The 121,896-nt window shown below is 38.9% G+C and overlaps 2 protein-coding genes across 4 annotated transcripts; one reads left to right on the top strand and one right to left on the bottom strand.

The window, feature by feature from the left end:
• Nucleotides 1-1,376: 1,376 nt before the first annotated feature.
• Nucleotides 1,377-72,991, top strand: spns2 (SPNS lysolipid transporter 2, sphingosine-1-phosphate). 2 transcript variants are annotated; one of them, XM_079605784.1, is made up of 13 exons: nt 1,377-1,829; nt 20,561-20,626; nt 42,167-42,303; nt 48,427-48,578; nt 51,811-51,877; nt 57,678-57,820; nt 58,380-58,532; nt 58,622-58,811; nt 61,818-61,883; nt 62,371-62,469; nt 65,316-65,479; nt 68,111-68,147; nt 70,139-72,991. In XM_079605784.1, exons 1-13 carry the CDS (start codon nt 1,598-1,600, stop codon nt 70,148-70,150), a joined length of 1,518 nt encoding a protein of 505 aa, XP_079461910.1. In that variant the 5' UTR covers nt 1,377-1,597; the 3' UTR covers nt 70,151-72,991. The 2 variants fall into 2 exon arrangements, with proteins under 2 accessions (XP_079461910.1, XP_079461909.1); XM_079605783.1 differs by having other exon boundaries at nt 68,108-68,147.
• A 1,306-nt stretch (nt 72,992-74,297) lies between these two features.
• LOC306995903 (sterile alpha motif domain-containing protein 3-like) lies at nt 74,298-83,859 on the bottom strand. 2 transcript variants are annotated; one of them, XM_079607874.1, is made up of 9 exons: nt 83,682-83,859; nt 81,618-81,828; nt 80,938-81,099; nt 80,576-80,663; nt 80,298-80,462; nt 79,416-79,619; nt 79,031-79,202; nt 78,841-78,920; nt 74,298-77,816 (listed from the first exon to the last, which is right to left on the bottom strand). In XM_079607874.1, exons 1-9 carry the CDS (start codon nt 83,788-83,790, stop codon nt 77,520-77,522), a joined length of 1,488 nt encoding a protein of 495 aa, XP_079464000.1. In that variant the 5' UTR covers nt 83,791-83,859; the 3' UTR covers nt 74,298-77,519. The 2 variants fall into 2 exon arrangements, with proteins under 2 accessions (XP_079464000.1, XP_079464001.1); XM_079607875.1 differs by lacking the exon at nt 83,682-83,859 and adding an exon at nt 82,809-83,347.
• Between the last annotated feature and the right edge of the window lie 38,037 nt (nt 83,860-121,896).

The following is a 121,896-nucleotide window of genomic DNA, read 5'->3' as shown; positions in this document are numbered from 1 at the left end:
AAGAAAAAGAAAGCAAATACAAAAATTTAAATATAGCCTACAGACAATTCAGCCAATGCACTCTCAGTCTGGATGTGTACCTGGAGCAGTTCACAAAGGGATTTGAGAGTGCCACCATGATACTGTTGGTAGACTCATCCAGACGTTGCATAAACCTAAACATAAAATTTCTTAAAAGTGCTTTCAGTGTGGTTACTCCTTCAGATACAAACATCTGACTAGCACTCCCTCCTCTGGGAACCTTGAGTAAAATTCTCATTGCATCATTGTAGGCAACTTGTAACTTCTGCATGGTGGATTTTTTGTAAGAAGACCACAGATGGGCAGTATGGTGTACAGAAAGCTTTGAACAGAGCCACTTTAACTTGAGTAGAAAGTAACTAAACTTACGTGCTATGGTGTTTGCCTGTGCATAACACTGTCTGTAGGCTATATGTCATCATCATCATTCATATCATCTGCAATACAATGACCAAGGTAGGCTATTTGATCTTTTTACAGACCTCAAGACAATAATTGAAAAGCAACACAGGAAAATTAATCCATTTATCCTGTTTCGTTCTGCATATTAGAACAGCACTTTTGCTGTAATTGTATTTCCATAGGCTAGACTACATTCTAAATCAGAAGAAAATCATAATCTTAAAGACGTTTTCTAAATGTCCATTTATCATCTGACAGGAAGTGTCGTATTGCAGATAAGCAAAAAAATAAATAAAAAATCTCCCAGATGAAAACACGCACATCAAATAGACGTCTCCGAGATGTAGCCTGCGTGCTTGATGTGTCCGTTAGATTGGATACGTAAGTCCTCCCAACGCATTTTAACGATCCAAAGTCCTCGAGCGTCGTGTTGCCATGGTTACCTTCCTCAGTCGAACTACATTTCTTTGTCAAGTGAGAATGTGCTTAAAATGTTGTTTAAAATGACCCTTGTGAACAATTATGGAATTAATCCTGTTTAATGTAGGCTATTTTCTGCAAGATGCCTAACAATTTGTTTTGACATCGTTTGGAGGGCTTAAAGATTAGTAGGGTAGGGAGGGTCAGACTTCCCAAAGCCCCCCATAATTCGCACTCTGTCATGAGTCAACCTGATACCATTACCAGCTTAGGTGTATTTTTTCCTCATGGCTCCGTCACCGTGCTTTCTTTTCATTTAGCTACACCTTTAGGACGTTTCACGTCAGTTCAGTTTATTCGATGAATAGGCTACTTTAGAGACAAAGCAACTTTCCACGAGCGCCCTGGGTGCGCTGTTCTGTCACTGCTAAAGTCTCCTCTCACATGAGCATTCCGCGCACACTACTGCTCCTTCATTCGCTTGTGGGAGGGGCTTAATGAGCAACCACGCCTCCCGCACACACACACACTACAGAGTGAGAGAGAAAAGCGCTTCCCGAGCGGCGAGCGCCCAATCCTGTCAATGTACAGACATGAACCGAGCTCAGCGAGCAATAATCAAATCAATGATTTTTATTCTTAGCGATTAAGACAGTTTTTCCCCCCGCTAAAAGGTGCAACTATTCCGTCATAACCATCCTGTCTCTGTTCAGAAATCGTTCAATCGTTTGCGCTGGATCTGTCGTGCCAGAAGATGTGTGTGGAGAGCGATGGATGTGAAATCGAGGGGTGCAGCAGTTCGGATGTGGTGCACACGCTGTCTGGAAGCATGAGTCCCACTCTTAAATCCAGCACAGACCTGCATCCGTGCAAACCTGGGCACAAATTCCGTGCCGCATTACTCCGATGCCGGACTCCGCTCGTTGCCGCCGGGATTCTGAGTTTTGGAAATGTGCTCAATTACATGGACAGATACACCGTAGCAGGTAAGACCAGCATTTTCTTGGTATAGATGTTCGTTTTATTAACTAGCCCAGGAGAGCAACAGCGATAGTCACCATTTGTAGCTGTTTAATGTTTCACTTACAATGTTTCAGTTCAACACACTGGCCAGGAAAATCACATAGTAAACATTAACATAAGTCAAGTGATCATTTAGGCTCTATCTCGCTGCACACGTGCTGAGTTTTATTGAACGGGTTCCAGCTCTTTACTGTGTGATTTAATCAAACCAACCGGATTGTAAAAGGTAACCCCGTTGTTCTAACATGATATTGATTGTGAATTATATTAGATCAATCTAATCTGACTTTATGTCTCGCAAAAGAGACATAATCCAAAGTCTCATGACAATGTCAATTTTTTTTGTCATTATGAGCTTTTTTTCAAATCAGTATTAGGCTCCCTATACGGTAGCCTATAGTAGGCTACTAATAATGTGCATAGGATATAAGCTATACAATAATTAGCCTGTGTATGACTATGAGGTTCATTGATTTAGCATTGTCTGTAAATTTAAAATGTGATTCAAATCACGTAACGTAGGCTATTTACCAATTGATGAATGTATAGCCTACATCTCATGGACACTGCGTCCAATAGCCTACGCTACAAACATTCACAGACCTCATTTAAAGCAGTAGCGCTATACTCGAGGATATTACACTCCAAAGTAATTTAGAGCAAACTTCTCGAGGGACACATCTTATATCCATGGTTTTATAAATAGTAACCTCAGTAGCGCCACACACAAGATGCCCTTGAATCAAGTTATTCAGGAATAAAGGCAGAGCGCAGCCGTGGTCTGACACGTTTCCATAGAAACTAGAACAGATTTAATCTACTAGTTTTTCTGTTGTCAAATTTAACATCCCTCAAAAAGTGCGGATTAATTCGTTTTTTGTTGTATGGGTAGCCTACTTGGTGATCTGAGGCGACATGTCAGCTGACAACATTTGCTCCAGCGCACTCTGAGAGGGGTAATTTTCATGAATAACTAATGATAAGCGATTAGAGATTTGGAACAAGGCAAGAGTGCGCTATTAGATATAGGGGATTTCTGAAATGCGGGATTTAGTATAGCCGTCAATAGTGGATACGACTCTTTTAATCCATTTCCCCTCATTGCTTTACTATGAATGCTATGGCATTTTTTCCTTCTGTTTCTTGATTGGTCGCATTGTGATTTTGATTGATATGATGTAGGTTGCCTAAGAAATGTTCATGCACTTCCTTCATTATCAGGTGAAGTTTGTGAAATACATATATTTAATTTTAAACTCCTATGTAACATGGATATTGTAGCCCTACTTGGAAATAGCCTACTCATTACAAATAATCAGTAATTGTAAGAAGAAGAAGAAAAAGAAAAATGGTATTTTTACATTATGACGATTCCATGTTGCAGTGTCTGTTCTTTCTGCGCTGAACATCACGTTCCCTCAGCGCGCGCTTCACAGATACTTTTGACAGCGCGAGATGCTTGAATGGCGCGCCTCTGCAGCATGTACTTTATTGTAATGGGGGGCTGTAGTTATTTAGCAAATCCCGGGATGCCTACAGTTGCAGGATCTGCTTTGGCAAAGTATTCTCTCATCCTTGTAGCGCTCGATTATACTACAACATTCAGTATTAGCCTACATAAGACAGTCGAGCTGTGATAACATTATGAAAAATAGGGGTTTACGTGGGTAGGCTATAGGCTATATCATCTAATCTCGCCATCTCAAATCATTGTCGTTTCACTCAAAGGTTATCCTGAATAGACAAATTTATCATTCTCTTTCATAGATCAATGTAAGCTAAATCCCATCTCAAGTGAGTTATTTCTCAAACACACTTTTGTCTATGAAATAGATTCTTTATCATGTTATAGGCTACAACTGCTCATGTGAAACATACACAGTTGATCAACCTCTGAACCTATGAACAGTATAGATGAATGAATAGAATGAAATTGAGAATATATTTAGAGAAATGTGTGAGATAAAGATCGCAGTGAGATTGCAGCAAAAATGGTCAATTCTCATGAGAAGAGTTTTATAAATGTGTTTGGTTTGTGAGTGTTGCAGCAGCAGACACGGATCTCTTCTACACCTTGGCATTATGGGAAGCGTATGTGAGGGTGAAGCCCCCTTCATGGGTGCTGAGGAGAGGCTATCTGACGCAGCCATCCTGCAGTGGCGACAGTCACTCTTTAGTATGTGTGTCTGAGATAGAGAGAGAGAAAGAGAGAGAGAGAGAGAGAGAGAGAGAGAGAGAGGTTCAATCATTTGTACTGCAGTCAGAATGATGTTCAGCAGTGTGTGAGTGCTTGTTTGTGTGTCTGAGGATAAATTAGAGATAGTACACCCAAAACAAAATTCTGTCATCATTTACTCACCCTCATGTCGTTCCAAAATCGTATGACTTACTTTTAATGTAGAACACACAAGAATATATATTAGAAAAAAAGTCTGTTTTTTGTTCATACAATGAAACACAGTAGGGTCCAATGTTGGTTTGACTTTCAAAATAAAATAAATTCATGCAGCTTTGGATTGACTTGAGAGTGATTAAATGATAACAGTTTTGTTTAGGGTAAACTATCCCTGTAAAAAACAAAGTGGTGTAGTAAAAAATGGAAAACTGAACTGTGCCCACTTAAGGTTTAGTGCAGCAGTTTACTCTCACACAAACAAAATGAAATCAAATGTGCATGCAGAAATTGCTTGAAAACCTTAACTTTACATTTTAACTTAACATTACATTCTCAGTCAGTGTCTTACATACAAATGAAATGAATGCAGTCCGAATGACTTTATTTCGGGTCTAATAAATACAGTCACTGTGAAAACACTTAATTTGAGTTTTTTGCTATTTAAGTCATATCCAATGACTGCCAGTTTCGCTTTTTACAAGCCATTCTTCCAAGCTGTGGTTGTCTTGGAATCTTTTATCATCAACCAAAGTCTCTCCTCACTGTTAGCCAGAACCAAATGTTAATTCTCTAAAAAAGCAGCTGTGTCATTTTGGCCTTGTCGGTCTTATGTTTAACTGGTTGATGATATTCTTGTGTGTGAAAGAGAACAGCAAAGCTCTAATTTAGCTGTTTTCTCCACCTAAACAAAACTAGTGGGTGTGCAGTTTTTACAGCAGAGGAGAGACAACCAATCCCTCATGAGGAACCACAGAGCACGATACGAAGAAAACCATGCATGTGTCCTGAATCTTTGGGAAAAACTTGCTTACACCTGTGTCGAGTTTGGATTGTGGTTAGGTGTGAGTGTAAAATGAGCCTCATGTTGTATATTTTTGGTAGGAGGAGACTTTATCCTTCTTTATGTGTAGCCCGAGGTGCATTTCTGCAACGTTGGGGATGATTTGCCCTCTTCTTTCCCTCCCTATTGGCCCATTATAGTTGTCCACTATATATATCCGTCTCTTTCTGTCTCCAACACAGCCTCCAGTGGGACCGAGAGATCAGATTGATGGGACTGAGGTTGTGAACCATTTAGTTTGATTAAATTTGTGGTTTGGCTGTGATGGCTCAGACCCAGGGAGGCTGGCTGGCAAGAGTCCCTCCAGCAGACAGGCTGAGCTCAACAACAGATTACGGTTAAGACAGGGATTAGGAGGCGCGGGGAATACCACAGGGACGTACAGACGGAGGCCACTTAACATTATTTGATCTAAGATCCTCTGTTGAGCCACCGGCCTGACGCCTGCTCTAATGAAGGCAGTTTGACTGGTAATCTGGATTATGAGGTGCAGAGGATACTGAAACGTGCACTTTTTTTCTAAAGGCATCTGAGGTATGAGAACGTTTAATCTCACGACAAATGCTTAATTAAGTGTGACGGGTAATCCAGCAGCCCGAGGAGCTCCTTGAGGGAAAATGGGTATGTCTGAACATTCAGATACACAGGCTCACAGTTTATGAGGGGAAGTGGAGACTACAGTACTGTATGTTTTGCTGCATTGCTCTTCTGCACTAGATGGTCCAGTCTAGCTGGCTCAGCGCTAGTTCTGCCTGGACACACTCCTTGGCAGTGCCTTTTGTGAGACATACATATACACACACACACACACCCGCACACTGTCATTTCCACTTGTGCCCCTTATGGTGTGAGTGGAAGGTGTGATAAGGCCTATCAGCGACAGAACAGTGTGCTGTACTGAAGAAGGTCAGCAGAAGTAGCACGTAGCACATGCACTACACATACAGTAATGACACTTTGTGTGCAGTGCATGTGCTAATAAATGTTTATCTTTATTTGATAGAATTACATATGTTTTTTAAATTGACTAGTCAGTAGTTGGCCTGACTAATTGCTCATAAGGAAGCCGTTTATCATGGACGTGTTTAGGGGCGTTTGCACAAAGGTGCAGTCACATTTACCGTTGTTCAGCAAATTTTTGCTGGTGAAATCCAATTTAATAGGAATTGACGTGATTCGGAATTTCGTGTGAGGGCGAAAGATTTCCCCATACAGATTTTGCAAGGGGTTCACAATTCCTCTCCATGGGCTTTTTTAGCTGAAAACTTTTGATAAGGTTTACCTTTAGCTTAGCCAAAGTTAATTACTAAAAACATTTTTTACTTAAAACCTTTTATATATATCACAGCAGTGTATTTTAAATATACTTGCAGCAAATTGGATGTCTGTGTTGAAATGAAACTTTGAGGTTGGCTCACTTTAGGCTTGGCTGTCGTCTCTCTCCCCTCCTCTCACTTGTTTTACTGTGTTCGCATTAAAGGACTCTCAACAACAAAAACATGAAAGTAATGAAAAACTCTCAGTAATTGAGTTTATAAGCTTGTCTCGCTCTTCTGAAACCCTCATGAAGAACAAATGGCTTCCATTTCTCCCAAAGTTGATTTCCATGTGCACTGTAATTGTTCAGTTATAGAGCTGTTGTGTTTACTTTTGATGTCTTTCTCAAATCTGAAATATAAATCCATTAAAGTAAACTCGTTAAAAGACGATTGCAAGTTTAGCTCTTAATGCTGAAGTGTAATTGATGAAGGCACAGAGTATTTAATATGCTCCATAACCGTGCAGTACAATATACATTAGTGTTTGAGATATGATTGGCATACTTTAATGTACTCAGGGTGTTTGCTTTTAATTGAAATTTTTTTTGACCTCATATCAAAGTTCTCTCACATTCAGATCCCTTCTTGGCATGTGTGTGTGTATTTGTGGGGTTGTATTTTGCTGATGTACAGTGTGTGCTGCCTGTGATAGCAGTGGCTGGAATTAGACAGCAGCCTTTCTTCCTTCCTATTTTGACAGTGCTTTTCGTGTGTTCACGGCATTTATTACACAAGCACTAAAAGCCATTTCTGTGTCAGCCGCTACTTCCCTAAAGACAGCTTGGCTCCTTAAGCCTGATCTAGCCCTAAAAGTCAGGCAAGAAAGTGAGTGAAAAGAACTTCCAGCGTTCATGTGTCGTTTATTTTCATTCATCTGCCTCAGCTGTTTCCTTATAAAGAACACACAACCATGACCGCCTATCTGACCCCAACAATAAGGTCAGTGTATAATATATATAGACAGGAGTGGTGTTCAGAGGGACAAATTCTCATCTTGCTGTATTGGGGCGAAGCAGCCTGGTGACTCTCAAAATAAACACTGACACAATCATGTCCGCTAACAGCCTCTGAGAATTGGGATGCGATTTGTTCGGTTTATTTTTTAACGGGCTTGTCTTTCATTTGGCCCATGTGATGTTCATTTAATGTAGCGTGGACGATCCAAACAAGGCACAGCGTTTGTTATGTTTTTCCACCAGAGAGACGGCTGACGTGCTTGTTTAAATGGCATTGACCCTGTTAATATAATTGGTGGCCCATATTTAGCTCATTGCGTATCCAAACAGATGCGCACTATGTGTGGGTGTTTGTCTGTTTAAAAAAAGGGATTCGCTGTGATTCTCAGCCTCAACATGTGTCTTTTTGATCGAGTGTGTCTAAGGGATTAAGGGCGGAGAGTTTGACAGACAGCTGTAGAGGAGGGTGGAGGGGTGCCTGAGGGGGGAGCGCACCTGTGAGATTTGAAGTCTCAGGTATGTCACTGTGTATTAGACCAAGATCATTCAGAATGTATTAATATGAGTGTGGGAGATATCCTTTGGCTGGACCTCTGACCCATAATGACTACAAATGGCCAAATTGGGACAGAAAGTAAACAACGTGAACATTTAGCAGAAGCTTTTATATAACGATAACATTATTTACCATTATTTTACAGTAAAAGTGCATGTAAGTATGAAATATAGGACATAAATACAGGACATTTTTGTACAGTATTTTTTACAGTAAAATTGTAAACAGCTGTTCAAAAGTTTGGGGTCTATATAATTTTGTAATGTCTTTGATGATTTTATTCAGAGAAGATGCATTCAGTTGTTTAAAAGTAACTAAAGTGTTGTTTTTCTGAACTTTCTATTCCGCAAAGAATTATAAAAAAATGTATCATGGTTGCCACAAAAATATTAAGGAGCGCAACTGTTTTCACCAATGATAATAAGAAATGCTTTTTGAGCACCAAATCAGCATATTACAATGATTTCTAAAGGATCATGTGACACTGAAGACTAATGCTGAAAATTCTGATTGCATTGATGAGCAGTTTTTTTTCCTTATATTTTGAACAGTAGTAAACTGTACCACCAAATCTAATATAAATATAAATTGATTTAAAAAAAAAAATGTTTTTACATACTGTAGCAATTTTCATTAATTTTCCATTTAGTGATACGTTTTTTTTTATAGCGAACACAAAACCCTTTCCTCCATATATCTGCACACAGAGAGGGGCAAACCCAGTGACCCTGACATTAATGTTTCTGGATGCAACATAACAGTGACTAAATCACTCTGAAAGCATCGCAAATCCCCATAGGTGCTACAGCATAACTGAGATACCAGAATCTCAGATGATGAATGACTTTTCCTAAAGCCATGTGTGATTTAAGTAGTTGTTCTAGTTATATGAGGGTCGATGATATTAATGGATTAGGCTGATAATCTTTTCTGTTTTTATATAAGACTTCTGAGTAAATATTGACCAAATAAAATGAAAAAGAAGGGTCAGTAGGGTAAACTACTCCACTGAAGCTGAACTTTGTCCGTAAAGTAAACCTTCGGAAGCACTTTATATTGCCAGGACAAATATTTAAACTGGCCTTTACTGCAAGTATTTGCTTATTACTTATTAAGGAGGAAAATATGTAATCTTTCCATCTATTCAATAGTGATAAGAGTAAATAGTCAGCCACGGGTGTTATGTAACATATTTCCCAGATTACAGCTTAAGCCTGTATGTGTGTGACTACATAGTGTGCCACAGTGTCAGTGTCTGTAGGTAAATTGGGGTTTAGACCTCTGTCTGTCTGTGTTGTGATATCTCTATTAATGCAGCGATGAAAGCACAGGCCTGCTGAAATATCATCTCATCAAGCCAGTATTTGCAGTATTTTTCCAAAGCACATCTATCTTATGTTGCCTGTGTATACCTGTGTAATTGTATGCCATCTATTTATACTTGAGAACATATGGCTTTGATTGTCACCCGGACACATTACATGGCAGAAACACTTTCACCTCAGCGTGAAAATCTTGCCGTGGTGTTTCAGTGTGTGTGATGTGTAGATTCCCAGAGTATAGGCTCAGTGTTTTCTCAAATCATTAGGGTGACTGTCACATGTCAGCGTCCTACCCTGTACCTGTTTAAATTCCAGTGATTCTTTAAATAGACTCATTCATTTCTCAGAGCCATTCACCAGTCCTAAAACGAACCCCTTGTATAGAGACAAGAATGCCTTTATGTATGCTGTACAGTATGCAGGGATAGACTGGCGATAGGAAACCCCGGGGCTTGCTGCCACTTGCTGTATGATACATACTTGAAGACATTAGTTTCCTTTAAGAATTAATTTGGCATTCTTACCAGGTTAGCACAATAGTTTGAGTTATTTAGCCGCACCAGAACATAATAATTACCTACAACTAACGCCTAAAATACCTGTGTATGTGTGTGTGTGTGTGAGAGGTGTGTGTCTCCACCTCACTGCTGTGGAATGTGGAGGTAGAGCTGGAATTCCAGGGATGCAGTTGCTTTGTTTTCCCACAGTTACCTCCGATCTATAGTTACCAGTCACCAGCCCACTACACAGAAAGGTACTTGTCAAAACAAAATCAATACAAAGCATCTAGATTTAAACTGCTTAAAACACTTCTTTATGGCTCTCATACCCTTTTACTTTCTTTAACGTTTCTCTTGGGTTTCTGTGGTGGAACATTTTGGTGGTCCGTTTTTTATTTGCCTGCAGGAAAAAAAATACAAATCTAAGACATACTGTCTCTTGAAAGTGTCCTGCACTGCTCTGCATTAAACCATACCAGGAAGAAATGAGATTTATCTCTAATTCATGAAGGAGAAAGTGAGATGGATTACTGTGCTGGAGACTCAGCTGTTCTCAATGAGAGTGGATGAAAATAGTGCTTTGCATAGCAAGAAAATGGATGTAATAAAAGACACCGGGACAGATAAAAATGACCAGGAGGTCTGTGTGTGATTGCATGGGTGTGTGTCTGTGTATTGATTGCATAGAATAGAGGTTTCTGGGGCTACAGTCAATTACAGACTATAGTAGCTTTTGAATATGCCACATGTGGATCTCTTGTAGGTATTGATTTCAAGAAACCCAGTTCTGATGCTTTCTATGTGTTCATCACAGGGTTATGCGATTTTCAGAATTGAATTGAGAATGCCTTTAATATTTTAGTTCATAGATAGATGGTCTGTATAGCATAAATCAAAAGAGAAAACCGTGAAACATTTATGTGTGTAGTTTTCACTCAATTGGTCATTATAACTGGCTGAAAATGTATTCACATACACACACGCACACACACACACACACACACACACACACACACACACACACACACACACACACACACACACACACACACACACACACACACACACACACACACACACACACACACACACACACACACACACACACACACACACACACACACACACACACACACACACACACACACACACACACACACACACACACACACACACACACACACACACACACACACACACTTCTCCTACTCATCACCCTCAGCTGTCAGTTGTCTGAAGCCCATGGCCACTCACAAAGAGGAGTATGGCTATAGCCTAATGCTAAATTGAGCTTGAAAGACCAGCTCTCAACATAGGCTTTTTTCAGAGCGTGCTGAAATGCCCCATCCAATTTAGCTCTCTCTTTTTCTCCCTCGTCCTCTTTTCTCTCCAGTTTTCATTTACTCAGTCTCATGACACCTCTTGACTCTCTTCTCTCTGGTAGCTTTCACTCTAGGTTGCTCAACACTGTCTATTAGTACATTGAGAATAGCTTGGCTCGCTGTGCCGTTTGAAGCTTTATTGATTGAGCTCTTCTCCTTAGACGTTTTCTGAATCAAAGAGCTTCAAAGATGTTTTGCTCAAAGACGGTGCATTTTTTTGTGACTATATACAATTAACACAAACTTAAAAAATCAATAAGAACTATGTTTTGGATTAGCATGCTGCTTTAAATATAATTTTTTTTTATTGGTTAATAGATTCAATTTACCATCTCAACATGTTTGTCAGAGGGATATGGGCTAATTAATGATGTTTCACTATAGGTTTACACTTTGAATGAGATCAGCAGTAATTAAGAAAGATAATCAAGCACTTCAGCACTTTTATTCAGGACTAATTATTATTCACAGAATCGGGCACTGTTGACACCCCCCTGGGTGAGACCCACCCCACTCCTACACAGCTCTTAGAGAACAAAGAGAAGAAAAGGAGAATAAGCAAAGAGGCATAGCGAGTGAGAAAAGCCAAATTAAATCTCGTTACAGGCAAAAAACAAAAAGCCCTCATAATTACAGTAATCCCTTTCTGTGTTATGTAAAAATAAAAAATAAAAACAAAGCATCAGGATTAGGCTACAAATGAAGCTTGTCTAACGTCAGTCAGCAAAACATTAAGTCAGTTAATGGCTTTACGTCATCAGATGATGTTGGTCTTGGGGAATGTACTGTTCAAACGTTTGGGCTCAGTACGATTTTTTTAATGTTTTTGAAAGAAGTCTCTTGGTCACTAAGGCTTCATTTATTTATTAAAAATACAGTAAAACTGTAATATTGTAAAATATTATTAGAATTTAAAATAGCTGTTTTCTGTTTTTATAAGTTTAAAATGTAATTTATTTCTGCGATGGTTAAGCTTAATTTTCAGTAGCCATTACTCCAGTCTTCATTCACGTGATCCCTCAAAAAACATTTCTTATTTTTATCAATGTTGAAAACGGTTGAGTGCTTCTCAATATTTTTGTGGAAACCATGAAAGCATTGGATGAATAAAACATTTTTTGTAGCATTATACATTTCTTTACTGTCACTCACTTTTGAACAATTTTATGCATTCTTGCTGAATAAGTATTAATAATAATAAAAAAGATAAGAAAATCTTACTGACCCCAAACTGTTAATTAGTAGTGTATATGCTGGTGTACTGCTAAAACATTTAAAGAGTACAGTATATTCACTTACAGTAATACCACTTGCAAATTACTAGCAAATAGCAATGGCTGTTAACAAAAATCCCCATACCAGATCTAAATTCACTTGGAAATTCGTCAACACAGGAAAAAAAACTGCTCGTAAAGTGTTTTTTTATTACAATCTGAGAGAAGGGAAGGTAATTGAAGCTTCTGGTTGGCAGTAAACACTAGCATCCAACAGGATGGTATCGGATCAGGCTGTTAAGGATGGCCGTAATTGCACTCAAGCGTCCGCCAACAGCGTTCTGTCCTGCTAAATGTGATCCACAAATTTGCTCATTTAATGAAACAAGCAGCTCATTTAAAGCCTCTGTGTGAAATATCCTCTATAAAAATCTATAGTGAACATTACTGCCAATGTGTACTGTTGCTAAACATCTTTACTCATGTGTCTCAGTGTCTGTCTTTGATGTTTAAACCGTAAAACCACTCTAGTTCTGTACCAGTGCGTAAGGAGTAAGTGTACTGATATTTATCCTCTACCATACATTCACTGACCATACGCACTCCGACAGTGATGTTGAGTATCTAAGGGGGAATCGTGCAGCCTGGGGATTTTTCTGCGCTCCATTGCATTCTGACCACTGCACAGCTATACATCTGACACATGGGCTCGCACTCCAGAGGATAATTCTCTTATGAATTATTAAAGCCCAACTACTAGGCTGTTTGTGCATAGCATCTCCGGACGAGCAATATTTTTATGCAATATTTAGAATATCTGTGTTTTGGTGAAGAAGCCTTGCAGTGCACAGTTTATTTACACTCTCCAGGCAAGTATTTGGGTACACAGGGAATGTGTATGGGGTTATTAGATACATTTTCTGTGGATTTGCGATTGCATATTCATACATCATTCCATTTTTTATGCACACACACCTTAAAACCAGTCTCAGATCAGCAGTGCAGTGCACACCATGATACTCTGACTAGCAGCGCTGGCAGGCCGCCTGAGGGTGAGGCAGAAATGAGGAACTACTGGTATAAAATGGTGAGGGAATTCCAAAACACCCACACCCGCAAACGCCCGCTAAACCCCCCCCCCCCCCACCCCCCCCTCCCCGCTCCTCTGACATCTGCAGTGTGTTTATACGGACTGTGTGGTGGTTAAAAGGCTGAGTGGAAAAAGCATCCGTTGCTTTGCGGGATATCGATGGACCCGGGCGGTCAGGAGCTCTCCAAGAAAAGACGAGCATATTTGTGGTCAGCTCTTACCCTGCCTCTGCACTCTCAAAGGTTTGGCTCGGTGCAAGCGGGCAGACATTTTGCAGAGAAGCTGGGAAGGGTTAACATGGGAACAGTCTTTTTCTCACTTTCGCACATGTGTAACTTCTGCGAGCTGAGGTGTTGTTACATCGATTCCTGTGACACTTTAAGAAGGATCACCCCTAGCTGATGAGAGACGCAGAGAAGGGGATGGGAAAGGAGGAAAAGAAAATAGGAGGAAGAGAGCTTCAGGATGTGTCAGCAGCCGAACAGTGTACCAGTGGTTTGGTAGAATGAAAAGAATGAGGGAGAGAACAGAGCAGAGGAAACATTCTCTTACCGCAAAGAGTAGCATTACACAGGATATGGAAATGTACATTTGTACAGCAGTTTCACCTACCACACACACACACACACACACACACACACACACACACACACACACACACACACACACACACACACACACACACACACACACACACACACACACACACACACACACACACACACACACACACACACACACACACACACACACACACACACACACAAATTCGAAACAGTTGTGCCATTTGTATATGCATTACTACAACACAAAAACCTGCACATAATTATAACATTTAAAGTACATTTTCTTGCATTGTATTAAACTGCATTTCATTTAAAGGAGATGTCTTGTGTATCTATTGTATCTATTGAGCATGGGAGCAGTAAATCATCAAATAGTGATCCAATGATGGAGGATAAAATGCATTGTCCTTTGGATTTGATCATTTGCATAATTTCTATAGTTAATCGGGTGATAAAACAACACGCACATGCATACGGTGCCATCAGACAGTCAATTAATTCAATATGATTGCCACTTTTCAATGCAGTACTGCAGTGCAAAACCCTGTGACTTATTTACTAACCATCTGCAATCTTTTTTTATGTAAATTTACATGCATTATGCATTTGGCAGATGCTTTTAACCCAAATGACTTGCATTGCATTCAAGTAATTTTTATCAGTTCATGCATTCCCTCAAACCCATGACCTTTTTTGTTTGAGCAACAGGAATGCATATTTATGTCTTATTATAGATTGACCATTACTTACTAAAACTCAATGTGTCTGGTGTAATTAGCTTTTTGCTAAACTACATTTAATTTAAAAGATTGTGTACATTTATGTTGATCAAGGCACCAGTTGTTTAAAATGATGATCAAATAATGAAAAAAGAACATTACAACTTGGCATAATACAAATGTGTTGTGAATCTCAAGTAAAGAACGCTACAGCAGTACTTGGTTCATTCTCAGTAAAATCTCCCCACTGAGTTCTGAATATACCAAGCTTTGCTTTCCTTCCAGTTGCCTTTCTTCTCACCTATCGTCATCTTCTCAGTTACAGTATATAGGACGGCCAGCCTCTGTTGCTATGCCTTTATCCTAACCTACTTCCCCTAGCCCTGAAATAGCACCGGGGGTTGCTCAGGTCTATCGTCTCTCTTTTGGGGATTGTAAAATGAGGTCTGTCCTACCACTCAATGCTCCTCGTTTTCGTTCTCTCTCCCCAGACGGCCAGACAGTCCTCTGGGTCTATATGTGGTGACGCGTCTGTGTGCAAAAATAAGAACAGGCTGTTGTGTGCATTAAGCCAGTATCCCCACCTTAATGAGTTTTAGTTTCTGGATTCTAAGAAAAATGTTTGCCATTGTCAAAGCCTGACAGATGAATAGGTGATATTTGAGTTTCAGGATTTGACCGCATTGGAATTTCAGCCGGTGAACCACTTCCTGTTCAAATGAATGGATGGTTTATACATGTAGACTGTGTCTCACACACTCAAAAACGTGTTGACATATCGCCAGTTAATCTCAGAGAAGGTTATAGGCTATATCAAAACTCAGACCTCTTGGTCTTTCTTGGCTTGGATGAGCTCATACTCTTTAAGAACACACTCTACCCAAACAAGCACTTAAACTCACAGGCTTGCTTCCTCTTATCAGATCAGATAAAAGTGGGTCCAAACAATGTATGTCAAAGATAGCATCACACGGTTTGTGTAAATCAAATGCAGGAGCTTCAGCTTCCAGGATCCATTAAACAGCTTCACTTTAATGAACTCCCCTGAGATTTGAAATAGCACTAGACACATTAACAGAACTGATTTGCTCATCCTCATCCACAGAGCTTTGTTCAAACATGCTATTGGTCAGTCCACCGGCCAATGTCCAATGAGTCTCCTGGGAACATCACTATGAAAGCATTATAGCAAAAAGGAGCATTCATATGCACTGCATCTTACGCAATAGCATCAACATTAGCATATCGCCATTTCACTGCACCAATCAGCTGATAAGATGGAGACCTACATGAATGGGTCAATGTTTAATTAGCATTTAGGATAATGAAACTAGTGTGCTAGAAAACAAAAGACGCTCTTTCTCACACCACAATCTGTTTGCATTGCAGTTTTACTGTGTGATTTGTGAGCAGATGTTTATTTGAATTTGAATTAGTGTGTTTCATTAATTTAATTTCTAATCTATGAGTCCATGACTTTATTGATATGAAATGGAATTTGCAAAATGAGCATTTGGGGCTTTTGCATTAATATTTTTTTTAACTAGTGTTAAATAACAAATAACAAAAAACTTACATCATAGAGAGTTTAAACCCTGCAGTATCATTCTATTTATCATCAACACATTATATTTAAAAATTATTACTGTAATGTAGAATATAATTATTAATTTCACATGCACGCACGCACGCACGCACGCAAGCACGCACGCACACACACACACACACACACACACACACACACACACACACACACACGGAACTTGTCTAATATGTAATGCTTTGTGCATTTGAATAGGTGGAGTGTAAAACATACTTTGAATGGGGGCATACCTTATAGAAATTCAAAATGTTTCCTTTTTCCACTCAGATGTCCCCACACAAATGAAGGTAGGGTCAGGACAAATTTGTCCCCAAACAAAAAACTGCCTCCATAAGTACATGTATCTGTTATCAGGTAAAACAAGTTTATTTATTTTGGATGATCAGATTTATTTAGAAAACTGATTATATCTCAGGCAATCTTATGTGGTGTTATGCTGTAGCAGAATTTTAAACTGTTCAATGGCTTTTGCTCTTCGGAGATGTGTTTTGCATGCAATAGATCAGTCACAACAGGCAGGACAACATTCTTTTGCCTCTTAGTATCTGTTGCGGTTTCTACAGTTTAGTAAATCAAAGTGCATTGCAAGTGACCGTATCGCCAAACCTGACAGATATTTTCCATGTAAGAAAATTCTGATAAAGTTTTGCTAAGCAAGATTACCGTAAGATTACTGTGTGTTCCTTTTTCCATCTTAGTCAGTCTGATCTGACCAATTGCTAGCCGACCTTTCCCTCCTCAGTGTATGCGCCCGTGCCGTGTTACTATGGCAACACCTCAGGGCTGGCGGCATCAAGGCGGACACTAGAAGGTCGATGATTTTACTGGTGCCATTTGGGGCATTTGCATCACCTTGTGTGGCATTGCCTACCGTTTTACAGTATGATGCAAGATGAAGTCAGAGCTGCTACACCTCAGATGCTTAAATACAGCTCTCTCTGAAAAGTTTCAAGGTGTTGCCATGTTTTCCCTGAGCAGTGTATCTTTATCTGAGAGCCAGAAGAGAAGATAGAGAGAGAGAAGAATTTAGGGCAAATCTCACATGGACGGTATCGCCTGCCAAACACAGAACATAATTCACAATATGACTCTTGCTGTAATAGTTAAGTGTTACGTTGTGCACACACTGACCTACTAGTACCAGTCTCTTCCAGTTACAATTATTTCCTTTATAATGTTAAATACGGGCAATCTTCACAAATTGAATCAATCATATTTCCAAACAAATCATCAGTTTGCATCAGTTGTGCCTGTGGGAGTTTTGGTGGGAAGAGCGTGGTGGTTGAGGTCGTGTCTTTGGCAGGCGTGAGGGTGGGCAGGTGCAGTCTCGGTTGAAAGAGGAGAAACGCAGCACCATCTGGCACAGGGATCCCCCTCCCAGTGGGAGGAGAGGGAGAGACGGAGGGATTGAGGGATGGGGGGCGGAGGAGGAGTGTGACCAAGGTAATTACTACACCGCCTTAGATTAGACTAATGGAAAGAAGGCGGGACCACCCGCTCTGAGCATGGAGAAGGACAGTGGAAGCCAACGCCTCCGTATCCAACTTAGGCTCACTGGAAAAGCGTGCCTCTATCTATATTTTTGCGAAACACCAAAAACGTGCCTACAATTCCCGCTAGAAATGAACACTAGAACACCAATATCTTTTATTACTCTTCACACAAATTATGATTAATATTTTAACTATATTAAATATTTTCACAGTTCCTTGCACAATATGTTATGGACTCAAACCACTTTTACCATAGTGCATGATTTGTAGACTAATACATTTAAATCACATAACCTGAAAAAGATGGACGACGCACCTTCACTCTCTTTCATTGTAGAAAAGTGAAGCCGCCAATGTCCCAATATGGCGCTGACATATTGTGCCGATTCGGGACCCAAACTGCACAGTAGTGAGCGTGAATTGGAGCCGCGGTATCAAGGCCCCGCCCACAGTCCCGCAGAATCGGTTAGTACATGTCGATGTGAAATAAACAGCTATGGAAATGTAGAAATTAAAGTTAAAAATCCAATTTCCTCCCGAAAATTCAGAAACAAGTCAGTTGGTAATTCAGTGACTACTTTGCTCAGAGAAGGTGTCAATCTCAGCTGTCAATGATGACGACAAACCCCTGTTTCTGCAGCATAAAATGACCTAATATGACAAAAAAAAAAAACTAACACCCTTTTAGTGCCAGTCACTGGACATTTTCGCAAAATATGCAAGAAGCAACGCAATATACTTTTGCAGAAATGTTGCCAAAGGGGAAATTATTAATTATTTATATGGGAGGCTCCCCATATCGGCTAAATCAAGAAGTTTTGCTAGGAACCGAAGAGAAAAATCCATCATGTTTCAAAGTGTGCCAAGTTCATTAGCAGCTTTTTAAATAAGACAGAAATGTATTGTTTATAATGGATATTAAAAAAAAGAAATTCTGCAAGTCAATGTATTCATGATCATTTAACAACACATTTGCATGTTTGTGGTTATCTCAATTAATTTAATTCCGAGTTTTTTATTTTTTATTTTTATTTTAATATGATATTTTTTTTATGATTTAATTAATAATTAGCTTTTCATAAACCAACTAACCCCTGTTATTAAATTATTCATTTTTTTTTAAAGATGAACTTTGAGTGAGCGTTACATGATGACAAAGGTCATCGAAATCTCAACAACTACTGATTTCAATCAAGTCAATAGTAAAATGTTTTAGAAGATGCCTTGTCTTTTGTTTAATCTGACCATATCATGTTGCTCTTTGGTTTGTTGCTGTAGTTATGTGTGTTGGCCAGGAATCTAAAGGGCTCTTGATCAGGGCATAACTCCCGTTTTAGTGTAATTGCAGCTTTCGTGTTGCTGCCTTCAAATCATCATGTCTCTCATCTCCACATTCCTTCTTTCCGATCGCTTTAAAGTAAAAAAGAGCTCTTTAAGTGTCTAACTCAGACATATGCTTTGATCTTCCATTTGTGAAAAGCTCACAGCATTCAGACACTTTTAAATGCAGGGTAGGCTGTAAACAGGGTCTGTGACTGACAGCCAGTGAAATTAGACAAGAGCGATAGAGATCCAACATCCTTGACGTTATCTCTGAAGTTACATCTTTCCAAGTCACTGAACAGTCTTGTGCGAACAGAGGCAAAGAGAAAGACATCCGCTTCACAGGCTTCCCGCAATTCACACGCGGCCAGATCAAACACCTAATGCTGTAGAAACGTCTCTTAATTAACTTCTCAGTGCTGCCTGGCTAATTACGTCATGCTTTCTACGGTCTTACAAACACAGACACATAACATAGGAGTGGCTGTGAGAAATAAAAATAGCTATTTGTTTCTGTTGCTGTGGTGGCTTTAGTCATCCTCGAGTTTCGTCTCGATCACTTCGCAGTTTCCCGTCGCCACCCGTTTGGACTTGTCACTGGCACATTGTAGCAAAGATGTAGTGAGAAGGAGCACTTTGGCAGGTGCAGGCTTGTCCACACATAGTGACATATGTAACATTCCTGTCACACGAGTCACGGCACCTGCTCGCATTCCAGTGCAGCCGGTGTCTCTTTCCTTACTGTCTGCAACTCAAGGGACATTCACACTCTTTCGTGAGGACATGCCCTTGTTACACTTCAACAGGACATTTCATTTTTATTTTATATTAGAGCATAATATTTTATTTATCTTTTATTCGATATATGTTCATTTTTATTTTTATATATTTCTATTTTATAATATTTTATTAGATTTATTAAATTAGATTCAATTATGTATTCAATTTATTTTTAATATAATCTTTATCAAATGTCAAAATGAATATCCATTTTTGCATACTGTACATTAATGTTTAGATGCACCTCAGCCTGGTTCCTTCAGTGGTTTATTTTTCATTGATTTCAAATAGCATAGAAGTTTAATTTTGGCTATGTATTCCCACTATTAACTTGAAAAGAACTATCAGCGTATCGCTATGGCCTGTAATAGCAGAGCATCCCTAATTTTGATGAAATATTACACCTCAAACTGCCCAGAGTAGAAGTGCGTGTGTTCATAAGCCTATGATTGTTCTGTTTTGGAGGATCACAAGGAAATGTATTGAGAAACACCTGTCAATATTTTTCATTCTTTAAATTGCTTAGCACAAAAGATGCCTGGAAGTTCATTCAGTAATTATTTCTCAGAAAAGAGACTCAACTCAAATTCACATCAGAGCGCAAATTCTAATCTCTCTCTGTCTCTGTTTTTTAGGTGTCCTTCTTGACATACAGAAACACTTCGATGTTGGTGACAGCGGAGCAGGCTTGTTGCAAACAGGTAAATCTCTCATAATCCCATAATTACGCGGTTTTGCAATCATGCAGCGTGAACATGCAGACTCACTGACTTATGTCACTGACACGAGGTGGAAGAGAAGACTAAAATCCATTAAGCTCCTTGCAGCCGGAGTGACAGGGATAACAAAGGAGTGGGGAAAAAAACTATGGATGCGGTGGTCCAGCTACACCTCCTTCCTCACCAAAGCCAGTGTAATTGACTGAGCTTGAAGCAGTTATTTGGGTTTAACAAAGCAGAGGAGTGCCACAGTTGTTTGGATTAGATGGAGACCCACCCGTTATTCAACAGTGCAAAGACATTACATAGATTTTCCAATATCTCTATTAAGGAAAAAGGTCACAGTATATGGTTCAGTAAAACTGTTAAGGGGAAGCTGTAAATGTGTATTTTTTTTTAGCCTGGTTGTTACAGGAAACTGTAATAGTGCTGCAGTGGATACCCAACAGTGCAAGTCCACTCTATGGTTCCTTTTAATGGGAGGAAAATACTAGTTTGTTCTGGAAAACACACAGAGCTGTTGTTAGCTCAGCGATGCATGCGGTTTTTGCTAACGTTTATAACAGCTAAAGTTAAAAAATGACTAATAATCGTCCACTCATTATATGCAGAAGACAGTGATGTGTAGCAAATTATGACATCATTAAAGGTTATTTGTGGTTGGTGAGGAATCAGTGGATGTATACGGAGGGAGATGAATGAGGGGTTTCAGTGTTCAAACGGCAGGCTTGCGCTTGGTCAGGTGTTTTTTTTTATTTAAGGCTGTTAGGTTGGGCTTCCTGAACTGGGCTGGGTCCACGTCAAATGGCTTTTGTGAAGGAGAGTCAGTGTGTGGAGGTCCTATTGGAGTGCTTAGCGGCTGTCTAGAACACACAGGCTGTACTCGTGTGCATATTCACACACACATACCAGAGTGTGCACACAGAGACACTGTCAGACACGTCATATGCAGTGGCAAGAATATACAACAAACGCATATGGTCACACACGGTGCACGCGCACGCGCACACGCACACGCACACACACACACACACACACACGCGCGCACACACACACACACACACACACACACACACACACAGAGGCTCATTGAGCAGTAGCATAGTCGGGGATGTCTGGGATTCAGATCCAGCTCAATGTTTATCTATTGCCTCCATTCATTTGGTTTAAAAATATTAGAATAACTGGGGCATAGAGACCTCAGCACATAAATCTTTCCGTATTTAAGAGTGGGATGTTTTGATTCTGGGTAAAATCTTTTAAAAACTCTACACCTTCTTACGTAAACAAGATTAATTTACTTGCACAGAACAATTACTTTTTTTGTTTTAACAGAACAAATGAATAATTATTATAATTATTAATTCATTATTATTATTATTATTATTATTATTATTATAAATATTATATATTTTTATTTATATTATTATGTATATACACTACCTTTCAAAAGTTTGGAGCTGTTAAGATTGATCATGTTTTTGAAATAATGCTCACTAGGCTGCTTTTTTAATAAAAAATTCAGTAAAAACTTATTTAATTCAACTTTTTCTTTTAAGCATGTTTTGATAAATTTAATTGTAACTTTTTGTGTTTTAGCTTAAATTAGTCAAAATAGTATAGAAAATGGCAATAAAAGGTGCAATAAAACTTTGTTGGTACTTTGAGACTTTCTAAATGAGACATGCAACTCTATTCAGCTCTAATATATTATATAACTGACTGCAGAGATGAGTGAGATGTACAACGGAAAACTTTCATTTAAAAGGCAGTAAGAAAGAATTCCTTTTTTGCTTAGCTGACCAATTTAGACTGTACTGTCACTCACTGAAGAAAATGTGTTTTTGATTAGTCTGTAATTGGTTGCAAATAAACATTACAATTCTGCTTGGCTCAGGCTAACCATGAAGTAAACGACTGGTTGGAAACTTTCTATAGGTTGATTCTCAACAGGGAATTGGTGCTTCTTTTCATGCTTTGACAGCATGGCAGCCAATTATTGTTCTATATGCTGCTAGAGGGATGGCACCTCTCATGCTGTGACACTGTCTCAAGATGCTCTCTAACTAGGGGTTAAATTTGTACATTTAAGGGTGGGGAGCCCAAAAATCTGGCAAGATACAGCCCCTCAAAAACAAACAAATAAATGTACAATATATATTTATATATAGTATATATTTCTGCAAATGTGTTATTATTTCACTGGTCGAGTTTTCTTATACTGTTTTAGCAGGTTTTTTTGTTAAGCACATCAAAATATATGATTGCCTTCGTATGATATAACAAAATATCAAAGCAAACCACATCCTGAACCATATCCTATGCCACCCAGAAAAATATGAGCAGGGAAAAGTCCCTTTGTTAAGCAGTGCATGTGGTCAGAAAGTGTCTGTGGTAGGTTTAGTTTGGCCTCTGATCCCAGTCTGACCTCATTCTTCACACAACGCAACGAAATTTCAGATGCTCTGGTCACTGGCTGAGAACCTCAGTGTGAAAAGTTGGTTGAAGGGATGGCGTGAGATCAACTGGAGTGCGACCTATTGTGATACTGTAGGTGTGACCAGTGTGTGTTTAACTCACCTTGAAGAAAAAGTGAAAGCTTTTATTTGATTTTTTATATGATTTTTAGATATATTTACTGTGAAACAAGATAATAAGCCTGTTTTTTCTCTCTTAGAGGCATACACACATCTGTTAGTTTGACAGAGTAGCTAGCCTTCCCAAAATCTACAGACTATGGCAGTATGTCTTAAAGTGCACAGCATGAAGAGATGTAGAGATTAATGTCTTAAGGAATGTCTTGAGAATAGCTGACTAAGGCAGTTTAACATAAAACAGGAGGTGAAATACAGTGACAGTTTGGGAGGAGGAAGCTTTTCATAATATATTTAAACTCAAAGGCCAATGCCACGAGAGCCGATCTTTCATGACGTTGTGCCATTGTCATAACAAAAGGAAGTAAATATACAGTAAATCAGTGAATGATGGCTTGTGGGAAGACTGGAGTATCCAGTACTACATGAGCTCATATACCGCAAGCCTTAGCTCAACACAGGGTTATTCAGGCCTCATGTATCAATTGATCTATTGTGGTGAGTACCAAATCACTTATATTAACAAATCGAGTAGATGAAAGATTCAGTTCCTGAAAACTCCCTGCAAAAATATTTCGCAGATGTAAAATATTGGTCATATGATACATGTCTGGTTTGTGTCCTTCAAGTGATGCCCAGTGTCATATTTCCAGACAAATGTGTGTCTATACTTGATATTGACACATAGGCCCCTTACATGTAACCTTATCAGGGCAATATTGACTTTACCGGGCTTTACGCGTTGTGCTCTTGCCTATGGCTCTCATACCTGTCAATCACCTCCATATCAACAAAGGCAAACCTTCTAGATCTGATCCCACTCACAATGCTCTCTCATGCTTCATTTCTTTTGCCCTGGCTGGGTTTGAACCAAAACCTTTATCAGACTAAGAGATATTAATTTCAGATTAGTGGGAAAGAGCAATTATTGTTGACACAAAAAAAGAATGGACTGTTTGCTAGCCACAATACCTGCAGGCGGTCCTGGGTGTCTGCAAGATAGAAGAAATAATGAAGATGGAATGAGGAAAGAAGAGAGGGTTAACTTGGATGTTATTACTGTCCCGAGGGCCTCCTCCTGCTCTTTTGTTTGGTAGGTGACATTGGCATTTTAAGGGTGGGTGTGGGGAATCTGGATGGCCTCTCTGCATCCAAAAGAGAAATATTTGCTGAAGATGGATGAATGGAGATGAGTTTTAGGCAGGTGAATGTTAAAATGTCCTGTGGGTTAGTGACGTAGCAGTGGGTGGTCTTCAGTCTTACACTATCTAAAACCAGCACTGATTTTTAATGCTTAAAAGGTTTACACTTGTTTTGAGGACAATAAGAAGAAACTTAATAATAATAAAACATATGTTTTGACTCTTACTTGACAGTGGAAAACGTGCCACCACATTAATCACTTGATTAGGGGTGCATTTCCCAAAAGCATCTTTATCCAACTATGGTCGCAAGTTCCCTCGTTATCAACATAGTTGAATGAATTTCCCGAAACCATAGTTCCTACGAACATTCGCAAACAACCTCGCAAACTTACATAGTTGGAACTGACTGACTGAATTAACCGTATGTTTACGGAAGTAAAAGCATACGCCAAATGCTGACATGATTTATGTTGTTTATTTAAATTAACTATAATAATTATATTAAATACATTAATTGCAATATCAAAGAGATTATTTAACTGTAATTCTTACTTCACCTGCACATGACATCATTACCAACATATATTGTTGAACTATTGTGGTTCAGACGACTGAGGTGTGACCTAAACAGTCTTGACTTGCTAGTTAGTTTCTAGAGCGATGATTTGTACTATGGTGGTTAGGCAGTGAGTTACGTCATTATGTACAGGAATTACATCCCTGGCTGGTTGCTATGCAGTTACTAAAGGGGTTTAGAGTATGATTGCACAATTTTGGGAAAAATTCAATTGTGAATTGTCTGTTTGTAAAGATTGCGATTTAAAATGCGATAACAAAAGTTTCAAGTTTGCTTTGCTTGTTTGTTGGTTTAATTGCATGCTTTGGCCAAATATTCCGTGATTATATATCAATATGACTATAAAATAATAATAATAATTATTATTATTAGTAGTAGTAATAGCAGTAGTAAATCAAAAAACATACTAAAAACAGCTAAAAATTATAATACTCTTTTTTTCAGTACAAGTGTAAAACTACACTAGCTGTCATGATTACTTAATTACCATCAAGTTTTAATGTTGGTGAAAAAACCGAAGGGAGCCATTAAAGCTTCTCTTTTGTTGACAGTAGCAGGTTTATGAGCGCTTCTCATAACAAGTTTGGAAAGATGGACGCATGCTGTGCACAAGTCATATTTTGGTTTCTGCTTTATTTTAATTAATCTTGCAGCCCTAGTTTAGAGTGGTTGTTAGTGTTTGGCTTCAGGCCCAGGTCAAAAGAGCCCAACCCAAGTATCATCAGTGATATGTATCCATATATAAGAAGGCCTTTTTCCATAAATTATTATTTTTTCATTCTGTTCCCCCCCCCAAAATATTCTAAGTCCAGTCTCTTAGAAAAGTAATAGCAAACATCTTAATCCGATGCATGAATTGAGGTATCTTGTCCAAACGTTATTACCCAAGGTTATGGGTTTTGAGTATGAGTATGAGCAATAGTAACTAATAATCATTCTCATGAGAATGATATGATATGATATGATATATTTCATATGTCCGACTATACCGTAGAGACTCTAATTAGACTGTATTGCTCCAAAGGTCAAGAGGTCAGTGCCCTCTGGTCAAAGATGGCAGCTCTTGTCTGCATGCTAGGTGTACGTCTGCCGTTGTCTCCTATCCCATCTGTCACTGCAGGAGCGAACACTGCTTTTGAATCCTGACATGACTCCACTGCGCCCATGTCTCCGTCTAGCCGCTCCGTCTGGGGCATGTGTCGCATATATAGCTGCAGTCTTTGGCCAGTCAGTCTGTAAGTGAGTGACTGGGGCCCAGGTGCACAACTACATTCACCCAGACAAAGAATGCGCTATATCGAGAAGAAATTTCTGTGTGGACTGCCTGGATTGTGACTGTCAGGATATTGGCTTACATAGCCATGATGAGCCATTAAAAGACAGTATTTAAGAAGTGAGATGTTACTACAGGCCTACTGTAGTACAGCACTTCCACTGTATGTTTGCACAGCCACAATTGTCCCCTTCTCAGCTTTCATTTTAATGGTGGATCTTACAGTTTCTGATTTCTTTGGCCTAGACAGCGAGGAGCTACTGTATCTGTGTATCATCAGCTGTTCACACTCAGACCACAGCTGTACTATGATATCCCTCCTTTCTCCGTCTCTCTGTATCATTAGGTTTCTCACAAAACACATTGCTCTGGAGCTGTTTTTGCTGCACTGTCAATTTGACAGGCGTCTAATATTTAAAAAAAATGAATAAATGGATTCCACAGCAGGAAAGAGACAGTGGGAGATGTGCTTGAAGGAGAGGGTTGGAGACTAAGTGAGAGGAATGGAAATGAAAGAGGAAAGATCCCAGCACCTGCTCATCACTCCCACTGTCAATGGCACAGAGATGTAATGGATTACAGACGTGTCAATGTGAAAACGGAGGGAAAAAATAAAAACCAATTTCTCTCTCCATCAGTTTGGCTCTGACACTGGGTAATGAGCAATCAATACATCAAATCCACATCTCTGCACATGCTATGAATAGATATGTAGGTCTTACAGCTTCAATCTGCTTTAGATCAGCCGGATGGGTGAATCTCACAAATGTCAGGGTTATATTTCTGCCCAAATTAAAAAAATAAATGATATACTCATTTGTATATATGAGATTAATCCTGAAATTATTTATGTCCTTATTTATTCTGTGTACTGTTTGTAATGAAATGTGTGTGTGAATAAGATAAAAGCTGGGAATTTTTAGGCCATGTCTCAAAGGGGACGAGGCTTCATTGATCCCCCTTAAACCCCACCCTGATCCGCAGCTCACTCTCGCAGAGCTTCATGCCAATCAAAAACCTGCAGCCAATCACAGTAAGCATTAACCACAAAGCCAGTGAGTGGCCCACCTCGTTCATATTACATTCACAAAGGCATCCTCTCTTACATTTAAAGAGTCTGCATGGACAGTTTCCCTCTAAAAATGGAGGACAGGAATGGAGAGAGCGGACAAAGGCTCTTCTGAAGCTCTCTCAGTGTTCAACACAACAAAGCATTTTTTACAATGACCCAAAATCCCTCAGACATTAAAATTAGATTAGGCATTGCACAAACTTTGTGTATTTTCTTGTACGAGAAAGACATGGAGAAATCAATACAAGGCGAGGGTCTATTCTCTGTCCCCTGTGGACAGAACCACCCATCCACACACAATACCGCTTTATCACTCAAGGTCAAATCATTTATTACAGTACATTCAGTGAGGGATAACATGGGTGTGATCCTTTAGATTATATGTGTGTACGTGAGGGTTTGTGTGGATTTGGATTTACCAATTGTGAGTAAATTTGTCACATTGGTTAAAACAGCTTTGGCAAGGACCTCAGCATAGACACACTTACACTTACACACACACACACATTTACACACTCTGTCATTTGAATGCTGGCCTATCATTAGATGTACAGCTCTGGGCTGGAGAGGAAAACTCCACACCCACTGAAAAAGCCCATATCCCACGCTCCTCATACACCAGCTCCCAGCTATAACACGGAGTCTAACCAGCCGTAAGCAAGGAAATTACAGGATATTATCTTTTCTTGTCTTAATTCTGCTTTCTAACCAAGGCCATTATAAAATACAGCTAAAGCTCCATTTCCCATTGTGGTTTACTTTTTTATCATTAATGTCCATATTGAAGGAATTTCAATGTCAGGGAAAATGTCCTCTGGTCTATTGGGAGGTAATTGACTAATTAAGAGTAGTGATGCAACCAATTAAACTACAGTACATTTTCCAAAAGGGTGACAATGGCTCAGCTCTTTTCACAATAATGTAGCTTTTCCAGTAACAAGCTATTTTTCCAAAGAGTAACAGTGTAGTGTGACAAATGTTCTATAATATTTTTTTTGTCACATTATGTTTTGTATGAAGCTTTAGAGCTGAGTGAAGTCAGGCAGGAATCCAACAATCTCCTGAACTGTCCTGTCTTTCGAATAGTTTTAAGAATTTAGATAAAAAAAATTCCCGACAGTTTATACCAAATGGCTTGTGCAAATAAGTGTTTCGCTGCTTCACGATTCATTTTAGTAGAACAGTTTGTTCAGAGAGTTCATAAAAAACCTGTCAGAAGAAACGATTCATTGCTTCACACGATTCCATTCGGACTGCTTCATTAGCAAATTAAATACCGAAATTAAATACTTAAATGTTGCTGTGTGCCACTATGTTTAAATTAGAGTGTTTAGTTGTATTTGTTGCATTTAATAACAATTACTGAACATGTTTAATGAGTTGTTTTAATATAAGGAATCAAAAGATGGTTGAACAGAAATAGAAAATAAATCTGTTCAAAATGAACTACAGTACCTCAAATTATGATGATCTGGTAGCTTGGGAAGCTATAGCTTCAAAATAGTTTCTCCAGATCAGTTCCTGTGCACTAAACCGATGCGAATTTTGAATATAAATCTTCATCTGGATTCAATTTAAAACCTCCAGTGAACATTTTAAACTAGGCTGTGGTGTTGTTATTCTATGTGTAGAAGGTTGTAAAAAGTGAACCTGTGTTTCTTCAAAGAAAAGTGTGTTTCTGTGCATAATGTGTGCCTACACATCATGTAAATGTCCTACACACTCTCTCTGCTAACACTATTCATCTGTAAAGTGTTGAGTTGATCTTCCTTTTATCAGTGGCGCTCCTCTTCTGCCTCTCAGATCTGTTGAAAGGCACAAGTGCAGCTGCGATCTAATAGTGAGTGGTGAAAAGCGTAACAACCTAACACCATTTACCACCACTTCCACATGCGGGCCATACAATCGTAAGGGTTCACCCCAAAACCTTGGCAGAGCTAATAGTGGTGTTTAAAAAAAAAAAAAAATGTCATTGCTCCATTCTGGTAGGCTACAAACAGTGTGGTCTATTTCAGGGAAGCTTCACCCAACAACTCGCATATAATATGCCAAGAAACATATGTGCGCTCACACACATAAATCAAACACACCCACACCGGTAAGCCAAGACTACTGAAGCCTGAAATGGTCTGCAATGAAGTAAAAGAGAGGAATGCTGGTGATGTTCTGCGGGTAGGCAGGACTGTGTTTTTGTGTTGTGGTGAAAGCGTCAGCTAAGGGGGAATTCTGACAGAGGTATGCATGAGCGTGAAGGTCAGGTGAGAAAAAGCCAAAGGTAGAGTCTCTGGGTAGATGCGCAGATACATCCTTCATAGCGATTACAGCGGCCAAACGCCACTGCAAAAATCGGACAGAAGCACTACAGAAATGGCCTGTAAAAATGTTAAGCCGTTCACAATAAGTGTTTCCAAGGACTAGTTGTCAATATATTTGAAGTATCAACATATAATTTCATAGAACGTAAATTGAAAATTGTGAAAATCAATAAGCATTTCCATCACATATATCTGTAAACATTTTCGCAAAAACATCCTTAGATGGAAACTTCACTTAGTTCGGGACATTTCCTTGAAATCCTCTACAGAGATTTAAAGAGGAAGCATCAGGTTTTACTTTAAAATGTTACATCATTTTAAGGGGATTTGCACCGAGAACAGAGCGTTATAAACCTCCTTGACAGATTTACAGTAAAGAGGAGAATCCGGGCAGAAAACGGGAATATTTTTCATACTTTTGACTGTTCTCTTCAGCAGTGGTATGCAGCAGGTGTATGTGTTTATGGGGTGTCTTTAAGCTTAGTCATTGTGTTATTTAAAATGTCAGTTGTCAGTTGCAGTAACACTTTTCACAATAGAAATTGTTCCGAAGCATATTTAGAAAGATTAGTGCCTTACATAGTTTTATGATGCATCATTCATTAAGCCTTTGGCCTCTGAGATTGTTTGAGTAGTTCGGTTTTGCTTTACAAATACATTTTGTCTGCATTCTCTGTGTTATTATGGAGAACGGAAACCCTTTACCTTAAGCACTCTGCTGCATTAACATCATCTTTGTCATTTGTGTCCTACTGTCTATAGGACCTATACAAAGCATGAGCACAGTCAATCATATCTCTAATGGGTGTAGTGTATCCATTTTTAGATCCCAGAGGGCTTTTTTTTCACTTTGTAGCGTTTGTGCTAATTACTAATTTTCCATTTTTGTGTCTAAAAATGACTGGGACAGCCTCATTAACCAGCACTAATCCACAAACTGTTCCCACTCTTCCTCCCACAAACCAACAAACGCACACATTTTTGTTTCTAACCACTTTCAAAAAAAGAAAAGAAAGAAGGGCAGTTGCATACAGAAAAACAACAGTATACTCCAATTCAAACTGATACGCTGTAAACCACATGAAAGTGCTTTTTGTTCTTTTTCATTCAGTACTCAATGCATTATTCCTATTTTTTCTTTCTACAAACCTCTGTCTTATAAAAAACAGTGTATGTTTATGTTTAAAAAGTGTAGTTTTGCGAATGTCATAAAAGGAAAAAATCTGAACGCTGTGGCCTTGTGACATTTAACTGAAATCAAAAATTGTCACAACTTTGGTCTTATCGTGATATAATTGCCTCAGCTGTTTGACATAAGTACATTTAGCCATGTTTTAAGGATATCTCTTAAACGCACTTGTGTGCTCAAGCACATTTCTAATGAAGGGCGAAAAAAATCTTTATGGAAGCTTTTTTCTCTGTGTATGAGGAAGAGGAGGGATTATGGGTGGATAATTCATGGACTCAAGCCCCATTTTTTTTTATCAGCTTTTTGAACAGTTTTGAACAGTCACTTAAAAGCTTTCCATCATCGCAGATGTGACACATCCATTTTCCTTGCTGCTAGCACAAAACACTGACAGAAGTGATAGTGGATGGTGTATTTTTGCGTGCGGCTATACAGTTATGTAAGTTAGTGTCCATTCCATTTTATGATTAGGAGTATTATCTGCTAGTAATGACAGCGTCTGATAGGTCACAGTTCAGTTTCCTTTTTAAAGATTGATTGTAAATTGGAATTACTTAGTTTTGTCAGATATTAGTTAGTTACAGACTGTTTGTTCAGTACTGGTAGAACAGCACCTAATATAAACTACCCATCCTTTTCTCCCTGAATTGATGTATTGCATTTCAGTGTTTTAATAATACAGTAAGTTTTAGGACCATTAATCTCACTGTATTAACACACAGTGTACATGAGGTGACCTCTGTTTACTGTGTTTAACAATATATCGATCAAGAAAAGCTGAGCTTTGAGTCTCTTGGTTCCCATCTTCTACTATACTTTCATCTGTTTGTTTTGGCTCGATTCATTGCTCATGTCTTTTTACTCTCAAACAACTCAACATCCTCTCTTATTCTGTTGAGGCCTCTATATATTGTAAACACACAATAAGAACAGACACAGGCAGGTATTCAGCTGTCCACATTCACAAATGTACACAGGCGTCAGAGAGCTTCCTGTTTAATGTCACTTCCTCAACATCTGTCGCTCTGCACCTGCAAAGTCCATAGACTGTCATTTGTCTCAGCACGCTGAGAAATGAATGGATCTGACATTCATAATTCACTGTATCCGTTTATTCTGTGGTTTCAGACGTGTTAGTACAGCAAATAGTTTACAGCACAGGTTTTCAAACTGAAAAAATGAGTCGCCAGAATGATTTAAGGAAAATTTATAAATGTTCAAAAAGTTCAAGACTCAAGCGATAACCGGCAAACCTATCTTTAATAACAAAATAAACGTAAACATCAAAACTAATTGCCAATTGCCGCATAAACGTAAACAAAACCACAATGTACAGTTTCAGGCCTGGTCCTCTCTTGCCTTTCACGCCGCTTGACTTGATTGCATGTAAATGGTTGTATACTGTATATGGGTCACGTCAATTTAAAAAGAAAAAAAAAGGTTGCATCTAAAATTGTTTGGAAACCACTGCTTTACAGTAAATAGTACAGCACTAATATTTTCTATGAAACTTGTTGTAAAATTACAACCAGAATGCTTCATACAATATTTATCAAAAGACTGGTATCAGGTATGTTTTTTTTTTATTAATAATAATTTCAAATAATTAATAATACTTTTTTAAATTAACAATAATTACATTTATAAAGTTACAAATATGTTCTGTTTCAAATAAATGCTATTCTTTTGAATTCTCTATTCATCAAAGGAACCTGGAAAAAAAAAAAAGTATAACGGTTATAACGGTTCCCAAAACAATCTTTGCCATCACAGGAATAAATTACTTTTTTAGAATATATTAAAAGTAGTTATTTTAAATTGTAATAATATTCCACAATACTACAGTCTTACTGTATTTTTTATCAAAGAAATGCAGTCTTGGTGACCAAAAGAGACTTCTATCAGATACATAAAAAAAATCGTACTGACTTATGCATGGTATTTTATCTCCAGGTATTAACATGTATTTAGCATGACAGGCTTAATAAACTTCCATAGTCATTCAAAGGTGAGAAACAATAAATATACCAGACTGCAACTTCCTGAATAAGTGTGACGTAGCTTATATAGGCCGCAGGTCTTGATGCCCCTTTCCGACAGGGGAATATCCGATCTATCCGTTTACGTGGTAGACGCAAATGCTCTTATCCAAATCATATCACATTTATTTCTATATGAATGAGGCCAGAAACAGATCTGAGAATATCGGAATCCATGTGCTTTTTTTCCTGCTTACACGTTCTTGGGTCATATCCGATCTTTGCCACATGGGAGGAAAAGATTGGAATTGGGTCACTCAAACTAATTTAAATGCTACCATAATGCAGGCTCCTTTTCTTTAGAAAGGCAGTATCTGCATATCTTCATGCACCTGACTCAGGCGTTGTCCAGTGGTTTCTGCTGAAACAAAAACAAAACTCTAGTTCAATGACATAGAGAGCACTCACTCCTTGTCTACACTTTCTTGGGCAATTGTTGAGTGCTTCTTTACCAGCATACAGCTTCTTAACCATCTAAGGACTTGTTTTTCTGCTCAAATATTTTACATGGATATTCCCACGAACATTACCTGGCATCAGTTAATACATCAGCATTTCAGTCGAATCAAGAAAGAGAAAGAGAAAGCATTCCACTAATGTTTTTTTAGCAGGTATATCCTCTTCACACATCAAAGCACAACATAATGCATTTGTCATCATGGCAGAAATATGCCATTAATTTATTAAACGGACACATTTAAACATCACAAGACGAGGACAAGGTCTGTCTATTAGATTACCCTAAACGCTTGGCTATAAAATGATAAGATCAAGAAGTTATGAAAACATTTGCAAGGCTGGAGCGAGCCGATAAGAGAAGCATGATGATTTAGTATGATGAATACACTCCACTGGCTCAGATGAGAGATTCCTATAGCAGAAGAACAGGTGTCCTCCATCAGGGTCAGATCATGGACTTGACTGGCACGCACAACTATGCGCATTTTACTGACACTGACGGATGCATCTAAAACCTTCCAAGTATGAGATAGTGGATTCATAAACGTAACTACACTGCAAAAAACAATAAAAAACACTAAACATCTAAACATACTGTCTTAAAACAATATACATGTACTACTTTATTTCTTTTTTAGCACAAACCATTAAAAGTGTATGTTTTAAAAAGAAAAATATAAGAAAAATTATCTTTAATATACCCACTGAAAATGTATCTTGTTTTAAGGAGCAGTGTTGGGGGTAACGCATTACAAGTATAACGTGAGTTACGGAATCAGATTACTTTTTTCAAGTAACTAGTAAAGTAACGCTTTACTTTTAAATATACATCAAAATATCTGAGTTACTCTTTCAAATAAGTAATGAAAGTTGCTTTGTTTCCCCATTTATTGACTGACAGCCCTCCTGTCCCTGAGAGAAATCTTGAGTATAAGTGCAGAGGCGTTGTGTGCGCTGTGTGAACATGATGGTTATTGTAGTTTTAGAATAAATGTGAACACGTATTTACTCATCTCACTTGCAAAAAAACAGATTCAGTATTCCTCAATATAAATAAAACAGTGAAATGCAATCTCAGAATATTTCGCCAACCCACAATAATTAAATATGTTAAATAACACAATGTATTTAATCTTACTTTTTTAACCAATGTCTTTGCTGCCGACCATTGATGATCCAATTCAACCATACTAATAATCAAAAATGACTTGATAAACTTCACAGTTGTGTTACATTTTTTTGTTTTTATTGCTGACATAAGAGTGTTGTACTTTCTTCTTCTGCGATCCAGAATGGCAGCACAGCTGAAAGGTTTGTTTGAGCGGCGCCCTCTACTGTACAGGCGTGATTTTGCATTTCATTCAGTCTGAGGCTTATTCATTTCACTTTTGGTGTGAAAGGGCCTTTAAATTTCCCAAATATATATATTTTTGTTATTAATAAGCAAACAAGCAAGCCCAGCGCAGATAAGAAAAAGTAACGCAAAAGTACCGTAACACATTTTTTCTATAAAAAGTAAGTTACGCAACACTGCATGTTAAAGAGTTTTTTTTCTTTCTTTTTTTTACAGGGAAACAAAAATCTATAGATTGAAATAATGTGTTTTATTATATTATATATATATATATATATATATATATATATATATATATATATATATATATATATATATATATATATATATATATATGTTTTAATCCAGCAAAAAAGAGAAAAACTTTTATCTTTATTATTTTACAGAGATAGATAACACAAAGATAAAAGAGCTCAGAGTATAAGATGTTTCTATCTTGTCCATGTCACAATCTGTTAAGCTCTCCTACAAACTAGCATTTACAAGTTATCAGCAAATTATCAAGATCCATAGCTTTGTCTCTACAGATACAGTTTGACATTATTCACTCTTCAAGTGATGTTGCATTCATGATGCAAAGACAACATTTTTTTGTCACTGAACAGAGCTAGCTTTTTAAATCAGGGTTGTACCTGACACTTTCCGGCTAATTACGATGCTCACTGAGCTTATCTTTCCCCTTATTAACTTGTTGTATAATGCTTTCCATCTCAATGCCAGCAATTTGTATGCGAAAGGTTTCATAACCCATTCTAAATGAACTTGGAGCCCTGACGGTTTTGCCTTCAGAAAGTACAAACTTTTTCTGCGCATTCAGCCGTGGAGTGGAAGTTGACTTCCACCCTGAGGTAGTGCGTTTCTATGCGTGTCCTCTTGACCGCTTCAGCTTAGACTTGCTAGTCACGATTTGTCTGTGCCCAAACACCCAGTCACACACTGCCCGACTGCCATCCAAAAGAAATGATTAGAGGAGAACAAAGTCATTATTGTCATTTGTCACACAGGTGAAGGCTTCATGGCCGAGCGTGTTTCTCCTTGACAGCGAAACAATGCTGGTTAAAGGGATGGTGATTCCTGTAGACTGAGTCACAAACTGCATAGTGCAGTACAGGTATAGTCCTGTTGTCATAGTAACATGTCTCAAGTTAAGCTTGGGTCTTTGATCAAAGGAAGCATTAGACGTATTCTTAGATTCAGCCTGCACAGCCACTCAAACACAATTAATTGAATGAGATTTAATCTGATCGGTTTGAAATTGGCCATTGATTGATATTGATTTCAGAGGTGCATATCATGATTCTAAGTGTCTTATTTTCTGAGGCGACTCCTACGCTTATTGCATCACTCACTCCTACTTCAACTGTGATTGAAGACTGAGTCACGAAGTTGAGGCGTTATTTGAACACTGCAAATAAAAGATATCCAAGCAATTAAATGCGGCGTGATGTCATTAGTTTAGTCATCCACAGCTAGCCCACCACACATGACCCACTTCTGCCTGTTAAATCACATTCACCCACACTGGCTCAAATCGCCATTGGCTGTATGGGGAAGGCCGTGTAGGAGCTTTGGATGCTTCATTTATTTTGACACAGCCCAAATATGTGTTGTCTAGAAGTGCAAAAAAGCCAAACGAGCCTGTTAAGTGGCCTGACACAAACCTTTTGAAGAGCTTGACATCAGAGCACGTCACCAGCATAATGTTTCAAACGCAACAGCGACTCTCGGGCCATTTTTTTTTCGAAACCATATTTGCCGTATAAATGGTACGAGAAATAACATTCGTTGTATATAGATATGCACTTTCATGAGATCGTGTTGGACTCTCGGGCCCTCTGCCTCACCTAATGTTTTTACGCGATGTGATTTAAAGCGGATTATTACAGTATGTCATTTGCATCAACAGAAACAGGTTGGGTTTCCTCTGTTCAGGTAGCAGAATGTGAGCTGGCATCTCTGCTATTTCATTAAGGAGTTCTATTGTCAAGCATCAGCCCCAAATACAAAACTGAGATGCTTCAGGCATGTGACAGATCAGATACTGTGTTAAAAATCTGGTTGTTCCTTGGCTGTAAACTTTTAAAGAGAATTTGCATTTGGGTCAGAGCTTTGGTATGTTACAGACGGTTAAACTTGAGGTATGTACATAGAATGCAGTGTCATACAGATACAGGAAGGAAGTACTGACAGTTTCTTCAAATATGCAACCTTGAAGTTAGTGTTTCACATAAAGAACTTTTATTTCAAATTGTACAGCAGTGTTTACTAAAAAGAAAGAAAGAATATACACATATTGGGGTCAGTAAGATTGTTCAATGCTTTAGAAAGAAGCCTCTTACGCTCAACAAAACGGCAAGACTATTTAAATTATTGTTAAACATAGAATAATTTAGAGAAATGTTATTACAATTTAAAATAGCTGTTTTTATTATTATTATTTCAATGTATTTTAAAATGTAATTCATTCCTGTGATGACAAAGCTATATTTTCAGCAGCTATTACTCCAGTTTCTCCAAAGTTGTCCTTCATTTTTTTCTTTTACAAAAAACAATTATAACGTACAGTGCATTTGCAACATTAACACTCTTGTAATTTCATTTAAATTAAACATTTGTCTGACTGATTCAACCCAGTAACCCAGTAATTTATTTGTGAATCGGACTGCACTTTTCATGCCTTATGTTTTTCATTTAATAAAAGGAACCGGCTCATTAATTCATGTATTGGAAAGCAATTCACTGGTGAACAATAGATCATCCATGGATGGTTTGATCTCATCATATAGGGTAGCCTACCAGTAAGATTTGTTTCAAATAATAAAATAACTATCCAAATGACTTTTTAGTCGATCCTTAAAAAATCTCTAATTTATGAAGCATTTGTTCACCATTTGCATGCAACATTCAGCTATATCCTCCATGTGTCTATTATTAGTATAGTGGAGTCTCATTGTATAAGTCTGTTTGCCATAGACAAATAGCTACTGTACATTGACTCTCTTCAATGAATCATTGCACCACTGTCAATGAAACCATTTCTTCCACTGCAAACAGAATGCAACGTTTGTGTAAAACCCAAAGAAATATTCCAGGAAAGGACTTTTCCATGGTCTCCAAGATGGTTTTCAATATTTGTGGGTAGGATATACAAAAAATAAAACATTTTATTCTTTGGTTCCTGTTGCTAAAGCACAGCATGGCAAACAGCAATACGTTGTGAGGCTAACTATAGTTATGGAATATAAAATTGAAGAGCTAGTGGGGTCCTGCGTGACAAAGACCGAATATGGAGGGTCACCACGCTCTGACAGACGGGTTAAAGAAAGCAAGTGAGGAAGAGGTGAAGGTGCAGTGTTTGTCATTCTCCGTCAGAATGGTGACGGGATGTATTCCTTCTTTATATCATCTTTCATCCCTTAAGGGAAAAAGAGGAGGATGACAGAGGAGTGTGAGTGTGTACACTCAGCTATCTGAGAGCTTTTCTGACAGTTTCAAGGCGGCATGAATTTTAAATAGAAGGCAAGAAGCGATGAGTGACGGAGGAACATTGCGCTCTAAAAGAGAGGGAATCCAGAATGACATTTACAGGCAATGAATCAGCCACTTGAAACACATTACACGTGTTTTCCTAATAAATCCCCTCCGAAAAACACCATTGGAGGTCACATAAAGCAGAAAATTCCCACAGTAGTCATCTGGAAGGACAGGTGAGGTATGTGAAATGCCTTAAGCCATGTCAGAAATACCTTTATGAGGAAGTATGTTTCGGCTGAAGAGCTTCAGGGGAATAACTTGCAGAGGATAAACACAGCAAACCTCTTCAGCGCACCGTGTTTTTTTTTTACTTGTTTAACACACAATAGTAGTTAAATTAGCAAAGTAATAAAAATGTATAATAAAAATTATTTTATAGGAAAGCTGGGTAAACACGTTAGTTGATGGTCCAATTCTCACTATTAACTAGTAGCTTAATAGGATGTTACATTGGCTGTTTATTAGTCCTTATAAAGCACATATTAATGCCTTGTTCTGCATGATACATTCCTAATCCTATCCAATACATAAATGTAACAACTACCTTACTAACTATCAATAAGCAGTAATTATGAGTTTATTGAGGCAAAAGTCATAGTAGTTAGTTAGTTAGTTTAGTTAGTTAGTTTAGTTAGTTAGTTAGTTAGTTAGTTAGTTAGTTAGTTAGTTAGTTAGTTAGTTAGTTAGTTAGTTAGTTAGTTAGTAATGTTTGCTTTATTTGTGTATGGAATTATAGTGCAGACTTTGTCACCAGGATGTTGCCCTTTTTCTAAGCTAAAGCGTGTATAGGAAAAAAGCATGTACTTGCTCTGTTAGCTTGGCTACTTTGATTCTCATTTGTAAATCGCTTTGAATTGTCATCTGCTATGACTAAATGTAAATGTCTTTGTCCCTCTGTCAAGAATCTGTCCTCTCTGTCAAGCCCACCCTAGTGAGAGTGAACATCTTGATCTGTTTAACATGCTAATTCCGAGTGAACCGTTCATCAGGGAAAGATGAGGCATGAATATTTCAGGAGCCGTTCACTGCACACATGTTGTGTGTATGGTGTTGGTCCATATGTTCTGTCTCTCTCTGGATACTGTCTCTATCTGTCTCACAGTCAGACACACACACACGCACACACACACACACAGGTGTAATTGATGTGCAAAGTTATATGATGTGATGAACACGGACAAGGAGTGAGGTCATTAACTGAGGAATTAGCAGAGGACATGGCTTAGATGGCTCAGGGTAAAGGGAGGAGATCAACATCTCAGAAAGAGAGAGGGGTGTTAATTGCTTTAGTTCAGCTGTGCTCACATAGCCTGTGGGATTTCTATTCATATATATCATCTCTGCCATATTCTGCTTAGGAGGTCCACTAAATATTTGACACTAAATATTTGAATACAACACTCTAAAAAATGCTGGGTTGTTTCAACCCAATTTTGGGTCAAATATGGACAAACTCAAACGTTGGGTTAAAAATGTAATTTAAACATTTAACCCAACAGCTGGGTTTGTGCATATTTGACCCAAAATTGGGTTGAAACAACCCAGCATTTTTTAGAGTGAATAAAAAAGATTTCACAATATGTCATTATGATACGTCATATTAATACGGTAATTTATGAAATAAAGTTATAATGTAATGTATTGTTAACATTTATATTATGTAATGTTAATATTAATATTATGTAATGTAATAGTTTTATTTAGCAAGGACATTACATTTATCAAAAGTGACTGTTAAGATATTTATAGTGTTATAAAAGATTTCTGTCAAATAAAATGCTGTTATTTTGAACTTTTCCTCAAAAATATTAAGCAGCATAACTGTTTTCACACATTGATAATAACAATAATAATAAATGTTTAAATGTTTTTTGAGCAGCAAATCAGCATATTAGAATGATTTCTGAAGGATCATGTGATATTGAAGACTGGTGTAATGATGCTGAAAATTCAGCTTTGATCACAGGAATAAATTACATTTTTACAATATATTCAAATAGAAAGCTTTTGTACAAAAAAAAATGCAGCCTTGATGAATGTAAGGGAATTCTTTCAAAAACATTGAAAAAATCTTACTGACCCTGACCCCAAACTTAACTACCGGTATGTAGGGGAAAAAGTTGGAAAACCCCTGCTCTTATACACAGTGTGCGGTAACAGCAAAATAGTTGATAGGAAAGGACTGTGACGATGTGTGGAACTTACTGACAGAGCAACGACGTGCAAATAGTTTCATTATGAGACGTTTTGCTTGTCGTGAAACAAAAAAGTGATGTTTGAATCCTGTCTTCAGTTTTGCAAGTTGCACAACAGAGCGCCAGTTTCACTCTCATCTCCTCCCTGTCATGTTTACAGCATCTTTATCAAATCACACCTAGCCTACTGTATGCCTTTGTAAACACATCCAGCTCTGACTCATTTAAACCTCACAAACATAGTTTACTAATGGTTGTTTTGTATTTATTTATTTAAGTCTTTTTCAGTTTTGGGACGGATTTCAAAGGCAGCCCAATTACGATCACTAAGCGAGTGAAGTCGGGGATGAAATAGCAGATCATTTAGCATATAGTGCTGCTGTAATTTGTACAGGTTTGAGTGTGTGGAGAGAGCGCTGATTTCCCAGCAGGCTCGGCGTAGGCTCCGTGCCCGTTTCTAGAGTGGATGTACTCAAGTCGGGTCGAGTTTGGCTTGAACAAGCAGCCAAGGATAACACAGGGCAATGTTTCCGGTGGCTTCAGCAAATTCAGCCTTCCTCAAAAATGGGGAGTTATTAAATATCCAAACATGGCTATTGATCAAGGGCGGGAGACGCCTAGAAATTCAGCCCAGACTTTATAGCCTCAGACTTGGTGTTACCAAGGTCTCTCAACCTCAGCACAGCAGAAAAGAGAATGTAGATTTATTATTAAATATCATGGCACTTTACTAGTATATATGTGCGGGTTTTAGACTGCACTTTATTTCTCTTTCTCTGTAAGCTTGCATAACACACACACAACCACTGCAGATGGCAAAAATCCTCAAAATCTACAGCTATGAAGTTCCTAGATGAGCATTATTACCTCATGCCATCTATGCAGACTCATTGCGAAAGCATTTTGGATGCGTTTTTCAGCGCACCCAACTGGGGTTGTCATGTCAGCAAGTGCAGGATTAAGAAATCTTACACAATGATTATGGTTATCTTGGACTTTTACAGGAATTATTAAGTGTACTTTATTTACTGCAGTTGAAGACTGTTAATAAAGTACGTTCTAGAAGTATGCAGGTGTGTAGTATATATACTAAAGAGTACAATCTGCATGGCATGAGAAAGTCTATCAGGTGCACATATCTGAGATGTAAACTGTAACTACAGAAATTATGGAGAGAAAAAAACATAGAAACAGTGAAAAAATGGAACAACTGAAATTAAACTGTAGAAAATATAGAAACTAAGAAAAAGAAGAAATTAAATAGAAAAATATTGAATGATCAAAATATGAAACATTATAAATCATTCAAAAATGGAATAAGTGAAATTAAAATATGAAACAAATGAAATGGAAAATATAAAACATAAATGTTCAAAAAATATCTAAATTAAAATGTGGAATTTTTTTTTAGAAACTGTCGAAAAAAATGCATGATAATCCAGCATTAAGCAAATCTACAGTCATGTTAAACTGATTGGTTAAAGCAATCTTGAGTTAGGAATACTATTGTGAGTAGGCTTTAGTCTAGCCATTGATTTAATGGGCAGTAGCACACAGGGGATTGTGGGTAGGAAGTGAATTAGGGAAATAGAAAGGGAATCTTAAAGCTTCCTCGTCATTTTAAAAGAATAAGGATGTGGATTTTTAGTATTTTTAGTATTTTTCAGAACTGACAGCGTTATTGCCGTCATGGCGGCACAGAAATGCTCCAAAGTATGAGATAAATGGGACTATGAATGTTAAAAATGACTGCTCTGCTTCTGTTTTTCTTTCCAGTCTTCATCTGCAGTTTCATGGTGGCCGCACCCATTTTCGGTTACCTGGGGGACCGTTTCAACAGAAAGATCATTCTGAGCAGTGGAATTTTCTTCTGGTCCTTTGTGACACTGCTAAGCTCCTTTATTACCAAAGAGGTAAGTGCCGTACTCTCTTCCTCTACAAACAGCAGCCTAAACCTTCAAACCCATGTCTGCCCAGAACCTTTTAAAAGGAATCTTATTGTCATGATTATCATTCTAGCAGAATCTTACAAATATATATCTTGTTTTTGTTTAACTTTTGGTTCTTGCAGCGCTGTTGGGTATTTTTAGCAACCCAGCAGTAGCATCTCTAAAGCTCATTCAGTTTCTGGCTCATTTGAGAGCGCTTTGAAATGACACTCATTCAACATAGCAGGACTCATTTAACATAGAAAAAAAAAAACATCTCGGTGTACTTTATTATTTAGATGTCTCTCGCTTTTGCTTGCGCTCCCTCTCTCTCTCTCTCTCTCTCTCTCTCTCTCTCTCTCTCTCTCTCTATTTTGCTAAGATGAAATGATTAGATGACATGATCACTTTGCATAACACTAAGCCGGTCTCAGAAGACCTCTTGTTATAACTCTACTACTGTTTGTCATCCTCTTTGTCTTCTTTATCTTACTCGCTGTTTCATCCAGCCCTCACTCACTCATGTCATTAAGTGATCACTGCCGTTAGCCAATCATGTTAGAGAGTCACAAAAAGCACTAAACTCATTGTCCAACACAAAAGCCCAACAACAACAAAAAAATATACGTATATATATATATATATATATAATTTTAACTATATACATGTACATATATATTTATCCCTTAAAACATATTTTCCGTTGTCATATTTGTTACAATTTCTTTTAGCCATTTGGTGAACAAATACTTTTAAAATTTTAGAAAAATAAGCTGTTTTGCTTGAATTATACATATATTTATAAATATACTCTTTCTTTTTTAACTTGATCTCCTTAGGATATAAATTAAATTAAAAAGTTAAAATAAAAAAATGTTAACATCAATGTTCTCTGTCATGTCTTTCACACCTTTCCTAAAAAAATGATTGACTTCTTCACACTCCCATATGCAATGAATATGCAAACTCACTGCATCTTTAAGCAAGTGTCAGGGACATTTTCATTATACTCATGCAATATAATTGGAGTCATATAAATCCGCATCAACCACTTATATTGTAGCAGTTCCAGACGTGTGCTCATTGTTTGTGATTGAGCTTCTTTACATGTTTCATCAGTCCTCCATCTGAATAACCTCATTAAGATCCAATCGTGATGACAATTCTTACTGGATAAGAATTAAGGATAAGGATTTTAAAATATATACAATTTATATTCAGAAACATATTTAGAGCTTGGCATAGACAAAAGGTATAAAAAAGACTCTAATTTTATGGAAGTCTTCATCTTTGTCTTCATTTATTTTTTACTTTAGCCACCGTCACTTATTACAAGACCAGGAAAGGGGTTTGACTTTGGTCATTCATTTATACAGACAATATTTGAGCTGCTTCTTTAAGCTTTGCATGAACAGTATAATTCGAGAGTGACACCTAGTAAGTACAGTCGTCAAACCCTGACTCTATGACAACCTAATTCTCACAGTAAATATAGTCATGTATTGGTGCTTGTGTTAAACATAAAAGTCTGCGTACACAATATGTTGTGTTGAGAGGAATTGAGACAACAGTAAAGCAAAACTGAGAACAGCAGTCAAAAAAATGTGCCAATTTAATTGATGCTTGTTGTCTATAATCTCTCATAGACCATCTCAATCAAATTATGTGTGTGTGTGTGTGTGTGTGTGTGTGTGTGTGTGTGTGTGTGTGTGTGTGTGTGTGGCCAGTCTCCAGGGAGGTTATTGCAACAGAGACAGATAGTGGCAGCTAATTAAAAGGCCTTGTTAATAAGAGGAAGACTGTGAAATGACAACGGAGGAATGTTCCCTGTGGCTACAATAACTGATTTTAGTGATAGGATCTAGTGACTTAGTGATGATTCGTGTGCGGTTTGGTTCTCTCCAGCCAGTCAGACAGCATGAGGACTGCATGTACATAGAAGATGTGTGTGTGTGTGTGTGTGTGTGTGTGTGTGTGTGTGTGTGTGTGTGTGTGTGTGCCACGGGGGGTAATGCGCTAACCCCCTCGATCTGCTATGCTGAGTTGATACTGACAGGACGAGCCAGTCTGCATCAATGTCACATGATCCTCCAAGACCGCTACACACATGCACATATGCATACATGAGCGTGAGGACTGCAGATATCCCTTTATCAGTCAATCATCCAACGCACAGCAGTGGGCTGTTATATAACGCTCTCCACCAAGAGAAGTAAGCAGATCATCTCGTATTTACACACAGGCTCATCATCACCATCACGTTAATGTTACCGCCGCAACATTGCCGCAAGGTCTGCATTATATTATTCATAACGAGCTGAGTGGTGTGTTTTATAAGAATAGACTGAAATTAGCAAAAATACTATTACGCAAAGAAATCATCTTATCAGAATGTGAATGTTAATGTGTATTAGTTTGGCTTAAAGACGCCCAGCACTGATACTGGGAAGAAACTATCTACTAAATCTGTCTATGGCTTAAACTGACCTCAAGACCTCTTGCTGATCGGTTCCACATCCAAAATCCCTCGTAACTCGATGTTCAGCATCATTTAAAGAGATTTATAAGGGCTTTGGGAAGAGACAGTCAATTCACTGCACTGTGTTGCTGCAACAAGACTAAAAATCATGATGTAAAAAACACTGAATTAGGGAATTTAAGTCGCAATTAAAAGAGAGACTTTAAGATATATGATTCCCATGAACATATTTAACATTTGTGTCGCTTTTGTCTGATGACAAGAAAACAAAACATCAGGGGGTGTCAGCGGTGGTGGTTTTTAGTTAGATATGCACATATTCATGTATTTGAATGTTCATGTTTATGCATATGGTTTTGAGGGATGAGGGTTTGTACAGTCAGTCCTACATTACAGCAAACTCATGAATTGGTTGTGGACTGGAACAAAAATAACAAGGCAGATGCGTCAACTTTGCTTTTCAACCTTGGGGTTTTAACCACTCAACCACAAGCTCAAATAAAAACGGAAGTATGAGTGTGAAAAAAAATCAAATCCTTACAAAGAAAGCAATACCTAAACATGTACAATTACATTTGCATGCAGTCTGTCAACACAAAAAGCAAAAACGTCAAGATTCAAAAAGGTCTCAGGATCAAATTCACTAAACTTTGGCAAGCAATCAAGTTGAACCAGACTGTGAAAATGTAAATTAAGTCATTAAAGGAGACAGACACAAATTATGCTCATTATTATAGATTTACTCATTTTATATTTTAATTTGAAGTATTTATAATTATTCATAATATTTTTCAGAAATATAGAAATATGAAGAATCTGTTTTTGCTTCTGTACTTTGACAACAGTTATTTGTTTTAACAACATTTGTAATACTTATAATACTTTAGTTTAGAATATCACATTATAGGTATAAATGTATCTCAATGTAGACACACACACACACACACACACACACACACACACATACACACACACACACACACACACACACACACACACACACACACACACACACACACACACACACACACACACACACACACACACACACACACACAGCTCTGACACTGTAGGCGTGTGTGATTGACAGGGAAATGGGGGATTCAGAGACCACCAGCTTTAAGTCCACCTTACTATAAATCTTCTCACACTGGATGACATAAGTGTGTGTGTCACCTCAAATAACCACTCTCCAGACGTATGTATGTTCAGCAAATGACAGCACAAGCATTAATTTTTCAAGTGTGTATCTATGTGTGTGAGAGTGTGTTGGGGGGAAAGGAGGAAAGGTTGTGTAACAAACAAACAACCAGTCGTCCACTCTCCCTCTCCACCATCCCTCTATTCTCTTTTCCCCTCACAGCACTTCTGTCAATAAACAACTAGCACACAGCTTTTGTCATTTTAGAGCAGAGTCATGAAAAGCAGGAAAGGAGCTGAGGGAGAAAGGGGGAGGGAGGGATAGAGAAATCCTCTCAGTGCCAGAGGATAACCCAGCTTGCTGCAGTCTCTTATTGCTGATTCCTGTCACGTACACTAAAGAAATTCCCCCGCTGAGAATTATGTAACGTTCAACAACAAGTAAAGTTGTTTTTCTTTTGGCTATATGTCGTGGGGCTGCTGTCACACCAAAGAATGTCAGGTGGAAAAGAATAAAGGAAGAAAAGCAGTGAGGGATTCCCAGTAATGAAAAGTGACCATCGGATGACCGAAGGACATGAGGTTCTCTGCCTCTGTTTTGAGAGCAAGGGATGAGTTATACTATATAACTCATGATGAGTTATACTTTACGTCTAGATTTATCAGACATGTTTATCCAAAGTGAATTACCAATGAGAATAAAAACAAGCTAAAGATAAATTGCTAATGGAGAGCAATGAATTTTTATTAAACTCATGTATTAAAATATATAAAATACACATTCCAATTTATATATTCATACTAACATTCAATAATATATTAAACACAACTGTTTACAATGTTGATAATTAGAAATTTTTATTGGGCACCAAATCAATATATTAGAATGATTTCTGAAGGATCATGTGACACTGAAGACTGGAGTTACAAATGTTTTATTATATAAAAAATATTATTGAACGTTAGTATAAATATATCAATTTGAATGTGTATTTTATATTTTTTTTAATGTGTAAAGACTACAGATACATATATAACTAGCAATATGTGCTCAAGCACACACACACAACCAACACACACACACACACACACACACACACACACACACACACACACACACACACACACACACACACACACACACACACACACACACACACACACACACACACACACACACACACACACACACACACACACACACACACACACACACACACATACACACACACACACACACAAATTAACATTTACAGGAAGCTTGTTAGTGCACAAAAGTCTGCCACAACAGCATCTGGCTGGTCAGGTGGCTTTGTGAGCCCCCTCAGGAGATGAAGTCTGCGATGACAGATCTTTATATGTGTGTGTGTGTGTGTGTGTGTGTGTGCTGTATATGCACATCATATCATAATGGGATGACCAGCTGTCTCTAGAGAGTGTCCATGTTTGCATCTTTCATTTTCTTTCACTCCATCAGTGTTGGGTGTGGCTAGACTCCCCACTGCTGCCAGACTGAGACCACCGGTGACATTATAGAAATGAAATATTATTAAGGAGAGTGAGACTCACACAGAAAAAGAGGTCAACCCATAAAGAGGAATTGACTGTGAGCACAAGCAACAGAGAAATCTATAACTAGCTTCCTCAGTTGGTCGACTGCCAGGGTGACCCAAATTCTCCACAGCAGTATAGCTGTCCATTACACACCCACAGTCAATGTCTTCACATAAACGACTATATATATACAATGAGCTTAGGCCATTTCAGGGAAGGGTGGTTTCTTAGTCTGGCTTCCTTCCTAGCCGATAGAGGTCAGAGGACAACGGCCACATGTTCCCACTGTTTCAGAAATGTAGGACACTTGCTCATTTTTGATAATGAATGTTGAACGTCTAAAGAGCCACACTAACCTGAACACAGTCTCAACAGATTTATCTGTAAACGTTTTTTTGTCAATCTTAGATGCAGGATATACCATTCATTTCTTCCCGATAGTTAACATCTGTAAGGTGACTTAGCTAAAAGAAAAAAAGAGCTTCACAATGACCCTGATCTTTAGGGCCCTATCTTGCACCCAGCATAAATTACTTTGTACGCCGACGCATGTATCATTCCTATTTTTCACCTGACGCACAGCGGACGGTTCAGCGAAAAGAGGAGGCGTGTTCCGGCGCAAACGTTCCCTCGTGCTATTTTGTAGTTTTAGAAAACAATTCCAACACAGACCAGGAAAAACCTAGTCTCAAGTCAGTGGCGCGTTATTCAGATGCTATTTTAAGGGCGCATGCTTGGCCATAATGTAGCGTGATAACGCGCATAAACTTTGCTTCTCTCATCTACACAGATGCAGCAGTTCCCATTTTTGCAAACCATACATAATTACAAGGAAAAATATTATCACATGAGTGAAATCATTGTGGTGTCCATGAAGATAGTATATGTAAGAAATTCCTTCAACTTTTCTAATCATATGACCTTTTCTTTTGCAGTATTATTGGTTGTTAGTGCTGTCCAGATGTTTGGTGGGAATTGGTGAATCAAGCTACTCATCCATCTCTCCAACCATCATTGGAGACCTGTTCACAAACAACAAAAGGACCATGATGCTCTCTGTCTTCTACCTGGCCATCCCACTTGGAAGGTGAGTCTCAAATTTGAGCAATACCCCTCTATTTTCTTGTCAATCCATTATCAGGTACAATTACATCTATAGAATGGGTAAAGTCCTAGAAACATAATTTCATTTTGTTTAAAATATTTGCAGATGTTCATTAGAGATTGTTTTACAATAGCACTGTAGCACGAAGATAATACTGTACAACCAGATAATATTATTGCCATAATAAGAATTGTAATGTATTTAGAAATTTGAAGTCAGGTTAGGTGAACTGTGGCTGAAGGGAACAGCTTCTGACAGCCAGATAATCTCAGATACCATCTCAGCTCAGTAAAGGTCAGTTGTGGAGAATTGAGCTCAGCGTTTTGTGTGGTCACCGCCTCAGATGGGCCAAATAGGCAATGATATTCTAAATGTGTTTGCTGCTGTGAAAGACTTTAAGCTCATCTATTTCGGTCACTTAACCCAGGCTGTGGTATTTTCTTTTGTTCACTGGGGTGAAAAAAGACTGGAGAGAAAAGGGGGAAAACAACAGAGGAAAGATGATAAATGCATGCATGTACGTGCACAGCATTTTTATCTGCATTGTGTTCACATATAGCATCTTGGAATTCAATTGTTAATCTGATGGGAAGAAAAACAGCAACATAAAATGTTAGTGGCCAAACTAATCTGAGTTTTGACCATGCAGTTGTATAAAAAACTGAGTGTTATACCCCCCCATTGAACTGAGGAAAATAAATATCTGAACACAGCAGCTGTCGCCATCAGACCTGTTCTGAGGGCTAGTAATAGTATCGATGAGAGATTGAGTGCAGTTAGAGGAAAGGACGGGATGGAAAAATAGCAGACCCAGGAGAGTTTTGGTATTTGCGGGCTAACTGGGTTCGGCCCTAACAAAGCGATCGACGGTACGAACAATAAGAGGTGAAAGACTGGAGCGCTGCAGTGTGCCGCCTCACTTCCTGTCTAGCGCCCTGTTTATCTACAGTCAGGTTGTTACTGTTTCCAGGAAGTGACTTCAGCCATGAGAGAAAGGATTGGCAGGAAATTTTAGTCCTCTTATGGGCATGGAAAAATATTTTAGTTGCTAATAAACATAGAGAAACAGAGTAACAACGACAACTTGTGTTACAAATACGTACAGACATATAAAAATGGTAGCACCACATCACAAATGCATGAAATTAATAACCAAAAAACTCTCATCCAATCAAGAACATCAATAAGGTACCAAGTGTCCATGTTCCATGAATACACAGGTATGCGTAGGCTTAATTAAGGGGTTCTTGACATTGAATGAGGTCCAGAGGTCACTGTGGGCTCAAGTTGAGAGCCATATGTTCTCGATGATAAGGTCCTATTGTTTGATGGGTCAGGTCAGGTTGGTACATCAGTCGGATATGCCAGGGGCAGTTAAAGGTAAACAATGTAGTTTACCTGCTGTGCGACAGCTTGGCGCTAGTGTCTGGGAACACAGGAAGTGTGCATGAGGTTTTAGATTGTGGGAGGGACGCTCCAAATTTAAACCGGATTAAAATGGTGCAGTTATGCCAGGGCCTGATGTAAAAAGAAAAAAAAAACAATCCCCAAATACAGGAGACTATACACAAACCACTATATAGGTATATAGTATTGCTTAAGTAAATGTACTTTCAAAAGTTTGGGGTCGGCAAGATCTATTTTAATAATGTTTTTTGTTTTAAGAAGTCGCTGATGGTCACCAATGCTGCATTTATTTGATCAAAATATAGTAATATTATGAAAATAATTTGTATTGAATTAGAAAAAAAAGGAAATTTTTAAAAAAAGTGAATGTCCTGATATCAAAGATTGTTGTGAAATCAATTAAAATATGTATTGTTCATGCTATACTTAGACAAACTATAAATTCAGTTTACTTCTTGTTTCTGTGGCTTCCTCATGTATTTACTATTGCACTACTGTCAACATTGTAATTATACCATAAATACTGTACCTTAAAAATTGGTGTTTAAATAGGTGTAATAGTACCTTAAAATAGCAAAAACTGCAAGACACCCAATCAACTTAAAAAAAAAAAAAAAAAAACTATGACCAAGAGAAGACCAAGAGAAGAAAATTCATACAACGGCCGATGACAGGCAGCATAGTCTCAAACCAGATAATTTGCATACAGATATAGTATACAGAGAGAATAGTTCACATGTGCTTCAGCCACACCGAGATCATAACACGGCAATTATGAACTTTATCAGACTGTAAACAGGATGTAGAGCTAAGAGAGTTTGGTCTGCGTCTGAAGAGATATGACTCACAGATTCCTCAGATACCGACAGGGTTGAAATGATCCCACCTTGAGTGCTCGTCTTCCTCCTTTCCTTATATCACTCATGTCAGGCAGTCTTGCCTTAGAAGAACTTAAAGGAAAGTTCACGAGACACATGCCATATCCTACAGCATCAGACAGGGATTCTCAGAATTAGGTCATCTGAACCTTTGATGTTAGTATTTCACCACAGTCCCCAAATCCATCCAAAACCCAAAGCGACACAGTGCGGGAAGCTGGTGTCTCTCCGAAGTCATCTCTCTTTCTCTTTCCCTCGGAGCTGATCTGTCATCATAAGCCCCTGAGTAATGCTAAGTGGTTGACTCTCTTACATAGCCAGAGGTGATGTTCAGTGTAAAGCCATTATCAGCGGCATTAGTATGCATGCTGAGTTCAGGCAGCCTACCCAGCGCATGAAAGTTTTAGGGTGCATGACACAGCTTTGGGTGGGAAAAACAGCCGGGGAGAGAGGAGAAAGACTGCGAGGAAAGAGAGAGGGACCAAGTGAATAAAACAGCTTCTAAAAAAACTTAAACCACCCTAAGCTGGTCAGGCTGGTCTGGTTTGCTGGTTTTTGGACATTGACCATCTACACTAATTGAAAACCAGTTTGGGCTTGCTGCTACATCAGCTAGTCCAGTTTAAGACAAGCTTGGGCAGGATGGAAGACCAGCTAGAGTAGCTTAGACCAGTGTTATTAAACTGGGGAAAAGATTAGGCTGAGAAATATACATTTTTACATAAACATTTTAATTTCACCAGTTAGCACATTCATTTTGGATGCCCTAATATACTAAAACTTAAAAACTAAAACTCAAATTGAAACCCTGGCTCAGTCCAGCTTAAATCAGCTTAGACCAGCAAACCAGCTGGAGAGCGGAAGTTTATGCCTAGAATATGATACGTTTGCTTGTGTATAATGACATGTTTTGCTCTCTCTCTCCGCAGCGGTCTTGGATACATCCTGGGATCCATTGCTAAAGACGCTGGAGGGGATTGGTACTGGGCACTGAGGGTAAGAGCTGTTGAAATGTCTCCTTGTGTTGTATCAATATTTTAGAGGAAGCACGCCCAACCTCCACAAATATACACCATTTCCTCTCGGCCTGGTCAAAAATATCCCTAAAACCCATGGCAGACAGGTGAATCCCGAAATACCTTCAGCCCGTCTCTTGAAAAAGCAACATAACATTCTTGCCCCCTTGAAGCCAGTGCAATGGGCAATGACAACCCAGCTAGCTCAAGTGCATTAATATAGCATTACCTCCAGCTCTCTCGGGTCCGCTCATACACGCTATCCGTGAGTAATGCAGTCTTCACAGTTCTCGCTGCGGTCTTTGTACTGCATAGGCCCAGGAGGAGAGGGGGCTCACTTACACAGACCCTTTTGTTGTAGGATATTCCGCAGTAGCCTTGATGTATTGCAGTGCTAACCAAAATCCCAAAATCGAGCACCTTTTAATGCAGCTCAAATGACTAATTTATGAAATGATTGAGTGAGAGGAAGGGTAGTGGTCTGCAACTTTTGGGCAGCGAACGAGAGGGAGAGCAAAAACAACTTTTCTGAGAAAGTGAGAGGCCTCTGAAGTGCTTTAGATTCCGGTCTTTCTTCGTTCATTAGCTCAGCGCAGTTTTATAACCAACTGCTTCTCTCATTCAGTTCAAACTTTAACAGGTGGATGCTCAAGTTAGCAGGTGGGCTTCATTACTTGTTCCTTTCTCGGGGTCATAAAGAATCGACCGAGGGTTTTAACGTGAACTTGAATTAAGCTTGTTGTATGGCTGCCTCTTAAAACTCCAGCGAGGTTCTGTTGTCGAGCTCTTAGGCCTGAAAGGAGACTTTAAGAGGAGCATTAAACCCTCTCATTCTTACAAAAACACCTCTGAACATGACAGTTATATGACCCTCAGGAACATAAATGGCTTTATTTGGTAGCTGGTTTATCGGAACGCTTTTGCAAACAGTAGCGGAGCTCCATTGTTTGAGCTCTTGGATGCAGTAAAACATTCCTTGAGGAGACAAAGCTCATGGTTTGGGGGACTATTAATCATCACTAGCACTTTAAATGAGTATTAAAAACAACACAGATGAAAAGGGACTCCGTATCGGCCATATCCTGCTCTGAGAGGGGAAAAAACACTCCGTGCCACTTTCCGCTTGTTTTGCAGGCCGCTAAGGAACTCAATCGCCTTCCGTTCTCGAAGAGGGAGTGTGTTTTTTTGGAGTGGAGGATTATATCATAATTATTGAGAGCCATATCAATCTTCTGCAGGTCGAAGAGGGGAAATGCCAGGAGAAATAGCACCTTGATCTTTCTTTCTTTGATTATACTCCGAAAAAATAACCGTAACAAGCACGAAAGAAGCTACAGCACTAGCTTGAGATTAGCAGGAAAGGGCAGCATCTGACAAAGTGCGAGACTGAGTCAGAGTTCAAGATGACTGATCAACGCAGGCTTTGATATGAAACTAAACCAGAGAGCCAGGGAGGGATCTCCACAATGTGACTGTTAGAAAATAGGTCCACTGCAAAGACCTTTTTTTACGGCTGCTGGGTTTTCTAGTTACAGAGGGATAACAAGACCAAATCCAGGCTTTAGCGAGACACTGCAGCTCTGTATCAAAAGCACCGCAGTGCACACAGACACACATTCAGTCCACAGAATCACAGTATAGTGCAGGAAACAGCAGCATGCCATTGGGGTGCAGTGATCTGTTTCACTCTCATGCTATTTATAATGCTGAACAAAAATAAAACATTCACAAATTTGTATAAATGTTAGATAATAATAATACATAATTATTCTCCAATATCTTCTCAAACTTGTATTTGTAGAGTGTCTCTTGACTTATATTGCATACAATTTTGAAAGCAGCTGTGCTGCTTAAAATATTTGTGAAAACCATGATGAGTTTTTTCTGGATTCTTTAATGAACAGAAAGTTGAAAAGTACAGCATTTATTTTAAGCTCTGAAAAAATCTTATAGACTACAAACTTTTGAACAGCAGTATATAATTCTTAAGATAGATTCAAGATTATATTATCTGAATTTTGCTTATACAAATAAATCTTGTTTTAGTTTAATTTCTCCCCCTTTTTTTTAAACCTGAAAATAAGACAAAAATACAGATCAGGAAAGTTTTTGCAGTGCAGATGACTACATCTTTACAAAAACTCATATACATACCCATAAGACACAATTATGAGCAGAGCTTTGCTTTAATGTGCTATAAATTATCTCCAGTAGGATTGCGTCTGACAGACAGAATTGCTTTGGCTTTCACAAGCGACGGAGGCGCTTACACTGCTTCCATGTGGGCGAGCGAACCAACAAACACACACACACACACACACACACACACACACACACACACACACACTGCTGTGCTGTAGCCATCAGGAAGGATGATAAAAGAGATAATAGCTCATGGCCTGGTGGACCACAGCTGCTCCCACACAAGGGAGAAAACTGAGAAAGAAAACGAGAGGACGGAGTAAAGAAACATCACCTAATAGAGTCCACTTCACACTGCAGTCTAGTACCCTGCCGGCACTACACACCCTTATGTGAATATAAATAAAACGAATCACAAAATACATAACACCGCCATTATCGACTCAACGAATAACTTGCTAGACCAAACAGGATGTGAGACCATTTTTTATTGTTCAGCCCTCAAGATTTTGTTTAACAGACAGCACAGACTCACAGTAATACAAGCAAAAAATGTTTAGTCTAGTTAAGAGCACTGCACTGAAAAAAAGATTAAGCAGCATTTTTGCTTTTTCCAAGAAAAACATATACAATTTGCATAAGAAAACTTATATAAGATAATAAGACTTGATTTTGTTAGATTTATTCTTTAAAAAATTACAAATGGAGTAGAAAAAAAACAAACATAATTTGAGGTATGTTATTAACTGAAAATGTCATAAAATCTCAAGTAATTTGCTTCTCAATTACATATATTGTCACGGGTATGGTGCGGATGAAGACAGGCAGAGGCCCAAAGTTCCAATTCAAACTTTTACTATAATAAAACTTAAACAAAACTGGTACAGGCAAGGGTAACACTCTCCATACAACGTAACATAAACAAACAAGCATTAGCATAAGCATTAGCAAACATTGACCGACAACTGAAGGGTGAGAGACAGGAACTTAAATACACAGATGACAACGAGTGACGACAGGTGATGAAGATGATGATTAACAATGACTAATTAACTAAACAGGTGACGAAAATGAACTAATGAAAATGACGACAGAGATGATGAAAACACTGAAGATGGAAAACAAACTAAAAGTCCATGATAACAACAGAAAACACATTAACAATGTGACAGAACCCCCCCCCCTCCCCCCAGGCGCGTCCTCGCGCCGTAAAACATCCAAAGGGGTGGGAGGGTGGGCGCCCTGGAGGCTGATGAACAGGTGGCCGATCTGGAGCAGGAAGCCTCCAGGGCGGAGCAGGACGTGCAGGTGGGCAGGGCGGAGCAGGATGAGGGCGTGGCCATGGCGGAGCAGACGGACCCTCAGGCGTCCAAGGTGGTGAGGACCCTTCGGGCGGCCACGGCGGAGACGACCCTTCGGGCGGCCACGGTGGTGAGGACCCTTCGGGCGGCCACGGCGGTGAGGACCCTTCGAGTGGCCACGGCGGAGACGACCCTTCGGGCGGCCATGGCGGTGAGGACCCTTCGGGCGGCCATGGCGGTGAGGACCCTTCGGGCGGCCATGGCGGTGAGGACCCTTCGGGTGGCCATGGCGGTGAGGACCCTTCGGGCGGCCATGGCGGTGAGGACCCTTCGGGCGGCCATGGCGGTGAGGACCCTTCGGGCGGCCATGGCGGTGAGGACCCTTCGGGCGGCCATGGCGGTGAGGACCCTTCGGGCGGCCATGGCGGTGAGGACCCTTCGGGCGGCCATGGCGACCGTGTCGGAAGGGCCTCCACGATCCCCTCAGAGGACTTATTGCCCCCCCCCAAAATTTTCTTGGGGAGGTCAGCACTGGACTGGACCAGCGGCGAAGAGGGCTCTGAGCTGACCGGGACCAGCGGCGAAGGCTCTGGGCTGGACGGGACCAGCGGCGAAGGCTCTGGGCTGGACGGGACCAGCGGCGAAGGCTCTGGGCTGTACGGGACCAGCGGCGAAGGCTCTGGGCTGGACGGGACCAGCGGTGCAGGAAGCTCTGGGCTGGACGGGACCAGCGGTGCAGGAAGCTCTGGGCTGGACGGGACCAGTGGTGCAGGAAGCTCTGTGCTGGACGGGACCAGCGGTGCAGGAAGCTCTGGGCTGGACGGGACCAGCGGTGCAGGAAGCTCTGAGCTGGACGGGACCAGCGGTGCAGGAAGCTCTGGGCTGGACGGGACCAGTGGTGCAGGAAGCTCTGTGCTGGACGGGACCAGCGGTGCAGGAAGCTCTGTGCTGGACGGGACCAGCGGTGCAGGAAGCTCTGAGCTGGACGGGACCAGCGGTGCAGGAAGCTCTGGGCTGGACGGGACCAGCGGTGCAGGAAGCTCTGGGCTGGACGGGACCAGCGGTGCAGGAAGCTCTGGGCTGGACGGGACCAGCGGTGCAGGAAGCTCTGTGCTGGGCAGCGATGAGGGCTCTGTGCTGGGCAGCGATGAGGGCTCTGTGCTGGGCAGCGATCAGGGCTCTGTGCTGGGCAGCGACGAGGGCTCTGTGCTGGGCAGCGACGAGGGCTCTGTGCTGGGCAGCGACGAGGGCTCTGTGCTGGGCAGCGATGAGGGCTCTGTGCTGGGCAGCGATGAGGGCTCTGTGCTGGGCAGCGATGAGGGCTCTGTGCTGGGCAGCGATGAGGGCTCTGTGCTGGGCAGCGATGAGGGCTCTGTGCTGGGCAGCGATGAGGGCTCTGTGCTGGGCAGCGATGAGGGCTCTGTGCTGGGCAGCGATGAGGGCTCTGTGCTGGGCAGCGATGAGGGCTCTGGCGCAGGATCAGCGGCCTCTGGCGCAGGATCAGCGGGCTCTGGCGCAGGATCAGCGGGCTCTGGCGCAGGATCAGCAGGCTCTGGCGCAGGATCAGCGGCCTCTGGCGCAGGATCAGCGGGCTCTGGCGCAGGAAGCTCTGGGCTGGACGGGACCAGCGGTGCAGGCGGCTTGGAGCTGGACGTCAACCGTCCAGGGTCGAAGAGGGACCAAAGCGGAGAATGGTGTCGGGGTCCATCTCGACCACCGCCTCTACTGCGGCCTCCACGGGTCCCGCGAAATCTGGCCAGACGGGTTCCCTCAAACGACCCTCCATGGGCAAAGGCTGGGAGATCTTGGCTCTCCTTGGCCAGGACGAAAATTTTTACCCATTCGTCCATTTTAGGGGGGTCGGTCAATCTGTCACGGGTATGGTGCGGATGAAGACAGGCAGAGGCCCAAAGTTCCAATTCAAACTTTTACTATAATAAAACTTAAACAAAACTGGTACAGGCAAGGGTAACACTCTCCATACAACGTAACATAAACAAACAAGCATTAGCATAAGCATTAGCAAACATTGACCGACAACTGAAGGGTGAGAGACAGGAACTTAAATACACAGATGACAACGAGTGACGACAGGTGATGAAGATGATGATTAACAATGACTAATTAACTAAACAGGTGACGAAAATGAACTAATGAAAATGACGACAGAGATGATGAAAACACTGAAGATGGAAAACAAACTAAAAGTCCATGATAACAACAGAAAACACATTAACAATGTGACATATATATTGTTTTACGCATGTTTAGATGTTGATCTGGAAAACAAGGCATTGTTAAACTCTGCAATATCGTCTTTTTTTCTTCTGTCTCAAGGTTTCACCAATGTTGGGTTTGACTGCTGGGTTCCTCATCCTCATCTTTATCCCTGAGCCGAAGAGAGGGATTGCTGACCAACTCACTGGACGGATAAAGACACGCACTTCCTGGGTCTGTGACATGAAAGCTCTTGCCAAAAAGTATGCCACTTTTGTTCCTATACATCACTCAAGAATGAAATGAACTTAATGTTTAGGATTGGGACGTACCAGATGCAATCAACTATTGAGCGAATATTGGACCCTCAATGTCTATTTTTACAGTCCTGCCTTCACTTGAACATGGTGACAGTTTATTGGAGTAGCTGGCATAGAATTTCAAGGGCCAAGTAGTTCAAGTAGTCTCTGCTTATCCTGTGGTGTAACAACTATAATTCAACTACATTTTAATCACATTCTGTAATTTGAATTGATTGTATTTTTTAAATGATTTTTTGATTTTAGGGATAACTTATGGGTAGGGTTAGGTTTAGGGGTTGGGATAGGGTTAGGACTATGTTTTTGGACAGCAATGTTGTTCCAGGATCAACAATAGATGCTGATCCAGGAACATGTCTTACTTGGCAAAATCACAGCAATCACATACATTATGTCAGAAAGACATAAAGAGCAGAAATAACAGAAAAATAGAAAATGCAAACAAAAAAATGTGTCTGAAGGAAAACTATACATGTTAATTAATTTTCTTTCTGTTCCCTAGCCGTAGTTATGTATTTTCATCTCTGGCATCGGCCGCAGTGTCGTTTGCCACGGGGGCGTTTGGGATCTGGATCCCGCAGTACCTAGTCAGAGCTCAGGTGGTGCAGAAGACAGCAGTGAGCTGCACCTATCAACCCTGCAGCAGTAAAGACAGGTCAGAACACACACACACTCCGCTTGAAACCTAACGGTCAATCACAAGCGTTACACTTTTGACAACGACTGTTTCTCTCTCATCTCCAGTTTGATATTTGGAGCCATCACCTGCGTGACGGGGCTGTTGGGAGTGGTGATCGGCGCTGTGACCACACGGCTCTGCCGTCAGAAGACGGAGCGTGCCGACCCGCTGGTGTGTGCGGTCAGCATGTTGGGCTCTGCTATCTTCATCTGCCTCATCTTTGTTGTGGCCAAGAAAAGTATTGTGGGAGCATATGTAAGTAACTCTACTTTGTTATGTTTCAGCTTACTTCACAAGTCTACACTGTAAAAATGGACTTTTAATTAGTTATAAATTAGTCTTTTGGATTTGTTTTCCAGTAAAACTTACGTGTGTGTGTGTGTGTGTGTGTGTGTGTGTGTGTGTGTGTGTGTGTGTGTGTGTGTGTGTGTGTGTGTGTGTACTTGAAAATCAACAGACAAGACTAGACTAGACTAGACTAGACTAGACTAGACTAGAATCAAATATAAACTCTATTTGGCTTCATCACTCATACTCAATCAATTAATCAATCAATCAATGATACAATTATTTTAAGATATTAAGATTAAGACTAAGACTAAAAATAACATTGATACTCATAACATTAACAAGGGTGAATTTAGGGTGATTGGGACACATTTTGCAATTGACATGACTTGGAAAAAGTGTCCCAATCAACCTGAATTCAAACACTTTATGATGAATTACACTTGATCTTTTGTTGCAATATTATGACACTTCACGTAAACAGTATATTACTCATACTCATATTATATTGGTTGCCATAGAATTGTGGTGTAAAGACTGAGATTGTCTCCAGAGATTGCTTCTTAACACTGTGGCCTGAATATCACTAGTACAGCTCCCTTCTGACTATCCTTCAGTCAAAGTCAAATGAGGTCACATCTATTCAGAGTTCAATATAAGGCTTTAAACGATATAAAGTATGTTGCATTCAGTGGGTTTAACAGCCATAGTTGCTTGGCAGGGTTGTTAGGTCCAAACCCAATACTAAAAGAATAAGAGCAACAGGCACTGACTGCGTACTTATTTAATTGGCATGTAAAGCAGGAAGAGGGAGCAGTTTTCACAGTTACGGCTAGGAAACAATAGACTGTGGCATTTGTGAGTCACTAATGGAGAAAAAAGTTATGCTGCATAAGAAAACAAAGAAAAAAAATGCTACCAGGTCACACTCGTTCTTCTAACAAAAAAACAATCAGGTCAGAACAAAATGCTGGACGCTCCCTGAAGGGCCAAACCGGACTGGGAATCTTATAAGTGTTTATGATGAGAAGTCTGATGAGAAAGTATTTTTAGGGACTGTTTGTCTTTCCCATGGACAAAAGAACCTAGTACACCATGATATGCCATCTCTCTGGTGTAATGTTTGCGATACTCTAAGCTTGCTCAACGATTGCCACCTTATCTTAACTATGAAAGACTCACTAACTGTACCCTCAACCGACCTGGTTTTGCAACCTCTTGTTCCTTTATTAAAAGTGTGATGACTTAAAGGATTATAAAAGCAAATGGTCTGACCTGGGGTCTCATGGACTCATACCAATCTTGAGTTGGATCTCGATTTATAAATGGCACAAGACAAGAACAACAATTTATAGAATGAAATGGAACTAAAATTCAATTAAAAATGGACACTGCCGTTCAAAAGTTTGGGTTCAGTAAGCAAAAAAAATATTTCTTTTTATTTTTTTTAAATTAAGCAGCACAGCTGGTTTCAACATTGATAATAATAATAAATGTTTCTTGAGCAGCTACTGTAGTGTATATTGTCATTTAAAAAAAAAATTGTTATTTAAAATTCGAATGGAATATCGCTGTAATTGGAAAATGTGAAAATGAAAAAGTGTATTTCTGTCAGTCTTACTGAGAGCAACAATCAGTCCAGATTTTACAGTCAATTTAAAATTTAGGGTATTTATAGAAATGAATGACACATTATTTCGACCACAGGCCCTCATGCCATCTTGTCAAACAGGTAACATGACAGTGGCAGCCAGCCCCCAACTAAACACATGAGCACCCCTTCAATCAATCACCTGCCACAAGGCTTCTGTAATTACACCCAAATGTAGCGTACGAAAAGGAAGGAATCCAAAACTTTAAGGAGGGAAAATATCTGGAGTGAGAAAATTTGATAGTGTAGATAGTGTGATAGTGTTTGACAGATGTGCAGTCTGAGAATGTGACAGGACGCTGGAGTCTGTTCCAGCAGGGACAGCTGCTGTCTCATCAGCATGTTGGCTGATCACAATTCAGTCCTGAACCACAGTCCTGCAGGGCTTTACAGTTTTAGCCTGTCTGTCCGTCACGCTGTCTGAGCCTCAAGTCACTTCGGGACAGAGTTCCATACATGTCCAAATACCCCCACACTTTCATGCTTTCATTTCTTCACCCTCTATTCAGATATTCTCTCACACTGACATCTAAATGGAAGGTTCTAGACCCACAAACTAAAAAAATGACACCCTGAGGTCATCTCTCTGTCAGCCCTGCTCAACATATATCTCTGAGACCAACACAAGACCCTGTCAAAGTCAGAACAGCCACTTGAATGATCAAATTCCCTTGCAACCTACAGTTCTCCACACAATCCTGTCTGGTTTGACCCCAGCAGCTGCCGTCAGCCGTATTCTGGCCTCGGAGTTGTGGAGAGACCATCTACATTCTGTCAAGTCACTAAGATTAGTGGAGATATTCAATGCTGGTGTCTCAGTCTGCCATAAGCACCTTGAAAATCCAGACTAGGCACTGTGGGATATCAGTTAATTTACGTGGGAATGCTTAAATCAGTTAGTCTGTTCTCATGGGATTGCACAAATCTGTTGTAATAACTTGTTAAATGTGACACGGTTTCAGCCGCCAGACATTTTGAGTTCCACTCTAGTTTAATGCTTACCGCTTGTCTCTTTTTTACTGTTTGGAGCACAACATGGAGCACAAAAATTACATATAACATAACCACAGTATAATGATATGTTTTCATATTCCACAACATTTATTGGGGTTTTTCTTATTTAGTAGATGAGCCGGGTTAATTTAGTCTGACAAAATGCAAACACTGGTGTGTGTGTGTGTGTGTGTGTGTGTCTCTCTCTCTCTCTCTCTCTCTCTCTCTCTCTCTCTCTCTCTCTCTCTCTCTACCCTACATATACATACATGGTGGAATAACTTGAATAATTGACCACCCTCCCCCCCTCTCCCTATTTTTTTCCTCAGATCTGTATTTTCATCGGAGAGACGCTGCTCTTTTTGAACTGGGCCATTACAGCGGACATTTTAATGGTTTGTATTGAAAGCCTGTATTTATCTGCTGGGTCGAGTGGAAACTTTAAAGCCTTTAACTGTAACAAATTGGTCATCTTCTCAAGCTAGTTTCTTATTTTGAATGGTGGGATGCATGACTACGAGGTTTGGTATAGCCTGGGTGGGGCCCAAGACAAAATTGCTGCTTTTGATTGCACTTAATGGAAATGCCACTCGTGGAAAATAAAGAGGGTTTTGTGTTTTTGTGTGAAGGAAGTGAGTTAGAGAAGAGAAAAGCTGTAAACAGAGTGCATGTAAGGCAGATTCAAAGATTTAGCAAGAAAAGCTGTCATGAAGTTGAGTCAGCTAAGGTCTTACTGCATACTTAAACTCCAGTCAGCCTGGGTCAGTGTAAAGCGCTCTGACAGTGTCTGCTTAAGTGAGCACTCATGGTACTTTTGTTTTCCTGTTTTGTTATCATGTGATTCTCACTGCTGTTTTCCTATCACCTCTTTTCTTTCTCCAGTATGTTGTCATACCGACCAGAAGAGCCACCGCTGTTGCCTTCCAGGGCTTCACGTCACATTTACTAGGGGATGCTGGGAGCCCGTACCTCATTGGCTTGGTAAGAATGTCTCACACACAGGGCAGTGAACTACAGTGCTTCCTGCTACAAGTATATACTGTTCAGTATTGAGGATTTGGTGTGTAGGGACAGTGTTTTTTTTCATGGCTCTTTTTTTGAGTTCACAATGGCAGAATTACACAAAAGCCCTCTGAAGGTTTCCCATTCTTCCTGATCTGTGTTTCTTTCCAGTAATACCTTTCCTCTGGAGACATTATGTTGGTATATTTGCCAGTCATCAGCTCATTCAAGGATACATACATCTATGTTCCCTTCGGTCTCTTAAACACTTGTGTGCAACAATAAGCTACGCCGCCTTGTGCCGTGTGACATTTTGCTCTATGATTTTGTACGCTGACCCTGGCCCCGGCCCCATCTCCCTTTTCCTATTTCCACTCTTGTTCATGTTAACAAAACAAAGGCCAACCGATCACAGTGCAGCATAAATTCATCATTCTTCTTAACTCCGGAAAAAGCACGCTGTGGTTCCTAGACTTCCGACTCCTGTAGACATTCCTGGCATTCCGAACAGGAGTCACTGGAGTTGATCCAAGCTAAACAGTAACTCCTGTGCGTGCTTTTGACAGGTTCAGAGCCCCATGTCATGTAGGGCTCAGGGTTCAGACCCATTGTTCACTTATTCCATTATCACTTTCAACCTCTTACAACAAAAGTGCATTTGCAATGTGTTTGCTCCTTATCTATCTCCCACAAACACATCAATATTTTGCAAGAGTGTGTCATAAGCACACAGCAGGAGGTAAGAAGTGTGTCTAATCTGCCTGTATATTGTTTATATGATGTGTTTTTTTATCTCTCCATCATTTGGTATTTGAACCACATGTCTTTCACATTATTGATTTAATGGCTTGACATAGAAATATTTTATAACATTAATTTACATATCACTTTTGATTAATTTAATGCATCCTTGCTTAATAAAAATATAAATTATTCTTACTGACCCCAAACTATTGAATAGCCATGTATATTTGATCAAGTTTATGTATTTTATCAAGCTCCCTTTTGTATTGGGTAAAAGTTTATGCTACATGAAAAAAATTTAATTCAAGGGGAATTAACTCCATGAAATTGCTGTTGCTAGCACTGTGCTGTACTGTTTGAGCTGCAAGAATGCTTAAAGTTCACTCAAGTCACAGTGTTAGCAACCCACCACATTCAATCTGCTCAGAATGCCCTACCTGTGGACAGACAGCTGGGCAGTGTGGTTATAATGCTGTCACATGTTTTCACAAGTTCACATGACTCAGTTGCTCTCTGTGAATACAATGATCTTCTCAGTTACCTCTAAGATAGTGGGTACATCTTCAGAGGAAGTGTGTGGGCATTCTGGCCTGTCAAATCCAGCAATGTAGGGCCGAGTCATGCATCAACAGTTACTTGATAATTTCACTCCGGAGGTCTGGCAAGCTAGTGTGATGGTGGCTGTGACGTACTTCTGTCGTAAAAAAAACGGAAGCTTTGAATAATAACAATAAGAACAGTTTTTAGAGAAAAACCACAAGAACTTTGACACTGGGCTTTCCAGACATTATACATGTGGCAGGCAGACAACACTTTCCTCTAAAAAGTGAACGATATGTGCACTAGACCTGTGAATGAATAACATTTCCTCAATACCTGGTAATACTCCATTACACTCTAACTGATGTAAAAACATTCATAGTACCTGTGAGTGAATCTATACCCTTAGGCACAGTGGGTGGTGTAATTATCTATGAAAATAGGCTATCAGCCGCAATCTACCATCTTTTTGTTTTTTTGCAAAAAGAAACCTCATTAGATACGCACCACAAATGTTCAACTTCAGCCCTATTTTTAGCTGTAGAAATAGTTCAACATTAATGTTTGGCATCATAAAAGCTGAGATATACACATAAAGGAGTGTGGTCTGCACGCACGCACACACACACACGCACGCACACACACAAACACACACACACACACAGACCTCACTGTCAGCACCCACTCATACACCTTTTAGTGTCAGCATTCCTACCCGACCCTTGAGACTCGCATGCTAGTGCTGATGCTAACAGATTAGCCATGCTAAAGTGAGTCAGAAGAGGAGCCCTGCTAAACATAATATTAATGCTGTTGTCAGTGTCTTTATGTCAAAATGTACATATTTTGTACTAATATAACACACTATAATGGCTAGAACAAAGCACTAGAAACATCCCTTTGTTTTTTTGTTCACAGGTCTGTTATAAAATATTGGGTTTTGTCCTAAAGTTGAGTTTTGTGTTCTTTAGTTCATATGCTTTAGTTCATATGTGTTCATAAAAGTTGACAAAATTCATTTTAGCTGATGTACACATTTAAAATGGTCGTCCAGGAAAATGGAACAAAAATATTGCTGACTCATTCATCCTGCACTACACCATTTGTACTATTTTTGTACAATCAAATGCAACAATATCCCTCTCTAATATTACATAGGAAATATGTCATGTGGTCTTTAACATTAAGAACCAGTTGCTAACTACTGACTGAGTGAATCTTGAGGGAACAAACAGCATAAAATGTAATCAGATTATGATAAATTGAAACATAAACAAAATGCCTCCTTGACTGAATCAATAGTTTAATTAATTATAATGGTCTTTTTATAGATTTATTGACTTACTATTGAACAGATTCCAATAGCTTAAGACAAGTTAACACAAGGATTAAGTGTTCACCCAGTAACTGATTGACAGCACAGCTCTTGAAGACAATATTAGGAAGTTAATTATTGCATTAATGTAGCTGATGGCTCACGGCCGACTTTTCCTTTGTTTGCTAATGAATTCTCTTTTGTTTTTGTCTCTGTGTTCCTACAGATATCAGACTCCTTGCAGGAGAGCTACGCTACGTCAGCTTTATGGCAGTTCCTGAGCTTGGGATATGCCCTCATGCTCTGTCCCTTTGTCATCGTTCTGGGGGGGATTTTCTTCCTCGCCACCGCCCTTTTCTTCCTCGATGATCGTGACAAAGCGGAGAAACAGTGAGTGCCTAAGCCTCCATAACCTTGATAGCTAACTGTAATTCAGTCTAATCGTTTAAGTCATTGTTCTAATGACATCGAGGTGCTTCCGTTTCAAGGGTCCTCACTTTACATTCCTAAATGGGACTATCATTTCTCATTTCCTCCTCTGACAATGACAATCCAGAGAATAGCGGTTGCCATGGTGATTTTGGTAGCCTTGGCCATTTTTGTGTGCCTGGTGAATAGCCTCAGGTGGATAGTTAATTTGTGAGAATGAACGAGCTGGATAGATGGACAGAGATCTAGACGTATTCTCAAACAAAGACACTCTGCATAAGTGATCTGCCAAGGGGGAAATGACACATCACATCGACTACATGACCTTTAGTAGATCAATTGCTTCCCTTACTCAAATCATTAACCCGTTATAAGAGAGATTTCAATATCAATGTTATTTTAGTACACCAGCATTGGGCCAAGACAAGCTAAGCAAGTTTATGAATATAGCATTTAGAGAAAGTTCCAGTAAAAACAGTAATGGCGACATGAGAGGAATTGAACATTAAATAAACCTCAAAGATGTCTTCTGCCATTCAAGCATGTAATTTAATTTTAATATGTCATACATAAGCCATTATGAGATACTATATATGTTTATAGTATAGTATATTTACACATAGGCATTTTAAATCTTTATTATAAACATTAGCTGGTTTGCTTATGGAAGAGTCCCATTCCCTTAAAAGGTAAAGACAAACATGATACTCAAACTTTGCGACTCACTTTCCTTTTTGCGGCCGTCTTTTATCAAGTGGATTTCCTGTGTGTGTTGCCACTCAAAAATGACTTCCTTCCTGTCTGCTTGAGGACATTTTTAGGCAGGGTGGTATGTTGAGTTTCTGCGGAAGATCTTCCCACGATAGGTCTTAGAGACGGCTAAGGAGGTTGACTTTTCTTCTTGTCTCGCCATCTATTACAACAGGCAGATTAATCATTATAGTCATCTTTCACAAGGAGCTACTCAACAAGATTATTTAATGTTCTTTTTCCTGCTATGTATCATAAGTAGTGGAATACAAATAGTGTACTTGAAACCAGAGATGCAGGTCATGTTCAAAAGTGTAGTGTCAAACAGAATAATATAACTGACAATTTTCTAAGTAGGTTTCCCTGAACACTTCCTACTTCTGCTGTTGGTCAGTCAAACGGATATCTCTTCCCAAAACTCACACAATTGGTTGAGCCAATCTTACTGGTCTGACACTCAAATAAACAGAGCAATGTTTTGAAGCACCACAGTGTTTTTTTATTTTTCAGGGAAATAAACCTATGAATGACTTACTTATACTTATCCCTGCATATTAAAATAGGATAAAGGAACATATTTTAACATTCAAAAAAACTAAAAACGTCACTTCAGATGTAAAAATAAATGACAAAAACACTTAACATTGAAAATAAAACTTAACATTTAAGTTTAAATTTAAAGGTGATTTTTTTAACATCATATTTATTATTCTAGAGTAAATATAACAAGTGAAGGTGTATCCTTAAAGATATTCCAAGCAGTTGACTTCCACAGTGGATTGTAGATTATACAGGAGTTTTACCACACCTTATGTCGCCATCATGGTTTAAAATAGCCACTGAATTGCATTTGCATCTATATATGTCATGTAATGAACTGCAATATTGTGCATGTTGAAAGCAGCTACAGATTAAAGCAGTTATGTTTGTGGATGCAGCATACTATAAGCTTATATCCAGCCGTCATGAGCCTGTGCATTTATTCATTAAACATTTCCAACCAATACTCTTGCATAACACCCTTCTCACAGTTTTTCATAAGCATTGCATCATCACGGGGTTCAATCGAGCCTAAAAATAGCATTTTAGCTGTGCTGTTTCAGGCTGAGTTCTTTATTCACAAATATCTTGTTACTTCAGTGTAGCATACTCGTTTGTCTTCCTCTATTTATAGATGCAACTTACAAAATGAAAGGCGTTCACTGGAGCGGAGGAATATATATTGAGCTTGAAGAGTACTTTATTTCTAGGTTGTTAGCTTTTTTGGGATGAGGGGGAGCCATTTATAGCGCAGGGGAAAACACTGTGCACATATAGGCAGTCATGCAAAATACACTTAAAATATATTTTGCTGCCTGGCATCAGTTGGCATAGTATCCATGGGGATGTACTGAAGATATAAGCATCCCTGAACTGTGTTAAAGCACATGCAGCCTGTAAGGAATACAATCACACTGCCATGAAGTGTCCCCATTGAGTTTTCCAATAGAGTGAATGAAATTACAAGTAAGCAGGATTAGGATATCTTTTAATAGGACTGAAAAAAAAGTATTTCCAACTAATTTTTAGAAATCAAAATATCAAATCATAGTTACCATGTTAACTTTGACAACCACAACATACATTAAAGGGTTAGTTCACACAAAAATGAAATTACTCACACTCATATCATTCCAAACCCATAAGACTTTTGTTCATCTTCGGAACACAAATGAAGATATTTTGTTCATGTGAGATCCTGCTGATTTGAGTGTACAATTATGAAAAACATTGCACAAATATCTACACAATCTTTCCCTCATTAATCTGTTTCTTTTTTCCCTTAAATTTTCCAACCAGCAGAGTAAACCTGCTTTCCCGACAGCCGTCCACAGTAAAGGTAAGAACTGAAATTCCTCCAGGTTACACAATGTTATCGTGTTGATATTTTAAATGCAGAATACAATGGTTCAAGCTAATTTATCAGAAGGTATTTAGTACTGTAGAGTAGATATACCAACTTTGTTTTACACATTAAAGTAATTGAGTATCATATCATGTCAGTGAGTAGAATAGAATAGAATAGAATAGAATAGAATAGAATAGAATAGAATAGAATAGAATAGAATAGAATAGAATGGGTGACCAGGTTATTTTAATCAGTTAATAATCTCAAATTTGGCTCCTCTTCAAACCTCTGTTCCTGCCTCCTTCCCCTCTTTCTCTTATCAGCCTCTCACACACTGTTATGAGCCTGTTTGTATAATTACCATGACTTTGTATGCCCTAAAAGAATGGCAAAGCATCAAAAGAAAGAGAAAGAAAACAACATCGGAAAAAAAGGTTTCTCTGGTTGCCAGTTTTTTAGGTGGAGGACAATGTGTGTGGGAGCAGTACACTAAAAATAACTAGTCCCCCAAATATTCGTTTGAGAGGGCGGATTGTGACCGTTAAATGTGGTCATGTATTTTTGTAATGCAGACAGACTGTCCCAAGTTAGCTGTCCTATACTGTTCTACTACACCCTCCACATTCTAATTAGAAAAACTACTGCTCCTTGTTAGGTTAACAGCTTAAGCAGGCTGAAGTTTAACAAGATATCAGTAAGATATCTCTGGTTGGACGAAGCGCAAACCATGGCCTTAAGGGTTAGCCTGTCAGAGGCACATACATTAGCATAAATGAGCATGTGATGACAAGACATATTGCCTCCGTCACTTATATAAATGGGAAAAGTTCTCTAATCAATAGGGGTCAAAGCACAAAGTGGAGAGGAAACCGCAGAGTTACATAACAGACGGACACCCACACGCGCGTTATTAGAAAAGGAATTACGAGGAGGCACGGTGATGTGACAGCGGGAGTGGGAGTACGGGAAAAATCACTATTGTGACATTAGCATTGATGAAGGCAGAAGATTTCAGACAGGAAGGGCCTGCAACCAATGTAAAGAGAAGATAGTAGAGAGCAAATGAGAGATAGAGAAAAGAGAAAGAAATGGACCATTGCCCTTGGATTATAAAGCAGATGGAGGATGTGCTAAACACTTAAGAGATCTTGCATAGTGAGTGTTTAAATCTAGTGGACAGATAGTAGCATGATACAACAAAATGGAGTCTTTTCAATAAAAAGCTTGTCTTTCCTTTCAGAGAACATCTGCTAATCATTGATAACACAACCAGATATATGTCTTTCAACCATTCAACCTTTAGGCAGAGTTTAACATGGTTGGATTTCCTTAATACATAATCAATTCAAAATGAACTGAGAGTTATGTGCAATACTGTTTAAAAGTTTTTATTTTAATGCTCACCAAGATAAAAAAAAAAAAAAAGAATAATACAGTAAACACTGTAATATTGTGGGATATTATTTAAATTAACTGTTTTTATTTTAATGCATTTTAAAATAGTCTTGGTCTTGAAAACCCCTGGTTTAAAGGAGCAAATCCATTAATCGTCCTCAATTATAGTCTACAATTACTGAATTTTCACTGTGTATTATAGCGTGTTATCACACAATAAAGAAAACAATGATTTGTTAAATAGTAGAGGAGCTTCTAGGCCAGATTATTTGTGGCATAATGATAGACAAATCCCGAGCAGGACCCTGGATGCTCTGTAAACGTTAGTGATGTGATTATCTAAGCATAATACCCTAGTATTTAACTATTTTTACTTTGTTGCATCAGCCAAATGGGGTGGGGTGGGGGGGTAGTAGTTTACAATCACCAGCAGCACCGGACAGATGGCTCATTGGGTACTGAGTTATAATAATTAAAATGAAACATCCTGTAGGGAACCCAGAGACTAGTATGTTATTGCTCCAAATTGTATTCAACAACTACGAACAGCCAGAGACTGACACCTCATCTCTTTTTCATTCCCTCAGGTTACCAAATGAGAAGAGGCTGCTACAATGAAGAACAAGTGGAATGAAAATATGGGCAGGTGGAAGGAAAAACAGAAGGAATAAAACTTGCAGCTAACTCGCTATACGCACACTCAGCATACTCTAAGATTACCGCTATCATCGTCATCTCTGCTTTTTCGTTCCATTCTGTGAAGGCCATTCTGAATTCGAGTCGCACCTTGCTTGCCCCAGTAAACCTTCAGCTGGCAAGAGGTCTGGTGTGCAGCTATTAATGATGTATATAAAGAGCCATGTGGGCTCCGGTGGGTGTTTAGATGAGGGTGCGCTAGCGCGCTCAGTGCCATACTACTGAACACAGCACGGACACACACTCCCGTCCTGTCACGCTACCTGTCGATCTGCACCAAGTGCCATAACATCACATTCCTAATGGGGACCAGTACCAATAATGCTCACAGCCAACAGGGGCTCACCAATACGCCAAAAATCCCCCCAAAAATCAGTAAATACAGAACTGAAGGAATCACTCACATCCCATCAACTACTCAACTAAAACTACGCGGTGAGTCCTGCCTTAAGAAATCTGGCAGAGACGTAGGTCTGGTCCCCGGTCACTTTTCTTTTATAAAGATTCTTTTCTTTGCTTATTATTAAATGTATTTTCCGTTCTTTTTCTTAGCACTTACCATTTTAATGCAGTGCCAGTGACATGATGCAGCCACGCATGACACATCGATCATTATCTTCTCTCTTCTTGCTCTGACTGTGTGTTTTTACAACTGAAACTGGAGGGACTTCTGGATAGCTGAAAGGGACACTGGATTGTAAATATCTTTTTATAATGAAGAAACAAAATGTAAATGCTTTCATACGGAACTTTACTGAACAGTCTGCCAGGATAAATCGCATAGTATGCCCAAGAGGGAAGCAGAAATGTTAAACATTTTTAAAAAGTGAACAAAGCCAAGGTTATCGTCACTTATCTAGTGTTTTTCAGTGCGGAATTCCGTCCGCAGTGCCGGGTTACCCATCCAGACAGGCAAACCTTCATTTTAACTGCGGATAAGATTCACAAGCTCAGTCTATGAGAATGAAAGTCTTTGTATGTTGGCTTACCTTGCTCATTTGGTTTTACATATCCCTTTACTGGAAAAGAAGAGAGAGACAGGATGATAGTGTATCGCAGCCAAGTTAATTACTTACACTGCAATCCATCCGTTTTCAAAAAGGGAGAAATCTAACTCTGGGGTTAAGCTAAGTCTGGATTGCTTTTTTTTTGTGTCGATTCTGTGAATTTTGTGGAAGTTTCTTTTAGCAGAAATCCGATATTTGAATATGTTGCATACGCTAAGAAGAGCACTTTGCTTTTCACCAAGTAGTCTTGGATATGAAGAAATACAATTGGAGAAAATATCAGTTTTCGCTGTTATTGGCCTGTGTGGTTTTACTTAAGAATATAGTTTGTAATATATGCAATTTAAAAGAAGATTAACGAAAATGAAAGCTTTGACAGTGGCAATAATTTGTATATTCTCATATTTAGCAAGATTCCCTCAGCACGCGCACGCACACACACACACACACACACACCACTGTCACTTTTCTGGAACCTGGTGTTACCAAATCCGTCTGTATCTGAAGCCGTTCAGGTGTAAATCTGTTCTCAAAGAGAAGCGGATGCTTTTTCCAATCTTGAAAAAGGCACCTTGCCTATAGATTGAAGTGGGGGAATAAAGCTAATCTGTGTTTTGAAGGTCTGACATAACATGTCATGTGAAATTACCGTCCCTGTTTGCCAGTCATATCCTCTTAGCTTTCATCATGCCAGGTGAAAAGCCTTTGAATGTGATTCTGTCCAATCCAATGTGTTTACACATGCAAATTTATCTTAATGAAGCTTTTGTATTATTACTGTTGTTATTATACTTTTACTGATGTCATTTTCTTTCTTTTTACAAATATGAGTTTTATATATATATATATATAAACACTATAAAGATAAACTATTATGCAGCAATTTTAATATATTGTAAACGGCTTTGATGCAATGTATTTATTATTATGTTTTTGTTTGCTACCCTTGCTGATAAGATGGTATAAGGGAAACATATTGTCATAGATATTATGTACAGTTTCGTTTTTGTTTAATTTTCTTTGAAAATTCCTCCTCATCACCATTTGAAGAATCTCTCAGTTGTTCATCTCAGAGAACTGTGTTTTCACAGGAGCCGATTATTTTACTGGTTCACACAAACACACAGCATGATTTACACTTAAAAGGAATTGTATTGTGTACCAACATGTTTGTTAGACCAATGAACTGATAATTGATTTATTTTGCACAAGCAACTGAGTTTGTGAATAATGTGCTGATCAGGGGGGTTTCTCTTACTGTCTAATCCAATAGTTCTACACTGGCATTTTAAGTGCTTTGAGGGATAATTCTCCATTCACTGCCTGGCTATAGCTTTTCAAAGTTATTTTACATGCTGATTATATGACTTGTTTATTTGTTTGTTGAAAGGCAGCGCTCACGGTGATCTAGATCGGATGAACGACTGGCTTAATATTTGTAAGGCCAAGTTCATTTTATCAACAAAACCCGATGCTAATGAGCAGTTTTATGAGATCGTTTTAATTGCTGAATCGTGAGAATTGAGTATTTCAGATTGCACATTTTCTTGTCATACAAGAATTCTGTAAAAATGTACCTATTTCTGATGTCAAGCAGAAACTAAAAGGTGATTTTATTTTTTAGAGCAAGTGTGATTATAAAGAAGAAAAGTATCTAGGACGTTTACTGTGATGCTCCCACAGGGATATACACCCTATATGTAACTGATCAAAATAAACTTATTTAATCAAAACAGAGCAATATGTTGTTGTCATTTTTTTAGATTTAAGTGCACTTGATTTCATTTTGTTAACGGTATGCATAAGATATGTTTTTGGAAAGAAATTAATACTTTCATTCATCAAGAATGCATTGAATTGATCAAAGGAGACAGTCAAGACATTTGTAATATTACCAAAAAAAATGTATCATGGTTTTTCGTAAAAATCCAACACAACTGTTTCAACATTGGTAATAATAAGAAATATTTCTTGAGCAGCAAATCAGCATATTAGAATGATTTCGAAAGGATCGTGTGACACTGAAGACTGGAGTAACGGCTAATGAAAATTCAGCTTTGCCATCAAACAGATAAATTGCATTATACATTATACTGTAAAATATTACAATTTAAAATATTTTATATTTTATAAAATATTTTCAATTGTAATATTTTACAGTATTACTGTTTTTATTATATATTTTTTTATTAAATAAATGCAGCATTGATGAGCATAACAGACTTTCCAAAACATAATTTAAAAAAATTACCAACCCCAAACTTTTTAACAATAGTGTATTCATATATGTAGAAACATTCATGTAGATGAATACATTTTGAGGAAAAATCCTTATTAATTATTAAGCCTTATTGTAAAGTATTATCTGATTATCTGACTAAAATATATATCTCAAAATCTGTCCATTCTCGGAAGATCCTTGCAGCTACTGTACAGGAGGGCTCTAATGTCAGAGAGCCCCATTAGCACATACACACAGAAAAATCAAGGTACAGGAATGTACCTAGAAAAGTACAAATGCTTTGTCGCCCCAGCTGTACCCTAGCAGGGTACAGAAATGTACCTCTGAACCTTGGTACATTTTTGTACCTTCTTGTTTGTACCTCTAAAAGAACATTTATGTACCCCTAGTGTTAGAAATGTACCTCTGAACCTTGGTACATTTTTGTACCTTCTTGTTTGTACCTCTAAAAGAACATTTATGTACCCCTAGTGTTAGAAATGTACCATTATGTCCTGGTAGTTTAAAATTACAGTTAAAAACTGTACTTCTGAGAAAGAAAAGAAAGTGCATGGTGCGATTTAATTCCTTCAGAAGCACCATGCTTTATGGGCATTTTGTTAACCAGTTTTAAATACAAAACAGAGGCAATGCATGTTTCACAATATTTTAATCACAATTCTGAGTATATAACAAAACATTCTTAATTCTCAATTCATATCTTAATTCTCAATTCATATGGTCACAAGTCAATTATAACTAAAATACTGGATATTCTGTACCCAATAAATTCCTTCAGAACTTTAGGATAAAACTGGAAGCATCATGCTTATGAATAATTAATTGATCAGTTTAAGTGCTAAACACATAGGCAGTACATGTTTTACAAGTGTTTAAACTAAAATGTAACAATTCTAGTAAGAGTATAAAATACAAAACATTAGCAACTAAAATATGAACTCATATACTGGATATTCTGTATAAAACAACCAAAAAACATTTAAAATTAACATGTTTGATGTGTTTCTATTCCTTCAGATCTTAAAAACAAAACTGAAAGCATCGGGCTCAATGAGCAGTTCATTAATCAGTTTTACTTATTAAACTCTCAAGCATTTTAACACATCAGATACTCAAGCTTTTGCTGATTTTTTTTCTTCCTTCTTACTTTAATACCATAGCTAATTATCAGTGTCAACTTTTATTTTGGACATTAAACATTTACTCAACCTCATGTTGTTCCAAACCTATATAATTATTTTATCTGTTTAACAAGATATTTTGAAGAATGTTGGTAACCAAACAGTTGATGGTAGCCATTCAATTCTAAAGTATTTTTTTCTCATATGGAAGTCAATGGCTACCATCAGCTGTCTGGTTGCCAATATTCAAAATATTTTCTGTGTTCAATTGAAAAAAGTATTCATACAGGTTTGGAGCTACATGAGGGTGAGTAAATGGTCATTGTCATTACTTTAATGACAGTTGTAAAGGAGGGCAACAATTCTTTATTACTTGTGTAAGAATTCCATTCATCTGACCTTGCCAAAAATCTGCAAGCATTTAAACAAAATGTCTTAATCCAACATACAGATGATCATCAACTGTGTATGTGTCAAGTGATGTGTGGTCACACTCATCTCCAGGTTTGAGCAAAATCCAGTCACTGTCTACTCTAACACGATATGCATGAAAATGTGAGTCAAAGGACAATGGAAGCAAGATTTTACTGCAAAGCACCCACGTGTCATCAATGTTAAGAATGTACTTGATCTGACCAAAAACAGGAATTCTTTCAACATGTAAAAGGTCTAATGTCAACACATCACTAACAGTATACTTAATACTGTCTGCAGTCAGTTGAGAGACACGTTGCATTATTTTGCCATCAAATTCTACCTCCCTGAAGTTGCCACTTTCTCTTAGAGCAGTCTGGAGATCAATGGGTAGAGACAATAAAGGTGTGCAGATACTTCTACCAGGCACCTTTTCACAATCACCCAAGATATTGACTGATGAATGTTCCCAGCATTGTTTGAACTGGTGACGATTGCTCAGCGTCATTGTTATATTTACAAAACTTCGACAATTAGAAGTCAGATTCTTGAAATATTGATGTTTTCCTTCGAATCTCATACACCAATGAGAACGAAGTGGACCATACATTAACATTAATCTGGGATAATGTATAAGATAGTGACATTTAGGGGTTAAAACATTTCCAAATACTTCTGTCATCTCTGAAAGGAATGCGTGTACAAGTACTTCTAGATTTGCTAGTTCATCTTTCCTCAATTTAGCTGCCATGACAATATCTGCAATCTCTTTACATAATAAGAACACGTGCCAATATCTGCTACCAGGAGGAACACGATGGCCCATTATAAATGGCAACAACCTAAAAAGACACCATTTCTGAGTAGCTGTTCCTATGATCCCTGAAGTTTGAAGTCGTTCAGACAACAGAACAGGCTTATTGGCCTTGTCATTCTGACCAAAAGAGAATTTTTTAAGCTCTTCATTTAGCTCAGTTATAGTTATATGCTTTTGTTTATGAGCTTCGCAAATAACATGCTTCAATGTCAGTGGAAAAACTCCCTCCAACAAATCATGCATGATGTCTGGGGGCAAAGACTTGGTCACATCAAAATAACCTAGCGCATCAAATGAACAAGTTCCACGTACACCATACAAAGCAACATTTTCTTTGTTATGCTGGACACACTGGAGATGATATTCGTGGACTTCAGTCGTTCTCAGAACAAAACTATCTTCCTGGAATTGTTGATTAATTTCTGAATGTGTTGCCATACAATAGCGACAAATTCGACCGGAGTTAAAACACATGCGGAAGCCACCAATCATATGGGATGACAGATTGTCAGCAGAAACCGTTGCTAAAGCAGCATAAACTTTGTGTTCTGTTCCACAGACACTAACAGTGAAGCCTTCAGTTGAAAGCCGTTCTAGGTCATCCATCAATGGTTTTAATATGACGTCCATACCAAACTCTTTCAAATGTGAATGACGAACCAGCAGAGCCAAGTGAATATGCTTAAGATGAGATCGATACTTTCCACCTACATTTCCAACAGTGTAGTAAAATGCACACAACTTGTACTTCATTCTCTTAGAACCTAAAGGGTTAACTATTTCCAATTCATCTTCATACAAATGAAGTCTTAAAGCATCTGGATGTTCTTTAAAAAACAAATGTTCCTTAAAATAAAGTCCATCTTTATAGTCCACCAGAAACAGTTCATCTTGAACCTTGTTATTTTCAGACAGTATTTGATTCCAGACATCTTCATGGGAACAGTATTTTTTTAAAACTTCAGAGATGGGAACATAAGAATAGGCTCCTATTTTGTGCCCTGAAGGGCCTCTCAGTGTGTAGTGTACAGGCTCTGTGTAGTCCATCTTGGCCTTACAGTGTTCTTTAATCATATGCGGAGAACGAACCACCTCAAAAGCTTTATCAAATAAATCTGGTGAGTGCAAAACCTGCTGAAGTTCAGGGCACTTTGAAATATCAAAACCACTATTTTCGAGATGATAAGAAATAAAAGAATCATAGTTTTCTTTGAAAAAAGTAAAGAGAAATTTGACATCATCTGCAATGTCTTGTTGGACTGACAAATGTAGAAGGTTTTTCTCTCTGCATTTAAGAATGAATCCAAACAGATTATCTCGGAAATCTTCTAATTGTTTATCTAAAAGTGGCACAACTACTTGAGGATTAGAAGAATTTGGTTCAGTCTCAGAAGTTTGCTGATCCAGGTTTAAGCTGTGTTGCTGTACTGCTTCAATGGGACAGTCATTTGTGTTATCAGATTGTCTAAAAAGGCATCTGTGCTTCCTGTACACATGTTTCCTAAAAGAGTGGAATCTTGAAAAAGTTGATTGGCAGTGATCTATACTACAAGTGATATTAAAATTTGGTTTATGGGCATGTACAATTCCAACATGTTGGATTAACTTCACAAGAGTGAATGTCTTTCGAGTGCACTTTGGGCAATGGTACAGTTGAGGCATGATGAGGAGCTAATACAAAAGGTTGATCATACGGAGTAAAGTTACTGGCAGTGGCTTGTCTCCCTCTTCCACGATGTTGACAATGCGCCTCTGAAGGAAAGTCAGTGTGTTTTTCAAGGGTGGAGGATAAGCAATGTTGAAAATGAAATACATACAGAAGGCTGTTATGAAGGCTTCATCAAGGCTGGTGCACTGGCACACATCCATTCCGTCTACATTCACCACACTAAGCCCTCTTCCAATGATCGCCGTTTTCCAGTCTTTATCCATCAGCTGTATGGTTGGAAAGGGTGAAGTAGGGTCTCCCTACATAAAAGAAAACAGATTTTCAAATAAACAAGTAAATTAGTTTATTGGCATTTTTATTGTAAGCACTTGTCATAGTTTTGTTACGGCCTCTTTCATGGCACAGTACAGCTACATACAGTGCAAAACTGCAAAAGCAATTAGAAGGTTAATGTGTAAAGTTCACATTATACGAGTTGTCTTCTAAACCATTAGCCTATTTTAAGATTTGTAACAAATGGGCTAAAATACAGCAGAATAAAATGTTACATGAAAATATTTAAACAAGATTACATTTTACAGTTAATCATAAGGTGGATTTATTTGGAAATTGTATTGAACATTTCACTTCCTAAAATTTAAAGCAGAAACAGACTGAGCTTTCAGTATCTGTCGCTGTATTAACGGCACGTTCTCTCAGAGACGATGGATATATCCTAGTGGTTCGGATCTTAATTTACTGGCTTACTATTTATCTTGTGGACTTACATTAATGACAGTGAAAAAAATATAATATTTCTTGTTAAACAATTTTTTTTAAGCTGCTTTTGATTTTCGCAGATGGCAGATTTGTGGTGTGAGTAAATTGCCACTGCACATTTGTGGTGTGTTTGTGAACTAGACTGTTATTAGACCTATATAATTTTAGTGATATTATTATTCATATTTTGTAATTGTATTTAAAAGGTACAATGTGCAGTTTAAGTATTTTATTAGTCAAAATCAATGTCTTTATTCATAAATATGTCCTCATTCGTGTCAAATGACCTCTGCCAATGATCGTAGTTATCTTTGTAAGCTTTAGAATATCTTCTTTATTTACATTGAACGGTTAAGTCCAAGGAGGCTTCCATGTCGTTCCGCCATATTTAAAAACTATAATAGCAGAGAGGGACAAAAAGCACTCATTTCCACAACGCGTTTTCGTTCAGAGCCAGCTAACGGTGACTAAAACCAGCTGAAACGGACAAGGAGATCAGTCAGAGGTGCGGGCACCGCTTTGCACTCAGACCGGCAAATTTGAAAGGCTAATTCAGAAGCCTACCTCTCTCACAGTAATGTAGTGTTCAATCTTTTCTCTGAAGATGGATGGCAAGAGTATAAGCCCAGCCCTCAAATCAATTCCTGCAATATTGGAAAAATATCCTACATTCACAATCAAAAATATTTTGGAATGTGGCAAAGTAAATTACAGATATTATTGTGAGGTTCACTAGCAAGTTGACTGTCTCTACCTGGTATATCGTCAGCCAGGGCATCTTGTCTTGCTTCGGTGTAGTGTTTTGCTAGGGGGGATTTGGTCTTGGCTAGTTTCAGCACATTAGGCAGAACACTGGCAAAACCCTCTCTAAATCGATGACAGAAGCTGCTTGGTGAAGGATGTATTCGCTCAATCTCATCAAAAAACTGTAGAATATACATGAACACATGATTAACATTTTTCATTCTTATGACTGAAAGCATTAGGTTTCTGTACTGTAGCTTTTAGAAGATATTTTCAGAATTTTTTATTTTCCTTGTTTTCAGAGACAGAAGTCGAGATATGTCTTCAATTTCACAATTTCCAAAATTATAATATATTGCTCCCATGTAACATTCAGGTGTTTTCACTATACTCACTCCAGCAGGCATTCTTAAGAATGGATATTTTGTGAGTACATCCTCCACAGACATTCCTGCCATGATTTCCCGGCGTCTCCAGGAGAATGTTCGTGCCATGCGGTCTTTGACAGTCAATATATCTGGATGCGTCTTCCGATACTCATTTTTTAGCACGTTCACATGGGCCTCAACAGATGTTAAATCTTCCCCAACACAAGTTTCCTTTGTCAGAACAACAGAAACAAATAATTCTTAGACTGTGACAGATGATCATGACAGAGACAGATACATGCAAAAAGTTTGCACACTCATTAAACAACAAGGTTTTTTAGATAAATAAAATATAAATGAACATTGCATGAACAAGGAGACCTAATGTTCAGTCAGTGAAAGAGTGAAGTTAGGGCTGGACAATAATTCAATATCAATATGTATCACGATATAATTTCTCAATAACGGTGATATGATTTTTAAACACATTTCTGATATACATTACAGGCATGGGCTACGCTTACGTTTTCCATTTTTACTGCGTGATAAATATAAGCATCACGGCACAACGGTTATATGTTCATTGTCTCCAAATTGACTGTTCGCAAAGACCCGCCCCCTTTAGTTACTGTTGCCATGTCCAACAAGCTATAAAACGATAAGTGTTTGTCATGATATGTTCTGACAATGAAGAGTAGTTTAAAACCATAATTAACGCTCTGGTTTCTACAACTTTTACTTAGGAGAAAATCTGCCTTTAAACTTGAAAGAAATAAAGATTTGACATTTATTGTGATAATTATCGATATCGACTGATATAAAATATTATCGTGATCATTTTTTTTAGCCATATCACCCAGCCCTAATATATATATATATGTGTATGTATGTATATGGCAGTGGGCTTACATATGCTACACTAGCTGACTTTCGACACAAACTTGTAGATGCACTGGTGGATCTGGGCTGTTTTGAATGGCCAAACTTCTCTTTCAGCTTTCTGACTTCGCTGTCGCTGACAAGTGGTGCACGTTCTGCTTTAAATTTCCTCTTTAGGGACATGTGCCAGGTGTGCTAGTAAAAAACACATGATTTTTTGACATATTCCAGCAAGTTAAGATTAAGTAACAATATATTGAGGATTGTGTAAACATATCAATCAATGACTTAAAAACAATGCAACTTACATAGCCATTTCCCTCCTTATCTCTCAGGAAAGGGTATTTCACAATCAGTGCCTTGGCAACTTGAATATACTCTGCATTAGTTGGATACCTAGCACAAAGGCAGAAAAAAACTAAATCAATCTTTTGGTTATGTCTAATGGTCTACATAGATTGTGAATTGATCTTAAAGGGTTGAAAACTCAAAAATGAAAACTCGTCAGTAATTAATTTCTTAATTTGTCTTCCGAAGATGAAGGAAAGTCTTACGGAGTTGGAACAACATGAGGGTGAGTAATAACTGACAAAATTTAAATTTTTGGGTGAACTAACCCTTTAAGTAGTATAGTTGTATTAGCAGATGTGGTAATAATTGATATACTTACAGGGTGTATTCTGCCATCATTTCATACAACGTTCTGATTATTTTGTTGCGTACTTTTGGAATTGTGTGACACGGTTCCTTGGTGTCAAGTCTCGCCTGCACATCTTTGGGAAAGGTTGGAATGACAGTAACAAGGGGTAGTCTCCTGTGAGCTGCTTCAACACTGCAATACAACATCAATACATCAGTTACCAATTGACCGTTCGCAAAGACCTGCCCCTTTAGTTACTGTTGCTATGTCCGACAAGCCACACCACACCATGTTCTCACGCAGTTTTCATAAATACCATAGAAACCATAAAGTAACATGTTGCCATGATAGTGAGGTGCTGTAGGCGATGGTTTTATCTGTGGTTATCATGATCTAAATGCATGATGCTGGATGTCCAATTGTTAATTTTAATAAAACTCAAACAGTAAGAATATTAGATTTTACCAAATAAAAATTAGCACATGCAGAAACTAAGAATTAATTTTTTTCTATTAAGATATTTATTTTGTTAAAGGTGCCATGTGTAAAAATTGAGGTAAAAATATCCCAAAAATGAGCTACACACTTCAAAAGAATGAGAAGAAATAAGGGCGATGATGTCATTAAAAAAAAAACTCTTGTTAAACAGTTACAAATTTATCTTGTTGAATACATTTACCAAATCGGGACCCTCATAATGCTGCCCTTACCTTGGATCAGTGAATGGATGAGGCTGGAGTTCTTCCGAAGACTGAGCAACTTCGACTGGTACCGGCTCTAATACAACAGTGGTCTCAGTCTCCTTGTATTGGCGTACAAATTGTTGAAATTTTAGTTGCTTTTTGAAGGAACCATCAAACAGGTAGCCAACCATGGCTTCGGTGAGTCCACAGTCCACTGTTTCTCCATCCACGTCATTTTCTGAACAAACGCAAAATTACAACAGTTAAATAGACTAATAACTGTAAAACACACAGAGACTTAAATAACTTGCGTGCAAATGTGTGGAAAACAAGAATCGACAGAAAATGGAGGTCTAGCTTAACTTTAACTCAAATGTGAACTGAACTGCTAAACTGAGTTAAACCAAATACGGTGCACTTATATTATTTATGAATGGGACAAAGTGCAAAATAGGGCAAGTAAGTTAACGTTAAGTCCAATTAAATACCCATCCATGACTAATGAAGTTATCTAATCATTCACTGGTGCTGCCACTGAAACTCTGGTTGCTATAGGGATCTCCCAGTCACGTGACCCCTAGCCGCGTGTCCGCCATTTTGATGGAATACATCCGTCAGCTACTAATATTATTAGTATAATTATTTTATAATTAGCCTAAATATTGCACTACTTTGCACTACAGTATTGATATAATTGCGTGCGCAAAATATCTCGATATTGAACAGAATCTATTTTTTCCCTCACCACTATTATTAGCACAGCGGCCGTCAGCTAACTTCACGTCATGTCATCGCACATTAATATGTGTCATCGCACATATTAGCATCACAAAAAGATACAAGAGGAAGATAAAGAAATTAGGAATCATAGATCCATATGAAGCACCACAAGTTCTTTTTACAGGCATTAAATGTGTAGAAAAACTTCCTGACATTGAGTTCGGTGACATTTATAGCTAACATTATTCACTTCCCATCACGCAAAGTTACACCGGAGCTTCATTAAAAGCATACAAAAGCTTAACGTTAGAAGGCTATCGGTATCACGAGTCCGGATGGGTCAGCAACTCTTTTATTTGGACGCCAGCGGGGAAGGATTTTTCAATCATCACCGCAAAGGGTGGTCAATGTAACGTATTTTTATCACCAAATTATAGTAACGTTAGCTGTAATAATTTTTAAACTGAGTTTACAGGGGAAAACACAAAACAAAATCACCTGTTTATTGCCACCAACCACTTGTTTCTCCGTTTTATTTCTTTTGGGATACGGTACAAAGATATTCCTTTTGTATGATCACGTATCTGATCGCATCCAACTGCACAGCATCGCTCGGGCATGATAGGAATATTTTGCGACGAGCTGTAGTATCACCCGCGGTTTAGCATTTTCTATTCCGTCAAGATGGCTGCTCCAAATGACGGGACGTCACGCGGGACGAAATGGCGTGACGTACCTTGAAATAACGTTAGTGCTCGTAATGGGCCGTTCACACAGAATGCTGCTTTGTCTAAACGACGCGATCTTAACGTTCATAAACCTCGACCTAGTGCCGTGATTGCATAGATGTAACAAATTATTATTATTATTATTATAGAAAAACTGTTGAAAAGGTGCGAGAATCGAAAAACGCGTTCTGTGTGAAGATTGCACATGCGCATTGGCTGGTCTAGACTGAAAAATTGTTTTTAACGCGGTTTGAACATAAGAAACAACATCTACGGGACAGGTCATGTCAGATGTTGTTGCTGAATTGACAAATGGTATTTAATTTGAGCAGTTTGAGATTTCAGGATTTCCTCGTCCTGTGAGGTCATTCCACGGCACAGCGCGAGCGGGAAAATGGATTGCACTGCCCAAGACTGCAGGGGCTTTTGCTTAAATAACGTAAAATAAATAAATGGCGATGACAAGTGGAAATATATTACGCGACTTACATGAGTAACGTTAAATCAACAAAAGAACTATGTAACCCAACAAGCCATAGGCTGACTTAGTGTAGTTAACGTTAGCTAATTTGCTTGTAAATGTTGTAACGTTACGTTAACAGTGAGCATGACCAGAAAAATTATGGAAAATATGGTTACTTACCCCTGAATTTCCTTGCCTCTTCTTCGTTGATCTGTATTCCAGCTTCAATTGTTTTTTGAAGTAGTTCATCCGTGGACAAACTCGACAAAAATGGACAATTAACCGACATTTTCACTCATTTCACGCACTCCTATGACTACTGGTGCATGAGAGAAATGCAACTCGCATTTATGGCGACTTGATTTCGCGCCTTCTCAATAGAAGAGCCAATTGCTGATTGGTAAAGTAATCGCGTCATCGCAGCTGCCGTTAAAAAAGCCCGGTTGCTATAGAAACGGTGTTATTTCAAAAAACAATGATGCGAGATTGATAATCCCCTTTCAAAAAATAATACCAGTAAACGACACGTTTAATTGTTTTTGTAAATATGCTCAAGATTCACACAAGATTGCCAGAACTAATTTACCAGTATTTTTGTATGTCCTGTTTACAGGTAATTTACAGGGAGTTTACCAGTGTGTGAAATGGATTATATTCTTGGTAGTTGAATAGACCATATTATGATTGATATGGTATTTTAAATCTATCCCGTTATAATTTGCATAAAAACAATGCAAAGTAATGACTAGCTGAAAGTTATTAATGAATTATATAGGCCATACTGGTAAATAATTGTAAGGAAACTTCCCAGTAACCTTTTTACTTAAATAAACACAACTCTCTATTTAAATTAATATTTTGTGATCTCTGATTTGCTGCATAATTTGCCTGTACCTTAAGCTTGTTAAAAGTACATTTATGTACCCTTTGCTGTCAGAACTGATTTTGTACCTTTAAATTAAAACAAAGGTTCACATTTGTCCCCTTAAGGACCATTTTCTGTACCTCACATGGTACTTTCGTGGCAAATCTACTTAAAGGTACAGAAACAGTACCCCTATTTTTCTGTGTGTACCTGAGGGGACACAAATGAGACTTTCACTGCTCCGGAGCAGGAAGCCCTCTCTCTTCCTCTTTTTCAGAGGTTGAATGGGGGGTGGGCAGCAAAAGGTTTCATTTTCATCGGGCAGTGCAAGAGTCAGCCCGGATTTGGGGGACTGGATCAAGTCCAGCATTGTTTAGAGAGGCACACTGTTCCTCTGTTGCCCGGCAACAGTTTCTGTGACACCAGAGAATAAGAATGTTGATGGAGAAGGTCACCAGTGTGTTGACAAGACTTGAAACACCTACATAGTGTTGCTGAAAATATATAAAAATGTGCCTAGCAACAGCTGTCACATTCATCCACATTACAGATGAAAAAAATAATATTTGCTCATGGTGTGACCCAAACTGCATATGAAAGCAAATCGAGAAAGTTCACAAATATCTGCAACCGTGGCCACAGCTGAGTACAGAATTACCTCATACCCTAAATCAGTGGTTCTCAAAGGGGCGCACAGGTACAGCTTGGGGTGGGGGTCAGCCGTTACACCTCTTCCGCAGACGGAATCACAAGCTGCTATTGTGAACGTCCCGCTTCGCAACATATTCCAGCGAGAAGATGTACAAGAAGCTGAGGTCGTGAGGCGCTGTCAAAAGAGCTCTGTGCAGCCACTGAATACATACCATTCATACAAAGCATCACTGAAATATTAGCATTTTTTGTTTATTTCAATTGAAAGTTATGTTCTGATCTATTATTCTCCCTTACTGTTATATTTTTGGAATGTTTTTAAAGGGTTAAGGGGTTAAGGGGGGGAGGCCTGACCAAAAAAGTTCGAGAACCACTGTCCTAAAAACTTATGACAAGCTCAGAAGACCCATAATGGACAAATATCTCTAAAGAGTCTGTCAATAATGATGAGGTGTTTTCCTTTAGTTAAATGCAGAGCTGATTGCCTAAAACACCCCAAAAATGCTTGCTGTGCATATAATCAGAAGTATTTATCACAAGAGCTTTTCTAGTCACAAGTGACCCCATCTAACCTTTGACAGGAAGGTCCTTATAGTCTCAATGTTTGACTTATTTACAGTCTTACCATTCAATTACAGTATTACTCACTGAAGATGAACCATTTCAATATTTACATATGTAAGAAAATTAATATGCTAACTAAAACAGGATCTTGAAATGAACTGAATATATGTTTAATTTCTAGGGGTAAACTCAAATCAAACTGGCATGCAATATTTACCAAAAACATAACTAATGCATGCAATATTTATATTTACATAACAACATCAAACTCTATACTGAAGTGATGAAGACCTTTTCTCACTGGACATTAAACTCTAATAAACTGACAGAAATACACCGGCCAAGCAAACCAAACCTATCGTTCTGGCATGACACCATGAGAAAACACTGTCAAAGTCAACAGAACAGTGGAGATCTGACAGGAAACTCTAGGGTGTAGACGGGATATAATGGTTCCTTATACTCAGCAGGAAAATCAATGTGGTGATTTCTTTTCCATGGAACTGTTAAAACACTCTGTGAGCCAAAGAAACAAACAATCAAACAAGGGTGATTTTAGGGGCATTTGTAAGCTTGAGCAAATATTTGCTGAAGCTCATGTCAATTTTTACTTGGTTATTTTGACAAGTCACTTTATTTGGCTATTTGGCTAGTTAGTTGCATGAAAGTTTATCCAAAAATGAAAAGTATGCCATCATTCACTCATGATATTTTGAAGAATTTTTCAGTATCATGACATACAATGAAAGCCAAAGGGGTTCAATGGTATTTGGGACAACACAGATTTTTTTATGGAGAAACAGTTCTTCAAAAATATATTCTTCTGTGTTCCACAAAAGAAAGAAAGCCAGTTTGAAAGAACATGTGAATGCTTAAATGAAGTTTAATGTTTGGGTTTCCTGATATAATTTAAAGGGTTTGTTTACAGAAAAATGAAGTCTGTGCCTTGTGCGTTCCAAACCCGTAAGATCTTTGTTCATCTTCAGAACACAAATTAAGATATTTTGGATGAAATCCGAGAGCTTTCTGAACCAGTCATAGGCATCAATGTCATTGTAACTTTAAAGGCCCAGAAAGGTAGTAAAGACATTGTTAAATTAAAGCTGCAAGCAGCGATGAAAGGGCCCTCGCACCCGTGCCAACCGCCACCCGGTGGATTTAGGAAGACAGAGCACGGTGGGCATTGTGCATTTAAGTAGGTAAATATAGGAGTATGTCAAAGTCAGTTACAAAAATGTCCTTTATTATGGGGATAATAGCATGCGTTATCACTCAGATAAGTGTTGCTAGCATGTTTTAGCATGTTTCTAGCATGTTTAGAACTCAATGGCATATTAAATATGTCGCTAGCAATGCATCACAGTTTAAAACGTGTCACTTCCTGTCGACAGTAGGTGGCGCAATTACTTTAACTTAAAATTGTCATGTAGATGTGTTCAGGGCAGGACTCTTATCAAACGTGTGAAGTTTGGGGCAGATTTGACATTGCCTTCTTCAGTAACAACAACTTCCCGTTTCATTGCATTAGCGTGCTTTAGCACTTAGCTAAGAATTGCTAGCATGTTTTAACATGTTTCTAACATGTATATAACTCAATGGCATATTTAATATGTTGCTAGTAATGCATCGCAGTGTTAAACATGTCACTTCCTGTTGCCAGTAGGTGGCGCTATTACTATAACTGAAAAGTGTCATGTAGATGTGTTCAGGGCAGGACTCTTATCAAACGTGTGAAGTTTGGGGCAGATTGGACATTGCCTTCTTGAGTAACAACAACTTCCTCTTTCATTGCATTAGCATGCTTTAGCACTTAGCTAAGAATTGCTAGCATGTTTTAACATGTTTCTAACATGTTTATTGCTCAATGGCATATTTAATATGTTGCTAGTACTGCATCACAGTGTTAACCATGTCACTTCCTGTTGCCAGTAGGTGGCGCTATTACTATAACTGAAAAGTGTCATGTAGATGTGTTCAGGGCAGGACTCTTATCAAACGTGTGAAGTTTGGGGCAGATTGGACATTGCCTTCTTGAGTAACAACAACTTCCTGTTTCATTGCATTAGCATGCTTTAGCACTTAGCTAAGAATTGCTAGCATGTTTTAACATGTTTCTAACATGTTTATAACTCAATGGTTTATTTAATATGTTGCTAGTACAACATCACAGTGTTGAACATGTCACTTCCTGTTGCCAGTAGGTGGCGCTATTACTATAACTGAAAAGTGTCATGTAAATGTGTTCAGGGCAGGACTCTTATCAAACGTGTGAAGTTTGGGGCAGATTGGACATTGCCTTCTTGAGTAACAACAACTTCCTGTTTCATTGCATTAGCATGCTTTAGCACTTAGCTAAGAATTGCTAGCATGTTTTAACATGTTTCTAACATGTTTATAACTCAATGGTTTATTTAATATGTTGCTAGTACAACATCACAGTGTTGAACATGTCACTTCCTGTTGCCAGTAGGTGGCGCTATTACTATAACTGAAAAGTGTCATGTAAATGTGTTCAGGGCAGGACTCTTATCAAACGTGTGAAGTTTGGGGCCGATTGGACATTGCCTTCTTGAGTAACAACAACTTCCTGTTTCATTGCATTAGCATGCTTTAGCACTTAGCTAAGAATTGCTAGCATGTTTTAACAGGTTTCTAACATGTTTATAACTCAATGGTTTATTTAATATGTTGCTAGTACAACATCACAGTGTTGAACATGTCACTTCCTGTTGCCAGTAGGTGGCGCTATTACTATAACTGAATACTCTCATGTAAATGTGTTCAGACCAGAACTCTTATCAAACGTGTGAAATTGGGGCAAATTGAACATTCAATGCCTGAGTTACAGCAAATTCCTATTTAATTGCAGTAATAGCATGCTTTAGCACTCAGCTAATGTTTGTTAGCATGTTTTAGCATGTTTCCTGTATGTTGTTAACATGTTTAGCACTTGCTGGCAATTTTTTATGTTATTAGGAGTCCAAAATGGTGTTAAACATGTCACTTCCTGTTGCCAGCAGGTGGCGCTATTACTCTAACTGATTATTCTCATGTAAATGTGTTCAGGACAGAACTCTTATCAAACCTGTGAAGTTTGGGGCAGATTGGACATTGCCTACTTGAGTAACAACAACTTCCTGTTTCATTGCATTAGCATGCTTTAGCACTTAGCTAAGAATTGCTAGCATGTTTTAACATGTTTCTAACATGTTTATAACTCAATGGTTTATTTAATATGTTGCTAGTACAGCATGACAGTGTTAAACATGTCACTTCCTGTTGCCAATAGGTGGCGCTATTACTATAACTGAATATTCTCATGTAAATGTGTTCAGACCAGAACTCTTATCAAACGTGTGAAGTTTGGGGCAGATTGGGCATTCAATGCCTGAGTTACAGCAAATTCCTATTTAATTGCAGTAATAGCATGCTTTAGCACTTAGCTAATGTTTGCTAGCATGTTTTAGCATGTTTCTAGTATGTTGTTAACATGTTTAGCACTTGCTGGCAATTTTTTATATGTTATTAGGAGTCCAAAACAGTGTTAAACATGTCACTTCCTGTTGCCAGCAGGTGGCGCTATGACTGTAACTGAATTTGAGCATGGTCATGTGTTCAGGACAGAACGCTTATCAAACGTGTGAAGTTTGGGGCAGATTGGACATTGTTTGCCTGAGTTACAGCAACTTCCTGTTTCATGGCGAAACATCAAAATTTGTCAGGCCGCCGAGGACACGCCCTTCGACGAAAACTCTAGATCTTCGCAATTTAACGTCGCAAAGGCCTTAAGATTACACTCACCAAATTTGAAGATGATCAGATTAAAACTGTAGGAGGAGTTCGTTAAAGTACGAGGCCTGAAAATGGCAAAAACTGCACAAAAATCAGAGAGGAAGTTCAAAATGGCTGACTTCCTGTTGTGTTTAAGGCTATGCTCCAATAGACTTTTTTGTAGGTATTGGGTCATTACATGTATGTACCGAATTTCGTACACGTACGTGAAACGTAGCGGGAGGCGCACTCCGTTGAACCTTTATAGGTGGCGCTATCGAGCCATTTTACCCCGCCCAATTCTGAAACGCATATCAGATGTCAATTTTCGCCAGTTCTGACGCGTGTGCAAATTTTCGTGAGTTTTCGTGCATGTTTAGGCCCTCAAAAATGCGATTAAATGCGGAGAAGAAGAAGAATAATAATAATTAAAGCTGCAAGCAGCGATGAAAGGGCCCTCGCACCCGTGCCACCGCCACCCGGTGGCTTTAGGAAGACAGAGCACGGTGGGCAATGTGCATTTAAGTAGGTAAAAATAGGAGTATGTCAAAGTCAGTTACAAAAATGTCATTGATTATGGGGATAATAGCATGCGTTATACCTCAGATAAGTGTTGCTAGCATGTTTCTAGCATGTTTAGAACTCAATGGCATATTAAATATGTCGCTAGTAATGCATCACAGTGTAAAACGTGTCACTTCCTGTCGACAGTAGGTGGCGCTATTAGTTTAACTTAAAATTGTCATGTAGATGTGTTCAGGGCAGGACTCTTATCAAACGTGTGAAGTTCGGGGCAGATTGGACATTGCCTTCTTCAGTAACACCAACTTCCTGGTTCATTGCATTAGCGTGCTTTAGCACTTAGCTAAGAATTGCTAGCATGTTTTAACATGTTTCTAACATGTATATAACTCAATGGCATATTTAATATGTTGCTAGTACTGCATCACAGTGTTAAACATGTCACTTCCTGTTGCCAGTAGGTGGCGCTATTACTATAACTGAAAAGTGTCATGTAGATGTGTTCAGGGCAGGACTCTTATCAAACGTGTAAAGTTTGGGGCAGATTGGACATTGCCTTCTTCAGTAACACCAACTTCCTGTTTCATTGCATTAGCATGCTTTAGCACTTAGCTAAGAATTGCTAGCATGTTTTAACATGTTTCTAACATGTATATAACTCAATGGCATATTTAATATGTTGCTAGTACTGCATCACAGTGTTAAACATGTCACTTCCTGTTGCCAGTAGGTGGCGCTATTACTATAACTGAAAAGTGTCATGTAGATGTGTTCAGGACAGGACTCTTATCAAACGTGTAAAGTTTGGGAAAGATTGGACATTGCCTTCTTTAGTAACAACAACTTCCTCTTTCATTGCATTAGCATGCTTTAGCACTTAGCTAAAAATTGCTAGCATGTTTTAACAGGTTTCTAACATGTTTATAACTCAATGGCATATTTAATATGTTGCTAGTACAGCATCACAGTGTTAAACATGTCATTTCCTGTTGCCAGTAGTTGGCGCTATTACTATAACTGAATATTCTCATGTAAATGTGTTAAACATGAGAATATTCAACCGTGTGAAGTTTGGGGCAGATTAAACATCCAATGCCTGAGTTACAGCAAATTCCTATTTAATTGCATTAATAGCATTATTTAGCACCTAGCTAATGTTTGCTAGCATGTTTTAGCATGTTTCTAGTATGTTGTTAACATGTTTAACACTTGCTGGCACTTTTTTGTATGTTATTGGGAGTCCAAAACAGTGTTAAACATGTCACTTCCTGTTGCCAGCAGGTGGCGCTATGACTGTAACTGAATTTGAGCATGGTCATGTGTTCAGGACAGAACGCTTATCAAACGTGTGAAGTTTGGGGCAGATTGGACATTCAATGCCTGAGTTACAGCAAATTCCTATTTAATTGCAGTAATAGCATGCTTTAGCACTTAGCTAATGTTGGCTAGCATGTTTTAGCATGTTTCTAGTATGTTGTTAAAATGTTAAGCACTTGCTGGCAATTTTTTATATGTTATTAGGAGTCCAAAACAGTGTTAAACATGTCACTTCCTGTTGCCAGCAGGTGGCGCTATGACTGTAACTGAATTTGAGCATGGTCATGTGTTCAGGGCAAAACTCTTATCAAACGTGTGAAGTTTGGGGCAGATTGGACATTGTTTGCCTGAGTTACAGCAACTTCCTGTTTCATGGCGAAACATCAAAATTTGTCAGGCCGCCGAGGACACGCCCTTTGACGAAAACTCTAGATCTTCGCAATTTAACGTCGCAAAGGCCTTAAGATTACACTCACCAAATTTGAAGATGATCAGATTAAAACTGTAGGAGGAGTTCGTTAAAGTACGAGGCCTGAAAATGGCAAAAACTGCACAAAAATCAGAGAGGAAGTTCAAAATGGCTGACTTCCTGTTGTGTTTAAGGCTATGCTCCAAAAGACTTTTTTGTAGGTATTGGGTCATTACATGTATGTACCGAATTTCGTACACATACGTGAAACGTAGCGGGAGGCGCACTCCGTTGAACCTTTATAGGTGGCGCTATCGAGCCATTTTACCCCGCCCAATTCTGAAACGCATATCAGATGTCAATTTTCGCCAGTTTCAACGCGTGTGCAAATTTTCGTGAGTTTTCGTGCATGTTTAGGCCCTCAAAAATGCGATTAAACACGGAAAATAATAATAATTAAAGCTGCAAGCAGCGATGAAAGGGCCCTCGCACCCGTGCCAACCGCCACCCGGTGGATTTAGGAATACAGAGCACGGTGGGCATTGTGCATTTAAGTAGGTAAATATAGGAGTATGTCAAAGTCAGTTACAAAAATGTCCTTTATTATGGGGATAATAGCATGCGTTATCACTCAGATAAGTGTTGCTAGCATGTTTTAGCATGTTTCTAGCGTGTTTAGAACTCAATGGCATATTAAATATGTCGCTAGCAATGCATCACAGTTTAAAACGTGTCACTTCCTGTCGACAGTAGGTGGCGCTATTACTTTAACTTAAAATTGTCATGTAGATGTGTTCAGGGCAGGACTCTTATCAAACGTGTGAAGTTTGGGGCAGATTTGACATTGCCTTCTTCAGTAACAACAACTTCCCGTTTCATTGCATTAGCGTGCTTTAGCACTTAGCTAAGAATTGCTAGCATGTTTTAACATGTTTCTAACATGTATATAACTCAATGGCATATTTAATATGTTGCTAGTAATGCATCGCAGTGTTAAACATGTCACTTCCTGTTGCCAGTAGGTGGCGCTATTACTATAACTGAAAAGTGTCATGTAGATGTGTTCAGGGTAGGACTGTTATCAAACGTGTGAAGTTTGGGGCAGATTGGACATTGCCTTCTTGAGTAACAACAACTTCCTGTTTCATTGCATTAGCATGCTTTAGCACTTAGCTAAGAATTGCTAGCATGTTTTAACATGTTTCTAACATGTTTATAACTCAATGGTTTATTTAATATGTTGCTAGTACAACATCACAGTGTTAAACATGTCACTTCCTGTTGTCAGTAGGTGGCGCTATTACTATAACTGAATACTCTCATGTAAATGAGTTCAGACCAGAACTCTTATCAAACGTGTGAAATTGGGGCAAATTGAACATTCAATGCCTGAGTTACAGCAAATTCCTATTTAATTGCAGTAATAGCATGCTTTAGAACTCAGCTAATGTTTGTTAGCATGTTTTAGCATGTTTCCAGTATGTTGTTAACATTTAGCACTTGCTGGCAATTTTTTATATGTTATTAGGAGTCCAAAATGGTGTTAAACATGTCACTTCCTGTTGCCAGCAGGTGGCGCTATTACTCTAACTGATTATTCTCATGTAAATGTGTTCAGGACAGAACTCTTATCAAACCTGTGAAGTTTGGGGCAGATTGGACATTGCCTACTTGAGTAACAACAACTTCCTGTTTCATTGCATTAGCATGCTTTAGCACTTAGCTAAGAATTGCTAGCATGTTTTAACAGGTTTCTAACATGTTTATAACTCAATGGTTTATTTAATATGTTGCTAGTACAGCATGACAGTGTTAAACATGTCACTTCCTGTTGCCAATAGGTGGCGCTATTACTATAACTGAATATTCTCATGTAAATGTGTTCAGACCAGAACTCTTATCAAACGTGTGAAGTTTGGGGCAGATTGGGCATTCAATGCCTGAGTTACAGCAAATTCCTATTAAATTGCAGTAATATCATGCTTTAGCACTTAGCTAATGTTTGCTAGCATGTTTAAGCATGTTTCTAGTATGTTGTTAACATGTTTAGCACTTGCTGGCAATTTTGTATATGTTATTAGGAGTCCAAAACAGTGTTAAACATGTCACTTCCTGTTGCCAGCAGGTGGCGCTATGACTGTAACTGAATTTGAGCATGGTCATGTGTTCAGGACAGAACGCTTATCAACCGTGTGAAGTTTGGGGCAGATTGGACATTGTTTGCCTGAGTTACAGCAACTTCCTGTTTCATGGCGAAACATCAAAATTTGTCAGGCCGCCGAGGACACGCCCTTCGACGAAAACTCAAGATCTTCGCAATTTAACGTCGCAAAGGCCTTAAGATTACACTCACCAAATTTGAAGATGATCAGATTAAAACTGTAGGAGGAGTTCGTTAAAGTATGAGGCCAGTAAATGGCAAAAACTGCACAAAAATCAGAGAGGAAGTTCAAAATGGCTGACTTCCTGTTGTGTTTAAGGCTATGCTTCAAGAGACTTTTTTGTAGGTATTGGGTCATTACATGTATGTACCGAATTTCGTACACGTACGTGAAACGTAGCGGGAGGCGCACTCCGTTGAACCTTTATAGGTGGCGCTATCGAGCCATTTTGCCCCGCCCAATTCTGAAACGCATATCAGATGTCAATTTTCGCCGGTTCTGACGCGTGTGCAAATTTTCGTGAGTTTTCGTGCATGTTTAGGCCCTCAAAAATGTGATTAAATGCGGAGAAGAATAATAATAATAATAATAATAATAATAATAATAAACAGAGCAATTCCAAGAGGGTCCTCACACCATCGGTGCTCGGGCCCTAATTAAAGCTGCAAGCAGCGATGAAAGGGCCCTCGCACCCGTGCCACCGCCACCCGGTGGCTTTAGGAAGACAGAGCACGGTGGGCAATGTGCATTTAAGTAGGTAAAAATAGGAGGAGTATGTCAAAGTCAGTTACAAAAATGTCCTTTATTATGGGGATAATAGCATGCGTTATAACTCAGATAAGTGTTGCTAGCATGTTGTAGCATGTTTCTAGCATGTTTAGAACTCAATGGCATATTAAATATGTCGCTAGTAATGCATCACAGTGTAAAACGTGTCACTTCCTGTCGACAGTAGGTGGCGCTATTACTTTAACTTAAAATTGTCATGTAGATGTGTTCAGGGCAGGACTCTTATCAAACGTGTGAAGTTTGGGGCAGATTGGACATTGCCTTCTTCAGTAACACCAACTTCCTGTTGCATTGCATTAGCGTGCTTTAGCACTTAGCTAAGAATTGCTAGCATGTTTTAACATGTTTCTAACATGTATATAACTCAATGGCATATTTAATATGTTGCTAGTACTGCATCACAGTGTTAAACATGTCACTTCCTGTTGCCAGTAGGTGGCGCTATTACTATAACTGAAAAGTGTCATGTAGATGTGTTCAGGACAGGACTCTTATCAAACGTGTAAAGTTTGGGAAAGATTGGACATTGCCTTCTTTAGTAACAACAACTTCCTGTTTCATTGCATTAGCATGCTTTAGCACTTAGCTAAGAATTGCTAGCATGTTTTAACAGGTTTCTAACATGTTTATAACTCAATGGCATATTTAATATGTTGCTAGTACAGCATCACAGTGTTAAACATGTCATTTCCTGTTGCCAGTAGGTGGCGCTATTACTATAACTGAATATTCTCATGTAAATGTGTTAAACATGAGAATATTCAAACGTATGAAGTTTGGGGCAGATTAAACATCCAATGCCTGAGTTACAGCAAATTCCTATTTAATTGCATTAATAGCATGATTTAGCACCTAGCTAATGTTTGCTAGCATGTTTTAGCATGTTTCTAGTATGTTGTTAACATGTTTAACACTTGCTGGCACTTTTTTGTATGTTATTAGGAGTCCAAAACAGTGTTAAACATGTCACTTCCTGTTGCCAGCAGGTGGCGCTATGACTGTAACTGAATTTGAGCATGGTCATGTGTTCAGGACAGAACGCTTATCAAACGTGTGAAGTTTGGGGCAGATTGGACATTCAATGCCTGAGTTACAGCAAATTCCTATTTAATTGCAGTAATAGCATGCTTTAGCACTTAGCTAATGTTTGCTAGCATGTTTCTAGTATGTTGTTAACATGTTAAGCACTTGCTGGCAATGTTTTATATGTTGTTAGGAGTCCAAAACAGTGTTAAACATGTCACTTCCTGTTGCCAGCAGGTGGCGCTATGACTGTAACTGAATTTGAGCATGGTTATGTGTTCAGGACAGAACGCTTATCAAACGTGTGAAGTTTGGGGCAGATTGGACATTGTTTGCCTGAGTTACAGCAACTTCCTGTTTCATGGCGAAACATCAAAATTTGTCAGGCTGCCGAGGACACGCCCTTCGACGAAAACTCTAGATCTTCGCAATTTAACGTCGCAAAGGCCTTAAGATTACACTCACCAAATTTGAAGATGATCAGATTAAAACTGTAGGAGGAGTTCGTTAAAGTACGAGGCCTGAAAATGGCAAAAACTGCACAAAAATCAGAGAGGAAGTTCAAAATGGCTGACTTCCTGTTGTGTTTAAGGCTATGCTCCAAGAGACTTTTTTGTAGGTATTGGGTCATTACATGTATGTACCGAATTTCGTACACATACGTGAAACGTAGCGGGAGGCGCACTCCGTTGAACCTTTATAGGTGGCGCTATCGAGCCATTTTACCCCGCCCAATTGTGAAACGCATATCAGATGTCAATTTTCGCCAGTTCTGACGCGTGTGCAAATTTTCGTGAGTTTTCGTGCATGTTTAGGCCCTCAAAAATGCGATTAAATGCGGAAAATAATAATAATAATAATAATAATAATAATAATAATAATAAACAGAGCAATTCCAATAGTGTCCTCGCACCATCGGTGCTCGGGCCCTAATAATAATAATAAACAGAGCAATTCCAAGAGGGTCCTCACACCATCGGTGCTCGGGCCCTAAATAGTCCATGCAACTACAGTGGTTCAACCTTAATGTTATGAAGCGATGAGAATACTTTTTGTGCACAAAAAAACAAACAAACAAACAAAAATATATATATATATTTATATAAAAAAAGCCGCCACCCTGTTGCCTTTCGGGTTCCTGTGCACGACGGGCAATAACGTAACCCCGCTTTGACTGTCGAGAAGAAGTCTGCTTTAGAGCTTGTATCAGTGTTGAGTCTTTCTGCTCCCCTCCAAACACACACAGAAAAGGGGGGGCTGTCTGTGTGTGTGCCCTCCCTCCCTCCCTCCCTCCCTCCCCACACACACACACACACACACACACACACACACACACACACACACACACACACACACACACACACACACACACACACACACACACACACACACACACACACACACACAGAGAGAGAGAGAGAATGGCAGGGGGAACTCTGTCAGAGAGAGACAAAACCACATTCAAACCAAAATATCTGACTTCCGGTTGGTCGGAGCTAATGACTGTAAATGAGAAATTTTTCCGGATCAATAAGCACAATATACAGACCGAGTTTTGTGACTGTAGGTAAAAATAACCCCCCCACTTTAGTCAAAAGTATCTTGAAAGTAACACACTTCCTGCTGCCAGTTGGTGGCGCTATAACTTTGACTCACAATAGTCACATCCATGTGATCGCCCTCTTACAACAAACACACTGCTGAAGTTTCATCAAGATCAATAAATGTATGAAGACGTTATAACACATTGTGTTTTTCTTTTCTCGCCATAACTTCGTTTCCTCGCCACGGCCAAAGGTACCAGCCTCAACCCGGCCCTGATGGCCGTGGGTTCTGACCTGTGTCCAAAGTTTCAAGAGTTTTTGAGCACGTCAAGGGCCCCATAAGTGCCCGAGAAGTCGCACACAGCAGAGAAAGGGTTAACATAAAGCCCCCCTCCTCTCTCACACACACAGACACTGAGAGAGACTGGCAAAATTCTCCGATTTTCTCCCATTCAAACCAAAATATCTGACTTCCTGTTGGTCGGGGCTAATGAGTGTAAATTAGAAAGTTGTCCGGCTCGAGGAGAACAATATCCATACTGATTTTTGTTACTGTAGGTAAAACTAATACCCCATTTTTGACTAAAGGTGGCGCTACTGAGCCCCTCACCACGCCCGTTTCTGAAACGTTGCACGTATCTACTAGCTTAAAAATGTAATGTGTCTGTCAAGTTTCATCCAATTTCAAGCATGCTAAGAGTCTCAAAAACATCAGAAAAAAATATTAAAGTTTGATACGTTGCCATGGCAACAGTATTTAAGATATCAATAATCCTTTCACAGGTCTACATCTGCCGTGTGTTTACATTATACAGATGAAGTTTGAAGCAAATCGGGTAAAAATAAGAGGGTGATTTTAAAGCATTTTGAAAGTGACACACTTCCTGCTGCCAGTTGGTGGCACTATAACGTTGACTCACAATAGTCACATCCATGTGATGGGCCTCTTACAATGAACACAATGCTGAAGTTTCATCAAGATCAGTTAATGTATGCAGAAGTTATAACACACTTCCTGTTTCCAATATTCGCCATAAATTTGTTTCCTCGCCACGGCCAAACCGTTCGAGATATCAAAAATCCCCTGGCAATTTATCATCCTCAATGTCTTGACTTCATGCACACCGAGTTTCGTGGTGATTGGATGAATTCTCTAGGAGGAGTATTTCAAATGCCAGAACATGCGTTTTTAAACTACCCTAAATAGCCGACTTCCTGTTGGGCTGGCGTAAAAAGTAAAAGCACGAAGGATATATGAACCGATGAGAAATATAAGTATATCGATTTTCATATTATTACATGCAAGCGTGTTTGATTTATGGACCAAGTTTTCGGACCCCGTTCCAGGGGGCGCTATCGAGCCCCCCTGCCACGCTACACATGTGAACTTCATCACAGAGCTGCTATGAGAGTCACTTCATGAGAATTTCACCATTTAATTTAATAAAACTATCGCCATTCATTCGTATCATACACACACAGAAACTGTAATGTCTTTACGACAAGCTGTCAAAATAAAAGTTCGGTATAAACTCAAAGAAATTATGAAAGAAATTGCACAGTAAAATGTACTGTAAAATAATAATAATGATGAAATCTATTACAGTTTTTTTCAATTGCTTACACACTAAAATTAGAACTTTCCCACAATTAGCAAAACTTTACACTCAAGGAGCAAAACACCGGCCTAGATTTGCACAACTGTAAGCACATTGTCAGCTTCACACTTTTTGCAAAACATTACACACCGTGATTTGCAAAACACTAAACACACTTGTATGCATTTGACACAGAAATTTATCATGATGTAATTTCCTTGCAATTTCAAAGCAAAGGCTTTCAAATGAGCACACCCATGAACCAATTGGTTAAACACAGGCACCAGGTGTGCACACACACTGGTGCTTAATTGTAGACACACACCAATCAGGTTAAAGCACTATAAAAAGGCAACAGGTAAGTTCACCTGTCTTCAACAAAAATGGATGGTGTCAGAGGAAGAGGGAGAGTGCGGATGAGAGGGGGAATCCAGAGAGTACCAGGTGGAGGAAGAGGCCAAGGAAGAGGAAGAGGAAGAGGGAGAGGGAGAGGGAGAGGGAGAGGGAGAGGGAGAGGAAGAGGAAGAGGAAGAGGAAGAGGAAGAGGAAGAGGAAGAGGGAGAGGAAGAGGAAGACCTGGAGGAGGGGTAGGACATGCACAAAGAAGAAGACAACCAAATCTGTGTAATGAAATTCGTGCTACAATTGTGGACCATGTAATAAACCACGGACTAACACTGAGGGAGGCTGGATTGAGAGTACAGCCTAACCTAAGCAGGTACACAGTGGCATCAATAGTTCGGACATTTCGTCAAGAGCACAGGTGAGAAACTTCTCTTCAGTCAACAGAAAATCCATTGCTTACTGCATGTACTATATCAACAGTACTGTATATGTACTCTATATTTTGGTACTGTATATATTCCTGTGTGTATCATTTTACAGTAAGCTGTGTATTTTGTTTGGCCAACATAGGATTGAACGTCGTGAACACCAAGGAGGAAGGGGCCCCATATTCACACAGGAGCAAGAGAGAGAGATCATAAACCTCGTTTTGGCCAATAATGCAATCAGACTTCGAGAAATTCAAGCCCATATTGTCAATGATCACCTAATTTTCAATAATGTCCAACAGGTCTCTCTGTCAACAATAGCCCGTATCCTTAAAAAACACCAAGTTGTGATGAAACAACTGTATAAAGTGCCATTTGAAAGAAATTCAGACAGGGTGAAAGTCCTGCGGCGTGAATATGTGGTGGTACGTTTTGTTCACTGACTGTAGTATTGTGTACTGCACACATAACCTTTTTACTGTACATGTAATTTTACTGTATAGCAGACCTACAGTATACTGATCTACACAATGTGATCTTTTGCTGTATTTCAGAGAGTTTTGCAAATGGATGCGGAGGAAGTCCCACATGAGTTTATTTACATTGATGAGGCTGGATTTAACCTGACAACAGTACGAAGAAGGGGAAGAAACATCATCGGCCACAGGGCTATTGTCAATGTACCAGGGCAACGTGGGGGTAACATTACCCTTTGTGCTGCCATTACACAGAATGGGGTCCTCCACCGCCATGCCAACTTGGGTCCTTACAACACTGAACTCATTCTTACATTTTTAGACAGATTACACAATATCATCACAGCAGCAAACCAAAGGGACCAGATGCAATACATTGTCATCTGGGACAATGTAGCTTTCCATCGTTCTGCTCTGGTTCAAAACTGGTTTCAACAACACCCACAATTCACAGTTCAATACCTACCACCATACTCCCCCTTCCTGAACCCCATCGAGGAGTTCTTCTCAACATGGCGGTGGAAGGTTTATGATCTCCGGCCCTATGTCCAGATGCCCCTCATTCAAGCTATGGAGGAAGCATGTGATCAAATTGAACCAGCATCCATACAAGGGTGGATTCGTCACTCAAAAAGATTCTTCCCACGTTGCCTTGCAAATGAAAATATAGCCTGTGATGTTGACGAAGCCCTGTGGCCAGATCCAGCTAGGCGGAGAGATGTTTAGTTTTTTTTTTTTAGTTTTTTTTTCGGTACTGAACTGGATATGTAATTTGTTACAGTATTACTGTAAGCTTAGAGTACAATGGTATGTTCAGTAATAATATATGAAAACTGGAAAATGTTTTATGAATATTTGTTCAGTATTGACTGACTTGAGTACATGAAAATAAATTATTTTCATCAGTCTGCACAATTGGTGTCATGTGGTGTTGGTGAATTTATTTTTACACTTTCTGTGTAAATGCTAAAAGTGTTTTAGGTTGAGCACAGGAGTGTTAAACTGATTCAAACAGAGTCAGACCATATGATGGTTGTGTTTATGTTATGACAACAAAATAAGGTTTTTATAAGACACTGTATAGTTTTGACAAAAGTGTTTCATTTTGCAAATGATCTAAGGTGTTGTGCTACTTTGGTGTAGTGTTGTGCTAATTGTGTGAAGGGTTTTGAAAAACCGGGCCCTGTTTTCAAAATTGTGCTTAAGCAATTGAAAAAAACTGTAAAACACAATGTTACGAGTGAGCTAGCCCCCTGTGGCAAGATGGCCACCGTGTGCGGACGTTGACCTCCATTGGCCAGCAGCGCGGACGAGACATCTAGCCTTTATTATATGATATCTATGGGTTGGGGCATGTTTGGTTGGAGAGAAGCATGGCCTCCTCTTTAGCTAACCTTGTGTGTAGAGTCCGGGTTGAGAAACTGTTGTTTTAAGCTCATCCAAGTAAGTGTTTTGTTCATTTTGTATTATTAACATTGTATTTTGGTGGGTTACATATTTTGGGTCATTTCATGTGATTATGTTTGGTGCTGATGTTAGCCTGTATGTTTCTTAGAAGGACTTCTCATACATCCCTCAGCCACAAGGTTCATCTTTCTTATTCTACTGGGTTGAGACATCTTTCATCCTATGCTGTGTTGTTTCTTATGGGGATGTAATATATATTAAATGTAATATTTCTCAAACAAAAAGGATCTTCTAATAACTATCAAAGTGATGCTGATTTTTTTACCTCAATAGCCTAGTGGTCCCAGGTAAACTGGTCCCAGGTAAGCTCCACCAACACACAAAATAGATTAAGAGTTTGAATAAGATATTGAATAAGAGTCAATATCTCTCATAATGGGAGAGGGGGAACGGATTCCGACAGCTGATTTTTTGCCGTCGGATTCCGTTCCCCCCGTTTTTCTCAAACCAAGAGGATCTTCTAATATCTATCTCAATGGTCTTGGTTTGTTGACCCCCATAGCCTAGTGGTCAGTGCAATGACTTTTAAGAGCTGATGATTTTTAGGAGACACAAGTTCAAGTCCCGGCTAGGGCTCCTTTTTTGGTTTTGATCCCATATTTTCCTATCATAATAAAAGGCAACAACTCCAAAATATATTTCTTTGAACTGGTGCCAGGTAACTACATCCAAACACAAAATAGAATCAGCATTTTTTAAGCCACTACATCAATATCTCTCATAATGGGAGAGGGGGAACGGATTCCGACAGCTGATTTTTTGTTGTCGGATTCCGTTCCCCCTGTTTTTCTCAAACAAAGAGGATCTTCTAATGTCTATCTCAATGGTCTTGGTTTGTTGACCCCCATAGCCTAGTGGTCAGTTCAATGACTTTTAAGAGCTGATGATTTTTAGGAGACACAAGTTCAAGTCCCGGCTCTTGGACTTTTTTTTATACCAGATTTTCCTAATATAAAAAAGGCATAAACCAGGTAATCACCATACATTTAATCTAACTTTATCAAGCCTTCATGTAGCTCAAACAGTAGAGCATTGGCACTTGCAACGCCAAGGTCAATGGTTCGATTCCCAGGGAAAGCAAGAACGTATATTCAAACTAATTTCAAATGCAAACGTCATCCAAATGGTTCAATGAAATATTTCTCAAATTAAAACTATCTTCTAATATCTATCAAACTTATGCCGATTTCTTGACCCCTTATAGCCTAGTGGTCAGTGCAATGACTTTTAAGAGCTGATGATTTTTAGGTGACACAAGTTCAAGTCCTGGCTAGGGCTCTTTTTTTGTTTTTTGATCCCATATTTTCCTATCATAATAAAAGGCAACAACTCCAAAATATATTTATTTGAACTGGTGCCAGGTAACTACATCCAAACACAGAATAGAATCAGCATTTTTTAAGCCACTACATCAATATCTCTCATAATGGGAGAGGGGGAACGGATTCCGACAGCTGATTTTTTGCCGTCGGATTCCGTTCCCCCTGTTTTTCTCCAACAAAGCGGATCTCCTAATATCTATCTCAATGATCTTGGTTTGTTGACCCCCATAGCCTAGTGGTCAGTGCAATGACTTTTAAGAGCTGATGATTTTTAGGAGACACAAGTTCAAGTCCCGGCTAGGGCTCTTTTTTTGTTTTTTGATCCCATATTTTCCTATCATAATAAAAGGCAACAACTCCAAAATATATTTCTTTGAACTGGTGCCAGGTAGAATCAGCATTTTTTAAGCCACTACATCAATATCTCTCATAATGGGAGAGGGGGAACGGATTCCGACAGCTGATTTTTTGCCGTCGGATTCCGTTCCCCCTGTTTTTCTCAAACAAAGCGGATCTTCTAATATCTATCTCAATGGTCTTGGTTTGTTGACCCCCATAGCCTAGTGGTCAGTGCAATGACTTTTAAGAGCTGATGATTTTTAGGAGACACAAGTTCAAGTCCCGGCTCTTGGACTTTTTTTTATACCAGATTTTCCTTATATAAAAAAGGCATAAACCAGGTAATCACCATACATTTGATCTAACTTTATCAAGCCTTCATGTAGCTCAAACAGTAGAGCATTGGCACTTGCAACGCCAAGGTCAATGGTTCGATTCCCAGGGAAAGCAAGAACGTATATTCAAACTAATTTCAAATGCAAACGTCATCCAAATGGTTCATTGAAATATTTCTCAAATAAAAACTATCTTCTAATATCTATCAAACTTATGCCGATTTCTTGACCCCTTATAGCCTAGTGGTCAGTGCAATGACTTTTAAGAGCTGATGATTTTTAGGAGACACAAGTTCAAGTTCCGGCTAGGGCTCTTTTTTTGTTTTTTGATCCCATATTTTCCTATCATAATAAAAGGCAACAACTCCAAAATGTATTTATTTGAACTGGTGCCAGGTAACTACATCCAAACACAGAATAGAATCAGCATTTTTTAAGCCACTACATCAATATCTCTCATAATGGGAGAGGGGGAACGGATTCCGACAGCTGATTTTTTGCCGTCGGATTCCGTTCCCCCTGTTTTTCTCCAACAAAGCGGATCTCCTAATATCTATCTCAATGGTCTTAGTTTGTTGACCCCCATAGCCTAGTGGTCAGTGCAATGCCTTTTAAGAGCTGATGATTTTTAGGTGACACAAGTTCAAGTCCCGGCTAGGGCTCTTTTTTTGTTTTTTGATCCCATATTTTCCTATCATAATAAAAGGCAACAACTCCAAAATATATTTATTTGAACTGGTGCCAGGTAACTACATCCAAACACAGAATAAAATCAGCATTTTTTAAGCCACTACATCAATATCTCTCATAATGGGAGAGGGGGAACAGATTCCGACAGCTGATTTTTTACCGTCGGATTCCGTTCCCCCTGTTTTTCTCCAACAAAGCGGATCTCCTAATATCTATCTCAAAGGTCTTAGTTTGTTGACCCCCATAGCCTAGTGGTCAGGGAAATTACTTTTAAGAGCTGATCATTTTTAGGAGACACAAGTTCAAGTCCCGGCTAGGGCTCTTTTTTTGTTTTTTGATCCCATATTTTCCTATCATAATAAAAGGCAACAACTCCAAAATATATTTCTTTGAACTGGTGCCAGGTAACTACATCCAAACACAAAATAGAATCAGCATTTTTTAAGCAACTACATCAATATCTCTCAGAATGGGAGAGGGGGAACGGATTCCGACAGCTGATTTTTTGCCGTCGGATTCCGTTCCCCCTGTTTTTCTCCAACAAAGCGGATCTCCTAATATCTATCTCAATGGTCTTGGTTTGTTGACCCCCATAGCCTAGTGGTCAGTGCAATGACTTTTAAGAGCTGATGATTTTTAGGAGACACAAGTTCAAGTCCCGGCTAGGGCTCTTTTTTTGTTTTTTGATCCCATATTTTCCTATCATAATAAAAGGCAACAACTCCAAAATATATTTCTTTGAACTGGTGCCAGGTAACTACATCCAAACACAAAATAGAATCAGCATTTTTTAAGCCACTACATCAATATCTCTCATAATGGGAGAGGGGGAACGGATTCCGACAGCTGATTTTTTGCCGTCGGATTCCGTTCCCCCTGTTTTTCTCAAACAAAGAGGATCTTCTAATATCTATCTCAATGGTCTTGGTTTGTTGACCCCCATAGCCTAGTGGTCAGTGCAATGACTTTTAAGAGCTGATGATTTTTAGGAGACACAAGTTCAAGTCCCGGCTAGGGCTCCTTTTTTTGTTTTTTGATCCCATATTTTCCTATCATAATAAAAGGCAACAACTCCAAAATATATTTCTTTGAACTGGTGCCAGGTAACTACATCCAAACACAAAATAGAATCAGCATTTTTTTAAGCCACTACATCAATATCTCTCATAATGGGAGAGGGGGAACGGATTCCGACAGCTGATTTTTTGCCGTCGGATTCCGTTCCCCCTGTTTTTCTCAAACAAAGAGGATCTTCTAATATCTTTCTCAATGGTCTTGTTTTGTTGACCCCCATAGCCTAGTGGTCAGTGCAATGACTTTTAAGAGCTGATGATTTTTAGGTGACACAAGTTCAAGTCCTGGCTAGGGCTCTTTTTTTGTTTTTTGATCCCATATTTTCCTATCATAATAAAAGGCAACAACTCCAAAATATATTTATTTGAACTGGTGCCAGGTAACTACATCCAAACACAGAATAGAATCAGCATTTTTTAAGCCACTACATCAATATCTCTCATAATGGGAGAGGGGGAACGGATTCCGACAGCTGATTTTTTGCCGTCGGATTCGGTTCCCCCTGTTTTTCTCAAACAAAGCGGATCTCCTAATATCTATCTCAATGGTCTTGCTTTGTTGACCCCCATAGCCTAGTGGTCAGTGCAATGACTTTTAAGAGCTGATGATTTTTAGGAGACACAAGTTCAAGTCCCGGCTAGGGCTCTTTTTTTGTTTTTTGATCCCATATTTTCCTATCATAATAAAAGGCAACAACTCCAAAATATATTTCTTTGAACTGGTGCCAGGTAAGTACATCCAAACACAAAATAGAATCAGCATTTTTTAAGCCACTACATCAATATCTCTCATAATGGGAGAGGGGGAACGGATTCCGACAGCTGATTTTTTGCCGTCGGATTCCGTTCCCCCTGTTTTTCTCAAACAAAGAGGATCTTCTAATATCTATCTCAATGGTCTTGGTTTGTTGACCCCCATAGCCTAGTGGTCAGTGCAATGCCTTTTAGGAGCTGATGATTTTTAGGAGACACAAGTTCAAGTCCCGGCTAGGGCTCCTTTTTTGTTTTTTGATCCCATATTTTCCTATCATAATAAAAGGCAACAACTCCAAAATATATTTATTTGAACTGGTGCCAGGTAACTACATCCAAACACAAAATAGAATCAGCATTTTTTAAGCCACTACATCAATATCTCTCATAATGGGAGAGGGGGAACGGATTCCGACAGCTGATTTTTTGCCGTCGGATTCCGTTCCCCCTGTTTTTCTCAAACAAAGAGGATCTTCTAATATCTTTCTCAATGGTCTTGTTTTGTTGACCCCCATAGCCTAGTGGTCAGTGCAATGACTTTTAAGAGCTGATGATTTTTAGGTGACACAAGTTCAAGTCCTGGCTAGGGCTCTTTTTTTGTTTTTTGATCCCATATTTTCCTATCATAATAAAAGGCAACAACTCCAAAATATATTTATTTGAACTGGTGCCAGGTAACTACATCCAAACACAGAATAGAATCAGCATTTTTTAAGCCACTACATCAATATCTCTCATAATGGGAGAGGGGGAACGGATTCCGACAGCTGATTTTTTGCCGTCGGATTCGGTTCCCCCTGTTTTTCTCAAACAAAGCGGATCTCCTAATATCTATCTCAATGGTCTTGCTTTGTTGACCCCCATAGCCTAGTGGTCAGTGCAATGACTTTTAAGAGCTGATGATTTTTAGGAGACACAAGTTCAAGTCCCGGCTAGGGCTCTTTTTTTGTTTTTTGATCCCATATTTTCCTATCATAATAAAAGGCAACAACTCCAAAATATATTTCTTTGAACTGGTGCCAGGTAAGTACATCCAAACACAAAATAGAATCAGCATTTTTTAAGCCACTACATCAATATCTCTCATAATGGGAGAGGGGGAACGGATTCCGACAGCTGATTTTTTGCCGTCGGATTCCGTTCCCCCTGTTTTTCTCAAACAAAGAGGATCTTCTAATATCTATCTCAATGGTCTTGGTTTGTTGACCCCCATAGCCTAGTGGTCAGTGCAATGCCTTTTAGGAGCTGATGATTTTTAGGAGACACAAGTTCAAGTCCCGGCTAGGGCTCCTTTTTTGTTTTTTGATCCCATATTTTCCTATCATAATAAAAGGCAACAACTCCAAAATATATTTATTTGAACTGGTGCCAGGTAACTACATCCAAACACAAAATAGAATCAGCATTTTTTAAGCCACTACATCAATATCTCTCATAATGGGAGAGGGGGAACGGATTCCGACAGCTGATTTTTTGCCGTCGGATTCCGTTCCCCCTGTTTTTCTCAAACAAAGAGGATCTTCTAATATCTATCTCAATGGTCTTGGTTTGTTGACCCCCATAGCCTAGTTGTCAGTGCAATGACTTTTAAGAGCTGATGATTTTTAGGAGACACAAGTTCAAGTCCCGGCTCTTGGACTTTTTTTTATACCAGATTTTCCTAATATAAAAAAGGCATAAACCAGGTAATCACCATACATTTAATCTAACTTTATCAAGCCTTCATGTAGCTCAAACAGTAGAGCATTGGCACTTGCAACGCCAAGGTCAATGGTTCGATTCCCAGGGAAAACAAGAACGTATATTCAAACTAATTTCAAATGCAAACGTCATCCAAATGGTTCAATGATATATTTCTCAAATAAAAACTATCTTCTAATATCTATCAAACTTATGCTGATTTCTTGACCCCTTATAGCCTAGTGGTCAGTGCAATGACTTTTAAGAGCTGATGATTTTTAGGAGACACAAGTTCAAGTCCCGGCTAGGGCTCCTTTTTTGTTTTTTGATCCCATATTTTCCTATCATAATAAAAGGCAACAACTCCAAAATATATTTCTTTGAACTGGTGCCAGGTAACTACATCCAAACACAAAATAGAATCAGCATTTTTTAAGCCACTACATCAATATCTCTCATAATGGGAGAGGGGGAACGGATTCCGACAGCTGATTTTTTGTTGTCGGATTCCGTTGCCCCTGTTTTTCTCAAACAAAGAGGATCTTCTAATGTCTATCTCAATGGTCTTGGTTTGTTGACCCCCATAGCCTAGTGGTCAGTTCAATGACTTTTAAGAGCTGATGATTTTTAGGAGACACAAGTTCAAGTCCCGGCTAGGGCTCTTTTTTTGTTTTTTGATCCCATATTTTCCTATCATAATAAAAGGCAACAACTCCAAAATATATTTCTTTGAACTGGTGCCAGGTAACTACATCCAAACACAAAATAGAATCAGCATTTTTTAAGCCACTACATCAATATCTCTCATAATGGGAGAGGGGGAACGGATTCCGACAGCTGATTTTTTGCCGTCGGATTCCGTTCCCCCTGTTTTTCTCAAACAAAGAGGATCTTCTAATGTCTATCTCAATGGTCTTGGTTTGTTGACCCCCATAGCCTAGTGGTCAGTGCAATGACTTTTAAGAGCTGATGATTTTTAGGAGACACAAGTTCAAGTCCTGGCTAGGGCTCCTTTTTTGTTTTTTGATCCTATATTTTCCTATCATAATAAAAGGCAACAACTCCAAAATATATTTCTTTGAACTGGTGCCAGGTAACTACATCCAAACACAAAATAGAATCAGCATTTTTTAAGCAACTACATCAATATCTCTCAGAATGGGAGAGGGGGAACGGATTCCGACAGCTGATTTTTTGCCGTCGGATTCCGTTCCCCCTGTTTTTCTCCAACAAAGCGGATCTCCTAATATCTATCTCAATGGTCTTGGTTTGTTGACCCCCATAGCCTAGTGGTCAGTGCAATGACTTTTAAGAGCTGATGATTTTTAGGAGACACAAGTTCAAGTCCCGGCTAGGGCTCTTTTTTTGTTTTTTGATCCCATATTTTCCTATCATAATAAAAGGCAACAACTCCAAAATATATTTCTTTGAACTGGTGCCAGGTAACTACATCCAAACACAAAATAGAATCAGCATTTTTTAAGCCACTACATCAATATCTCTCATAATGGGAGAGGGGGAACGGATTCCGACAGCTGATTTTTTGCCGTCGGATTCCGTTCCCCCTGTTTTTCTCAAACAAAGAGGATCTTCTAATATCTATCTCAATGGTCTTGGTTTGTTGACCCCCATAGCCTAGTGGTCAGTGCAATGACTTTTAAGAGCTGATGATTTTTAGGAGACACAAGTTCAAGTCCCGGCTAGGGCTCCTTTTTTTGTTTTTTGATCCCATATTTTCCTATCATAATAAAAGGCAACAACTCCAAAATATATTTCTTTGAACTGGTGCCAGGTAACTACATCCAAACACAAAATAGAATCAGCATTTTTTTAAGCCACTACATCAATATCTCTCATAATGGGAGAGGGGGAACGGATTCCGACAGCTGATTTTTTGCCGTCGGATTCCGTTCCCCCTGTTTTTCTCAAACAAAGAGGATCTTCTAATATCTTTCTCAATGGTCTTGTTTTGTTGACCCCCATAGCCTAGTGGTCAGTGCAATGACTTTTAAGAGCTGATGATTTTTAGGTGACACAAGTTCAAGTCCTGGCTAGGGCTCTTTTTTTGTTTTTTGATCCCATATTTTCCTATCATAATAAAAGGCAACAACTCCAAAATATATTTATTTGAACTGGTGCCAGGTAACTACATCCAAACACAGAATAGAATCAGCATTTTTTAAGCCACTACATCAATATCTCTCATAATGGGAGAGGGGGAACGGATTCCGACAGCTGATTTTTTGCCGTCGGATTCGGTTCCCCCTGTTTTTCTCAAACAAAGCGGATCTCCTAATATCTATCTCAATGGTCTTGCTTTGTTGACCCCCATAGCCTAGTGGTCAGTGCAATGACTTTTAAGAGCTGATGATTTTTAGGAGACACAAGTTCAAGTCCCGGCTAGGGCTCTTTTTTTGTTTTTTGATCCCATATTTTCCTATCATAATAAAAGGCAACAACTCCAAAATATATTTCTTTGAACTGGTGCCAGGTAAGTACATCCAAACACAAAATAGAATCAGCATTTTTTAAGCCACTACATCAATATCTCTCATAATGGGAGAGGGGGAACGGATTCCGACAGCTGATTTTTTGCCGTCGGATTCCGTTCCCCCTGTTTTTCTCAAACAAAGAGGATCTTCTAATATCTATCTCAATGGTCTTGGTTTGTTGACCCCCATAGCCTAGTGGTCAGTGCAATGCCTTTTAGGAGCTGATGATTTTTAGGAGACACAAGTTCAAGTCCCGGCTAGGGCTCCTTTTTTGTTTTTTGATCCCATATTTTCCTATCATAATAAAAGGCAACAACTCCAAAATATATTTATTTGAACTGGTGCCAGGTAACTACATCCAAACACAAAATAGAATCAGCATTTTTTAAGCCACTACATCAATATCTCTCATAATGGGAGAGGGGGAACGGATTCCGACAGCTGATTTTTTGCCGTCGGATTCCGTTCCCCCTGTTTTTCTCAAACAAAGAGGATCTTCTAATATCTTTCTCAATGGTCTTGTTTTGTTGACCCCCATAGCCTAGTGGTCAGTGCAATGACTTTTAAGAGCTGATGATTTTTAGGTGACACAAGTTCAAGTCCTGGCTAGGGCTCTTTTTTTGTTTTTTGATCCCATATTTTCCTATCATAATAAAAGGCAACAACTCCAAAATATATTTATTTGAACTGGTGCCAGGTAACTACATCCAAACACAGAATAGAATCAGCATTTTTTAAGCCACTACATCAATATCTCTCATAATGGGAGAGGGGGAACGGATTCCGACAGCTGATTTTTTGCCGTCGGATTCGGTTCCCCCTGTTTTTCTCAAACAAAGCGGATCTCCTAATATCTATCTCAATGGTCTTGCTTTGTTGACCCCCATAGCCTAGTGGTCAGTGCAATGACTTTTAAGAGCTGATGATTTTTAGGAGACACAAGTTCAAGTCCCGGCTAGGGCTCTTTTTTTGTTTTTTGATCCCATATTTTCCTATCATAATAAAAGGCAACAACTCCAAAATATATTTCTTTGAACTGGTGCCAGGTAAGTACATCCAAACACAAAATAGAATCAGCATTTTTTAAGCCACTACATCAATATCTCTCATAATGGGAGAGGGGGAACGGATTCCGACAGCTGATTTTTTGCCGTCGGATTCCGTTCCCCCTGTTTTTCTCAAACAAAGAGGATCTTCTAATATCTATCTCAATGGTCTTGGTTTGTTGACCCCCATAGCCTAGTGGTCAGTGCAATGCCTTTTAGGAGCTGATGATTTTTAGGAGACACAAGTTCAAGTCCCGGCTAGGGCTCCTTTTTTGTTTTTTGATCCCATATTTTCCTATCATAATAAAAGGCAACAACTCCAAAATATATTTATTTGAACTGGTGCCAGGTAACTACATCCAAACACAAAATAGAATCAGCATTTTTTAAGCCACTACATCAATATCTCTCATAATGGGAGAGGGGGAACGGATTCCGACAGCTGATTTTTTGCCGTCGGATTCCGTTCCCCCTGTTTTTCTCAAACAAAGAGGATCTTCTAATATCTATCTCAATGGTCTTGGTTTGTTGACCCCCATAGCCTAGTTGTCAGTGCAATGACTTTTAAGAGCTGATGATTTTTAGGAGACACAAGTTCAAGTCCCGGCTCTTGGACTTTTTTTTATACCAGATTTTCCTAATATAAAAAAGGCATAAACCAGGTAATCACCATACATTTAATCTAACTTTATCAAGCCTTCATGTAGCTCAAACAGTAGAGCATTGGCACTTGCAACGCCAAGGTCAATGGTTCGATTCCCAGGGAAAACAAGAACGTATATTCAAACTAATTTCAAATGCAAACGTCATCCAAATGGTTCAATGATATATTTCTCAAATAAAAACTATCTTCTAATATCTATCAAACTTATGCTGATTTCTTGACCCCTTATAGCCTAGTGGTCAGTGCAATGACTTTTAAGAGCTGATGATTTTTAGGAGACACAAGTTCAAGTCCCGGCTAGGGCTCCTTTTTTGTTTTTTGATCCCATATTTTCCTATCATAATAAAAGGCAACAACTCCAAAATATATTTCTTTGAACTGGTGCCAGGTAACTACATCCAAACACAAAATAGAATCAGCATTTTTTAAGCCACTACATCAATATCTCTCATAATGGGAGAGGGGGAACGGATTCCGACAGCTGATTTTTTGTTGTCGGATTCCGTTGCCCCTGTTTTTCTCAAACAAAGAGGATCTTCTAATGTCTATCTCAATGGTCTTGGTTTGTTGACCCCCATAGCCTAGTGGTCAGTTCAATGACTTTTAAGAGCTGATGATTTTTAGGAGACACAAGTTCAAGTCCCGGCTAGGGCTCTTTTTTTGTTTTTTGATCCCATATTTTCCTATCATAATAAAAGGCAACAACTCCAAAATATATTTCTTTGAACTGGTGCCAGGTAACTACATCCAAACACAAAATAGAATCAGCATTTTTTAAGCCACTACATCAATATCTCTCATAATGGGAGAGGGGGAACGGATTCCGACAGCTGATTTTTTGCCGTCGGATTCCGTTCCCCCTGTTTTTCTCAAACAAAGAGGATCTTCTAATGTCTATCTCAATGGTCTTGGTTTGTTGACCCCCATAGCCTAGTGGTCAGTGCAATGACTTTTAAGAGCTGATGATTTTTAGGAGACACAAGTTCAAGTCCTGGCTAGGGCTCCTTTTTTGTTTTTTGATCCTATATTTTCCTATCATAATAAAAGGCAACAACTCCAAAATATATTTCTTTGAACTGGTGCCAGGTAACTACATCCAAACACAAAATAGAATCAGCTTTTTTTAAGCCACTACATCAATATCTCTCATAATGGGAGAGGGGAAACGGATTCCGACAGCTGATTTTTTGCCGTCGGATTCCGTTCCCCCTGTTTTTCTCAAACAAAGAGGATCTTCTAATGTCTATCTCAATGGTCTTGGTTTGTTGACCCCCATAGCCTAGTGGTCAGTGCAATGACTTTTAAGAGCTGATGATTTTTAGGAGACACAAGTTCAAGTCCCGGCTAGGGCTCCTTTTTTGTTTTTTGATCCCATATTTTCCTATCATTATAAAAGGCAACAACTCCAAAATATATTTATTTGAACTGGTGCCAGGTAACTACATCCAAACACGAAATAGAATCAGCATTTTTTAAGCCACTACATCAATATCTCTCATAATGGGAGAGGGGGAACGGATTCCGACAGCTGATTTTTTGCCGTCGGATTCCGTTCCCCCTGTTTTTCTCAAACAAAGAGGATCTTCTAATATCTATCTCAATGGTCTTGGTTTGTTGACCCCCATAGCCTAGTGGTCAGTGCAATGACTTTTAAGAGCTGATGATTTTTAGGAGACACAAGTTCAAGTCCCGGCTCTTGGACTTTTTTTTTATACCAGATTTTCCTAATATAAAAAAGGCATAAACCAGGTAATCACCATACATTTAATCTAACTTTATCAAGCCTTCATGTAACTCAAACAGTAAAGCATTGGCACTTGCAACGCCAAGGTCAATGGTTCGATTCCCAGGGAAAGCAAGAACGTATATTCAAACTAATTTCAAATGCAAACGTCATCCAAATGGTTCAATGAAATATTTCTCAAATAAAAAAAATCTTCTAATATCTATCAAACTTATGCTGATTTCTTGACCCCTTATAGCCTAGTGGTCAGTGCAATGACTTTTAAGAGCTGATGATTTTTAGGAGACACAAGTTCAAGTCCTGGCTAGGGCTCTTTTTTTGTTTTTTGATCCCATATTTTCCTATCATAATAAAAGGCAACAACTCCAAAATATATTTCTTTGAACTGGTGCCAGGTAACTACATCCAAACACAAAATAGAATCAGCTTTTTTTAAGCCACTACATCAATATCTCTCATAATGGGAGAGGGGGAACGGATTCCGACAGCTGATTTTTTGCCGTCGGATTCCGTTCCCCCTGTTTTTCTCAAACAAAGAGGATCTTCTAATGTCTATCTCAATGGTTTTAGTTTGTTGACCCCCATAGCCTAGTGGTCAGTGCAATGACTTTTAAGAGCTGATGATTTTTAGGAGACACAAGTTCAAGTCCCGGCTAGGGCTCCTTTTTTGTTTTTTGATCCCATATTTTCCTATCATAATAAAAGGCAACAACTCCAAAATATATTTCTTTGAACTGGTGCCAGGTAACTACATCCAAACACAAAATAGAATCAGCATTTTTTAAGCCACTACATCAATATCTCTCATAATGGGAGAGGGGGAACGGATTCCGACAGCTGATTTTTTGCCGTCGGATTCCGTTCCCCCTGTTTTTCTCAAACAAAGAGGATCTTCTAATATCTATCTCAATGGTCTTGGTTTGTTGACCCCCATAGCCTAGTGGTCAGTGCAATGACTTTTAAGAGCTGATGATTTTTAGGAGACACAAGTTCAAGTCCCGGCTAGGGCTCCTTTTTTGTTTTTTGATCCCATATTTTCCTATCATAATAAAAGGCAACAACTCCAAAATATATTTCTTTGAACTGGTGCCAGGTAACTACATCCAAACACAAAATAGAATTAGCTTTTTTTAAGCCACTACATCAATATCTCTCATAATGGGAGAGGGGGAACGGATTCCGAAAGCTGATTTTTTGCCGTCGGATTCCGTTCCCCCTGTTTTTCTCAAACAAAGAGGATCTTCTAATGTCTATCTCAATGGTCTTGGTTTTTTGACCCCCATAGCCTAGTGGTCAGTGCAATGACTTTTAAGAGCTGATGATTTTTAGGAGACACAAGTTCAAGTCCTGGCTAGGGCTCCTTTTTTGTTTTTTGATCCCATATTTTCCTATCATAATAAAAGGCAACAACTCCAAAATATATTTCTTTGAACTGGTGCCAGGTAACTACATCCAAACACAAAATAGAATCAGCTTTTTTTAAGCCACTACATCAATATCTCTCATAATGGGAGAGGGGGAACGGATTCCGACAGCTGATTTTTTGCCGTCGGATTCCGTTCCCCCTGTTTTTCTCAAACAAAGAGGATCTTCTAATGTCTATCTCAATGGTCTTGGTTTGTTGACCCCCATAGCCTAGTGGTCAGTGCAATGACTTTTAAGAGCTGATGATTTTTAGGAGACACAAGTTCAAGTCCCGGCTAGGGCTCCTTTTTTGTTTTTTGATCCCATATTTTCCTATCATAATAAAAGGCAACAACTCCAAAATATATTTCTTTGAACTGGTGCCAGGTAACTACATCCAAACACAAAATAGAATCAGCTTTTTTTAAGCCACTACATCAATATCTCTCATAATGGGAGAGGGGGAACGGATTCCGACAGCTGATTTTTTGCCGTCGGATTCCGTTCCCCCTGTTTTTCTCAAACAAAGAGGATCTTCTAATATCTATCTCAATGGTCTTGGTTTGTTGACCCCCATAGCCTAGTGGTCAGTGCAATGACTTTTAAGAGCTGATGATTTTTAGGAGACACAAGTTCAAGTCCCGGCTCTTGGACTTTTTTTTTATACCAGATTTTCCTAATATAAAAAAGGCATAAACCAGGTAATCACCATACATTTAATCTAACTTTATCAAGCCTTCATGTAACTCAAACAGTAGAGCATTGGCACTTGCAACGCCAAGGTCAATGGTTCGATTCCCAGGGAAAGCAAGAACGTATATTCAAACTAATTTCAAATGCAAACGTCATCCAAATGGTTCAATGAAATATTTCTCAAATTAAAACTATCTTCTAATATCTATCAAACTTATGCCGATTTCTTGACCCCTTATAGCCTAGTGGTCAGTGCAATGACTTTTAAGAGCGGATGCTTTTTAGGAGACACAAGTTCAAGTCCTGGCTAGGGCTCTTTTTTTGTTTTTTGATCCCATATTTTCCTATCATAATAAAAGGCAACAACTCCAAAATATATTTCTTTGAACTGGTGCCAGGTAACTACATCCAAACACAAAATAGAATCAGCATTTTTTAAGCCACTACATCAATATCTCTCATAATGGGAGAGGGGGAACGGATTCCGACAGCTGATTTTTTGCCGTCGGATTCCGTTCCCCCTGTTTTTCTCAAACAAAGAGGATCTTCTAATGTCTATCTCAATGGTCTTGGTTTGTTGACCCCCATAGCCTAGTGGTCAGTGCAATGACTTTTAAGAGCTGATGATTTTTAGGAGACACAAGTTCAAGTCCCGGCTAGGGCTCTTTTTTTGTTTTTTGATCCCATATTTTCCTATCATAATAAAAGGCAACAACTCCAAAATATATTTCTTTGAACTGGTGCCAGGTAACTACATCCAAACACAAAATAGAATTAGCTTTTTTTAAGCCACTACATCAATATCTCTCATAATGGGAGAGGGGGAACGGATTCCGAAAGCTGATTTTTTGCCGTCGGATTCCGTTCCCCCTGTTTTTCTCAAACAAAGAGGATCTTCTAATGTCTATCTCAATGGTCTTGGTTTTTTGACCCCCATAGCCTAGTGGTCAGTGCAATGACTTTTAAGAGCTGATGATTTTTAGGAGACACAAGTTCAAGTCCTGGCTAGGGCTCCTTTTTTGTTTTTTGATCCCATATTTTCCTATCATAATAAAAGGCAACAACTCCAAAATATATTTATTTGAACTGGTGCCAGGTAACTACATCCAAACACAAAATAGAATCAGCTTTTTTTAAGCCACTACATCAATATCTCTCATAATGGGAGAGGGGGAACGGATTCCGACAGCTGATTTTTTGCCGTCGGATTCCGTTCCCCCTGTTTTTCTCAAACAAAGAGGATCTTCTAATGTCTATCTCAATGGTCTTGGTTTGTTGACCCCCATAGCCTAGTGGTCAGTGCAATGACTTTTAAGAGCTGATGATTTTTAGGAGACACAAGTTCAAGTCCCGGCTAGGGCTCCTTTTTTGTTTTTTGATCCCATATTTTCCTATCATTATAAAAGGCAACAACTCCAAAATATATTTATTTGAACTGGTGCCAGGTAACTACATCCAAACACGAAATAGAATCAGCATTTTTTAAGCCACTACATCAATATCTCTCATAATGGGAGAGGGGGAACGGATTCCGACAGCTGATTTTTTGCCGTCGGATTCCGTTCCCCCTGTTTTTCTCAAACAAAGAGGATCTTCTAATATCTATCTCAATGGTCTTGGTTTGTTGACCCCCATAGCCTAGTGGTCAGTGCAATGACTTTTAAGAGCTGATGATTTTTAGGAGACACAAGTTCAAGTCCCGGCTCTTGGACTTTTTTTTTATACCAGATTTTCCTAATATAAAAAAGGCATAAACCAGGTAATCACCATACATTTAATCTAACTTTATCAAGCCTTCATGTAACTCAAACAGTAAAGCATTGGCACTTGCAACGCCAAGGTCAATGGTTCGATTCCCAGGGAAAGCAAGAACGTATATTCAAACTAATTTCAAATGCAAACGTCATCCAAATGGTTCAATTAAATATTTCTCAAATAAAAACAATCTTCTAATATCTATCAAACTTATGCTGATTTCTTGACCCCTTATAGCCTAGTGGTCAGTGCAATGACTTTTAAGAGCTGATGATTTTTAGGAGACACAAGTTCAAGTCCTGGCTAGGGCTCTTTTTTTGTTTTTTGATCCCATATTTTCCTATCATAATAAAAGGCAACAACTCCAAAATATATTTCTTTGAACTGGTGCCAGGTAACTACATCCAAACACAAAATAGAATCAGCTTTTTTTAAGCCACTACATCAATATCTCTCATAATGGGAGAGGGGGAACGGATTCCGACAGCTGATTTTTTGCCGTCGGATTCCGTTCCCCCTGTTTTTCTCAAACAAAGAGGATCTTCTAATGTCTATCTCAATGGTTTTGGTTTGTTGACCCCCATAGCCTAGTGGTCAGTGCAATGACTTTTAAGAGCTGATGATTTTTAGGAGACACAAGTTCAAGTCCCGGCTAGGGCTCCTTTTTTGTTTTTTGATCCCATATTTTCCTATCATAATAAAAGGCAACAACTCCAAAATATATTTCTTTGAACTGGTGCCAGGTAACTACATCCAAACACAAAATAGAATCAGCATTTTTTAAGCCACTACATCAATATCTCTCATAATGGGAGAGGGGGAACGGATTCCGACAGCTGATTTTTTGCCGTCGGATTCCGTTCCCCCTGTTTTTCTCAAACAAAGAGGATCTTCTAATATCTATCTCAATGGTCTTGGTTTGTTGACCCCCATAGCCTAGTGGTCAGTGCAATGACTTTTAAGAGCTGATGATTTTTAGGAGACACAAGTTCAAGTCCCGGCTAGGGCTCCTTTTTTGTTTTTTGATCCCATATTTTCCTATCATAATAAAAGGCAACAACTCCAAAATATATTTCTTTGAACTGGTGCCAGGTAACTACATCCAAACACAAAATAGAATCAGCATTTTTTAAGCCACTACATCAATATCTCTCATAATGGGAGAGGGGGAACGGATTCCGACAGCTGATTTTTTGCCGTCGGATTCCGTTCCCCCTGTTTTTCTCAAACAAAGAGGATCTTCTAATATCTATCTCAATGGTCTTGGTTTGCTGACCCCCATAGCCTAGTGGTCAGTGCAATGACTTTTAAGAGCTGATGATTTTTAGGAGACACAAGTTCAAGTCCCGGCTCTTGGACTTTTTTTTTATACCAGATTTTCCTAATATAAAAAAGGCATAAACCAGGTAATCACCATACATTTAATCTAACTTTGTCAAGCCTTCATGTAACTCAAACAGTAGAGCATTGGCACTTGCAACGCCAAGTTTAATGGTTCGATTCCCAGGGAAAGCAAGAACGTATATTCAAACTAATTTCAAATGCAAACGTCATCCAAACGGTTCAATGAAATATTTCTCAAATTAAAACTATCTTCTAATATCTATCAAACTTATGCCGATTTCTTGACCCCTTATAGCCTAGTGGTCAGTGCAATGACTTTTAAGAGCGGATGATTTTTAGGAGACACAAGTTCAAGTCCTGGCTAGGGCTCTTTTTTTGTATTTTGATCCCATATTTTCCTATCATAATAAAAGGCAACAACTCCAAAATATATTTCTTTGAACTGGTGCCAGGTAACTACATCCAAACACAAAATAGAATCAGCATTTTTTAAGCCACACATCAAAATCTCTCATAATGGGAGAGGGGGAACGGATTCCGACAGCTGATTTTTTGCCGTCGGATTCCGTTCCCCCTGTTTTTCTCAAACAAAGCGGATCTTCTAATGTCTATCTCAATGGTCTTGGTTTGTTGACCCCCATAGCCTAGTGGTCAGTGCAATGACTTTTAAGAGCTGATGATTTTTAGGAGACACAAGTTCAAGTCCCGGCTAGGGCTCCTTTTTTGTTTTTTGATCCCATATTTTCCTATCATAATAAAAGGCAACAACTCCAAAATATATTTCTTTGAACTGGTGCCAGGTAACTACATCCAAACACAAAATAGAATCAGCATTTTTTAAGCCACTACATCAATATCTCTCATAATGGGAGAGGGGGAACGGATTCCGACAGCTGATTTTTTGTCGTCGGATTCCGTTCCCCCTGTTTTTCTCAAACAAAGAGGATCTTCTAATGTCTATCTCAATGGTCTTGGTTTGTTGACCCCCATAGCCTAGTGGTCAGTGCAATGACTTTTAAGAGCTGATGATTTTTAGGAGACACAAGTTCAAGTCCTGGCTAGGGCTCTTTTTTTGTTTTTTGATCCCATATTTTCCTATCATAATAAAAGGCAACAACTCCAAAATATATTTCTTTGAACTGGTGCCAGGTAACTACATCCAAACACAAAATAGAATTAGCTTTTTTTAAGCCACTACATCAATATCTCTCATAATGGGAGAGGGGGAACGGATTCCGAAAGCTGATTTTTTGCCGTCGGATTCCGTTCCCCCTGTTTTTCTCAAACAAAGAGGATCTTCTAATGTCTATCTCAATGGTTTTGGTTTGTTGACCCCCATAGCCTAGTGGTCAGTGCAATGACTTTTAAGAGCTGATGATTTTTAGGAGACACAAGTTCAAGTCCCGGCTAGGGCTCCTTTTTTGTTTTTTGATCCCATATTTTCCTATCATAATAAAAGGCAACAACTCCAAAATATATTTATTTGAACTGGTGCCAGGTAACTACATCCAAACACGAAATAGAATCAGCATTTTTTAAGCCACTACATCAATATCTCTCATAATGGGAGAGGGGGAACGGATTCCGACAGCTGATTTTTTGCCGTCGGATTCCGTTCCCCCTGTTTTTCTCAAACAAAGAGGATCTTCTAATATCTATCTCAATGGTCTTGGTTTGTTGACCCCCATAGCCTAGTGGTCAGTGCAATGACTTTTAAGAGCTGATGATTTTTAGGAGACACAAGTTCAAGTCCCGGCTCTTGGACTTTTTTTTTATACCAGATTTTCCTAATATAAAAAAGGCATAAACCAGGTAATCACCATACATTTAATCTAACTTTATCAAGCCTTCATGTAACTCAAACAGTAAAGCATTGGCACTTGCAACGCCAAGGTCAATGGTTCGATTCCCAGGGAAAGCAAGAACGTGTATTCAAACTAATTTCAAATGCAAACGTCATCCAAATGGTTCAATGAAATATTTCTCAAATAAAAACAATCTTCTAATATCTATCAAACTTATGCTGATTTCTTGACCCCTTATAGCCTAGTGGTCAGTGCAATGACTTTTAAGAGCTGATGATTTTTAGGAGACACAAGTTCAAGTCCTGGCTAGGGCTCTTTTTTTGTTTTTTGATCCCATATTTTCCTATCATAATAAAAGGCAACAACTCCAAAATATATTTCTTTGAACTGGTGCCAGGTAACTACATCCAAACACAAAATAGAATCAGCATTTTTTAAGCCACACATCAAAATCTCTCATAATGGGAGAGGGGGAACGGATTCCGACAGCTGATTTTTTGCCGTCGGATTCCGTTCCCCCTGTTTTTCTCAAACAAAGCGGATCTTCTAATGTCTATCTCAATGGTCTTGGTTTGTTGACCCCCATAGCCTAGTGGTCAGTGCAATGACTTTTAAGAGCTGATGATTTTTAGGAGACACAAGTTCAAGTCCCGGCTAGGGCTCCTTTTTTGTTTTTTGATCCCATATTTTCCTATCATAATAAAAGGCAACAACTCCAAAATATATTTCTTTGAACTGGTGCCAGGTAACTACATCCAAACACAAAATAGAATCAGCATTTTTTAAGCCACTACATCAATATCTCTCATAATGGGAGAGGGGGAACGGATTCCGACAGCTGATTTTTTGTCGTCGGATTCCGTTCCCCCTGTTTTTCTCAAACAAAGAGGATCTTCTAATGTCTATCTCAATGGTCTTGGTTTGTTGACCCCCATAGCCTAGTGGTCAGTGCAATGACTTTTAAGAGCTGATGATTTTTAGGAGACACAAGTTCAAGTCCTGGCTAGGGCTCTTTTTTTGTTTTTTGATCCCATATTTTCCTATCATAATAAAAGGCAACAACTCCAAAATATATTTCTTTGAACTGGTGCCAGGTAACTACATCCAAACACAAAATAGAATTAGCTTTTTTTAAGCCACTACATCAATATCTCTCATAATGGGAGAGGGGGAACGGATTCCGAAAGCTGATTTTTTGCCGTCGGATTCCGTTCCCCCTGTTTTTCTCAAACAAAGAGGATCTTCTAATATCTATCTCAATGGTCTTGGTTTGTTGACCCCATAGCCTAGTGGTCAGTGCAATGACTTTTAAGAGCTGATGATTT

The sequence above is a fragment of the Phoxinus phoxinus genome (assembly GCF_949152265.1).
Source record: "Phoxinus phoxinus genome assembly, chromosome: 3".
Classification (NCBI taxonomy): domain Eukaryota; kingdom Metazoa; phylum Chordata; class Actinopteri; order Cypriniformes; family Leuciscidae; genus Phoxinus; species Phoxinus phoxinus.
The sequence above is the reverse complement of the archived record's forward strand: the minus strand, read 5'-3'. Positions and strand labels throughout refer to the sequence as shown.

Bases quoted from the DNA above. Each gene is read 5' to 3' on its own strand.
- spns2 (XM_079605783.1), top strand. From the start codon at position 1,598: ATGTGTGTGGAGAGCGATGGATGTGAAATCGAGGGGTGCAGCAGTTCG. The intron at 1,830-20,560 runs GTAAGACCAGCA...TCTGTTTTTTAG, and splicing joins GGACAGATACACCGTAGCAG to GTGTCCTTCTTGACATACAG. The intron at 42,304-48,426 runs GTAAGTGCCGTA...TTTCTTTTGCAG, and splicing joins GCTCCTTTATTACCAAAGAG to TATTATTGGTTGTTAGTGCT.
- LOC306995903 (XM_079607874.1), bottom strand. From the start codon at position 83,790: ATGTCGGTTAATTGTCCATTTTTGTCGAGTTTGTCCACGGATGAACTA. The intron at 80,463-80,575 runs GTAAGTTGCATT...GTTTTTTACTAG, and splicing joins ATAAGGAGGGAAATGGCTAT to CACACCTGGCACATGTCCCT. The intron at 79,620-80,297 runs GTAAGCCCACTG...GTTCTGACAAAG, and splicing joins AGTCAGCTAGTGTAGCATAT to GAAACTTGTGTTGGGGAAGA.